Here is a 102,758-nt window from a genome sequence, read left to right on the forward strand (position 1 = left end):
TTATTATTTGCCCCTGGGGGACCCACTCAGATATATAGCAACGGGTATAGGAGCTACGTATACCTGTATTAAACACGTGGGCAAAGGGTCGCATTTTCGCCATCAGACGGCGTTTTGGGAATCAGGTGTTTCGCCCCTGTAAATCGCCTCATTATAATTTGTATAATGCTACGTGTGACTTTGTATATATCGTGCTAGAAAGAGCGGAACCACGCTGCTGAAGAGACTGCAATCATTATTTGACTTAAATATATGATTTTTAAAATTCCCTAATTTGATCAATAGTTCTTGTGGTTTTGTGGTAAAATTCTCGACTCCCACGCGGAAGGCCTGGGTTCGATTCCCGGTGGAGTAATTTCGGTAATTTTCTTCACATCAATTTTAACTCCTAAATTATTTGTTTTTATGTGAACATGTATACATTACATTGGGAAATATATTTTGTGCACTTTTGTTCTGTAACGGGCCAATAACAGCTAGAAACACACCTCGGCCCGGCTCGGGAAATAAATTACGTCCAATATATTATCCCGGGCAGCGCCGTAATAGAGAGCGCTGTAATAATGAAACGCTGAAAACAAAAATAAAGAAATATATAAGGGGCGAAATAAATACAAAACAAGACCTTATCTTCTCAAGCATGATACGAGGAATAAGAAAAAAATATATAAGAAAAAAATGTCCCCCTGTTCAAAATTAATGAATTAATTAAATAAATAAATATTTAAATAAATGAATAATTAATTAATTAATTAATTAATTAATTAAATAAATAAATAAATAAATAAATAAATAAATAAATAAATAAATAAATAAATAAATAAATAAATAAATTAAAAACAAAACAAAACAATTAAAACTACAAGAATGAAAACGCAGTTTTTTAATTTACAAAAATCATAAAATAAATGAAAAATGTTTAATGTACATGATGATATACAAAATTTAAAAAAATATATTTTAGGGTCGAATTAAAACAAAAAGAATGAAATATATTGTCAAGAATGATGGACGTAGTGGTACGGCGACGGGAATACGGCAACGGTGCTGCATGTTTCTGGATGCCGGACCATAATACAATTCACGCACTGATTGGCTTGCTGATTGTGCTAATTATTCACATTTACGCTTAAAATATTCTCGTTTTCACATAGATGCATAAAGGGGACGATATTTGATATTGTATGTAAGTTTGAAGACAATCCATATCCTAAACCAATAGGGTAACCCCCTTTAAATGACCTGCCACCGTTGTCTACCAAACCTAATACCCTTGACCATATGCACCATGGTTACAGAGCGCATAGCTCTGTAGTCATGGCGCACATATACATCCTAATCCGAAACCACCGCTTCTCATCACAATCCCAAAAACCATTGCCCATCTGGGTATTCTCAGTAAACTATAAGAGGGTGTAACGAAATGAGTAGGTTTAGAGATATACGAATTCGTGTTACGATGGTTTTGGTGAATGTTTAATGATCTTTATTTTCACATAGGTGGTGGAGGCAAAGAAGATACTGGAGAGCAAAGCGGCAATAAACATGCGCCGGGTACATCAATAAAAAGATCCACAGAAGGTGAGATATTACTTTTAGTATTTTTAATACTCGACATCATCGCAACACACTGTGACCACGTGTCCGAAAATATTTATTTTGTAAAAAATTTTCCCCTAGGCTTCCCCGCCCGGGGCAATAATATTTATTGGGTTAAAGTTGGGCGAGGTATTCTCAGTGAACTATTAGCACTACTTTCGTGCTCGCGCTACGCGCTTCGGTTGAACGCCTCACGCTACGCGCTCGCTAAGTCCGCGAGGGCCACAAACTGCGGCTATAAACTATAAGAGGGTGTAACGAAATGATTAGTAGGTTTAGAGATATACGAATTCGTGTTACGATGGTTATGGTGAATGTTTTAATAATGAACTTTATTTCCACATAGATGATGGAGGCAAAGAAGATGCTGGAGAGCAAAGCGGCAGTGCTCCAGGTACATCAAGAAATAGATCCGAAGAAGGTGAGATATTCCTTATAGCATGTTTAATACTCGACATCATCGCAACACACTGTGATTACGTGTCCGAATCGTTTTTGATAATTATGACATCAATGGAAATTTTCGATTTAACTGATAATAAACGATGCGAGTTTTCAAATCTTATTTGACGTTTTCTGAGGAAACTTGCTCAGTCGTCCCACAATTTTCATAAATAAGGCTCAAATGGGCCAATGGGGGTTAATTTTCGTCTAACAGAGCATTATTATTTTTATCTCGGTATTTCGAGCGAGGGACAACTTGCCACTGACCCTAGTACGTTATAAATGCTGTCATACCTAGGTACTTTAAACTTTTGGCATGTTTAGGGCTGCTTTACCAGAGCGGGGGACTTCTAGACGAGTCAAATTACGTATGAGCTAGACAAAATGGAACAGTTATTAAGCTACCCAATGTAGCCTATACTTAAAATATCTAATAATTCTGTCCCTAGGTTAGCACGGAATAGATCAAAAAGTGCCAACTTTGATTTTATGAAAAATTTTATTTTGTGAAAATGACCATACATTACTCTCATTCAATTATTGAAGAAAAATACCAGTTGTGTGTATAATAGTCTTGAATGGCCGTCCAGGAACAATCCACACTGTTTGCGAGGCTGTTAAAAATGACACTCCAGTCGTTATAGTAAATAATACCGGGGGAGCGGCTGATTGGATGACTAAATAATGAACTTTATTTCCACATAGGTGATGGAGGCAAAGAAGATGCTGGAGAGCAAAGCGGCAATGCTCCAGGTACATTAAGCAATAGATCCGAAGAAGGTGAGCTATTCCTTATAGCATTTGTAATACTCGACATCATCGCAGCACACTGTGACCACGTGTCCGAATCGCTTTTGATAATTATGACATCAATGGAAAATCTTATTTGACATTTTCTGAGGAAACTTGCTCAGTCGTCCCACAATTTTCATAAATTTGAGGCTCAAATGGGCCAATGGGGGTTAATTTTGGTCTAACAGAGCTTTATTATTTTTGTCTCGGTATTTCGAGCGAGGGACAACTTGCCACTGATCCTAATACGTTATAAATGCTGTCATACTTAGCAATAAAACATTTATCATCTTAGGTACTTTTCAGAGAATGTATAAAGACATTCCCATAACCCAATGGGGTTTCTGACCTTTGTATGTCTGGCTTTTGTACACATGTGGCACAGTTGACCATACCTTGCATTGGGATCGTGTGTAAATATCTGGTGATTTCATCCTTTTATTTAACATTCAAAACATCGAGACTTATGAAAAACATTAATGCAGTGGGACATGAAGAATGTTTTCTATAAGAAAATCCAATTTAATTTGATAAGTCTCAACTATTAGCTCGATGGCTGCAATTTTAAAATTACCATTTTGTGTGTGTGGTAATGGGCACTTTGCCTTTAAGATTAGGTTATATTGATCAAATTTCTCAATCATAGTGCATTATAGGAATGCCTTTAAGACTCCTCTGGGTACTTTTGGCATGTTTAGGGCTGCTTTACTAGAGCGGGGGACTTCTAGACGAGTCAAATTACGTATGAGCTAGACAAAATGGAACAGTTAAGCTACCTAATGTAGCCTATACTTAAAATATCTAAGAATTCCGTCACTAGGTTAGCACGGTATAGATCAAAAAGTGCCAATTTTGATTTTATAACATTGATTGTGAAAATTACCATACATTTACTCTCACGCACTTATTGAAGAAAAAGACGATTGCCGAATACCGGTTGTGTGTATAGTCCTGAATGGCGGTCCAGGAACAATCAACACCGTTTGCGAGGCTGTTAAAAATGACACTCCAGTCGTTATAGTAAATAACACCGGGGGAGCGGCTGATTCGATGACTAAATTCTTCAAAGAGTAAGTGATTAGGGACACACCATTTGATATCAAGGGGGCTGGGTAGTTTTAATAAAATGCCTCGCCATCTGAGCAAAAAAATGCTCCACTTCAGACTAAAAAACAACTTGCTCCACCTCAGACCCAAAAAAAAGCTCCACCTCAGACCAGAAAAAAAAACAGATTTGGTGTCAAGGGTGAAAAAAAAAATTGTCACATTAGTGAAGAAAAATTAACTTCATAATATATGACTATTTTAGCTTTCAAATTGGCAATTTTCTCGCGCTTCGCCCGAATTTGTTTCATTTTTCATAATATTTATTATTTCAGCTTCGAATGGTTAGTATTTTGCTCGTATTTGTTTTATGAAAAGTTATTCTGTAACCCAAAACACTTGATTCAATCTTCTTCACAAATTTTCACCAAAGTCTACCCAATATCAAAAAGAAATTTTTCCCAGTCAGAGCTGGATTTACCATTGCGCTAGATTGGCCCGTGCATGTTCCTTTTTTTATCCATGTTTTGGATCAAAATAAAGGTATAATTTTAAAATGTTGGGCGCTTCGCGTGCACTGGTCCTTTACATTCATTTTGGATAATAATTTTCTGAAATATAAGATTTTCGCGCGCTCCGCGCGTAAATGTCTTTATAAAATCATAACAAAATATGCTCACCTCCGCCAATGTCGATCTTATCGTAGCCCTCATATTTTTAATTTGAGTGCACATGTCTTCCGCACGGTGAGTTTGGGCCTACCCGGTAAATAAGACGTGTGTGGGGATGAATGTGGGCATGTTTTTTTTCGTATGAAATCCTTACACATGAGTCTGTTTTGAAGAAAAGAATCCCAAGACATGGATCTCCTTCGAAAAATTTCAAGTTCCCACGCTACGCGCGAAAAACTTACCATATGAACTCATTTTAACCTAAAAATAATATTCTTTGCAGCACACAAAATTTAGATGCTAAAAAAACGTAAAAATGTGGACTTATATTAAACAAAATTCGTTTCACAAAATCTAAAAACAAATTGTTGAAAATACAATATGATTGAAAAACAAATTGCTTCACCGAGTAGTAAAAAAAAGAATTACCTCGCCGAGGTGTTGGAAAAAACAATTTGCTTCAACAAGGTCCTAAAATTTTTTGATTCATCGAGATGCTAAACAAATTGTCCCGACCCCAGCTACCCAGCCCCCCCTTGTTATCTAATGGTGCGTCCCTTTGGTCCATTTCGGTTGTTTTGTACTTATAATAGTTCCCGACTTCCAAGATGTATTATTTGGTTGAAAACTTAAAACTCAAAGCTTGAAAATAAAATATTTACGTCGTATATCATTCAATGCTTATTTAAAATCACATTATTATACGACCGATTACATAAACATACCAAAAGTGACTTTCAAGTTTACGTTTGTGTGCAAGCGCCGAAAAGAACTATTTACGATTATGTTGTACTGCCCCAAATACAGAGGGTGGTATTGTTATCCATATTTTACATATTTCATTTTATAGAAACGGCATAGACGATCTACCAAAGGAACTCGTGGACAAACGTGATGGGTGTAAAGAAAAAAAAACAGCACTTGATCAATGTGTGGAGTCCGACGATGGGGATTGGAAAAGATATCAGCTCCAAAATGGGAATGTTGAAAAAGGTGTACGGAGTCATCCTCGAAGCTCTAAAAAAAGGCAAGCCAATTATTTTAACGTTCCTTTAATATGATATGTTGACACTACGGTATTGAAGTAAACACAATATGATATAACAGGGAAGTACCTATAACAACGAATTGTATTGCACATGATTACCAATATCAAGTTTACAATAAGAATGCTCAGTAAACACAAACCATTTTACAGAACAAGTTTTATATGTCGGGGTATATAAATGGTATTTAAATGTTATCAAACGCTTTAATACATTTAATAAACATATTTGAAACCCGCGAAGTAAACAACGTAGACGTCGAGGACGCATCGTTGTTAAACGGTGATAAACAGAAAAAGATGGGGATAAGCCCTGTGATTTATAGTGCACTACGCACAGGTACAACGCCTAGACGTTGATCCACAAGCCTCAGCACACTTTACAGCGATAGTGCTGCAAAATGGTGAAACCATTGTTAAAATTTTGTGAAAAGTGTGAAATTTGGCTCAGATGTAGTATTTAGTCTGGTGACCAATTCTAGGGGGAGGGCCAAAATATTTTATCCAATATGGCCGCCATAGAGGTCATCGAACTTTATACAGGGAAAAAATTCAAAGTTTTTCAAATTGAGTTATAAACCATGCCAACGTGTTCCCCTGGTTCACATTATTGCATGACCGATAACATAAACATACCATAAATGACTTTCAAGAACTATTTACGATTATGTTGTACTGCCCCCAAATTAAATTGTATTTTACATGAATTTGATTCACCCTTTAACATTTGTAGAGCAAACAATGACGATCTACAAACGAAACAAGAATCCAAACTAAAAAAGTGTTTGAACAAACACCGCTTGATCAATATGTGGAAACAAGAAGCCGAACTAAAAAAGTGTTTGAACAAACACCGCTTGATCAATATGTGGAGTCCGAAGTTAAGAAGAAGAAGTTCTGAAATGGAGACTGGAAAAGACAGATCCGAAAAGGAGATGGGGGAAGAGATGTACGAAGAAATCCTGAAAGCTCTAAAGAAAGGTGAGCCAATTGTTTTAACGTTCACACTGTAAAAATGCTTTAAATAATAACATTTAATAAACTTATTTGAAACCCGCGAAGTAAACATCGCAGACGATGCGTACGCATCGTTGTAAAACGGTGATGAACAAAACAAGATATTCCTGAAAAAAATTGGTGTCAGTTCCAATTTACAATGTAATTATTATTTGAATATAATGTTAAAGATGGAACTGCATGAGAATTTTGCACTGCAGCACTGACAGGAACATTTAGTGGTAGTTCATTTATCATTAAATAATTATACACTTTAGTGTTTTGGCGCAGCGTCAGCCTTCTATTCTAGCTAAAAACGACAAAAATCACATGGGATCTTAAGACTGCCTCTTACCACCATCCCACCAAGTTACATCTCTATAAACCTCACCAGTTCCAAAAATGGCAAAAAGCCTTTAAAAAAATAAACAGATATGCAAATGAGGTGACTAATTTGAATATTTGCGACAAAAATCACGTGAGACCAGGGATCTTAAGACTGCCTCTTTACCACCACCTATCACGTTTCATCTATTACCGTATACCCCTACCAGTTCCGAAAAATGGCAAAAAGCGTTTTTAAAAAAAAAAAAAAAAGGAAATGAGGTGGCGTATTTGCATATTTTGTGACAAAAACAAAATAGCATCTGATCTTAAGACTGCTCTTAATCATCACCCCACCAAATTACATTTCACCAGTTCCGAAAAATGGCCCAAAACATTTCGACAAAGAAAAAAATAGGCAAATGTGGTGACTAATTTGCATATCTTGCGACAAAAATCGCATCGGATCTTACGACTGCCGCTTACCACAACATCATCAAGTTACATCCCTATACGCCTCACAAGTTCTTCGAAATGGCAAAAAAAAAAAAAAATAAATAAATAATGCAAATTAGCTACCTAATTTGCATATTTTGCGCCAAAAAAAATGGCAGCCACTTACCACCACCCTACCAAGTTACACCCCAATACACCTCAGCTCCAAGAAACTAACCTTAAGCCAAAGGCATTTAAAAACAAAGCCCACACAATACAAATGTATAAGACCCCATAGCATTAGTCAATTTAAATGTGACGTATAAAATTTGTCTATAACACAGGGAGATATAAAATGTAGGGATTTGGGTACTTTTTGTTCAATTTTCACAGAAATTGAAGGATTTTGACCCATGTTTTTGTTTGTCTGTTTACCCCAGGGTCGCTGAAACAAAGAATTATATTAATTAAATCACCTAATTTCTAATTAATAAAGGACAAAGAAAGATAGAAGAAAAGTATGCTTCATTTAGTTAGACAATAGTAACACCACTGTTGTGTACAAAAAATAACTCTATACGACAATGCAAATCAGGATCAATTCATGGACCAAGTACACAGGGAAATGTTGATTTCTCAGCGGATTATACCAAATATCAAGTTGATTTAAATTAAATCTAGTCAACTTGACTTACTATTTATTGACTGGCGACGTTCACATCCTATCCTGGATGCTTCCTCAAGCCGTCTGCATCCAGGATAGGATGTGAAACGTCGCCGGTCAATAAATAGTAAGTCCAGTTGACTAGATTTAATTTAAATCAACTTGATATTTTATATACCTGGATGACTGAGAATATACACAAATATATGATTATACCGTCAAACCTGTACAAGAAGGTGTCAGTTCTCAGGAACTGACACAAAAAATGATTGTATAGTGCCTACGCACAAACACAACGCCTAGACGTTGATCCGTAAGCCTCAGCACACTTTACAGCGGTGAAACATGATTGAAATCTAAATGAAACGGTACACATGTTTCCGGCTGCATTGTTTCACCACTCCCTTCCAAAGGCGCCAAAGATAATACGCCTAAAGATGCAATCTTGGACGTCTAAGAATTTCGCGGAATACTTAAATTGACGAAACACAGAAACACTGAGAAATCACTAACAGCCAATCATCTTAAGCCTATTCAATTAATGGCCAATTAATTCTTAGACGCCTAAGATTTTACACGCCTAAGATTTCTTAATTGGCCATTCACCATAACATATAGTGGCGGACGGTATTGCGATTTGACCAAACGTACGACGGACATTTTATAGACTAGCTGTGTCATTTGGAGGCACATAATGTTGAAAAGGTTTAACTTTGACTACATTTCCTTAAATATATACTATAAAACTTGCCTTTTCTGAAACATATCTAACATTTAAGGGTCATAATTATGAGCCGAGGGTTAAAATTCCAAATGACGTTTCAAAAATATCCCCCCCCATTTTTTTGGCCACATGCCAATTGTTTTGGATCTCAATTTGCAAACCTTAAACAGTTAAATGGTCTGGAATAATAATTGCGAGCGTAGTGATCAAGCAAACATGCTTGTCCCCTCCCCCTTCGGCTGTCCATCCAAAAGGTTCTCGCCTCCACCAATTTTACTCTCCCGGGCTCATAATTATTGCACAAGCAAGCGCATGAAGAGTTTTTTTGCAGCAGCCTGCACAATATCTCTATTGCAACTACCGATTTTGGATTATTTTCGGGGGTGGGGTCAACTTTTTTGACTATATCAGTGGTTATAGCGCTCGTATGCGAGAGGCCTGGGGTTCTAGTTAGCCTCTCAGCCACGCGCAATTGGGAAATGGTGTTCACTTTATGTTTGAAGTCGATTCTAGACCAAAATTTTCCGAGGAACACGATCCCGGTGGGCCTTTTTTTTGAAAAAATGTGCCCAAAGTGCCCTTTTCCGGGGGTGCTCCTATTTTGGGGGTCAACATTTGTTTTTAAGCATTCTCTGGCCAAATATGGTATATTTGGTGTCTATTTATATGTTTTCGGGCATGAAGAATCTATTCTGATGGTTTTTAAAATCAAAATTAGCTCAGAAATCCAAAATGGCGCCCAAAATACCTTTTTCCGGGGGTGCTCCCATTTTGGGGGTCAAAATTTGTTTGTAAGCATTCTCTGGCCAAATATGGTATATTTGGTGTCTATTTATATGTTTTCGAGCATGAAAAAGCTATTCTGATAGTTTTTAAAATCAAAATGAGCTGCCTTATGCTCAGAAATCCAAAATGGCGCCCAAAATACCTTTTTCCGGGGGTGCTCCCATTTTGGGGGTCAAAATTTGTTTGTAAGCATTCTCTGGCCAAATATGGTATATTTGGTGTCTATTTATATGTTTTCGAGCATGAAAAATCTATTCTGATAGTTTTTAAAATAGCTGCCTTATGCTCAAAAATCCAAAATGGCGCCCAAAATGTCTTTTTCCGGGGGTGCTCCCATTTTGGGAGTCAAAATTTGTTTTTAAGCATTCTCTGGCCAAATATGGTATATTTGGTGTCTATTTATATGTTTTCGAGCATGACAAATCTATTCTGATCAATCAAAAATAGCTGCTTTATGCTCAAAAATCCAAAATGGCGCCTAAAATGCAATATTTGTCCAAATTGTGGAAACAATCAGAACCAGAGTCAGTAATACGAGAAATCCCAGAGCTGTTCTCCTATCAAAGAGAAGCTGACCCTCGCCTGGCTTTCCACGCAGTGTATTCTACTGCAATACATAATACTTGTGTGGTAGCTGATGACACAGATGTATTTATTATGTTGCTATTTGTAGAAGAAAATGCTACTAAGAACCTGTATTTCAGACAAGGGACCAGGCTGTCAAGAGCAGGCATAACGTACCATGATATCAAGTCTCTTGCAAATCACCTTGGAAGAGATATTTGCAAGAGCCTACCTGCTTTTCATGTAGTAACAGGCAGCGACTTCACGCAACCTTTCTATGGCCGGTCTAAAATGAGAGCCTTTACCAAGATGCAACACAATCCAGATTTGTCCAAATTGTGGAAACAATCAGAACCAGAGTCAGTAATACGAGAAATCCCAGAGTTGTTCTCCTATCAAAGAGAAGCTGACCCTCGCCTGGCTTTCCACGCAGTGTATTCTACTGCAACACATATTATACTTGTGTGGTAGCTGATGACACAGATGTATTTATTATGTTGCTATTTGTAGAAGAAAATGCTACTAAGAACCTGTATTTCAGACAAGGGACCAGGCTGTCAAGAGCAGGCACCTTGGAAGAGATATTTGCAAGAGCCTACCTGCTTTTCATGTAGTAACAGGCAGCGACTTCACGCAACCTTTCTATGGCCGGTCTAAAATGAGAGCCTTTACCAAGATGCAACACACTGCAGCCAATGTTAATGAAGTTACAGACTTCATACTTCACATAGTTTACAACAGGCCAAGGAAGGAAAAGACGGCAGGGGATAGTCGCCATGCAATTAGAATGTGTGGAAAGGGAAAGAAGCGGAAGGTAACCCCGTCTCAGAGGCTTCCCCCTGACAGTAAATCAATGAAATGCCGCCACATCCAACGTGCAAACTTTGTATATAGTAAACTGTATGGTTAATTGCCTGGTTGGTATGTTCAAACAACAGAATCCTCTGTACTACGGCTGGGAACTTGATGATGATGATGTTCTTAAGCCCGTTTGGTACCGTGGCTCGGCACTTCCAAATGAAGATGAGGTGAGACAGCTGGTGGAAGAGGAGGAAGGGGATGAACCACCAGAAGCAGTCATGCCGACTCCAGAAATCCCAACAGAACTAAGGGGATATGATCTGATCAGCGACTCTGAAGATTCAGAGGACGAAGAAGTCCCGTTGAGTGAAGAGAGTTCAGAAGAGGACTCGTAAAAATGACAATTAATAACTATATGAAAATACGAAATAAACTTTATCGGCAATCTTGAATGTAACGGTAATTGGTGTTCAAAATGGCGACCAAATGACCTGCGAACAGCAAATCACTATTATGTGGTGTTTTAGTTCTTGCAGCTATTTTGGATTTTGAAGGGAGCTGTAATATAAGTTTAAATCAAGAAAATGCAAATTGAACATAAGATCATTATCATATACTAGTACAAACAGTCATTATGAGCCATGTGACGGACATTACTAGTATGATTTAAAGCTAATAGCAACCATTTCTACATAATTATATTTAAACTAACACTTAAGTTTCGACACTAAAGTTGTGGAACATTGTTTCCTTTTGGCCACATTACTACATCGTTGTGGCCGCCATTTTGAGTTTTGGGTATGCAGCAGCCATTTTGGATTTTGAAAATAGATTGATAGTGATCTTTGTACCCCACACAATGCAAATAGGTACTAAAATAATTTTAAAAATGTTCCTACATGGGGAAATATTTCAATTTGGACAAATACTGCATTGTAGGCGCCATTTTGGATTTTTGAGTATAAGGCAGCTATTTTTGATTTTAAAAACTATCAGAATAGATTTTTCATGCTCGAAAACATATAAATAGACACCAAATATACCATATTTGGCCAGAGAATGGTTAAAAACAAATTTTGACCCCCAAAACGGGAGCACCCCGGAAAAAGGCATTTTGGGTGCCATTTTAGATTTTTGAGCATAAGGCAGCTATTTTTGATTTTAAAATCTATCAGAATAGATTTTTCATGCTCGAAATCATATAAAGAGACACCAAATATACCATATTTGACCCCCAAAATGGGAGCACCCCCGGAAAAGGGCACTTTGGGCACATTTTTTCAAAAAAGGCCCGCCGGGATCGTGTTCCTCGGAAAATTTTAGTCTAGAATCGACTTCAAATATAAAGTGAACACCATTTCCCAATTGCGCGTGGCTGAGAGGCTAACTATTCAAGTCCCTGCACCGGCAGCCATATCCGGAGCCGGCAGGGTGAATGACCCCTTTTTGACAAATAATCGCCCCCCCCGGTGTCCAGGGTTTTTACTCTGGCTAATATGCCTATGCATGGTATGTTTCCATTGTAACTTCATGTTTTGTGCTAGTGGGCGATGCCTGATTCTTCTTTCCCCTGTATATTTTGTATGCAAAATTTGGCAATTTTACAATATTAAAACATAATAAGGCTAAAACATGCACAGGGCAATTTTGGTGGCCCTGTACCCGGGCCTATCTGGCCCAATGGTAAATCCGGCGCTGGCGCCAGACAATTTAAGCCTAAAATAAAGGTGAATTTTGCTATATACAGAGCCAGTGCGCGCAAAACGCTTGCAAAATTATGCAATTTTACCATATTTTGGTCCAAAACATGGTGTTTTGGGGGTTAAAACATGCACAGGGCAATTTTGGTGGCCCTGTGCCCGAGACTATCTGGCCCAATGGTAAATCCGGCCCCGGCCCCATGGGCCATGGCTAATCTCCATTTGTGTTGATGAAGATCGCCGTGTGAAGGGGTGATATTTTGTCGATCTTGCAAAATCATTAGTTCTTTGTCCACATCAGCTTAACCCCTCTCCCCCTTCCTCCCTTTCTCCCTCCATCCCTCCCTCCTCTCCCTCTCTCCCTTCCCCACTCTTTCCCTTCTCCCTTCCTTTCTCTCATTTCCTTTTTTTAGGGATCACGGGGGGGTGTCGCACCCCATAGCGACGGACCTATACAGATATATTACGTGTATTTCAATGAGCGGTTTATTTAGTGATGTGCCCCCTGCTAATCCCCGATACAAATTGGATCGGTGATTTTCAAGTGACGGTCCCTATGAGCCCCTGGGGGGGGGGGGGGACCATTTCCGAACGGCCCGCCAAAAATCGCTTGCCCCCCCCTCTTGGCCTGCCAAAAATCGCTTGCCCCTCCACCTTTTGGCCCGCCAAAAGTCTTTGCCAGCCCCACCCTTTACACATGCCAAAATTTTCATATTAAACACTGTAGTAAGTAATGCGGATGGCTTCAAAATGTAAAAGATTATGTAAAATTTTAATAACTTATCCTACCATAGTCTAAGTATAGATTTTCTGAAGGGAAATTTGACGAGGAAGCTAAATATGGATTTACTTTTTCTGTATCGGGGCAAAATGTTTCTTTTAAGAATATGATAAATTGTAAAAAAATCGAACATACTTTGGGACACCCTGTATTCCGAGATTACCAAACAGCCGTGATTTTGGTTTCTTCCAAAGTCAGTGGGCTCCTTCTATCCTCTTACTTCCAGTTTATTACTGCAAGTTGGTAACAAGCAGTGCATTAAGTAGGCCTAACCCATTTTTTATCCGAATCTTTTTTATTTCACTCTGTAAAACTTGAAGGTGACCCTGTATAATGAGTTGAAATGTGTATATTTGAATTGCTTATACCTTTAGCTTTCCATAAATGTATACTTTTGCTAGTTTAGGGTTGATAATTGTGGAGATAATCTAATTAGAAACTCGATCGGTGTAAAAAATAATGTTGTGATGTAACGCTAAGGACACATGGCCATTATTATAATTTTTGGACGTATAAGAAAATCTTAGGCGTCTAAAATTTTAGGCGACTAAGATTTCATTAGTCATGAATACGCTAAAGATTGGCTTTTTGAGTTTTCTGGCCCTGTGATTCGTTGATTTAAGTCTACCGTGAAATTCTTAGACGTCCAAGATTGCAAGGTTAGGCGTATTATTTTAGGCGTCTTTTGAAACTATCCGCCATCCATACACTACAGCACAGCACGTGTATCAGCATTAATTGCTTTTATCTAGCGTCTAAATGATACTAACAGAATGTTTACAATACTATTTCAGCAAAAGAAACAAAGCCCTACGAACAGTTTAGGTTGGCCTTGACCTGGGATCGATTTGAAATGGTTCAAGAAATCGAGGAAGACATGCAGGAAGAGGAAAAGGAAGAGGAATGGAAGGTATGCATCAAATTTCGTGTGATTTGCTCTACAGCAACGCCCTCAATATTTTTCGAATTTCTACTTTTTGCGCCATTGTAATGACCATTGGTGTACACAAATGCCCTGTGAAAGACTAAGCCTGAAAAGCTTTAATTACAGTAAAATTTTACATTTATAATAAAACCATATACTATATGCATATCGCTATTCGTCTTACGTCTTGTTCGTACATCACATTATGAGCTGCGTGTAGCTCTGCCAATAATCATGATAATAATACGATTTGCGAGATTATACACACATTGTAAGCGTTGTACGTCTTGCTTGTTCGTCCTAGTTGTGTAAAACTACGCCAATATTCATGACAATTCAGCGAGCTGATACATGCATTTTCTTCGTTTTATTTCATTTGTTTGGCTCGAAATTAAAAGGGGACAATGTGATCAGTAGCTTTAAGTGAACACTAACATTTAAATAGGAAGCTATTCTTTATGTAAATCACACATTAGGCATATTGCTTTAAAAATAGTTAGACTAAATTATAAATCTTTTCAACTGGACTTACTGTTTTTGTTGACTACTGCATCGTGTCATATCCATGACGCATCATCAGGCCTAGAGATGTTGAATTGGCTCTATGTTATTGACCTGTGACGTCACGATGGTATGAGTGACGTCACACTGAAGTCACCGAAGAATTTTCCTAATGGTTGGAATTTGTCTCCAATTGTCGCTAACTTGTACATGGAACGCTTTGAACAATCTGCAATTAGACTCTTACAGTGGTATTATACCGTCCCATGGGTTCCCCTTGATTGATGACACTCTCGTTAAGATCAAAAAGAGCGAAATAGAGCCGTTTCTTGATCACATTACCTCAGTGAACACAAACATAAAGTTCACCCAACATCAGTATACAGAAAAGCCACACATACGGTCCAATATTTACAGTTTGTTTCCCATCCGCTTATCCACAACTTCGTCCTGAAACTATCCCTTCGGTGGAATAAGCTAAATCGGCTGAACACGAACACCTGAAGTCAGCTCTAGGCACCGGCGGATACAAGGAGTGGACTTTCCAAAAAGCCTTGGAAGGAACCATCGCCACCTACCACCTCTCTACGAGCACTCGGAAGTTTGGCATCACCATCCCTTCTGTCTCAGATGTCTCTTTTTGGGCAACAACGACCCCTGTCTCATGTCACACACTGAAACAGAAGTTAGTCCACCCAAGGACAAGATTCCTCGGCGCAAACAAAGCAATATTATTTATGCCATCAATTGCAAGGATTCGGATTGTGATGAATATTACATTGGAGAGACTAAAAAAACCGCCCCATAAACGAATGTACCAACATCGTCGCCCCAGCTCAACGGGTTTAAACAATGCTTCTGTATAAATGAGTTGACCTCAATGTTTATCAACAAAGGCAAGGGACCGGTATATCTTTATGCTTGAGTGAATCCCATGCAACCACTAGACTGTCTTATTGTTATGTGTCGGGAGTTTTAAAAACACGGGCCCTGAACAAAATATGATGCGCGCGCATACTGCCAGGCAAAAAATAATGGAAATTGTGATGATGCGTGCGCATCCTGCCAGGCATTGACGTCAGAAGTTACTCATCTATATAATATACGCACCTCAAAGCTGCCAAGCATACTTTTCAGGATAAAGACGTTATTGTTCTTGACAAAGAGCATAGGTGGTACGAAAGAGGGGTGAAGGAAGCAATATATGTTCGCAGGGAGGAAACAACTTTAAATCGCGGAGGGGTCTACGTCACAACTTGTCACAGAGTTACGAACCAACCATCAGGAAAATTCGGCGACTCCAGTGTGACGTCACTCTTACAACCGTGACGTCACTGGTCAATAACAATGAGCCTATTCAACATCACTAGGCCTGATGATGCGTCATGAATATGTAGTTAACAAAAACAGGAAGTCAAGTTGAAAAGATTTATAATTTAGTCTAACTCTATATAGCTATAGCAAATATATAGCAAACTTATAACACTACTCTGCGTTGCGTAACATTAATCGAGTCTCATTTTATGAAACTTATGAATTTCGCAGCACAACACACGATTTGATCTAGTTCGCAATGCAGACCTGCAAAAGAATTAGGTATTAGTTATGTTCGGCCCCTGTATATCCTAAACAAAGACACATAAATAAAATTACAACCTTTAGCTCCTTGTTGAAATCGGTTGAAAATGAAAGAAACGGTGATCTAAAAGCCAAGGAAGGAATCAAATCAAAAGTTGTACTTTTATATTTGATTCAATGGAAAGCACGGGGCTAGTTCTCTTGTTCGTGAACGCTTTGTAAACAAATCAATAGGGCATGCAATGGAGCAATTTACACCTTTTGATTTTGTATCTTCCTTGGGATTTTGGATCATCATTACCGTACCTTTATTTCTTGACCGATTTCAACGAATGCAGTCTTAAATCTGAGCTACGTCGTAAATGATGCAGCTATTGGCTGCTAGTTATAACTATGACATATCGTCTTTGTTGAGGAGATACAGGGGTGACAATATTCTGGTACCGTAATGTTTTTGTGGTCTGTATATTGTAGGTGTTATCAAATACTTGTTTTTACTTCACTAATGTTGGTTCAATTACGCGACTTCAGAAGTATTATCACATTCATCTTTGCAAAGAGGCGGCGTCACAGAACAAGGTGTTTCAAACGACCTCCACTTTAAAATTATTTTAAAAAGTAAAGATAACTTTATACCAAACATAAATGTTCCCCTACTGTGTGCAAGATCAATTAATTATTAGATCCCTGTTGCCCAAACTCTTAATGTATGCAGTACACGTATTGAATATAACATTTTTTATTTTGGTTCATCAGAAAGCACTGACGTATGCTCTGACAAACAACCGATACCAATTTATAGCATTCATTCTGGAGAGAGTAACTATCAGCGAGTATCTAACAAATGAAATGCTTGAAGAACTCTACTATAAGGTATAATAATTATATTTAAATCGTCATACAAAGGGGGAAGTTACCACTAATAAGGTTGGCAACCGCTGTACCATACTTACTAAAAACATTAAAAACAAAAATGGTACCAAATATACTGCATTCATTCTTTACACTCATAAATATGATATCGTGATATCGTCGGGTTACAATTTAAAATATTCAATACTATCGGAGAATAAGGTGATATGTCAGTATGAATAAATGGATAACGTGGTTCCCGATACATTTTCCGATTCCGTTGAGTTAAGATCCGTCACACATTCGTCAATACAAAATGATTGGTACCCATTAGTTTCCAGTGATATGGACATGACTACCACATTAAAATGCAATTTAGGATTCACATATTTGTTGATTAATGTCATAAACAGTCATATAACTATATATTGTGATCATTTCAAGAAGACTCTGTGCTGCATGTGATAGAAGCAGACTTTTCAATAACCAAAAACTGATGGGTACCAATCATTTTGATACAGTCTGTACAAGATGCACATCAATCCAATTTTACGTCCCATTTTTTGCAACATCCGTGAACATAGTCAACTTCCGTCACTACAGTGTAAATAAAAACGTTTGGTGTTAAACACTTATATAAAGTAAAACAACTCATTGTGTTTCATACTGCAGTTACTGTCCGTTTTCCTATACACAATACACAGTGCTCTCACCATTGACGCGTGACCTCTACAAATGATGTATGTTGGAAGAATGGACACTTGCCTAGTTAACATCACTGTGTGAAAAATAACCAGCCAATATTTAATTTATTCTCCAAACTTCTAGCAAATATATTTCTCTAACATGACCTAAAATTCCAGCTAGGTTAGAGATGTTCAGAAATGGTCGCACTTTTGTAAAATATGAGTGACGGCAAGGCATAGCTAGCCACCTCCCCGTGTTAATTGAATGGAGATTTGACCGAAAATATTGGTATCGGACCGCTCACCTCTGAAGGATGCCACAAAAAAATGGTACAAGCTAGATTTAAATTATTCTATGAAATTCTAGAAAATATAGTTTTGTAATATGTCCTAAATTTTTAGCTAATTTAGGTGTTTGGAGAGGGTCGCACTTTTGTGTTTTAGGAAGGATATGTAAACGACAAATAACACCAAAAATATGAAGAAATTATTTCCAAACTGTGTTAAGTCAACAATCATTATGTTGCTCATTTTCAAGAATGCTGGTTAACAAAAAGCAGGCCATTGTCTCATTTCGTGAACAAAGGTCCACATACCATTGTGTCCTTCCGTTTCCTTTGTAATCGGTTACCCAACTGAAGCTATAATACCAGCTTTATTGCGATATCGCACATGCAAAAACAGACACATGTGCACAACCAGAGAAGATCCGATTTAATCAGTTGAGCTGTTTCAATGAGTGTTATCTTGGTTTAATAGCTTTTAATGGGGTTTAAGTCCTGCAAAGGTCGAGATGAATTCTACTGTAGACATGACTGCATCATGAAGTTCTTGTAACACTTTATAAACACTGTTTAGTATTAACGCAAACAAGCTCATAAAAACACACCAAAACAAGTTTCTATGGAAAAATTACCTTTAGCAACCGGGCTATAATACAAAACATGAAGTAGCGTCATGTGGCTAACGTTAATTGCATGTACATAAATTAAATGAGTTCCTGAAGTTACATTTTTTACCTCAATATAAGTATTATGCCTAGTTTCAGCATATCCATCTTTGCTACTCCTGTTCGCAAAATTAGATGGATGTGAACTTAAGAGATTACACCAAAACAATTAAAAACTTCAGCGCACCCTCAACCCGCCAACCTTTTTTTGACTATATAAGTAAAAGGGTTCATCTCTGCTCTTGACAAACCAAGAAGAAACGTGCCATGTAAGATTGTAACAACCTCATAAGAACTACCGTATGAGAATATTAAAGCATGATAAGATACCTTGTCTTAACCAAAAAAGAAAGACAAGTTCAGACTTCCCTCTAAATGGCAATGACCTAGTATATTTTTCGAAATCTTCTAAAATCTTAAGGTGAAACTATCCAAAATATCCAAAAGGAAGGTTAACCTGAATTATAACATGAAAGAGACAAATAGATATGTAATACTAAAATCCTAAAAAGCTCCACGAAAACGGTAGAAACCACTACCTCAATAAAGAAGGATACTGCCTACATGGCATCAACTACATGGCTGAGCTTCTACGTATAATATTGAACATGTATAGTATACAAATATTAATTGTCTACTAGCGGGACACCCGCGCATCGCTCGGGTCCCCGCTAGATGAGTAAATGGGAGCGTTCGCTCAAACAGGAAGAATTACTGAACAGGTAGACTCACTGAAAAGGTAAATTTAATTCCCATACCCGTAATCCATCCAAAGTAGGCCTAACTTTTATTTATATAGTATTCGTAGGCCTAATCCAGTTATCCCATCCCGTACCCTAAACCATAACCCCGTACGCAAGTTGGCTATGCGCATCCGCGTACGCCGTGCGCGCAAGTCAAGTGGCGCGAGTCGTAAACGCCGAGGCGCTAACGACGGCGCGGTTTATGCTAGACCCGTGGATGCGTTGGTTGGTATAGCCTGTAAACAAACAACCGCTATATAATTGCCAAAAAAACTCACTTTTTTACTGATTTTAAGGCCAATTCTTGACGGTTTTCAACCAAATAAAGTTTAAACACGTTCCCGTATATTCTTTGGTTTCCCGTATTAAATTGGCGCCTGTTAGATCGAAACTGACGGAGCCTTTGACATATGTCACATACAACATTAGCCTATTTATAGTAAGATGAGTGTGATGGTCGAAATATAATCACGAGGTGAAGATGGATTGTTCCATTCCACGAGCCGGAAATTACACGAATTTAAGACAGTTAATATTTGTTTTATATCACTCATGCATACATTCTATTACTAAAATACTATATAAGGTAGGAAATACATTTTTTCATCAACATAACACCATGTTTTGCCGTGATATAAATTACTTCACATTTTGGGGTCCACCCCATAACTAAATCGGCGAGTCCAAGGGTCAGCGCACGGCTTGGCGCAGGGGCACTACGGCAGAGCACATGATGGTAAAGACTATCACACGGAGAGGGTGATAGTAAAAATGATAAATGGTAATCAACCAATGAACTGTCTAGAATTTATGTATGAGTGATATAATAGCTCCTTTGAATTCAATAATAATATTCTACAAATATCAAGCATACCCACGGGTCAAAATCATCAGGCAGCATAGATCTGTAACTTCACGTGGTGGTCCGAGAACTGAAGAACAATATTCTGCAGTAAACTCTACACTTCTACGCCTTATGCAGATACATGGATGACACCATGAACTTGAAACATTCGTGCAACAGGTGAACACATTCCACGACTCTAAAGTCTACCAATTAATGAAGCTTCAGAGAACTTCATCCAATTCTTAGACCTAGTCAATATAAGGGAAATGCTTCAAAGAGAAAGGTATCGAAGACTTTAAATGTCATACAAAGAAAGCGGATAATGTTCTTCCTTGCCACCAGTAGCCAGTTTTTAATGGTTTCCTATATGCTGAAAAGGCCCCATGTCACATAGGGGAAAATGGGGAATCACATTAAAACAGCAAACTATTTGAACATGTCGGAACATTATGACAAAATTAGAAAAATTTTGTTAAGTATTGGTAAAAAAACGTACAAATATATAAAATTTACTTAAATCACTCAAAATCGCATAAAATATTGGCAAAAAAATAAAATCACAAGAAAAAATATAAAATCACATGAAAAAATATAAAATCACAAGAAAAAAAATATGTAATCGCAAGAAATGATATGAAATAACCTTAAAAAACCATTACATTATGAAATTGTTTTGTAAATAATTGTAAAAATTAGCCAAAATTTCACTGAAAAATATATAAAATCGCATGAAATAATGTAAAATCCCATGAAATAATGTAAAATCGCGTCGAATTATCTAAAAGCGCAGTAAATAACCCCTAGAGACACCTAACATTGATTGGTGGGGGTGGGGTGGGGGTGGGGGGGCTGCAGTAGTAGGAAATGATTCAGACTTACCCCCCAAGAAGCTAAATTTCGGTTGACTTATGTCAAGTATAATGGGCTATTCCAGAAATTTTACCCTCTTAAAGAAGACAAGTGATTTTTTTTGGAATTCCCAAACCAAAATTGTATCTAAAAAAATTGTGAATTCCCATTTTGAAAAAAATAAAGAAATGCTTAAAAAATTGGGAATTCCCAGTGACCCTTAAAAGAAGACAGGCACATTTTTGCCAACATTTTTGGGAATTCCCAAGCTTTAAAAAATGCAGTTTTTCTTGGAAATTCAATGTCTTCTCTAGGGTTTCATCAATGTGCTGACATATTAAGTTGGGGGGGGGGGGGAAATACCGACTGCCGAAAAAAATGCTTAATTGGGAATTCCAAGTGTTCCTAAAGAAGACAGGCAAATTTTCGCTTCAGTTAAGTTATTTTAATAGCAGATCAGCAGGACAAATTGGAAATTTTCCCCCTTGCGATGGCCCTGGTTTATGACCCAGCCCTTTTGCAACAAACCCTTTGTGTTTTTCTATTGAATTTTAAAATACCATGCAGGTCTATAAATAGTTACGTTGTAATTCTAGTAGAAGCATACCCACTTTCGTTTTCACAAGACTTGTCAGTGAAAGTCTATGTATTTTACTCCACACCTATGTTAGCAAAACCCCCGGGGTGGGCACTCAACTTTAAAAGTGACGGGTATGTGCCTACTTCGCGACGCCGCGACGTCGCGAAGTAGGGGCCTATCGGGTACAAAACGTTATTTTTAAAAAGGGGGTCATTGGGTACAAACAAAATGAAAAAGGGGGTCATTGGGTATAAGATTAAAAAAAAAGAAGGGGTCATTGAGTTTAAGATTTAAAATAAGGGTATCGGGTAGAAAATGATGAAAAAATGGAGCAAAATTATATTTTCTTGTTCAAAATTTTCCAAATTTCCAATACAAATTTGTTGAAATAAGAGAAATTTTGGGAGTAAAACCCTTGTCGCATTAAGGTTCCAAATGCCCTGATTATGGTTTTAAAAATATAGAAGCCAACAAGCAAAAAACTCGGGCAAAAACTGAAAACTTGGGAAATTAGAAACATTAAAAATGTGACACAAGCTGGGAGAATAACATAAAAGGTATATGCAGCCTGTTTAGGGGATGTGCAATAATTATGAAAGTAACAACAAATAATGTTTCCTCTCCTTAAACAAGACCAAGGGCAATAACACTTGGGGTTCTCCATTCTATTTCAATGCCAATGAGGTTTAAAACAATGGCAGTTGTTCCAAATCAACCTTAAACAGAGTGGGTTGACATTAAAATTTTAGATGTCTCTTGGACAAACATAAATATTGGGTATCGCTATAAAATGTGTCATAAAAACAAAACGGTCACCCTGTATCAATTATTTTGGCATTATGCATAACTTGCACTTGCATTATGCATAATCAACAAAAGGCTGTGATTTCAAGCTTTTTTATTTACATTCTATCAATTAGGCAACGAAAAAACCACACCCAGTTCTAGGGGCAGACACACCTACTAAGTAGGGTCGGTCAGTCGGGCGGTTTTGTTGTTGTTGTTGTTGTTGTTTGTTTGTTTTTTGTTTTTACCAAATCACCAAATTCTCCTTTTTTTCAAAACAGCTGATATTAGTAATTTCCATTAAACTCACTCCACTTTTGGCCATGTATGCAGCAAATAAAAAAAAATCAAAACGGATAAGGCAGGTTTTTTTTGTCGCCTTATCGAACCTTTTCTTTTTATTTTCAGGCCGACAACAATGTCTTGAAGAACCTAATAGAAGAAACTACAGGAAAGGTAATGTTTGCACGATGTAATAAGGTTATCACCATATCCGATAAAAACAATAAGAACGAATAAAAAAGTACAAAAGCCTTATGATTTGCATTATTGTCACTTTCAGACTATTGAGAAGGAACCAACGACGGAAAAGAAGAAACACAAGCTGCCGGACATTAACAAGGTCATCCTGAGACTCACGGATGACTTAATTGACATAGACCAGCGTAGACCCGACAAAGACAACGAGAGCAAGGATCAGAATAAGAAACTCGACAAAGACAGCGAGGTCATGGATCAGAAAAAGAAACGCGTAAAAGACAACGAGAGCGTGGATCAAAAACGTAATAGTATGTGTTTTCGTCTAAAAAAACATTAAAGAAACAAAGACACATTGAAGGATACATGCTAACACCACGTGTCGTCTTTACTCATATTAACCCTGTAAAATTCACATACAGCCCCACGCAACACATTATTATATTTAACAAACATATACCTACAACTATACGTTTATTGATAACATACTGTAATTGCTTGACTTTTTTCGGTAAAGGTTGCTGGCAGAAACTGTTTCTCTATTCTGTGCTGAACGGCTTTGATGAGATGGCCGATTACTTCTGGGAAAGAGGGCAGGAAGCCATACCCGCAGCTCTGACAGCAAGCAAACTGTACAATTGCTTGGCTTCTCTCAAACAAAACGAAAGTGATCAGTGGAAAGAGCGCATGGAAAAAAATGCCACGTAAGTAAAAATATTTGCAAAATATTTGAAGCCATACAGTCATGTACACTGTAATTACATAAAACAAACATCAAGTATGACACTTATAATTGTATTTCATTTCAGGCAACAGGTACCCCCATATTAACTTTTAACACAAAGTTAACATTAATCTATCGATTATTCAATGTATGTATGTAGAGATGCATCAACTAATGTTCATAATTCAACAATATGAAACACCTTGATTAACGAATTACCATTAGCCTTTGAAATATCAATAGTTTGTCTTTTATAGCATTCTACATGCCAAGCACTTATAAGCTTTATAACAAACTTATTATTCCCAGTACAAGATGTAACCCACTAGATTAACAAATTACAATTGGCTCATTCAAATCGACACTTTTGAAGTTTGCCACACTTTTTTTCAAAAGAGAAATTTGATTGCCTGTCTCTAATTTGCATTTTGAACACTTTTTAAGAAACGTATTCTTCCAACTGAACGATGTATAACACACCAGATTAACAAATTACAATTGGGTCTTTCAAAATCAACACTTTTTGTTTAAAGTTTTCAACACTTTTTCTCTTACTACCATCACAAATTACATTAGTTCTTTCAAAATCGACACTTTTTGACGTTTTTCATACTTTTCTCGAAAGAGAAATTTGGTCGTTTGTCTCTCATATTAAACATTTTGCATTTTCACCACTTTAACAAACTTATTCTTTCAAGTAAAGACTTAAAACCCATTACATTAACAATTTTCTACACTTTTTCTTCAAAGGAAAATTTTGTCGGTTCATTCTTAAGGGATGGGGTATGAACGTTTGGACAGTATTTATTGTGGGACATTAGAGCACATCAGACATATCGAATTGCATTCTGAATACGAACAATGTCCTTCTGATATCAAATAATTTTGATTTTTTGAAATTCGCAATGTAATACACATTTTATGGAAAATGATTAAAAATTGATATTTTTGATATTACACAGTACTCGAAGTAAACTTTATCAATCTGATGATTTATTCCTAATGTGTATGTAAGTGGGATGAAACGCCGACGATCAATTGAAAATGTTGACCTTTCGTATTGAAGATATTGATTTTTTTCCCAAAACACCAACAAAAATAGGTCTTTTGGGGAAAAAATTCCATATCTTCAATATGAAATGTCAAAATTTTCAATTGATCGTCGGCTTTTCCTCCCAGCTACATACACTTTAAGAATATATCATTAATAGATTGATAACATTTACTTCGAGGACTGTTATATATCAAAAATGTGAAAAATATCAAATTTTAATAATTTGTCATAAAATTTGTATTATATCGTAAATTTCAAAAAATGAAAATTATTTGATATCAGAAAGACATTCTTCGTATTCCGAATGCAATTCGATACATCTGATGTGCTCTCATGTCCCACAAAAAATACTGTCGAAACACTCAAAACGCTCATTCCAGATCCCTTAAGGGGGTACTACACCCCTCGAAAAATGTGTGTCTATTTTTGCATTTTTTTCAAAAACTAATAACACAGTGATAACAAAAGTTATGTATATTATAGGGCAAGGAATCCAATTACTACACTGGAATTTCAGTGACCTAAGACAAGCGGTTTGGTATTTATGATAAGAAGAAAGGTACCGCTAGGATGTACCTCATTTCTTATCATATATACTGAACCACTTGTCTTGAGTCACTGAAATTTCAGTGTAATAATTGGATTCCTTGCCCCAATAATGTACATAACTTTTGTTACCAGTGTGTTATTATTTTTTGAGAAAAATGCAAAAATAGTCACAAATTTACTACAGGGGTGTAGTACCCCTTAACGAAATAAATTGTCTTTTTCAACACTTGTAATAAAAACTACATGCCTATGTTATTACTTAATAAAGTAAATGAAACCATCTTGATTAACAAATTATAATCTTTCAACACTCAACACTCTTTGCTGTTTCCACACCTTTTCCCAAAAGGAAATTTTGCCGGTCCGGTCTCACACAATTTCTCATTTTTAACTGTTTAAAGCTTTTAATACAAATAATGCCTACTATTTCAAGTTTATAAAACCAAGTAGATTACAAAATTACAGGAGGTCTTTCAAAATTGATACTTTTGGATATCTTTTACACCTTTTCTTCAATGGGATTTTTTTTCGCCCAATTATTGACAAAATAGTTTTTCAACACTTTTTAATCAAAAATAATAAATTTAAAAAAATAAAAATAAATATATTAATAACTTATAATGGATCTTTCAAAATCAACACTTTTTGAGGTTTTCCACACTTTTGCTACAAAGGAACGTTTTGCCGAGCGTATCGTGCACATTACAGTAGGCTACTGAATCTGCATTGCTCTGTTTTCAGTCAGACATTCTTTGCGCACTTAACAAAGGTAACGATGCTATTCTTGTCCACCTTAATTTTCGACACAATCGACCATCAGTTATTGCTTCAGAGATTAGCAGACAGATGTGGCGTATGTTACTGCACATATGTGGATTAAATCATATCTTGAGAACAGTCTGTCGTCGTGAAAGATTTTTTTCTCAGTTGCGGAGTACCACAGGGATCGGTCGCTGGCCCGTTACTTTTCATAAGATATCAGCACATTGTGTGCATTATGGTGTATACAGACGATACCCAACTATTATGTGTTTCCACCCTGATGATCGAGTTCAGGCTATTGAAGTGATGGACAACTGCATTGCAGATATGAGATCCTGGGCCGTTGCAAATAAATTAGTCCTTAACGATGTCAAGATTGAACTCATCCATGCCACTTCCCGCTTCTAGAACAGACCTACTATAACCGTATCAATTGTGATCGGGGATTCCTTCAAGTGGTGTGAGCAATCTAGGCGCTGCAATGGATTCCCACTTTTGTATGAAAGAGCACAAGTCTGCCCTAGTTGAAAGTCGTAGAATTGGTCCAATCAGATAGTACCTTGACGAAGTCTGCAGCACAGCTGAGATTAGTTGTCACTTCAAGGATTGGCTCCTGCAACTCTTTATTATACGACCTTCCAGATAGTTATATCTCCAAATTGCAGCGAGTTCAAAACACTGCAGCCCGGCTCGCTCGCGCCTCCAAGTATCAACACATTACTCCTATACAGTGCAGTTGTGTGACATATGAATTGAATACATACAGTCTCAACGCAGGACAACCGATTCTTTTGTTCTGCAAGGCTCACTCAGTCATTTAATGAGGCAATACAAACGATCGAATTTGGTATTCAAATGAACAACATTTTGAGTTACACCTTTTCAGTGTAAATTTTTTTTCTCGGCCAAATAAAAAGCAATAATTTTCATTTTTTCAGTAAATGTCAGAAAAAACTGTAGATTTTTGAATTTTATAGGCCTTACATCCGTCCACGAGCTTTTTTCGGAATTCATTTCTTAGCGTTTCAAACTAATATAATTCGCTATGGGTCTATCTATTATTGTTTTGTCAGAATTTCTGTTTTGATTTCACCTTTTTCACGTCATGCTCCTAAAATCTCAAACTTAGTACTTTATCTCGAAAGCAAGCAGCATAAATAGTCGATAATTCCATTGCTCTAATCCAGGTCTCTTCTGCATTGAAAGCAAGGATTACTCGACGGGTGATTTTGTAGCCCAATATTGATTTTACTATTTTTGATTATTGTTGATATTGATGTTAATATTTTTTTTATTTTGATTATTATTGATATTGATATTTTTGAGTGGATGATCAGAACGTTGTGAAGAGTGGGAACGCCAAAGGGGACTATACGACCCGCACACACACAGGCTTTGATGTCGACTGCTGAGTCACGTCATCATCACCGCAATCCACCGTCAGCTGCCGTTCCTTGCCGAAGGCAAATCCGCTGCCAGCCGTCTGACCTCGTTGCTTGTTGTCGGGCTCCGTCGAGACTTCGTCACTAATCGCCCAGACAACGTCCGGATTTGGTCGCTAGTCTCCGTTTCCTGCCGTAGCCTTTCGACCCTTGCCGTCGTGTTGTCGCTAAAGTTCGTTCCCACTCGTCGCCGAATCTTGTTTTTCCTCTTTTTGTCGTCGCTTTGCCGTCAACATTTTGCGATTTTCACGTTCGTCACCTTTCGTTGCTTATCGTCCGTCATAGTGGCCCGGTCACACTATGGTACCAACGAAAAGTAACAATAATAAAAAAATAGCACTACAGAAGATTCGAACCCATGACCCTCAATAAAGCCTATAGTTTACAAGTCAGATCCTCTAACGCTGCACCACGAGGAACTCTATGAACATTTAATCGATTTGTAATGTATATTAAGTTATTCAATGTACGTATGGCCCGTGGCGTAGTACAAAACTGAACTGAAACGTCTCAAATAGACATAATTGTATCGGTTTACTACGAATATATTTGTTGGCAATGTATTTAGGGTTAAGAAAATAAACTTGGAATTTTGATTCTTGCACTTTCCTCACGGTGGACACAGTTTAAATAAAGAAAATTACATTAATTTCTTTTAACACTGTTTGTGTCGACCGTTTGGCCATCAACCTGTTATTCTTATTATAACTAACTCTGCACGACTGACAACGGCCCTACTGCAGTGTTGTGGTTTCGTTAATGCCTTGCGATCACGAGGTCTAGAGTTCGAGTCCAATTGTCGCAGATTTTTTTCCTTTTAAAATGTTGTTCTTTATCCCTTTTTAAAATCTCAGATGACACCTACGACGGCGCAGTTTATCGATTTAAATTTGTTTTAAAAAATTATGATCAATAATGAAATCCGTGAGATTATAAATTAAAATTAGTAAAGTCTCAAGATACTGGTTATGGCTTCCTTAGATTTTACATTCACCTATTTGGACACAATTAACGCAATGTAGGTGTTTTGCATCAAAACAAAGTAATCATAATAATTCCTTATGAGAAAATTGAGGTTCACATTAATTTCAAGGTCAAACGACCATCTGTGACAGGTTGTTGACAGGTGAATTAGTATTTCTCATTCATTTGGATGCAAAATATGGGTTTCAACCGTCATCCTGATGTGCTTTAATTAGCTAGGCTCTGACCTTCTACAAAAATACCCCGATTTTGGGCGCAAAATATGGGTTTCAACCGTCATCCTGATGTGCTTTATTAAACAGGTCGTTGCGCCATGTAATAAACGGTCCCGTTGTTTGCGTTTGCTAACTGTTGTTCCATGATCTTGTTATCTGTAAAATATGAGTGAATACTTTTCTCTCCGTAATTTCTGTTTTGTTTTGTTTACCAGAAAATACGAAGATTGGGCGTATGATATTCTAACTCGATGTCACGACGACCGTCGCTTCGCTAAGAAGATGAGGCCATGCGATCTCCTTACTCGTGTTCTGCCAAACTGGGGCAATATAACGTGCCTCAATCTAGCGGATTCGAATGATAATCTGAAGTTCTATTCCCACCCTGTTATAAAGGACCTTCTAGATGACAAATGGCACTCGGGTATCGTCGGTTTCACAATGATGCCTTCCCGATGGAGACCATGGAACCTTATACTGGAACCAATGATGGTAATTGCATTGCAAGTTTTATATGGTATTACTTGTATATAATAAATTTGCTCTCCAAATTAGAGCATTATATCATGTTGTGTAGGGATGCGAAAGGTGCGTCTTGTGGTAGTGTTTTTATGCTTGGGAGTGTTTTTAAACACTTGTCAAACGTGGTCTTTTCCCCGTTACACTCTGATAAACTGTGGACACACAACCTCGAGTGGACACTCTCTGCCACCTACCTCATAAAATAGCAAAAAGTTAGGGTTAGTCCACAGTTGTAATCGGTGTAAACCGATTAGGTAAGGGTTTGGTTTGGTTTTTTACACAGCCGTGACGTTCAGGTTCTTCTTTCTTTACACAGCCGTGACGGTAGTGGTAATATGTGGTATTTTTTATTTGGGGTCAAAGGTCATTAAGGGGTCATTTCCGGTATAAAAAGAAATATCTTCAAAAAATTTTATTAGCTAAGAAAAACAAAGGAAAGTTATGGTATGTTCACACATGAATTGCGTTTACCCAATGTACAGACTTGACATTTAATATGGAATATTTTTTCGCATAATTCCAGGACTGGTCTGGTAGAGGTCTGCATAAACAGCACGAGCTAAATATTAATTGGGTTGTGTCGGGAGATGGTGTAAAATAATAGTTTGACAGATAATGTGCTTTCCATTAGTTTACATTATGGCGCTCATAATGTAGTGAATTAGCCTAAAATGGCGGATTTAAGGAGACTGAATTTGAATTTTGTGGGGGCAAAATTTTTGAATTTAAGCAACATTATTCTGACATTATCAAATTTACTGAGGTTTGAGGCAATTTTAATCAACCTAAATACCAATAAGTGTTCGTCAGAACTGAAATGCACCTGTGATCTACCAGTTTTGAAAGTGGGAGGAGCTTTAAAAAATATGGCTCTATAAAGTGGTATGCACTCGGAAAATTTGAATGGTCCCCTGGGGCCTAATGTTATAAACTTACTGTACACAAAGAAACCGTGTGAGGTCATTGGACAACCAGGAATCAGCACAGTTGTTTTTGTACCGTAAGTTTATAACATTTGACCCCAGGGGGCCATTCAAACTTTCTGAGTGTGTACAGCTTTAAGAACCCTATTTTTAAGCTCCTCCCCTGTTCAAAAACTTGGTACATCGTAAGTGTATTTCAGTTGTAATGAATGCCAGTTGCTGACGAGGTCTAAGAGATATCACCTCAAACCCCTATAAATTTGATAATAACAGAACCACGTTGCATAATGTCCGAAATTGTGTCCCCCGCAAAGCTCAAATTCAGCCTCCCTAAATCCGCCATTTTAGGCAAATTCGCTACATTATGAGCACCATAATGTAAACATATCGAAAGCCCATTTTCTATCAAACAATTATTTTACACCATCTCCCGACACACCCCAATTAATATGTAGCCCGTGCAGTCTATGCAGACTCCGTCCAGACCAGTCTCGGATCTTTGCGAAAAATATTCCATATTAAATGTCAAGTCTGTATATATGGTATTTTTTATTTGGGGTCAAAGGTCATTAAGGGGTCATTTCCGGTATAAAACGAAATATCTTTAAAATGTATCTTCTCCCACAAATTACGTAGGACAGTGACGCCACTTGTGCACATGCATTGTTATTACCCAATGTCTATATGGTGTACACATATTTGGGGTCAAAGGTCATTAAGGGATCACTTCCGGTATAAATCGAAATATCTTCAAACAAATTTTTTAGCTAAGAAAAACATAGGAGAGTGATGGTATGTTCACACATGAATTGTGTTTACCCAATGTACATGTGGTATTTTTTCATTTCGGGTCAAAGGTCATTAAGGTCAAAATGCGCCTTCTGCCACAAATAACATGGCATAGTGATGCCACATGCACATGTGCATTGACATTAGCCAATGTCTATGGTTGTTTTCATATATTCTAGGGTCAAAGGTCATTAAGGGGTCACAGCACGGCTGTGTTTGTGGTCTTAGACCACAGCTATGTCTAGTGATTCTTATTTTCGCCATTTTTCGCTCCTCGTTTGACAGACAGTATGTGGTTGTGGGTGTGTATTTTAATACACGAGCTTTCGTCTTATGCAAAATTCTCAATTTTAATGGGGTAAACTATGGGGATTAGGATGTAAATCTGGTCTGCAACCTATAACAGTATACTCTCTGAAATCTTGAATACATATTAATTGTTAATTCATATTGTAATATTTCTTTATGCTTTATCATTAGCTGATGCTGTGTTCGGTATTCCCATTTCTCATTCCGTTTTGGGTAACATTCCGGAAAGATGACGACAACTCAAAACCGTGTTTTTTGCGACAGATATGGGCATATTACAAGGCACCTACGACAATCTTCAGGCAAAATGTAGTAAGAAACCATAACGTTTTTATAACACTATATCTATGAATATCTTTGTTTACGAAGTGAGGTCAAGTGACGTGAAACTGCTAACTAACTGACAGGCAACCAGCAACCGTGCTTTCAAATCTCAAATCGGATATAAACAAATAAGCTATTAAATCAGCATGTCGGCAGACCACTTCATAGTCTGTGTTTAATCAGCATGCTATTGTATTTAGCTATATTGCAATATTATCAACTTACGAATTATCTATCACACTTTTTGCATACATGCAAATATTTTTATATGGAACAGACGTGCCGCAAAGGCCAAGGAAGGAGTTTCAAGCTATAAGCCGTTTAAGTACCTGACGTCTGGGCTATATTATTCTTTTTTCAGCAATCCCTGGTCCTGAACACTCCAGTGCCCCAGTTCTTAAACATGTAAAAAAAGTACTTTCAGTAGACCTACTAGTATATAGGGCATTCGAGCCATTGGTAGCCTATTACCATAGAACTCTCACTTCCCTGGTCATGCTGTAATACTGGAAAGCATCAACCAGTGTCACTTAACTAAAACAAACCTAGGGCCAATACCCTTAGTCGTGTGCCATTATAATCTTTGCTAATTGCTAGAATTGCAAGATTAAAAAGGTGTAGTAATGATATTAAACCTAACACCCAGATGTTTTTTTGCTATCGGAAGGGGAAGAAGAAACGAAAAAGGAGAGAAGATGAACAAAGAAATCACTTGGTACCCTCGGGATATGACCCTCAGACCCCTCGCGTGCCAGGCAGGCGATCACAGACCTGCAGCCATGGGGGTTTCGCTGCCCGGCCAGCGATTCCGTGCGTATATATGATTTTGATTGCGTCATGGCATCACGTGGGATCCATGCATGCGCGCCGGTTGCCGTGTTGTATTATGTTGGATTTGGCAGTATTAAAGTTAATTCGTCTTTCCTCCTGGTTGTTTTTAGTGACAGTTTTTGGCCCGAGTTCTTGCTATTGTTGACAATTGATATCTCTGAACATGTAGTCCAGATATAATAGTTGGCAGAGGTGCATTAACTTGAAACTAATCTTGTGGCTATAGTAGTGGTACTAGGAAGAGATAGACTAACTTGAGACTATTAGCTATAAATATAAACATAAACAGGCCTGTATATGGCAAAGATCTTTGAAGAGTTTCTGTGTATTTGGTAAGCTTTAATGTGGTTGTGTCTATTTTTGCATTTTCTCAAAAATTATAGCGCATTGGTGACAAGTAAGATGTGTATGATATAGGGGCAAGGACTACAACTACTGCACTGAAAATTTTATTTCATCACAGACAACAGTTGTGGAGTTACAGTCAAAAATGAGGGAAACCAACATTTGATCAATAAATCAATAACTACTTGTCTTGAGTCACTGAAACTCCAATGGTATCTGGATTCCGTGCCCCTATAATATACATAGCTTTTGTTACCAGTGTTTCATTAGTTTTTGAGAAAAATGTAAAAATAGTCACAAATTTATCAAGGGGTGTAGTGCCACCTTAATGCAAAATCAAATTGAAGATAAACACCACTATCCTATATGCACGTACGGCTTGAGTCAAGGCTACGTAGTGATGTAACAGGATTACCGCGATAGGTGAAAACAAATTTTGAATGTATTGCCCAACACTATAAGTAGGCGATTTGGGGTCAAAGGTCATTAAGGGATGACTATAACCATAACTTACCACAATTGTTCTCGCTGCAAGTGTCATTTTTTTATCTCGCGACTAACTCCAAACTCCAATAAGCAAGTTGACCGAGTGGCATGTTGCACAGGACGTATAGGACAATAAGAATGTATCAGTAACTCGTGGGTTAGGGCCGGCCCCAAGCCAAGACGCTATGTTTTATATTTATTTTTTAAACCCTTTATTCTTGTTTCGTGTGGAATGGGATTTTTTTGCTGGAATTTTTTCTTCTTTGTTCTCTACAAATCACTAATCTAGTGCTTATAGTCGTATACGGTAATGATTATTTTTTAACATTTCGTATACTAAATGAAAGTAAAACATAATTATTTAAAAATTCAAAGCCAATTTGTTTTAACAATGTTTATCCCCGTGTTAATCTCAAAGTACCACATGTTTTTCAGCGTATATAAAGGGTCATTACAATTTGCGCCCGTTTTGTTTTTAATTTGTTTACTTCGCAGCATGCTTAGAAAAAGCTAATTTAATCGTTAAAAGGAATGCGTTGCACACCTTGTTGAACTACACTGGGCACAAAAAGAAACTCGTCAGTTATAATCATCCTTGTTGTTCATCAACCTGATAATTTTGGATTATTCTGAAAATACGTTAATATATACGTTTTGTTAATTAAACTTTGCTTTCTCATTTGACACCGTGTTCGTGAAAATCGAGCAAGAATTGATCAAGATACGTGCCTCCAAACCCTCAAACCCCAAAATCAAAAGTTGCCAATCAATAAAGCATAAAATGCAACAGACACAATTGCACCCGAGCGGGATTTTACATGTTACGATTTGTTTTAATTTTTTGTATTACACGAAATCATAAAAGCATAATAAATAAAGAATAACATTATAAAACCCAAGAGATTTCTTTGTAGTCAAAAAGTATGTCCATATCATGTTTAAGTCACAGTTATTGTTGCCTTCTTAGTTTAAAACAAAATCAGTATTTTAAAAGGGGCATCGTCATAAATCCCGTATTGATCAGTCAACGCCCATTGAAAATCGTTAAAATAGTTTTTTATGTATTAGGCGCTTATCTTGGTCAATTCTTGCTCGATTTTCAAATGACAAAGCAAATTCCAATTTATAACAAAACGTTTATTTTAGAATAATCCAAAATTATCAGGTTGGTGAACAGCCAGTGGCGTAACTAGGGTTGGTAGCGCCCGGGGCAAGAAACAAAATTAGCGCCCCTACCTCCCCCAACCAGAGAAAAGCTTAGACGCGGGAAGTGGCGTAGCTAGGGGTTGTGGCACACAGGGTTAAGGATACATAATGCCCCCCCCCCCCCACACACGCACAATTCTTGAAACAAATGCTCGCGAAGTAGAATATCGGTCTTAAAATGTTCTTTCATCGCCTGGAGGGGCGCAGAATCGATGCTGAATTGGTCAATTTGGCGCCCCTCTAAGGGTTTGTGTTTTATTTTATTAAAAAGGATACTTTGAGACCATTTCCATTGCAATTGGAGCATTTTGAAAATTTTACCCATGTTCAATTTTGTTTTTACCCTTTGACCTATGTTGACATATATCTCATTATTTAGGCATTCTAAAGATATTATGACCATTGATTTTTTTTTACTCCCAAAGAAAAATGTCTGCTATTTTATACTTTGATGTAAGCGTTTTAAAGTTGTTATCCCCTTGTGTGACCTTTTACCTCAATAACTCAATTTGCTCAAGGGGGCCATTTTGGCTCCAAGCCGATTCTGAATCTACACACCCCTGGTAGTTCATTAAAAGAAAAAATGCATTAGTACGCAACTTCACACTTATACAGCAATTTTCCTCGACTATTTTGCGTGACTTCTGCATTAAGTGAGCGATTTTACGGGCTCATTAATTGCTTGGAGTCCAGCTTTATAACAAAAGAAGCTGCTCTGGCGCCATATAGCCTGGTACGTGTATGTGTGCAATCAGAGATTGAATACAATACCGCTCTTTTCAAAGACACTAATCGTACAGGTGTGAGTGAAACGTACTTGGACTCTGCATAATGTGAAATTTAGATAGAATTACGAAGCAGGTCTTAATGCAAATTCTTTGATAATCAATGGTTGAATGGTGCGATGCAGAGTTATAGCGTAAGTCGACACATCAACATTTTTCCCCTATCGCTATGGCAATTAATCATGTTACATCACTATTTTTTACAGCGAATAGTTGACGAACACGAATGAGTTGGCATGAAGCTGAAGTAAGGGTATTATTTGTGACCACTCACCCGACATTGCACTTATGCACTTTCACCCGCCCGCTTCTATACGGCAAATTCAATGGCCAAAATCGCGGTCAAACATGCATACAGATTATGATTGCTAGGTTAAACGTTATTTTTGCTTTTCTAGCAAGTGTGTATTAGCTGAATAATAACTTTTATATTGATTTTGATCTACCATTAATACAGGTGTCGCAAATATTGTTCATCATCCTTTTCTCATACAACCTAATATGGGGCGAGTTTATCCTCACTCCTCGGAGATGGTCATTGTTTGATAGACTGTTATTCGCTTGGGTGTTGTCAATGTTGTTCGAAGAACTTCGACAGGTGAGTGTACATGTCCTTAAAGGGCAGGTCTATAGCAAAAACAACACCATATCATTGGCAAGCTAATATTATGAGGACAATGAAAATGACTCCTTTTTTGAGAAAATAAGACGTTTAAAATTGATATTCCACAAAAAGCAACTTAAGCGGTGAGTTCCTTCGAACGAGACAGATTTGGCCTAGAAAAACGGTGACGTCATGAAATGAGATGTGCCCGCTGTGAGAAAAGTGACTATAAACGCTCTCAATGGACAGAACGTATACTGTAATTGTTGTTCACAGAAAAAAATACCAAATTAAGTATTATAAATTTCATGTGTTTTAAACTTATGGATAAAATCGGCCGCTTCTTTTTTCATATATTAGACAATTGTGATATTACAATTCATATGTATATCAACATCATGAGAAATATTAGGCCTAAAAATAAATACATAATTTGAGCTTAGAATTTCATCCGAGACTAGCATATAAACCGTGTTAAGTCCACAAACTGATGTATCTGATTTACTCTATGATTGGGAAAGAAAGAAAGAAAGAAAGAAAGAAAGAAAGAAAGAAAGAAAGAAAGAAAGAAAGAAAGAAAGAAAGAAAGAAAGAAAGAAAGAAAGAAAGAAAGAAAGAAAGAAAGAAAGAAAGAAAGAAAGAAAGAAAGAAAGAAAGAAAGAAAGAAAGAAAGAAAGAAAGAAAGAAAGATACTCCTGTAAACAGTATAACTGAACACGGTGTACAGGGGATGGCACAAAGAAGGTGCCCATGTGGCGCTCGCCTTCACCATCAAACTGGGGATCTATATCCTGTACCCCAGAATGATATTACAGTCGGTAATCGCCCCTGGGATCAGGCGCTACACCCTATACTAAGGACAAAACTCCACTGTCCTAGACAAAATCTGATGTTAACCATCCTAGCAAGTCAACTAGTTTGACTCACCTATCACCTATATAGAAAGAGTGAAAGGTGAAAGGTAGAGATGAGTAGGTTGGGAGCACCCCCATAGATAAATCCATGAGGGGAAAATCCAGCTTTTGCACCTACTGGTGCAGTTGCTGGCAAAGGGTTATTTTCAGCTCCTCGACACTGGGCCTCCGCTTTATATCGTACTTGAATTATAAGTAAAAAAAGTCAAAATTGGGGAGTGGACAGTTTTTTTGGCCAAACATAGCAAAATAGGTCATGGTAGGCTGCAATGGGGGTTTACCTTTATTGTCGGAAATTGGCAATAACAAAGAATTCTACACAAACAAACTATTCCTTATTTGACTGAATTTTACATGACGAATAATTTGAGACCATTTGTCTTGAAATCGGAACACTTTTAGTTTTTCACTATAAACTGCCCCCCCCCCATTTTGACCTTTTCACTTATAACTCAAGAACGGTGTGCCGCAGATAGATCTTTTTCTGAATCGTTACTTTGGTGTAAGCGTTGACAAAATCTGAGCAATTTTGAATTTTGAACCCGGTTGTATGAAATTTGACCCCTGTTGACCGCTGGGGACATTTTTTGAATTTGTTAAGGGTTCTGGAACGAGTGTTTTGAGCGTTTCGACAGTATTTTTTGTGGGACATGAGAGCACATCAGACATATCGAATTGCATTCTGAATACGAAGAATGTCTTTCTGATATCAAATGATTTTCATTATTTTTTTGATATTCACGATATAATACAAATTTTATGACAAATTATTAAAATTTGATATTTTTCTCATTTTTGATATATAAAAGTCCACGAAGTAAATTTTATAAATCTAATGATACATGTATATTCTTAAAGTGTTTGTAGCTGGGAAAAGACCTATTTTTTTTGTGTGTGTGTTTTGGGAACAAATATCCATATCTTCAATAAGAAAGGTCAAAATTTTCAATTGTTCGTCGGCTTTTCATCCCACCTACATACACTTGAAGTATAAATCATCAGATTTATAAAGTTTACTTCGAGTACTGTTAAATATCAAAAATATAAATTGTTAATCATTTGCCATAAAATGTGTATTACATTGCGAATTTCAAAAAATCAAAATTATTTGATATCAGAAGGTCATTATTCGTATTCAGAATGTAATTCAATATGTCTGATGTGCTATAATGTCCCACAATAAATACTGTCAAAACGTTCATACCCCATCCCTTAACATAGCTTTTCGTTTTCTACCCATTGTTTCTGATCTAGAGACATAGATTACAAATCTATTTCCGAGGGTACTCGATAGCCCTTCTTCCAAAGCAACTATATATGTTTAAAGCAATATTTATATAATACTAGTGAAAATTTGTCCACGAATGGGTTCAATTTGGACCATCATTTAACCTATTTTCAGATTTTTCAAAAAAAACACAAAAAAACCCACACGCAATAATAGTGCCAAAATGATACACCAAATTGCTTCAATTGGGCCTTTAGTTTGAAAAATTTTCTCACTTTTCGCCCTTTTCCCTTCTGCTTTGGACCCTAACACAATTATGCTTAAAGCAATAATTTATACAATAATAGTGAAAACATGCACGAATGGCTTCATTTCACCAACAATTCAACTTTTTTTTTCAAACTAAAATTGTACACAATAATAGACCAATCAAATGGCTTCATCAATTCAGTTGGGCCTTCATTTTGCAAAGGTTTCTCATTTCTCAGGTAAGAACAACTCCCTCAGACACACTACTAAGTCGCGCAAGCGCGACGCAATGGCCCGCTGTGCACACTCCCGTCGCATATAGAAAACATAACAGAAATATGTGACCCGTTGTGCTAACCATTATTGACATTCCATGATTTTAATACAAATTTAAGCACGGGACAATAAGCTTTAAAATGATACCAAAATTATATACATAGCATCAATACTTTTTAAGATATGGATAATTTTGTAAATGATACCTTGATATTTTTGCCAAATTATTAGCCCAAGAAATGGCTAATTAGTTCCCTGCTTTACACAGGATTGAATAGGGATCATCATATATAGTTCAACTGTCAATTATTGATTAAATAAACCTCTTTTTGATAAGTTCTTTCAAGTATTTGAAAGTCCACTTAGTCCTTAGGTCAAATACCATGAAATTAAGAATTCCAAAATTTGATTTATTTTTATGGGAATGTCATCATTAAAGGCCAATAACTCAAAAACATGCCTGGCGACTTGTTCCGGGTTTTGTTGGAGCTGGCCACATATGATGACGATCGTGTGTGGCTTCAAACTGTTGATATAACAGAATATTTACGTTATATTACATGCATACGGAAATAAAGTTTTGTCTGGAATGGCAAGATATTCATAACAGCTTGGATCATTATAAATATTTGTTTGATTGTATTTAGATGATTGAGTGGGAAGCACATACGTTTGTTCTACGTTTGGAGGGATGGTGGTCAGACCATTGGAACAAGATTGATATAGTGACGCAGCTTCTGTTTGTATTAGGAACTTTTCTTCGATACAGTACAGATCCAGTCGTCGTAGAGAATGCCCGAATAATACTTGCATTTGATTTGTTCATCTTCTATGTGCGATTGCTTGAGTACCTTACATTCGTAAAAAGAATTGGCCCGAAGGTCTTCATGATTGGCAGAATGGTATGTATATCGCTAAAATTCAAAACTTTTCTTTACTACAATGCAATTTAAACTGTTAGAAATCCATCCTGCGTAATGTAAAAAAAAATCCATAAACATTGATAAACGAAGTTAAGTGTACTGTTTTACACAACCTGAACAAAAAAGTCGTGAACAAAAAAGTACAGTAGGAAATACCTATCAACATAGTGTAAAAATATAAAGAGAGGCAGTGGCCTATCTGCTGTGTTCTAGCAGGACATCAGTCAATGTGAGACATTAAATAATAAATGCGTGGATCACGGAGGAAACATGCATGAAACAATATAGGCTTATATATAAAAAAAAAAGTGAAGTTCAGGCAAACTGATTGTTTACGTACGATTCTGACTTTTTCTCTCCTTTATTATAGGTGCCAGTTTGCCTGAACTTCACTTCTTCATATAACATAATGTAAAAAAATACACTGTTAACTATGTAAATATTTTGCATAATTTATTGGTATATTGTGCATAGTTCCTGTTCAGGCGACAGAAAAAACCTTGTTGTACGGCGGACTTACCTAAATTTCCAAGTAGGGTCAGTCGGTACGGCTTTTTTTGTATTTTTTTTGGGCAAAATTTCCCCCAAAATCAACAAAATCTGTACATGTATTTTGCAATTTGGGGAAATACAAAAAAAAGTGTTCCTGATCTTTTCAAAATTTGAGTCGGCATTCGTTTGTACAGGAAACATTTGTTTCCCAAATTCCGGAATCCCTGGGTCGGTCGGGCCCGTTAGAACAGGGTTTATTTTGTACAAAATACCTTTTGGTTAAGGAGTTGATATGTACGTAGTGTTGTATTGGAGGAACATATTATTCATGCTATGTGTCGTCATCAAACTAAGCAGGCAATTTGCATATTTGTTTTTATTGGATACTTGCAAAATTGGTATATTTTGATAAAAACTACGATCAATTTATTTTCAATGTAATCAAGGTAGTGAATGGGCCAAATATCTATTAAGCCATATGTCATAGCTTCCAAGAATAGCGATCTTGTTTTTACCAAATATTTCCCCAATAGTCTATTTAGCAAATAACATCTTTTGATATTATACCTCCAGTTCGTTGATTTGGGATTCTTCGTGTGTATCCTCTTCGTGGTTCTTCTTGGTTATGGTATTACCGTACATATCATTCTTTACCCACAAACGACCCACCCGAAGACAGTTTTTGAGAGTGTAATTTACCGACCATATTTCCAAATATTTGGAGAACTGTTCCTTGAGGAAATCACAGGTATGCATTCAAACTTTGAAATTCTGTGACTAATAAAAGCCTACTCTACAAGAGTCATATAACATGTATAATAAGTCGTTGAAAAAAATGAAAAGTAGAAAATATACACAAGAATCCCGGGAAAATAATAATGGAAGATAAGTAACGGGTTTGTTCACTTTTTGTATATTTGAATGGGAATAGCAACTCCGGAAGATGGCTCGTGTTCGTTTAATTCAACTGCATTAGCACTAGGTGCATTGCCGTGTGCCAAACATCCTAGGATTGGTTCCGTGTTACTTGCTTTTTACCTGGCTTTCAGTCATGTTCTACTTCTCAACATGCTAATTGCTATGTTTAGGTAAGTTTATTGGAAAATGAAGAAGAAAAACAGACGAAAACAGACAAATAAAGTGTGTGTGTGTGTGGGGGGGGAGGACAGGGAGAGAGAGAGAGAGAGAGAGAGAGAGAGAGGAATGCTAGCGAAGTGATGAATAAGAGAGAGAGAGGGAGAGAGAGAGAGAGAGAGAGCGAGAGAGAGAGATGAGTAGGAGAGAGAGGAGGAGAGAGAGGAGAGGAGAGAGAGAGGAGAGAGAGGGGGGAGGGAGGGGGGAGAGAGGTGAATGAGTGAAAAGGGAAAGGAGAGAGACCTTGTCCTTGCCTCGCTCTCGTCGCATTTGCTCTGAACAATGTGTGCTTTCCAGCACCAAGCTGAAACTCTTAAACAACAACTCATACATCGTGGTTATCAGGAAGATATCATTTTCAACCAAATTACTAAAGCAGCTTCAACCACGTATGTGGATTCTCTGAAATACAAAACCAAACCCAAATTCAAACGTGTTCCCCTCGTGGTGAAATATCACCCCAAACTTCCTCATTTGTCAGGGATTATCAGAAAACACTGGCATATCATCGAGACCAACCCTCATTTACACAAAGCCCTCCCTTAAGCTTCTCTCATTTCGTACAAGAGACCGCCACCTAACCTCAGAAAACATATTGTCAAGGCCAAAGTACACAATAATGCCAAAATCGATCCTAAAAAAGACTGATAATGTTGGGTGTAAACCTTGTCAGAAACAGGGCTGTAAAAACTGCGCCTATATATGCAAGTCACTACTACATTTACTGACAAAAATCAGAGCAAATGCTTTACCGTACGACAAGAGGTTACTTGGAGTACCAAAAATGCAGTCTATCTGATTGACTGCCCCAAATGTAACAATCAGTATGTGGGTGAAACGGGTAATAATATAAGAGAAAGAATGCGTAACCACCGATGTAGGCCTACCATCAAACATTACACCAAACGCGCAAACAAGCCAGTTGCCGTGCACCTCTCCCTTCCAGATCACAGCATCGATGATGTCAAAGTCACGGTCATTGAATCTCTAGGTCGTCAATCCAAATTTAGACGCCAGCAGCACGAGATACTGAGGATCAACAAGCTTCATTCCCTTCAACCCTAAGGCCTTAATCTTATTGAATAGGGTTTTTGCACACCCTCCTTTTTCCCGCGCGCCTGTTTAAGATGCATCTTCACGCAGCGACGGTTTTTAAGTCGCGACTTTTTCACGCTTATCATTTTTTTTGCGTTACGCATTAATGTTCTTGTTTGTTTTTGGTTTTTAGATTGTATTTCTTGTGTCATTTTGTAATAAAGCCTGAAGAAGGTACGCTTCCCAGCAAACACAAAAACGTTTTTAAAACGTTTTAAATAAGTTATATTTTGGGTTTTGGTTTAGGTATAAACGTTTTAATAACATTAAAATTTCGGGTTATATAAAGGTCATGAAATCGTTTGAAAACACACTACAACAATATTTTTAAAATGTTTTCAAGATGTCTTTGTAAACTATTTTTGCAAACATTTTTGGCCAAATATTTTGTCAACACTTAAATAACATTATGTTAAAATATTTGCAGCCAGCAAACACAGAAATGTTCTTAAAATGTTTTTTTACAAAACGTTTTAATAACATTTAAATGTCGGGTTATATAAAGGTTTTTAAAAACGTTATTGTAAGTATTTTGGGCAAACATTTTTTGCAAAATATTTTTTTTTTTTTTTTATAACATTCTGTTTAGAATGATTTGTACCAAGTTTTCAAAAATGTTTTTGGAATGTTATAAAAACGTTTTTATACCCTTTATATAACCCGACATTTAACTGTTTTCTGTAAAACATTTGTGTTTGCTGTGCAGTAAATTACCAACAAATGTTTTTTAATGTTATGAAAACGTTTTATACCATTAATGTACCCTTTATATAACCCGACATTTAAACGTTTTCTGACAACCTTTTATAACCTTTTGCAAATGATGTCGAAAACGTTTTGTGTTTGCTGGGCCGATCATTTGTTAAAGTTTATAAACTGTTTCCCGTCTCTGTTTGAATTATGATTTTAGATACCTATTCTATTTAGTCCACCTCGTCCCGATAGAAAGGCTTTCAACACCACTGTCCTGGTTCATAGCAGCTCGGAAGGAAACCACGGATTAAAAATATCTGACTTAGTATTATTTGTAAGAAATCTGTCCGGTTATTGCAGTTAAACAACAGAATAAAATATCACCTGTTAGATCTATGTAAGATTAATGCGAAAAAAAACCCTTACTCTATCTAAACCACATTACGCGCTACGTCTACAATTCAAGTATTATTTTGATTCAAAGCTCACACTCTGGGGAAGGTCATGGTCATGGGCATCATGTATTATTTAGCAAAAAAAATCTTAGTTTAGAAGAACAGTTTCAAATTTGAGGCAAAAATAGGAACAATTTTCGAAATCGTTATCCTCTTAGTCTTCAGCTTATCCCACACTACACACATGTGGGTAGTGTTCGGTATGTGGGTAGTGTGGGGTATGTGGGTAGTGTGGGGTATGTGTGTAGTCTGGGGTATTTGTGTAGTGTGGGGTATGTGGGTAGTGTTGGGTATGTGGGTAGTGTGGGGTGTGTGGGGTATGTGTGTTGTGTGGGTTATGTGGGTAGTGTGGGGTATGTGTGTAGTGTGGGGTATATGGGTAGTGTGGGTTATGTGGGTAGTGTGGGGTATGTGTGTAGTGTGGGGTATGTGGATAGTGTTGGGTATGTGTGTAGTGTGGGGTATGTGTGTAGTGTGGGGTATGTGTGTGGTGTGGGGTATGTGGGTGGTGTGGGGTATGTGGGTGGTGTGGGGTGTGTGTGTAGTGTGGGGTATGTGTGTAGTGTGGGTTATGTGGGTAGTGTGGGGTATGTGGGTAGTGTGGGGTGGTGTGGGTGTGGGGGTGTGTGTGGTATGTGTGTAGTGTGGGGTATGTGGGTAGTGTGGGATATGTGGGTAGTGTGGGGTATGTGGGTAGTGTGGGGTATGTGGGTAGTCTGGGGTATGTGGGTAGTATGTGGTATGTGTGTAGTCTGGGGTATTTGTGTAGTGTGGGGTATGTGGGTAGTGTTGGGTATGTGGGTAATGTGGGGTGTGTGGGGTATGTGTGTAGTGTGGGTTATGTGGGTATGGGGTATGTGTGTAGCGTGGGGTATATGGATAGTGTGGGTTATGTGGGTAGTGTGGGGTATGTGTGTAGTGTGGGGTATGTGGTAGTGTGGGGTATGTGGGTAGTGTGGGGTATGTGGGTAGTGTGGGGTATGTGGGTAGTGTGTGGTATGTGTGTGTAGTGTGGGTATGTGGGTGGTGTGGGGTATGTGTGTTGTGTGGGGTATGTGTGTAGTGTGGGGTATGTGGGTAGTGTGTGGTATGTGTGGTAGTGTGTGGGTATGTGGGTAGTGTGGGGTATGTGGGTAGTGTGTGGTATGTGTGTAGTGTGGGGTATGTGGTAGTGTGGGGTATGTGGGTAGTGTGGGGTATGTGGGTAGTGTGGGGTATGTGTGTATGTTGACTGTTGATTTATGTCTAATGACATTTTTTTTGTTTATTATTTGTGTGTCTTTGATGTGTAGTATTAATATCGTGATGCAATTCAGCATGTGGCTGTGATATGTTTTAAATACAATGGAATGAAAAATATCTTAGGACTTAGGAGCTGTGCGTAAATTATGATCCCTGTGAGATGGTAAAATTTGGGGGCAAAGATTTTTGCCAGGTCGAGTGGGGGACCAATTTTTGGCAGGCGGGAGAAACACTTTTTGGCACACATATGGAACAAATAACACGCACTAAAGTTTCTAAAGTCTCATTTAAAGTTTGCAAATTCGGAACCCAAACATTTGGCATGTGCAAAGGGGGGGGGTCAAAGATTTTTTTTGCAGAAGGGGATCAATCTTTGTCAGGCCGAGTGGAGGGAAGTAATTTTTGGCACACCATTTGAAAATGAGGGGCTCATAATTATTGCACAGCTCCTTATGGTTAAACATCATTTAATTGATCTTGTGCGCTAGGTTGTAATGTTTGAATGTTCCAGTGTACTACGAGTAAGACTCTCCTACTAGTAAGCTAACATGACTATTCTCTTTCTACTTTCAGCCATACGTTTCACATAGTACAAGAAGAGAACGATATCCACTGGAAATTTCAACGATATGCTCTTATCAAAGAGTTCATTCACAAACCGTTATTACCACCTCCACTGATCCTGATATCACTCATGGGACATGTTCTTGTGTATATTATGTTCGTTCCTTTGGCCGTCCTGAGTAACTGCTGCCGTGGATGTGGCAGCTGCCGAAAGAAAATAGAGTGGGCGGATTGTTTCAAGCAATTCCATTATATGAGTAGGTTTATTTGGTTTTTTTCTATATCTACCTCAATATGAGCATATTAGAAAATCTTACTAGAAGATAGCGCTTACAGTTACAGGTGGAAACATATATCACCGTTTACATTGGTTTGTGTATAAACAAGGCGTATGGTTAAAGACCACTGATAGGCCTGGGCGATACATTGAAATACGATGAGGAACTATTTGTTTTCATGGCATTCGAAAAGACTGCATTAAAATCGCTGAAATTGATCAAGTTATATAGCCAAAAAAGTACTTTTTAGAGTTTGATGCTTCAAAATGGTACATTTTCTCTCATTATATGACATTTTTGATGTAATAGTACCAAAATTCATACGCACGGCTTCGGTTTTAGTAAATAGTCGCCTTATCATATTGTAACTTTCAGCTTCGAGGGCGCACTGTCATTTTAAGGTGTTTACGGTTCAGTGCGTTAAAACAAGAAAAGTCTCAGGTCAACCTATGTTGAATTTTTGATCATTTGGCATCTAAATCATATAGTTTCACCTGATATTGGTGGCATTGAACTGTGAGAGTTCTGAATATGAGAAAATTCCACCCGAAATTAGGCATTTTCCCATTGAAACACGTGTAATACATAATTAGTGGTATTTAACCGTATGCCATACTCCTCTAAAAGGAGTGACCAAATCTAATTCTCCATAAATTGTAAGCCCACACTCTAATTTCGTACTAGTCAATTTTTTTAAAAATAGAATCCCTACCCATTTATTTCTGATCCTGTAACTATTCGTTTTGATGAGATATACTGTTCTTTTTGATGAGGTATATTATCACTTTGAACGGACAATCTTATCATAATGAATAGTTTTATTTTAACAATTGCCTATTTAAATTTACAAGATGACAAAACTGAAACAAAAGAACTAAAAAAATGTGTAAAAAGTTGTGAAAAGTACAGAGAAGAAAAAGGTGAAAAAAAAACCACCTTCAAATGAAGCTTGACTGGAGAAAATGTGCTGTCTCGTTGCTGCGCTTGTTGGAATATTTTCTCCTTGTATAGGCCAAAGTGTCACATTCAAATCGTCGGTCGCATCACATACTGGTCTATCTTGAAAAACACGCATTTCGAGAAAATCGCAATTGAAAAATGAAGTTAAGAAAGAACTATATACCAATTTTCTCAAAAAAGTCAAAAATTCAAGACCAGTATGTGATGCACCCGACGAAATGCTTCTAACTTTGCTTCTACATTCTAGGTTACATTGAATTCAATACAATGTCATAATGTGCACGATGAGATGTAGCCAAATATGGTTTAGTTTTAAAGTTATGATTTTTTTTCAAGTGTAGGGATACTTTCAGTGCGCAGTATACATTGAATTACACTACGTTTCGGGTCTAAACCTTTTACAAGTGTAAGCAAATGCAATGATACCTTACAGAAGCATAATATATTATTTTGTTTTAGCAACATACTACTCCGAAGAGAGAATAAATGAAAAGAACAAAGTAAAGCGGCTATTGTTATGGGAGGAAAGGATGGCAATACAATGCAAAAAAAGTCGAGAAAAAAGTGTCAAGGAAAATACCAAGGTAGGTTGCAAACATACTCCGCCACTCAATGCCTTATTATTAAGTCGATGTTCTACCTGCACAGTAAAAACGCTGCTATTTTATTTTCATATAATTACAGCCCCATGCAATCCGCATATGCATTCGGCACAGAATCCCTTCGTGGGTAACTGTGAATTTATAATTTGAATCTTCATTTTGTAATGGAGTGACGCCCTTTCATTTTCATATCACAACACTTCGCTTTATAGACTGTAGGGCAAGGGTGGAAAATGTCTCTACTTTTTAAGTTCCGTGGTCCACATTTGGGGAGGAAGTAATACTTTGCCAGCATATAGCAAGTTGCAAGTTGTTGCCCCATGCAAAAAGTTGCTCCATACGAAGATATAGGACGAAAACAAAGAATTGCATAAAAGTAACGTATACTTGGTGCATCCCCCTTGAAATGGCACTATTTGAAATTGAAATGGAATTAAACTGCTGAGATATGTTTGCCATCATATTTTCTTTGCAAATCAATATTTTTACAACCAAAATAACGGTTACTTCATGTAGATGAAAAAGTACCGCGCAGTTGATGTTTTTCATCAAAATGGCTACTTTTCAAGAAATAATAGTATATTTTGCAATACTACATGTTTTTATGTTCTGAGAACATATCTTACAATGGTTTCTTAAATATTTTGCATTCAGGACTGCTGACACTACCATATTACCCTGAACCCGGCATCTTTTGGGAGGGCGAGTTAGCGCAGCGGTAATTCCCTCGCTTTGCACCAGTGAGGTCCCGGGTTCAAGCCCCGGCGCGGCCCAAGGACTCATGTGCACTTGGTTTATCCCGATTCCATGCTCGCTCTCGCAGGTTTTCTCCGGGATCCCCGGTTTCCTCCTGTTTCGCAAAAATCGGTGATTAGTTGTTTGGTTATCAAAACTTCCTTCACCCAATGGAATTTGGGGAGCTGCACAGATAATTGGTTGATGTTACAATCTAAATGCGGATAGGTGTGCGCCGTTCGGCAGCAACCTAGTTGATGCGATCTGATTGTGATGAGTCACCATTGCAGCGAAATTACAGCGCTTTGAGTCCTCTAAGATCTGGAGAAAGGCGCTTTATAAAATCCAAATCTAAATCTAAAATCTTTTAAATCGCATCTCACGTTATAAACTCCTATCCTTCAAATCATGCGCGTTAAAACAGAGTGTAGACAAGAATGATTCAGTCAAAACAGATGCACAAAAAGTCAATCAGATTTATAACATAAATTTTAAAATGAATCAGTTTTAATTTCCTATTTCTTTTCAATACATATATTAAAGGCCCATTCAGTGATTTACTCATCTGGACGAGGGTAAAAATCATAAAAATTCACATTTTCACCGGGCTTTGTCATTGCCATAGATGTGCTAACATAACCTGCCAGTGGTTTAGCCGAAAGCCGTGTATTTTATTTAACTTGGACAACATTAGGCATTTTACATGAATTTGTAATCTGACAGGGTATAAATTAGCTACATGTATTTGAATGGGGCTTCAACTTGGTCAATTCTGCTGTTTTCTTTGTTTTTTGCTCAATTTTGCATTCTAAAAATCTCAAATGACAATTTGAATGACTTATCCTTCACTTTTAAGTAATTTATAAACAATTATAAATATAAATTATAAACAATTTTATTTTTTTTACACTTTCGCTTGGATCACTGAATGGGACTTTAAGTTTAAAGAGCAAGCAAGAACAAGTCCAAAAAATTAAAATTCACAATGTAAAATCTAATGTTAAATATCATACCATAGGAAAGGAATTTGTTATGTATCGTTATAAATTATAACAAATTTACCTGTCTGTGTTTTGTGCAATGGTATAAGGTTAGGATGAAGTTTAGGGTTAGAGTTAGAGGTTATATAACTATTGGGTCTAATCTACAATTTGCGCATTTTGAGATATGGGCAAAAACATACAGATATCCCTTTGTTGCTCTAAACACCAGCAGAGACCCACAAACTCTATGGAAGGTGTTCAGATAGTCCTCCCGAAGTTGTTGCACATACCAAAATAGCACTTTTGCTTTGGAAGTCTGATTTTGAAATTTCAATGCAGATAGCCCTTTGTGTCCAGAATATTCCCAGTGTTCTCAGCATTATTTTGGTACCAAAACCCCGGGGGTGTCACACCCATTGTGGCCTGTACACCATCCGCGATAATCAACTTTTGAAAAGCACCCTAAACAAGGATTTGGCTAAAACAGGTAACATGGACCTGTTTTCACACCCTAAACAGGGATTTTATTCCTTGCATCAAATTTCATACCCTTAATTTAGCAATTGCAATTTTGCTACCCGTTTTCCAATTTTTAACGTTTTTGACACTCTAAACACGATACGCGCGTATCGTGCCTATCCACGAAAAACTACCCTTTTTACGCGTTTTTATTATCGCGGATGGTTAACAGGCCACAATGGGAGTGACCCCCGGGACCAAAACTCACAATATCACCAAAAATGCAGATGGCCAAAATTGCACTGAAGCCCTCGATATACATAAATTTGTGCACAATTATTTTCCACATGTGGTCCATTTCAGTGGCAATACTCCCTCTGTTTTCCCAGTCAATAAACCAGGAGGGGGGGGGTAGACACTCAACTTTAGAAGTGACAGGTATGTACATCACTACCGGTGTCACGAAATAGGGCCTATCGGTACAAAAAATTGTTTTATAAAGGGAGGGGGGGTGGATAATTCATTGGGTACAAACAAAATGAAAAGGGGGTCATTGGGTATAATATTTTGTAAAAAGGGGGTCATTGGGTATAAAATTTCAAAAAAGCGGTAGAGTAAAATTGGAAAAAAATTGAGCTAAATTCTATTTCTTGTTCCAAATTACCCGAATTTCCAATACAAATTTGCAGAAATAAGAGAATTTGAAAGTTTCCGCATTATTTTGTGGCATTTTGATAATACCATTCTAGAAGAAAGGGTCATTAGGTATAGTCGCACCTGAAAAAAGAGTGGGACTATTGGCAGGCACATAGGCCTACCGTCACTTCTAAAGTTGAGTGTTCCCCCCCGGAATAAACCGGTAGATACCAAATCAGATTTCAATATAAAAAGTGAGCTCCCATTATGATTATCTGGTATGACTTTTAAAAAGGGGGGTCATCGGGTATAGTCGACTTCAAAAGAGTGGGACTATTGGCAGGCACATAGGCCTACCGTCACTTCTAAAGTTGAGTGTTTCCCCCCGGAATAAACCGGTAGATACCAAATCAGATTTCAATATAAAAAGTGAGCTCCCATTATGATTATGTATATGCAGAGATATGTGCGCTATATTCTACTATACTTTTATTGCGAGTAATACATGGCACTATAGGCTGCCTTGACCTAAATAGAATTTTAGGCACAATCTAAAAGTGCCCTCCCTTAAAAAATCTCCACCAGCAAATAAATGTACACACCCTTAATTCTTTTTTGGATTTAGGAGGGGCTCTCTATTTGTACATGAAATTTACTTAAGGCAAAGAAACTCATCATGTGCACCATTAGGTAATTTCGATTTCAACTGAATGTGTTCATCATGATTAATAATATTTTTTTTATTTCTCAAACCCATACCCATACTCATACTCGTATCCATAAGTTTCTGCTTTTTGTTAAAATTAGTTTCATAACTTGGTTATTACTATATCATTTGTTGTCACTGATATCTCAAATTAAAGAAAACGTCATTGATATCTAAATGGTTACCTTCCTTTTTGAAATTACTTTGGATATAAGGTCATGATTCATAAACTGTTACTATTCTGACTGTATTTATATGTATGTGAATGGTGTTAACACATTAAGGGTAGCAGGGTGATGACAGCAATCCTGATAATGTAAACAAATTTCAGAAACCAGAGAGAGATGTTTATAGAAGCATAGAGAACATGTAGAATTGCAAATAGTCCATTTGTTTCTTGAAAAGTGGCCATGTTGATGAAAAACATCAACTGCGCGGTACTTTTTCATCTACATCTACATAAGTAACCGTTATTTTGGTTGTTAAAATATTGATTTGCAAAGAAAATATGATGACAAACATATCTCTGCAGTTTCATTCCATTTCAATTATAAATAGTGGCAATTCAAGGGGGATGCACCAAGTATACGTTACTTTTATGCAATTCTTTGTTTTCGGGGCAACAACTTGCAATGTTGAGTACACACCTCAAGCTATATGCTGGCAAAGTATAACTTCCTCCCTAAATGTGGACCACGGAACTTAAGAATTAGAGGCAATGCCCTATAGCCTATTAGGCCTATTAGCACATCAAAAAACATAAAAGAAAATAACTTAAAGACCCTATCAGACGTCCGTAGACAAGAAAGGCGCAGGGTCATTACAAAAGTCACTGTCACTCATTCCCGTGACTCTTCATTTTGGCCCTGTGATAACACCCTTAACAAATAGAGTTGTACCAGGTTATCATAAAAAGCGACCAAATACCAACGGAAGCATCCGATATTTCACATAGGTCCTTATTTTGGAATCTTGAGATTTATAATTCATTAACTCATACTGTAAAAATCGTTCAGTTACTCCAAATATTGGAACCCTTCTGTTTCTTCCTAATAGTTTTAACGTTTTAAGCCATTGTAAATTAAAGAAATCAACCGGAGTCAGCCTTTAGATCAATCTTCTTGTTTCTAATTTAAATGTTTCAACAAATCATTCCCGTCCTTCTTCACCATACATTTTTTTTTTTTCAGATGGATACTGATGAACGACACCAATTGGTTTTAAAAGTTCTACGAGCTATGGAAGATTAAAAGTTTGTAACATATTGAGAAATTGAAAACATCAATACGAAAAGATCGAAATAATTTTCAAGTATATAATTTTCGCATTTTCGGCACATTTTCTGTAAATACACGTATTAATAGGTCTGTTACACTACGACGGACTGGGTTAACGAACATCACCGTATACAAAATTATTTTATCCGTTGGAAAAATCACCAGTCCGGCATGAGATTCGGTGGGATTTGTGGTCCGAGTCCCGTTCGTCTCTCTATGCGTTGTGGCCGCTAATAATCCTGCAGGCGTCTTATATACGATCGTTCTACGTCCGACAAATGACCGGATTTGGGGGTCCGATTCTCGTTCGTCTCTCTATGCGTTGTGGCCGCTAATAATCCTGCAGGCGTCTTATATTCGATCGTTCAACGTCCGACAAATGACCCAATTTGGGGGTCCGATTCTCGTTCGTCTCTCTATGCGTTGTAACCGCTAATAATCCTGCAGGCGTCTTATATCCGATCGTTCAACGTCCATGACCGGCGAATCCGTAGGGACGTCGACCCTATCAGAAAAGTGGGGAAAGAGAGGGTGTTTGAGAGGGTTTGAGGCCCCTCAGAGGCAGTGGCGTAGCAAGCACGTTTTCAGAGGGTGGACAAAGTAGGGAAAGACAACTTTTAAGGGGAAAAACTTTGACGAAAATGGTCAAGAATGGGCTAAAAAGTACAAAACGGGCTACAAATCTTACATATCAGGGCAGCGTCCGGGGGGCAATAGAGGTAAGAAACCTTTGGACAATGAAGGCCCAATTGAAGCCATTTGTGGATCAATTTTAGCATTATTATTGGATACTATTTTAGTTTGAAAAAGCCACAAATTGGTGAAACGAAAGCCTAATTGAAGAAATTGAAAAGTTGTCACCACTATTAATGTAAACAATTGTTTTAAACAAACACGTGGATGTCCAAAGCAGAAGCAAAAAGACAGACTTGTCCATTTTTCAAAATGAAGGTCCAATTGAAGCCATTTGTATGGGAACTGTATTTACATTATTAGGCCTATTGTGTAAAAATTTAGTTTTAAAAATGGAAAATTTTGAAAATTGTTTTTTTGTGCATCATGTTTACACTATTATTGCCTTAAACAATAAACAAAGAACGCCCGAATCTTAAATACTGACTTTGGTGACAAAATGTCACGGGCCCTGCATATGGACTGGCCGGCAGTAATTTTCACAGGCTTTTGGGCCAAGGAACCACATTTAAGCACTGCCTATAATAATCACAGGCCTATACTTAGGCTTACCACTATCCTGGGTCTACTCAATAACGTACAATTTAACCTTTTCCATGTTTTCTCTTCTTTTTTCTTTCTTGTCATCACTAAAACTGGTAGGAATTTGATATCGCGTCCTCTACCTTTCAGAAAGTGCCCCTCCCTCAATACTACTTAATTACGTGCAATTTAACTTTTTCTCTTCTCTTCTCTCTTCAATTTATCTCACTTTCTTTTCTTTTTTCTCTCCTTTCCCCTTTTTTTCTACTTGTCAGTCTCTAAAGTACTGGGGGGAATTTGATATTGAGTCCCACACCCTTCAGAAAGTGCCCCCCCCCCATGATCGATGCACATGTTCGCCATAGGCCTACATCCGGCACAAGCGCCTGCGAAACCTCCCAAACATCTGCGGTATATAAACGAAAGAATAACGAACAAACCCAGGGTATATATACAGGACAGTACGAACACACATCGGACAACTTCCGAACATGTGTATGCGGCCCACTCCGCATCAAGCTTTGTGCATGCACAAAACTTGAAACGGACTTAACAAACATCACCTCACACGAAACGCATTTGGCGGATAATAGCAGGACATATGAAGTACATAAAACGAACATTGACGAACACTAATGGATCATGCTAAAATACCATACGTTTCTTGTACGGAAGACCGATCCGGTGTAGTGTGTCACTAAGACGATCTGGGTCAACGTACATCACCGAATACAAAAATATCCGGTGGCGAAATCTCCAGTTCGGAGGGTGAAGGCCTCACAGGAACGTATTTGCAACAAACATGGGCCGAGTGCAACGAACAAAGAACGAACATGAACGAAAGGACAGCGAACAAACTCCGGCAATATGCAGCACCATACGAACATACATCGGATAAATACCGAACATGTGTATTCGGTACACTCCGTTTCAAGTTTTGTGCATGCACAAAACTTGCCGACGGACTTAACGAACATCACCTAACACGAAACGCATTTGGCGGATGATAATAGGACATAAAAAGAACATAAAACGATCATTGACGTCGAACAACAACGGATTTACTAAAATACCACCCGTTTCTTGTACGGAAGACCTATTCGGTGTAGTGTGACAGGCGCATAAGAAAAGACATATAGATCTCTATGTGATGCGTGTATTGGTTACGAGCGTAAATAAGCTCTGAATAGATCTGTATGTGATGCGTCGTTCATCGTATAGATCTGTACGTGATATACGTACTAATGAATGAGTAAAAGTAGTTTACGTCGTTGAATAGCGCTGTAGATGAAACACAAATTAAAGCAAATAGACCCTCAGATTTTTTATATATATCTCATTAATTTGAAAGAATTAAGGTTTGCAAGTTGGTGGATTTGAGGAGCTCTAAAACCTGAGACGAATATACCAAGGGTGTCTAAAACATATTGCTAGACACAATTTTCTCAAGAAAGCCAAAAATCTCGAATAGAACCGTATGTGATGCGACCGACGCATATCAAATATAATGATATATATCTATATGGTGTATGCCCAAAAAAACATTAAAACTGATTTGTTTCTTAAATATTAAGACTGTTTTCATACCAAATTTAAATCAGTGATGCAGAGTAATGTCATAGCTTTCCCTTCAATAGTAAAGAATGTGATAAAAATGCTTTTGTTCAGGAAACAGTAGAGAGTACAGTCCCAAGAAATGTTCGTGTCGTTAGACATATGTTTTAAATAGACAAATCATATATTGAATTGTGCAGAAGAGTCTGGAGAATTTTTTCTGCTATGATGCCACATTTGTAACCCACGCGTTCGATTATTTAAGGATTTTTCTAATTTTTTGCCAAAAATGTCACATTTTAACGAGCTATTTCTTTCTAATTGAATGATGTAGAACCTTCATATTTCGTGAGAAGAATACATGACAGATATATTTAATTCATTAAAGAAACGGTGATCCAAAACCTAATAAAGATACGAAATAAAAAGTTGCACTTTTGTGTTATCAATGAAAGCACGACGCTAGTTTTTCGTCCTAATCAATGAAAGCACGGCGCTAGTTCTCTAGCTCTTGCTCGCGAACGCTTTGTGTACAAATCAATAGGGCGTGCAATGTGGCAAACTGCAACTTTTACATTTGCATCTTCCTTGGGTTTTTTGATCGCCATGTCTTTATTTCGAAGAATGAGGTTTTAAATTCGAGCTAAAAGATGTAGATATTGGTTGTTTAGGATATACAGGGGGTGAACGTAACTGGTACCTTAATTATTTGGCTTACTGTATATTATATATAAAACAGTACAAAACAACCATTGATTTTTTTTATGTTATAGGCCCAGTGGATTTAATGAATTTAACTGTCATGCCAATAGTTTTCACGGTTCTGTCTGTGTGAGTTTGGTTTTTCAAAACAATATTCAATTCTGGTAACTTTAAGTGATTAGTGTGTCTAGGTTGTTTGAAATGAGGTGTTTTTCGTCTGTGCGTTACATTATTGATATCACCACGGTGACTTCTCGTGCGGTCCTGCACTTTTTTGATGGTTTCACCAATATGTTGGATGTTAAAGAGGGAACATTCGATGAGGTAAACGTCGTTGCTGGTCGAACAAGTAATGGCTGTTTTATTGGTTATTTGGTAACATGGCTGGTGATAACATTCGTGTGATTACAGGTTTTACACCTTTCGAAATTGCACGCAAATGAGACAAAAGGTTCCGACTCGGTATCATCCGGTATGTTAGATCAAGAGCTGTAGGCATTCTTGTATTGTTTGTAAAATGTTTTGTCAAATAAAATACATCTTTAAAATATTATGTGTTCATTTATCTTATTTTTGTCTCTTTCTGTTTGTTACAAGTAATCAGAAAATATCATAAAAAAATATTCAATAAATATCGAATCATCGTATCGTGTCCCTGCTGGTTTGATTAATTATTAATATAGCGCCACCACTTTTCCCGATCGAACCTTTCATAAATCACTATATACTTGACATGATCAAGATGAAAGACGGCCGAATCTACTTAATATTCATGTTGACATTTCGAAATCAATATTCATATTCACATTGCGGACCAATCAGAATACTTCGGTGTAACGCTTGATCTCTTAGATAGATGGGGTGAGCAACGAAGGCGGTTTTTATCTGACCAAAATGTCACACCGTCGCCAGGGCAGATTGGTCGCTAGGGCAGAATGACGTCGGAGCCTGGGCAGATAAAAATCTGTAAAAAGTTTTAAGAAATTGTGGGCGGGGCGAAGGGTCGGCGGCGAAACACAAAGAGATTTGGCAGGCACACACATCGACGGATTTCAATTTCAGCGGAGTTCGTCAACAAAGATGAACCAAATGGCCGGCCAAATGATATATTTTATTGCTGCAGAGTCGGGCACACGGCAGAAACAAGGTATTTAAAACATTATACTTGTTTTTGGAATCGAATGTTGATAAAAGCGAAATTAGAAACTGATTTTTGCGGGTAAATTTTGAGGACATCGGATAGTTGTTACAAAGTTTTTTTTTTTTTTTTTTTTTTAACCAGTCAAAAACTTCCGGGTCATGCCATGGTAAATTAATACGGATGTGCATTCCTGTCGCCTGATGTATGATCGAAATCATCATGCTCATTCCTTTGAGTACACAAACCTTTCCACTAGCCTTGTTGTTTGCAGTTGCCTGTCGTGAGCTGAAGACGGGGCTGAATTCTGAGAGAAATGTGACTGTCTGATCGGCCTGATCGACTGAGTCGCGCCCGGTCCCGGGCCAATGTTTAATTTTGTAAGCTTACATGTTTGCATGTTCATGTGTTTGTAAATGTAATTGTGAGATGCACTGGCATGTGCTTATGTTCATGTCGTGATGTTACATGTTAACATGGACGTTATTCATGTATTCATTTAATATGTTCATGAGCTTACACATATTCCTGACATTGTCCTTGACCTTGCTGCTATTATTTTTAGTATTAATTAGGTGTCTGCCGGAAATTAGAACGAAATGGTCTGAGCAATCGGCAACAGCAATAGCCTTTTCCGCGGGATCCGCCATCCAGTGAGTCCTGCCGTACTGCATGCCATGCGATAGACATTACGTCCTCGATTACGCGGTAGTTGCAACGCGTTGCGCACCTCTTCAGTCAAGCGTCAACGCGGTGATCTTAGACTTAGCAACAAGGTACTCATACCCACAAGATGGCGGCGTTGACGTCACAATGACAATGTCAATAAACAATGACTACCTCTATTGAAAAGTTATAATTTGGTTCACCTCAAGTTTGGTAGTGATGTCAAGGGGCGCAACACTAAATAAGCGTCCCATAGGATAACGTGTGATTTTGGCCTACTTCGAGCGCCATTCCTGGCGTCCCTGCAATACTTGGCAAAATAAATTTGGTATCAAATTAAAGCTCTGTTTCTGTAGATTCCAAAACTTTTGTCGGCATATATCGATGACCGTTGACTTTTTTCGCTATTTCGCGGTGCAAAAATATGGCCTAAAAATACTAAATTCACCACTCACATTTCAAAATCGGAAGTTGTCTTCATCCGCCACAGAGAATTGCTTTTGAGATAAAATGTCCGGTTTTTCTGCATGTTATCATTGAAGACACTTGTCGAATTCATATGAGCTGATATTGAGTGATTTAAAGTGAACATGTCGGTAGATATGGTCGCTACAATCTCATACTCACTATGGACTATATTAGCCGAATTTCGTTCTTACATAAAATGCGTAGTGATTTAGTGTTGCCGCCCCTTATGGATTTAAAAGTTTTCAAAATCCACATTTGTCACCTATTAATTAAATTAGAGAAAATTTGTAGCTCAACACCGAAAATTTCATGTCTCTGCGACATTTCGTTCAAGAGATATGTTGTTTTAAAGATCAGTGCCGAAACGCGGAAAATCGAATATTTCGACTTTTCCTCCAATATGCGAGAGTTTGCACAAAACTCACTAAAACTAGTGACAGACAACAATTTAAGCACGTCTTTGAACCAAGTTTAATTTCTTTTCTAGATTATCTGTCTTGCCATTTTGTTTTGGAAAGCACTTGTTAATGAGTGTGAAGTACAAACACCCCCCCTGTTTCAGTAGTAACAATTATGATCTTTTTGCATAGGCCTACTGAATATGCAGCAAAACGGCTTCATGCATATTAACAATGCCTATTAACTTTAAAACCCATTTTTGAGCCTTTTGAAGATTTTTGGATACAATTTCTAGACTTTGCAGGCCCCTGCTCGGCCAATAAAGCATTTTTCCCAATTATAATTCATCAGGGTGACTTTTCGTACTTCTCGTTCATCATCATGATTGAAATAGAACACATTTCATGACGCGCATTTCTTATTTTACGCGAAGAATGTAAAAAGAACGCGTTCATAATGACAGCCGTTACAAGGATTTAAAAGTTTTCAAAATCCACATTTGTCACTTATTAATTAAATTAGAGAAAATTTGTAGCTCAACACCGAAAATTTCATGTCTCTGCGACATTTCGTTCAAGAGATATGTTGTTTTAAAGATCAGTGCCGAAACGCGGAAAATCGAATATTTCGACTTTTCCTCCAATATGCGAGAGTTTGCACAAAACTCACTAAAACTAGTGACAGACAACAATTTAAGCACGTCTTTGAACCAAGTTTAATTTCTTTTCTAGATTATCTGTCTTGCCATTTTGTTTTGGAAAGCACTTGTTAATGAGTGTGAAGTACAAACACCCCCCTGTTTCAGTAGTAACAATTATGATCTTTTTGCATAGGCCTACTGAATATGCAGCAAAACGGCTTCATGCATATTAACAATGCCTATTAACTTTAAAACCCATTTTGAGCCTTTTGAAGATTTTTGGATACAATTTCTAGACTTTGCAGGCGCCTGCTCGGCCAATAAAGCATTTTTCCCAATTATAATTCATCAGGGTGACTTTTCGTAATTCTTGTTCATCATCATGATTGAAATAGAACACATTTCATGACGCGCATTTCTTATTTTACGCGAAGAATGTAAAAGAACGCGTTCATAATGACGGCCGTTACAAGGATTTAAAAGTTTTCAAAATCCACATTTGTCACTTATTAATTAAATTAGAGAAAATTTGTAGCTCAACACCGAAAATTTCATGTCTCTGCGACATTTCGTTCAAGAGATATGTTGTTTTAAAGATCAGTGCCGAAACGCGGAAAATCGAATATTTCGACTTTTCCTCCAATATGCGAGAGTTTGCACAAAACTCACTAAAACTAGTGACAGACAACAATTTAAGCACGTCTTTGAACCAAGTTTAATTTCTTTTCTAGATTATCTGTCTTGCCATTTTGTTTTGGAAAGCACTTGTTAATGAGTGTGAAGTACAAACACCCCCCCTGTTTCAGTAGTAACAATTATGATCTTTTTGCATAGGCCTACTGAATATGCAGCAAAACGGCTTCATGCATATTAACAATGCCTATTAACTTGAAAACCCATTTTTGAGCCTTTTTTTAGATTTTTGGATACAATTTCTAGACTTTGCAGGCGCCTGCTCGGCCAATAAAGCATTTTTCCCAATTATAATTCATCAGGGTGACTTTTCGTAATTCTTGTTCATCATCATGATTGAAATAGAACACATTTCATGACGCGCATTTCTTATTTTACGCGAAGAATGTAAAAAGAACGCGTTCATAATGACGGCCGTTACAAGGATTTAAAAGTTTTCAAAATCCACATTTGTCACTTATTAATTAAATTAGAGAAAATTTGTAGCTCAACACCGAAAATTTCATGTCTCTGCGACATTTCGTTCAAGAGATATGTTGTTTTAAAGATCAGTGCCGAAACGCGGAAAATCGAATATTTCGACTTTTCCTCCAATATGCGAGAGTTTGCACAAAACTCACTAAAACTAGTGACAGACAACAATTTAAGCACGTCTTTGAACCAAGTTTAATTTCTTTTCTAGATTATCTGTCTTGCCATTTTGTTTTGGAAAGCACTTGTTAATGAGTGTGAAGTACAAACACCCCCCCCCCCTGTTTCAGTAGTAACAATTATGATCTTTTTGCATAGGCCTACTGAATATGCAGCAAAACAGCTTCATGCAGATTAACAATGCCTATTAACTTTAAAACCCATTTTTGAGCCTTTTGAAGATTTTTGGATACAATTTCTAGACTTTGCAGGCGCCTGCTCGGCCAATAAAGCATTTTTCCCAATTATAATTCATCAGGGTGACTTTTCGTAATTCTTGTTCATCATCATGATTGAAATAGAACACATTTCATGACGCGCATTTCTTATTTTACGCGAAGAATGTAAAAAGAACGCGTTCATAATGACGGCCGTTACAAGGGGCGCAACACTAAATAAGCGTCCCATAGGATAACGTGTGATTTTGGCCTACTTCGAGCGCCATTCCTGGCGTCCCTGCAATACTTGGCAAAATAAATTTGGTATCAAATTAAAGCTCTGTTTCTGTAGATTCCAAAACTTTTGTCGGCATATATCGATGACCGTTGACTTTTTCGCTATTTCGCGGTGCAAAAATATGGCCTAAAATATACTAAATTCACCACTCACATTTCAAAATCGGAAGTTGTCTTCATCCGCCACAGAGAATTGCTTTTGAGATAAAATGTCCGGTTTTTTCTGCATGTTATCATTGAAGACACTTGTCGAATTCATATGAGCTGATATTGAGTGATTTAAAGTGAACATGTCGGTAGATATGGTCGCTACAATCTCATACTCACTATGGACTATATTAGCCGAATTTCGTTCTTACATAAAATGCGTAGTGATTTAGTGTTGCGCCCCTTATAAGGATTTAAAAGTTTTCAAAATCCACATTTGTCACCTATTAATTAAATTAGAGAAAATTTGTAGCTCAACACCGAAAATTTCATGTCTCTGCGACATTTCGTTCAAGAGATATGTTGTTTTAAAGATCAGTGCCGAAACGCGGAAAATCGAATATTTCGACTTTTCCTCCAATATGCGAGAGTTTGCACGAAAACTCACTAAAACTAGTGACAGACAAGAATTTAAGCACGTCTTTGAACCAAGTTTAATTTCTTTTCTAGATTATCTGTCTTGCCATTTTGTTTTGGAAAGCACTTGTTAATGAGTGTGAAGTACAAACACCCCCCCTGTTTCAGTAGTAACAATTATGATCTTTTTGCATAGGCCTACTGAATATGCAGCAAAACGGCTTCATGCATATTAACAATGCCTATTAACTTTAAAACCCATTTTTGAGCCTTTTTGAAGATTTTTGGATACAATTTCTAGACTTTGCAGGCGCCTGCTCGGCCAATAAAGCATTTTTCCCAATTATAATTCATCAGGGTGACTTTTCGTAATTCTTGTTCATCATCATGATTGAAATAGAACACATTTCATGACGCGCATTTCTTATTTTACGCGAAGAATGTAAAAGAACGCGTTCATAATGACGGCCGTTACAAGGGGCGCAACACTAAATAAGCGTCCCATAGGATAACGTGTGATTTTGGCCTACTTCGAGCGCCATTCCTGGCGTCCCTGCAATACTTGGCAAAATAAATTTGGTATCAAATTAAAGCTCTGTTTCTGTAGATTCCAAAACTTTTGTCGGCATATATCGATGACCGTTGACTTTTTTCGCTATTTCGCGGTGCAAAAAATATGGCCTAAAAAATACTAAATTCACCACTCACATTTCAAAATCGGAAGTTGTCTTCATCCGCCACAGAGAATTGCTTTTGAGATAAAATGTCCGGTTTTTTCTGCATGTTATCATTGAAGACACTTGTCGAATTCATATGAGCTGATATTGAGTGATTTAAAGTGAACATGTCGGTAGATATGGTCGCTACAATCTCATACTCACTATGGACTATATTAGCCGAATTTCGTTCTTACATAAAATGCGTAGTGATTTAGTGTTGCGCCCCTTATAAGGATTTAAAAGTTTTCAAAATCCACATTTGTCACCTATTAATTAAATTAGAGAAAATTTGTAGCTCAACACCGAAAATTTCATGTCTCTGCGACATTTCGTTCAAGAGATATGTTGTTTTAAAGATCAGTGCCGAAACGCGGAAAATCGAATATTTCGACTTTTCCTCCAATATGCGAGAGTTTGCACAAAACTCACTAAAACTAGTGACAGACAACAATTTAAGCACGTCTTTGAACCAAGTTTAATTTCTTTTCTAGATTATCTGTCTTGCCATTTTGTTTTGGAAAGCACTTGTTAATGAGTGTGAAGTACAAACACCCCCCCTGTTTCAGTAGTAACAATTATGATCTTTTTGCATAGGCCTACTGAATATGCAGCAAAACGGCTTCATGCATATTAACAATGCCTATTAACTTTAAAACCCATTTTGAGCCTTTTGAAGATTTTTGGATACAATTTCTAGACTTTGCAGGCGCCTGCTCGGCCAATAAAGCATTTTTCCCAATTATAATTCATCAGGGTGACTTTTCGTAATTCTTGTTCATCATCATGATTGAAATAGAACACATTTCATGACGCGCATTTCTTATTTTACGCGAAGAATGTAAAAAGAACGCGTTCATAATGACGGCCGTTACAAGGATTTAAAAGTTTTCAAAATCCACATTTGTCACTTATTAATTAAATTAGAGAAAATTTGTAGCTCAACACCGAAAATTTCATGTCTCTGCGACATTTCGTTCAAGAGATATGTTGTTTTAAAGATCAGTGCCGAAACGCGGAAAATCGAATATTTCGACTTTTCCTCCAATATGCGAGAGTTTGCACAAAACTCACTAAAACTAGTGACAGACAACAATTTAAGCACGTCTTTGAACCAAGTTTAATTTCTTTTCTAGATTATCTGTCTTGCCATTTTGTTTTGGAAAGCACTTGTTAATGAGTGTGAAGTACAAACACCCCCCCCTGTTTCAGTAGTAACAATTATGATCTTTTTGCATAGGCCTACTGAATATGCAGCAAAACGGCTTCATGCATATTAACAATGCCTATTAACTTTAAAACCCATTTTTGAGCCTTTTTGAAGATTTTTGGATACAATTTCTAGACTTTGCAGGCGCCTGCTCGGCCAATAAAGCATTTTTCCCAATTATAATTCATCAGGGTGACTTTTCGTAATTCTTGTTCATCATCATGATTGAAATAGAACACATTTCATGACGCGCATTTCTTATTTTACGCGAAGAATGTAAAAAGAACGCGTTCATAATGACGGCCGTTACAAGGATTTAAAAGTTTTCAAAATCCACATTTGTCACTTATTAATTAAATTAGAGAAAATTTGTAGCTCAACACCGAAAATTTCATGTCTCTGCGACATTTCGTTCAAGAGATATGTTGTTTTAAAGATCAGTGCCGAAACGCGGAAAATCGAATATTTCGACTTTTCCTCCAATATGCGAGAGTTTGCACAAAACTCACTAAAACTAGTGACAGACAACAATTTAAGCACGTCTTTGAACCAAGTTTAATTTCTTTTCTAGATTATCTGTCTTGCCATTTTGTTTTGGAAAGCACTTGTTAATGAGTGTGAAGTACAAACACCCCCCCCCCCTGTTTCAGTAGTAACAATTATGATCTTTTTGCATAGGCCTACTGAATATGCAGCAAAACGGCTTCATGCATATTAACAATGCCTATTAACTTTAAAACCCATTTTTGAGCCTTTTTGAAGATTTTTGGATACAATTTCTAGACTTTGCAGGCGCCTGCTCGGCCAATAAAGCATTTTTCCCAATCATAATTCATCAGGGTGACTTTTCGTAATCCTTGTTTATCATCATGATTGAAATAGAACACATTTCATGACGCGCATTTCTTATTTTACGCGAAGAATGTAAAAAGAACGCGTTCATAATGACGGCCGTTACAAGGGGCGCAACACTAAATAAGCGTCCCATAGGATAACGTGTGATTTTGGCCTACTTCGAGCGCCATTCCTGGCGTCCCTGCAATACTTGGCAAAATAAATTTGGTATCAAATTAAAGCTCTGTTTCTGTAGATTCCAAAACTTTTGTCGGCATATATCGATGACCGTTGACTTTTTTCGCTATTTCGCGGTGCAAAAATATGGCCTAAAATATACTAAATTCACCACTCACATTTCAAAATCGGAAGTTGTCTTCATCCGCCACAGAGAATTGCTTTTGAGATAAAATGTCCGGTTTTTTCTGCATGTTATCATTGAAGACACTTGTCGAATTCATATGAGCTGATATTGAGTGATTTAAAGTGAACATGTCGGTAGATATGGTCGCTACAATCTCATACTCACTATGGACTATATTAGCCGAATTTCGTTCTTACATAAAATGCGTAGTGATTTAGTGTTGCGCCCCTTATAAGGATTTAAAAGTTTTCAAAATCCACATTTGTCACCTATTAATTAAATTAGAGAAAATTTGTAGCTCAACACCGAAAATTTCATGTCTCTGCGACATTTCGTTCAAGAGATATGTTGTTTTAAAGATCAGTGCCGAAACGCGGAAAATCGAATATTTCGACTTTTCCTCCAATATGCGAGAGTTTGCACAAAACTCACTAAAACTAGTGACAGACAACAATTTAAGCACGTCTTTGAACCAAGTTTAATTTCTTTTCTAGATTATCTGTCTTGCCATTTTGTTTTGGAAAGCACTTGTTAATGAGTGTGAAGTACAAACACCCCCCCTGTTTCAGTAGTAACAATTATGATCTTTTTGCATAGGCCTACTGAATATGCAGCAAAACGGCTTCATGCATATTAACAATGCCTATTAACTTTAAAACCCATTTTTGAGCCTTTTTGAAGATTTTTGGATACAATTTCTAGACTTTGCAGGCGCCTGCTCGGCCAATAAAGCATTTTTCCCAATTATAATTCATCAGGGTGACTTTTCGTAATTCTTGTTCATCATCATGATTGAAATAGAACACATTTCATGACGCGCATTTCTTATTTTACGCGAAGAATGTAAAAAGAACGCGTTCATAATGACGGCCGTTACAAGGGGGCGCAACACTAAATAAGCGTCCCATAGGATAACGTGTGATTTTGGCCTACTTCGAGCGCCATTCCTGGCGTCCCTGCAATACTTGGCAAAATAAATTTGGTATCAAATTAAAGCTCTGTTTCTGTAGATTCCAAAACTTTTGTCGGCATATATCGATGACCGTTGACTTTTTTCGCTATTTCGCGGTGCAAAAAATATGGCCTAAAAAATACTAAATTCACCACTCACATTTCAAAATCGGAAGTTGTCTTCATCCGCCACAGAGAATTGCTTTTGAGATAAAATGTCCGGTTTTTTCTGCATGTTATCATTGAAGACACTTGTCGAATTCATATGAGCTGATATTGAGTGATTTAAAGTGAACATGTCGGTAGATATGGTCGCTACAATCTCATACTCACTATGGACTATATTAGCCGAATTTCGTTCTTACATAAAATGCGTAGTGATTTAGTGTTGCGCCCCTCAATGCTCTTTCGCGGTTGTGCCGCAAGCGTGCTGACAAATCGCGGCTGTGCACGCATGCGTGTACATGGCGTTTAACTTTACGCGCGCGATTCGATACTGCGGCAAGCATAGACATACCACCTAGACCTATGAGTGCCCATACTTAACCATGGCAGTAGCCCGGGGCAGTAGGTGAAGCCACGTATCCAAGCTGATTTTGGTCGGGTGGTCGGACGCGGAGAAATAAGCGTTTATGTCTGGAGAGAAAGACGCGCTCGTTTGCGTGATTGTTGCGCCATATTGCTCGCGTCAAATGCAACATGTTCTGTAGATGCGAACATAATCTGCTTGCTTGCGTCCTTGTCAAAGTCACTGGTCTAGGTACTTGTTTGTCTGGGGCGGCGAGCAAAATAAGCACCTAGTCACTACCGAACTTGATGAACCAAATTATAGGCCTAACACTACCATGACTACACGCATGCAATCAAAGGATCATGATTGCATGGAACTGTAAAAGGTACCGGTCATCTTCAAACCAGCATAAGACAGCGCGCATGCGCCGACAACAGCAGCACACTTGTAGATCCTTGATGATCGTATGATAATGGGTTTGCGTACTACAAGTGCGCAAGCTAAAAACACGATTCTACTGCTTAGATGTTTGTGCCGGTTAAGAAACAACAGGGATGTCCTTACAAAAATACTTCATTTTTTGGGGGGGAAAAAACAATTTTACTTACCAACAATTAATCTGGATTTTGTCTTTTGGCTAGATTCAAAATCAAAATATTTGCCAGCCAATCCCCCAGGCCCATCCATTTTGACACAATATTGGATAGGCAATGTTAGTCTATAAATGTTAGGGAGCGATCGTTATTTACGACAGGGGAGGGATGGGCATTTTGAGGGGGAACCCGAAATTTTTTTTGTTTCTTGAGGGGGGGAATGCAAAATTTTTTGTTGAACCAGGAGGGGGGATTTTTAAGTTTTAAATGGAGAAATGCGGGAAAACAGGTACAGGCCATTAGTCCGACACGCCGCTAGTCCGACACTCCGCTAGTCCGGCACGCCGCTAGTCCGACACGCCGCTAGTCCGAATCTGAAATGCAATGCACCAGTCCGACATGCCGCTAGTGCGAATCTAAAATACACTTTGCCAGTCCGACACTGCGCTAGTCCGAAAATGAAAAACACTGCGCTAGTCCGAAATTGAAAACCACTGCGCTAGTCCGAATCTGGAAAACACTCTTTCAGTCCGAGACTGCGCCGAATCTAAAATCTAAAGAAACTGAAAACGATTTTGAAAAGCACTGCGCTAGTCCGAACTTGAATTGGGGAAACACTGCGCTAGTCTGATATTCGGACTAGCGCAGTGTTTCTCAGATTCGGACTAGCGCAGTGTTTTTCAGCGCTGTAGTTTTCAGTTTCGGACTTGCGCCATGGTTTTCAGTTTCGGACTAGCGCAGTGTCGGACTGAAGAAGTGTTTTCCAAATTCGGACTAGCGCAGTGTGATTCGGACTAGCAGCGTGTCGGAATGAAAACTGTGTTTTCAGATTCGGACTAGCGGCGTGTCGGACTATTGCAGTGGTTTTCATTTTCAGACTAGCACATGCTTTTTTTCGGACTAGCGCTGTGCTTTTCATTTTTGGACTGACGCACCTCTAAGTATAGGGAATTTGTGTTGTCGGACTAGCGGCGTGTCAGACTGAGCGGTGCACCCAGGAAAACAAAACGCCCATTCCCCTGCTGTAAATAACGATAGGTCCCTTAGTCATATTTTATATTAAATGCTTTTATTTTTGTGTGTGTTTGGTTTGCAGTTGACCTAGCTTATCAATGTGGAAATGGATTAATTATCTCTATAAAGAGTCTGTGAAGATACAATGGATCTGTTGCTGTAAATTGGTAAGTAGATTACAGTCAACATCAAAACTAAATACAGAAAACAAATTGTTGAAAATTGGGATAAATTGAATCCCACCCAGAGCAAACAACTTCTCTCTTTGTTTTCTCTCTTTATTCCTTCCTTCTTTCCCTTCCCGTTGTCAAAAAACCCTGAGGCAGTTTCATAGCCAAGTCAAGTATTGGGGAAAATGTTCAGAGGATACGAATTGTACAATGTTCAATTCTTTCATTCAGTAAAAGGGTGGAACAACTTGCTTACATCCACCATTAATAAATGCTGCCATTTATACAGCGCCTTTCACATGTATCAAAGCGCTTTAAATTTATTCCGCTGTTGTTAGAATGTGTCAGCTGCCATACAATGCCTAAAGCATGCTCATACCTTTGGACCTGCGCTAAATGGACAATATTCCTAACAGCTCCCCATTTCACCCCTGGGTAGAGAAAGGCAAGTGAAGTAAAGCGCCTTGTTCAATACAATGGCACAACACGATGGCACTGCTGGGGCTCAAACTTGCAAAACTCTGATTATTGAGGTAGAACCTGTACTGCTGCGCCACCTTGCCCCCGTTACTCATCAGACAACTTCAGCTTTCAAATCTGTTCTAGCTGAATGTTCTGACACAGTACCCTGACTCCAAAAATAGACCTCCCAATCATACCCCCAGTTTAAACTTCTACAGGTAGATATAGAATACAAGATCCAAGAAATTCATTGGTTGAAATTCATGTTGGTAGATTTCATCTATGCATTGCATGTATTGCTCATACATCAAATGGTTTTATAATTCAAGCTTTTTAAATAATCATGTTCTTCTTCTTATTTTTTTGTTTCACAGGGGCATGATGATTTGAAAAAGGGACCTCAGGACGTCAATCTACAATGTATCTCATGAATGATAGCTGCCATGAACAAATATGCTTTTTGTACAGAGCGTACATTTTCTTGTTGGTCATTCAATCTACACATTTGGCAAACAATGTTAAAGTATAATGTAAAGAACCAGTATTCAGCAAAAATCAAGCGGTGAAATGAATTATCTTTGGTAATATATTAAAGTGACATTTTATCAGACTATATTTAAGAACTGGAGTGCTAAATTTGTGACTTCACATGAATGACACTGTATTGTGTGTTTTTTAAACTGTTGTGGAAGAGGTAGCCCAGTCAAAGGTAAGTAAGGGCTTAACCTGAATAACCCACCACTAATTGCAACATAATTCATATAACCACCTAGTACAGACAGGCTGTGAGCTCGACTCCTATACCGGTTTGATTTGATTTGTGAAATCTTTAAACTACTTCAGTGGCAAGCACTGCTTTCCAAGCAGGCCCTCATACAATGATCTAAGATGCTTGCTATTAGAGGGGTATCACGGTTTGCGAATAGAACTCGCTCGCTATTTGAGGGGCATTGCGGTTTTGCAAATTGGGCGAGTTCTATTTATCATCCATTCTTTTCAGAAAAACATATTAAAGAATATATCAATAAAATTCACCAGAAGTCAAAGTAGTGGAACAATGCTTAATTTTTGCATGAATCCAAAATGGCCACTTATGCATGTGTGAGATTTCAAAGTTATTCTACTCTGGATAATATCCATACTCCTCACATAAGGATGCAGAAAAAGTATATAGTTTGACCTGTCTCCAACATACAGTTCTTGAGTTATAGGCAAAAAGGTGATAGGTTAAATGTTGGGGTCCACAGGCAGCTACAGTTGAAAAATATTCTTATTTTAAGGGGTACTACACCCCTCGATAAATTTGTGTCTATTTTGCATTTTCTCAAAACTAATAACACAGTGGTAACAAAAGTTATGTATATTATAGGGGCAAGAAATCCAATTACTACACTGGAATTTCAGTGACCCAAGTCAAGTGGTTCAGTATATATGATAGAAAAAGGTACCGAGGTACCTCTTTTCCTATCATATATACTGAACCACTTGTCTTGAGTCACTGAAATTTCAGTGTAGTAATTGGATTCCTTGCCCCAATAATATACATAACTTTTGTTACCAATGTGTTATTATTTTTTGAGAAAAATGCAAAAATAGTCACAAATTTGCCACATCGGTGTAGTACCCCTTAATGAAACTGGTTTCAAATTATTCCTTCAGCCCAGTGGCGGAGCCTGGGGGAAATTCCCCATTCAGAACTCTTTCCCCTTGTTCCCCATTAAAACCCAAAATTAGGGAATTGTCTACTTTTAGGGGCAAATTTCAGCAAAATTTGATGATTTTACCCCCACTGCATGTTACCAAAATAACAACCACCTGAGATATGACAAACTTTTCTTTGTTTAAAATGTTTTTGCAAGCATAGCAATCCGAGTTTGTTTTTCTCACAATCATAGAATTTTTACATCTTTATTCCCTGTGGTACCCAAATTTTGACATTTGACCTTTTTCCCTATTACTCAAAAGCTGTATACTCAATCCCTATGACGAGGGGAATAAATTGGTATCGTCGGCTTTTTAACAAGATTTGACAAACTTTGAAATGTCACCCTGTATAAGTGGCCATTTTTGATTTTATGCCAATTTGGCAATGTTCCACTTGAATTTTCTGTAATTTTTGATATTTTTGTGTGAGGTTTTAGGAGATGGGTGCATATGTAATAGATTCTGGTGCATTTAGTGGTGGGTCATTTTTTAATAAGCCCAATCGCCATTGTGACTTCCGGTTTTTGAGAGCACATTTAGGACACTTTGACCTCTGACATTTCGGGAAAATTACTCTAATTATTTTTTTTTATTATTCTAATAATGTTACAATTAAAAATATTTAGATAATTAATTTATATAATAAATATATTTTTTGGATTTGTTTTTATTCAAGTAAAACTTTTTTGATTATATTTTGTATGTACAAAAAACAATTTTCATAAAAGGTCAAAGGACAAAGTGTCCTAAAAATGCAAAAACTGTCCCACAATGCATTGCAAACTTCTAATGCCGATTTGGCTTATTAGACTGGGCTGGTAGGTGATAATTCTGAAACATGCATGGAATGGAACTAAAAGTGACCAACTGACTGCTATTTTAGAGTCTGAGTTAGGGCTTAGGTTACAGGTAAGGGTGACATTTAGGGTAAGGTTTATGGATTAAAACTAAGTTGCTGTATTTATTTACTAATAACCCTTCAGTGGCTAGCACTTTACACTGCATGATCAGCAGTGTGTCTAATATCTTCAGTAGATCAGCACTCTCCGTCATCCTAGGCTATTTAAGGCACTTAATTTAATGCCCATGTGACCCATCCTGTCTACAAGCTGTAATGTCAGCACCCATCTGGCCACAGGGGCATTAAATTAAGTGCCTGCATTTAAATAGCCTAAGATGACTGTAATATCCAATATCTTCAGTAGATAGTACTTTACACTGCATGATCAACAGTGTGTCTGCTATCTTCAGTAGATAGCACTATACACTGTAATCGGTGGTATATCTGTTATCTTCAGTTGATAGCACTTCATACTGCATGATCAGCAGTGTGTCTGTTATCTTCAGTAGATAGCACCATACGGCATACGGTACACTGTTATCTTCAGTCGATAGCACTTTACACTGTACGATCAGCAGTGTGTCTGTTATCTTCAGTAGATAGCACTATACGGTATGTAATCAGTGGTATATCTGTTATCTTCAGTTGATAGTAGTTTACACTGCATGATCAGCAGTGTGCCTGTTATCTTCAGTAGATAACACCATACACTGTAATCAGTGGTATATACGTTATCTTTACACCGCAGTGTGTCTGTTATCTTCAGTAGATAGCACTATACACTGTGTAATCATAGGTCAGTCTAAATATGAAATTACCAACTACTAAATGCAACAGAATCCATTTCACATGCGTCCATCTCCCAAAAGCTTGCAAAAACATCAAATGTCACAGAATATCCAAGTAGTTGTGCTTCTGTGAGATTTTGGTCCTTAATTATGCTCCAGGAAGAGCTGCTCATATCAAAACCTTTCTATGTGAAAAGTAACATGTTTTTTACCCAAATAATATTCACTGCGCAATGAAAAGCGAGAGTGGCCTTGATCAACGCAAGCTGTGTGGAGTCATGCTAAAAATAGATCGTATAGTCTACGCAAAGTCTACGCTTGGTCGCATTTCACTGTAATGCGAATTATGCTGTGCCATATAGACTGTGACTAAGACTAGCAGACCCAGCGAGTTATCGAAGGACTAGAATTGACTTCTGATTAGGGGGTACCCATAGTTTTTTGTATGCGGCGAGACTAAATTCAGGTCTATCATAACCATTTTTAGATGACCATTAGGGAAAATGTCTGTACAGTCGATTAACCCGAGGACATTTTTAATAGCGTAGCGCTATTTCGTAGAGTGACTGTTGGAACAGGGCAGGTTTGACAGGAAAACCCAGAAAAACTTGATTCCACGCAGGGAAAGGATCACAATTTAGTGAAAACATGGAATAAATAAAAATTCAGACGGGTTCATGGAAGCACCTACAGCTTCAAAAAAATAATTTTAGGGTTAAGGAATATCTCGAGGTAATATAAACGTGGGAATAGAATTCTGAGTTCACTAGTTCGAAATTGACGGCGATTTAAAGAAAAATTTGGCCATTTTTAGCCAGTTTTCTGTTGCGTTTTGAATGGCCAAGTCTGTCGTGGATTCACTGATTCTGAAATGTTACTAAATGTTTTGATATGCCGAGCATGAATAATCTGGAGTAATATTCTAAGTCCAACATGCTCCAGGAGCATGTTTTGAATGCACAATGTTCAAGGAGCATGTCCAACATATATATGCTCCTGGAGCAGTGTGCATTCAAAACATGCTCTTGGAGCATGTTGGCATTTAGAATATTACTCCAGATTAATAGTTCGTTAGAAACCATGTCAATGTATTCTTCTCGTCATAAGGATAATTTTAGGTTGACCTATCTCAGATGTACAGTTATAGTGGAAAAGGTCAAATGTCAAAATTTGGATTCCACAGGGGGAACACACATTTAAAAATTCTCTGATTTTAATAAAAATGGTGTCAGATTGCTCTGCTTGCAAAAACAGTTAGAAAAAAAAGAAGTTTACCATATCTTGGGTGCTTTGTTACCTTAGTAACATGGGCAAAAAAGATCAAAATCAATTGAGCCCTGCATGTTGATATTGACCTATTTTGACCATTGACCTATTGATACCTATAGAACAAAACATCCAAAACAATGTATTGGTTAAAAAAAGGAGCATTTTTCAATTGTGGACACCAGTGGACCTCAAAATTTGACCTTTTTGCCTATAACTCGGGAACTATATATCGGAGACAGATCAAACTATACTTTTTCTGAAACCTTTTGATGAGAACAATACATTGATATCGGGTTTAACAAGATTTAACTAACTTCTAAATTCCAATTGTGTATCCAGAAGTCAAAATGTTGTGTATGTAATCAATAAAATAACTCCCAAAATTTACTTATGCTTGTTTGTATTTGGTAGTTTTTTTGATAACTATGTATAGCCATGTAGGCCTATACCTATGTATAAGGCTGTATCAAAATGATTATTACCCAAGTTTCAAGTACAAGTATGTACAAGACTGCAACACAAAATAACCCAATTGTGGATCAATATATAAACTTTTGTCATTTCAAGAGAATTCTATTTTGCAAATATCACAAATATTTGTGTATCAATCATTTTGATACAGCCTGTAGTATAGCCTCCCACATATAGTAGTTTTTTCCTGCCAGAAATTGTTTCTTGCTCATCCCAATTTAGCCCTCCCCATGGCACATAAATACTGTAAAAGTGGACATTTTTACAGAACATTAATCACAGACCAGAAGTTTGTGGAATTCGGTAAATACAATAATAAATATCTGTTGTGCAACAAACTTAGATAAACAATTTTCTGGCCATGGGTAGCAGAATGGTCGACTGTAGATCCATTGGATAACGCTTTTTCAATAGAACTTTGCTGTTTGGATGATGTCACAATGAGGTTAGCATTTATTCCATATTGAAAAGCGTGTTCCGACGGATCTGCAGTCGACCAGCCTCAGCCTCATAGTGATGGCTGGCAAAAGGAAATGGTGCTTTATTGATACCCTTACATTTGTATGTACATGTATGATGAGGCAAAATAAATTCACACCAAAAACCAGGTTATTGTTCAGGAAATTAATTCTTTATTTAATAAATATAAAGTTTGTTGTACAAAAAATTATTGATCAGGATAGACTTTCCCAATAAATCAATCAATTTTAATCAAACAGCAATACTGTTTCAAAAAGGTTTTACCACTAAAACTTTTGATTAATCAATATCTGATCATGGAAGTTAGTAAGTACTTCCATGATCTGATCAAATGAACAAGATACACCTTTGCTATATATCATTCAATCTGAAAATCCTATAGTATTTAGTTGATCCACTCAAACCTATTTTTGCAATTTTATTGACACCAACTTTTTGTAAATTTGGGACCCCCCTTATAAATTATAACCCCCTAGGTTAACAGACTCCATCACTAGTCACTTTTCTAGAAAAATGTAGCCCTTTTTGCCAAATGAAACATACCTAAATCCTAATCCTTTACTTAGTTCTAATGAAAGTCAAATTTTAATATTTTGGTCAATTTTTGGCAATAAGGGCCAAAGTAATGCATGTTTATGGCATTTTTCATAGACTGTGACAATCAAGCCAAAAGACTTATCCAAAGACTAATTGCATTCTATTTTTCAGAAAACAGATTTTCTGTTCTTTACCATAACCAAATAATCAACATTAACTTAAAATACTTTAATTATGAGCTCACTCTTAGTCTGTATTAAAGACTTTGAATACTTAGACTCCACCATGTCTTTAGAATTTGTGACTAAAATTGACAGAAAATATGGACAATTGCATGTTTTGGGCTAATTTCCCTCAAATCATACAAAAAAAAATTGACGTTATTGTTAGAATTAACTAAAGGATTAAAACAGGGGAATAGCCAAACTATAGCAAAAATTGACAAATGGGGACAAAAATGTGGGGTTTGGTTTTGGGGACCATAAATATTCCTGGCTACACCTCTGGATTAGGATTTAGCTATGTTTCAATTGGCAAAGATATTGTCTTTAATTCAAAAAAAATTAGTGTTGTATTTTTCTGGAATCTGGAGTAATTGCAACAGAATCCAATCCATTTCACATGCATCCATCCCCTAAAAGCTAGCTCACATAAAAAAATTAAAAAGTCTATGAAATTCCCGAGTAGTGCCTACTTTGCATAAATCCAGTATGGTCACTTGTGCAGTGGTGAAATAAACTGAAATTTAAAGTTTTTTTGAGAGTTCTAGGTAAAAAGGTGGAAAGTCATATTGCACACATGCGTGATAGACACGCATACATCCACCCCTACACAGACATAAAATGTGTCTGAAGTTTGTAAAAATTAAATAAATAGATACATCAAAGTAAAGATAGTTTTCATAGTTTTGTAACATAGATACTGGGCATGTAGATAACATCACACAATAGGTCATGGTCCAACAGGCTAACCCCCCCTGCTTTCACCTATTTGCCAGGTCACCCATGTAATTTTTAGAGCCCTGAGCCAAAATTTGTCCTTTTCCTATTTTTCTGCTATAACTAAATAGGAAATACTAGGTCATGATGAGAGGAATACATTGGTATTTTTTCTAAACTATTGTATGACCAACATTGAAATGAAATTACATCCTCCTAATTTTTGTGTGAGCTTTTGCAAGATGTATACATGGGAAATTATACATATCAAGGGTTCAGAACCAGAAAACAGTGAATGTGTCCCGCAACAGTGGCGTAGATTTCTTTTTTGACATGGGGTGGAAAATTTGTCTTGAAGTATAGTGAATCCAGCAGTCCAGCACCTTTTGGCGACAAAAGAAGTTTATGGTACAAATGCGCGTGAAAATTTTTGGCATATTGGAGCTAAACTGGTGACATGTGGTATAAAAGTGGAATAAATGCACGCGAAACGCGCAAAAATTAGGGTTTAGGTTAAAATGACCAAATGTGAGGTTAATTAACTCTCAGAAGTAGGCCTACTTTACCTTTCTCATGGGGGCAAGGGTTCAAATCCCCCACCCCCTAGTTATGCCACTGATCTTCTAGTGTTCTGGTGACTTGTGCTCATTTTGTGGTAGCAGGTGACTGTGGGTTTAAGGCTTTCTGGCTCTTTAAATATGTCCTTTACCCAAGGCAGTCGGTGACCCAGCCCTGCCTCTACATTATAAAATTATCTATCTATGTTTGTGTGTTTTCTTCACTTTTGAGAAATTGCCTTGGTGCCCTTCTCAAATTTTCAACAGTTGCCATAATGCCCTCTTGGAATATTACAAAGTGCTGTGCTGCCTTGCCTTTTCAGTGAACATCTAAGGCAATTATCAACTTGCCCTAAAAAGTTGCTGTGCCCCTTCAGATCCTTAATTCGAGGGCTTAGGGCTGATAACAATGTCTCAGTTCCTGGGGCGGGGTAGTTCAATTGGTTATTACTATGGAGGGTCAGTCACATCAGCGAACTGGACCAGGTCGCGGTACCAGTCTACTTCATCAGCATCAGAAGCTTCCACGTCATTGATGGCCGACATAATCATAAGGTCCTGCATTTTAAGTCATCCTGGCTGATGTTGAAAAGACTGCAGCAAACAACAATGTATCACATGCACTCTCTAATACCACAAGCAGGGAAATTTTCTCTTGAGCTGATCAATCAGAACTCAGGTGGATATCCATGGTGGATCTATGACTCTGAAAAACAGTGAGAGAGAGAAAGAGAGAGGGGGAATTATAACCTATTTACAAAAGGTGTTGAAATTTTCAGTATAACATTGGCACACACCATAAACAAGTTGACCAAGTACTGCATTTTTTGATTCACATCAAGCTTCTCAAAATAGGTCAAGTACCATTGAGGCCTATTGACCTGCACCTATTGCAACACATGGAAAGTGAAACATCCTAGATTTATTCATTAAATTGTTAAATCCTATTTTAAATTGTATGAAAACAAACATTTTGATACACCTTTTGTCCAAATCAGAGCACTCTGATATTTTTGACCCCTTAGACCAAAAATGTGACCTTTGACTTTCTCTGCTATAACATAAGAAAGGTACATCCTGTCAAACAAATAACTACTAGTATACATTATCAGATCGAGCACAAAAGAGCTTGGAAGTTGGAAGTAGTACTACTGTCGCCGTAAAAAGCGGTCGTATATTTTTTAATTTGCTTGCAATGCAAGGATAAGAATAAACAAAAAGTCATTAAATAAAAACATATATCATAGGCGATTAGGCGTAGATCCCAGGGGGATAAATCCCCCAATATTTTGCCTGGGGAATGGTCCATACAATCATCCCCCCAATGTTGATGCCTGTATGTGGGTTTCTGATCAAATTAACCTCATATTTGACCATTTTAGCCCCCAAAGTGCACATTTCTTTGCACTACTCAAATTTATTCCATTTTTGCACCATATTTCAACAGTTAAGCTTCAAAATGGCATGAAATTTTTCCCTACCCGGATATAAATTCCATTTACGGATTACCCAAATTAAAAAAAAAAATTAAGTTATTTATTTTTTTCGGGTTTGTAGTGGCCCTGGACCTAGAGCTAAATGCTAGGATAATTCATTGTTGACTTATTCATTCATTGAATTTGTATCAATTTTGAAATCATTAATAGAGTATGACATATGAGTACAAATTTATTCAAATGACATAGGCCTACATTTTTTTTTTAATAAGTCAGCCATGAAAATTGAATGATCCTAGCATTTAATTAGCTCTAGGTCCAGGGACACTACAAAGCCGAAAAAATAAATAACCCCAAAAAAAACCCACATAAATAAATAAATTACCTGTTGCATGTATTCTTTCTCTGCTTCTGTTTTGAACAGAAGTCATCATCCATGATTTAAAGTATAGCAAGCAGTCCCTGCATATGCATTCATTCTCAACAGCTCAACTGAGATACAATGTACTGTCATCATGCTGGTTCTGGTCGACCATGATTATGCCTGTCGTTGATGATACTGTTACCTGTATTCATGAAATTTACAGGAAATTGAATATTAAATACATGATGGAAGTACACTCTACACTGAGTCCCTTTCAACAAAGAAAACAAGCTAAGGCACCGTTCACAAACACTTGTGGGGCCTGATGCAAAAAGGGGGGCTGAAATTTTTTGACCCTCCTAAGGGGGGCCCTGAAAAAAATTACAAATTTTCCTGGCTTTTCTATGGGGTTGACCCATAATTTTCATGTCAAAATTAAGGGGGGCCTGAAATTTTGAGGTCTGTAAAGGGGGGCCAAAAAATTTTCATGATGACATGTTTTTTCATTTGTCCCCCCTTACAAGTGTTTGTGAACTGTCCCTAAAGATCGTCCAATTCACAAGATTTTTATCCCACAAAAAATACTGTGCAAATGTTGCTATTCAAGCCCGTAAGTGCATGAACTTACTTATTATTTTACACCCTGTATCACCACTTTAGTTACTCATTGCATAGCTAACTAACTATACAATTTATTAAAGCTCATAGTGTAACCTGTAACAAAATTAGATTTCTTTTGAGTTGTTTCATTCATACAAGTACTAAATAGCAAATTATGCAATAAATTATCAAGTAAAACCAGGGTTTTTTCATGATATCACACTTTATTTTTTCTTACACACCCTGAATACCAACTTCCATTTTTGGAATTGCTTGGCGTGAGACAGAGGCGTACCGGGATTTGCCGACTCCAATGTTCATTTTGTACCATGATTATTTGAGCCACGGCGCTCAAGAATGTGAAAAGCGGGAGGGGGGGGGTAGGAGCAACAAATTATTCATGACGATGCGATTTTGCGTGAGATTTACTACCTAGGCGTGAGATTATACTACCTTGGCGTGAGACCGTGAGAAAGTGACCCAATGCGTGAGACTCACGGCCAATGCGTGAGAGTTGACAGCCCTGCTCAAAATTAAGCAAGTCAAAGCAAGTAGTTATTGATTTATTGATCAAATATTGATTTTCCCTCATTTTTGACTGTAACTCCACAACTGTTGTCTGTGCTGAAATAAAATTTCCATTGCAGTAGTTGTAGTCCTTGCCCCTATAATATACATATCTTACTTGTCCCCAATGTGCTTTAATTTTTGAGAAAAATGCACAAATAGGCACAAAATTGGGCAGGGGTGTAGTACAAAGAACACCAATCCTGAATCCTAGATCTTGTAAAATGTAGTCATTCATAATCACAACTTTTATTATTTCCTTCCTGAAAATGATTAATCATCATCATTGCATTGCGGCAGTCATATATATGTCATGATGTAGGCATACAGTCGGGCATGACAGACTATAGGTATGCTAGGTGAATTCAAATTTGCCATCAAACTGCATCATTTTACATATCAAATTAAAGCCCTTGAGTAAAGAAAGCCAAAACTGAAAAAAATGTTGTCATAGCACTTTCCGTAACAAAGTTACATCTTGTCAAAGATTGACTTTCATCAAAAAGATTCTGCTAGCAAAATCCCCCAAAACGGCATTTAGGGGTGTTTCTAGATCTTAGTCTCATGGCGATAGCAGCTTTTTTTTAGTTCACCACGTAAACTTGTATCAGTTGTATGGCTCAAAATTCGGACCGCTCGCGAAGTTTACTGCTTTCTGTGTTTTGAAATTTGTTGACGTTTTAACGATCCCTGATTCCTGGTCGATTATTTTAGCTGTGTCACGTCACATGCATGACGCTGGTGGGTACCAACCAAACTTCAGAAGAAAAAAAACCTTGATCGCCGATAACGATGTGATATGGGACTTACATAGGATTACACAGAGATATTTCTTGCCAAAATTTGACCATTTCTAGGCAAGTTGGCCCCCGGGAGTTGGCCCTACTTTGTCTGCGTTATGTGAAAAAGGACAGTCGTAAGTAAAAAGTGCAACGCTTTTGATGTTTCGGGAGACTGGGAGAGATCATAATAAAAAAATGATGCAGCCTATTCTTGACTGTGTAATATTCCTTCACCACATTGCCGTGCGGTAACAGTCTTATACGATGGACAGATAGTATCAGTTTGTGAATGAGGACATCGTATAAGTTCCTTGTACTAGCTTTTTTAATGGAACTGCTATCAAAATCCTCTAAAATTCCATGTGCGACTTGATTATCACCATAAAAAATGATATTCATGGGTCAAGTGAAGTATAGAAATTAGAAAACATATTTATGTAGGTTTCCTTCACCGACCTGTTCTCGAAAAATATTCAAATTTCTATGTAAATATGCATTGTGTTTGGGCCCCCGTCTCGGCGAATTTCGCTGACTAGCAAATGTGTTAACTAAGGTTTGCCTGGGATACCTAGCTACAGTCTATTCATTCTGTGCTGTGGCTGTACGTACTACTATGGGGTATGCCTACCATGCATTATGCATTCAGCATGGTATGCCACTGTGCCAGGCGGCTTGGGCCCATGCATGACCATGATGACAGGATCTGTAGAATTGTGAATGCCGTCGATTTCGCCGCGCATGGCCGGTGGCATTTCCATAATAATCATGTTATATTTATCACTTATTTGTAAGTAAGCTTACATCGGAGTGTCATGTATTGTACTGAAATTTGTCAGTGTCCCTGAATAATTTCATGATTTTATTCACTATTCAGTTCGGTGAAATTTACTCATTTGGTTATTTGTATTTTCATGTATCAGTCCCCCAGTGAATTCATTTGGAATATACAGTATTACTCACAAAATTAAGAAAATTAAACATCATCCGAATCTCCGGTTGTTCACGATCGCAATCTGCATCGCATTTCACTTGTAAACAAAGTGAAACTCCCACCTGCTAGCTGCTCCAGTCCAATTTCCGGCAAGAAATTGTAAAAATCGCGGGTGAAAGTGCGTTCGAATTTCCAGGTCACGCAAATCACACAAATTATTGAGAGGTCATCGGTGTGACATTGTCGTCAGAATTGAAAGGTGATAATGCGGGTCTCTGATTGGTCAATCGGCGAGTGTTGCACACCCCTTCTCTATTTAATATGCGGAAATAAACACTACTTATGAATAATATATCATTTATCGATCATGAATATGCATGTTATCATGATCCGATTGAATCGTATCGTGTTTTGGGCGTTTACTACGTGTATATAGTGTCGCGAAAATCAGAAAAGTGGTGGCGTTTCGGAAGGATATTTTTCTCAGGGGGAGAGGGGCAAGTAAATTAATACCATTAAACGATCATTTACGGTGGAATTAACAATATTTTGTTGTGTCTTTTAATTATAAATTTATTAAAACATCAGAAAGAGTAAAAAAATCAGACAGATTCACAGATAATATATGTTAAAAACGTATTTTATTTCACACATTTTACAAATATCACAAACAATACAGGAATGCCTACAGCTCTTGGTTAGATAAGAGTTTGGCTCTGACGATGAAATCACGCTGTTTGTTGGACGGCGGTAAGAGATGAGTGGTGGTTCTATAAAAACCTGTTTGAGTTTATCGTTTGATTGAAGAATATTGAGGTGCTGTTTGATTAACTGGGCCATAGGTATTTCGTCGGGATGGTAGATAACGACTGGAGGAGTGCGTGTTTTGGAACTGTATTTTTGAGAGTGTTATTCAGTTTCTAGTGCTTTTATTGCAAACTAGTGCAAACTATGGAATTGTTTTTGGATTTTTTTTGGATATTATACTATATCTATATGTACAGGGTGAGTCCAAAAAGTGCAATAATGCAAAGAATCGATATTTGTGTAAGAATTACGTTGAACTTTCCAATTATTGAAAGTTTCTATAAATGCCACACTCAATAGTCACATGTTGTGCAAAAATGAAGTCAATCACATCTACCGTTTGATTTTTATGAGTCCTTTTGCTACGATACCCAATTTCATTATTTGTCCACGAGGTATCATGTATTTTGAATGGGAGCACACAATGCACGTCAGGCACCAGCTCTGAAACTGACTTTACCTTAATAAGGTTGATTTTTGCGTTATTTCAATTTCTTTTTTCTGTTCAAACAAACTTTCTAACATTACTTATAAGTCCTTCATACCGCACTCGACTCCAACTCCAGCTTTTTAAATCCCAATATGTCCAACTACTGGATGTTTTATAATTCACTCCACTTCAATTTCCGCGCATTTCATTTCGACATTTGAAAAAATCCGCCTACAAAATGTGTTTGTTTTTGATAGAGAATAAACATCTTTAAAGTAAAGGTAAAATGAAAATAACAACAAATAATGTTTCTTTTTCTTCAACAAGACCAAGGACAATAACAATTTGGGTGCTCCATTTTATTTCAATGCCAATGAGGTTAAGAAAATAGCAGTTGTTCCAAATCTACCTTACACAGGGTGGGCTGACATTCAAATTTTAGACGTTTCTTGGATAAACATTAAAATTGGGTATCGCTATAAAATGGGTCATAAAAACAAAACGGTAAATTCTAATTCCTTGTTTTTTTCACAAAAGGTAACTAATGGATATATCATTTATAAAATGTTTTAAAACCTAAAAGGTTCAAATCGGTTCTTAAATAAAAATGGATTCTTTTCTCTATTGCACTTTTTTTTACTCACCCTGTATATATACAGCGCAGTGATTTATAGTTTATTTGAAATACATATTTTGATATACATTTGCTTTGGTAAGAAATAGAGAAATAAGTTAAAATGACAGGCATGGTCATATATACAAGTTTATCGATAAATTTTGAATTTTGAAACCGACACTTTGGTGTTTCGTCGGGATGGTAGGTAACGATTGGAGGAGTACGTGTATTGGAACTGTATTTTTGAGAGTGTTATTCAGTTTCTAGTGCTTTTATTGCAAACTGGTACAAACTGGGGAATTTTTTTGTTGATTTTTTGGGGATATTATTCTATATTTATATGTATACATAAAGCGCAATGATTTATAGTTTATTTGATACACATATTTTGATGTACATTTGCTTTGGTAACAAATAGAAATCAGATAAAATGGCAGGCATGGTCATATATACATGTTTATCGATACATTCATGTTGAAACCGATACTTATTAAGTATCATTTAAGGTTGGTCTTCTTAACCCTGTAAATATGAAAATTATGGGCCGCATTACTGCTAATTTGTAATAAAAGAATACATATTTAGAATGGCAAACATTTGACAAATGTATCTGTGACAACAAACTTTGGTAAAAATGTTCAATTTTGGAGAAAATGCCAAAACATATTTTTTTTTGCAACATGACAAATTAATTCTTCAGTATTTTTTAGTATTTATATACAAAAGCTAGCTATAAATATCTAGGAAACGTTTTTCATATGTTGTGATTTTTACAAAATTGAGCATTTTCAACCATTTTTGGTGAATAATTCTCAAAGTATTTTACATGATAATTAACCATTTTTATATTATATTCTATTTCTACAGAACACTCTTCATTTCCTGGAAGTGTAATAGTCTAAAATTCTAACCTGAAATTATTTTTTTTTTTCTGTAGTGACATGTGTAGGTACAAAGACAGGATTATAAGCATTATTATTACAATATTTAGTAAGGTTATTACGCAGCATCGGAAGTAACATGTGAAAAAAATATCTCGGGTCCCAACTTAGTAAGTCGGAGCCCCGAGATTGTAATTAGGGACCCATACTTATTAACTCGGGGATCCAAGATAGTAAGTTTGGGCACCGACTTACTAACTCGGATTAATAATGATATTTGTACACATTATTTTTTAAATGTTTTAGCAGAGTTTAAATTTGTGGCTTCTGCAGGTGTTCAATGGCCTTTCAAAGTTTGCAACGTGACGGGCCGATAGCTGTCAATGTACTGTCCAACGTGTGGGTTTTTCCATTGTGATAAGCGTTACCTTTTGCATTCATCACTGCGATGTTTGGTTTTCCGCTGCGATTTCTCTTTTCAAGTCATCATCATTGTGCGGAGTTTTGTTTAAATGACTTGACATATTTAAGCATTGGTCAAATGTCACCCCAAGGTTTTTAACAGTGACGTCTGGATTGATAGTAATATCACTTAATGTCTAATTGAATGTGTGGCAAAGTAGAGAGAGCTCGAGAAGACGCAATGACAAAGAATTCAGTCTTATCCTGATTAAGTTGCAACCTATTTTGAGACATCCATGCACTGATTTCAGAGATACATGAGGCAAGATTATTAAGTACGCGATCACAGTCACCAGGAATCTTGTGGTCAAATTCAGAATAAAGTTGTATATCATCAGCATAAGAATGAAAACTCATTTGAGTTGGGGTGGGTGGGTATATGTACGGTGGAAGGGTATATTATTGTGTGTATTAACCTTTATATTATAAAAGCATTTATAAATTTTACTCTTGCCTGCTTGAGCAATACTTTTGATTAAGATTTAGCGTTTACGTTGACATCAATGTTTAGCTCAAAATTTAAATACTACCAGATTCCTTTTGCTGCCGTCCCCAGAGCTACACTTCTGCCCAGCTACATTGCAGCTAATCTAAAGTACCAGTGCAGTACCAATCTGGTACCAGTGTGTGTACTCTATAGTACACACAGCAGTGTACCTCTGAGTCGGCAGGAATAGGAATCTTGTAGTGTATTATGTGAAGCTATTTGATAAAGGCCGTATCTAACTGGTAATTGTAAGGGATTGTATAATATTTAAAACACTGTTAAGAATATCGATATGCAAATTATTATTGGCACAATCGTGCGCAATTCTTGTACTGAATTGTATAATAAAACATACGGTTGATGGTATATAATAAAATCAATGTTAATATTGTTCCTTTACTTTGATGGTATAATTCCCTTTAAACACATCACGTGTAATATAAGCAGATTATATCACATTCATATCAACACGAATACGACCCTAAACGAAAGCAAACACATTAACAGTAGCTGACAGCCACCGGAAAACGAGATTATTAGAGGGTATAAACAAAAACATTGCTACAAATGCAGGTAACATACCCATATACCATCGAACACGGAGAAGAAGCTGTCCTGGTTTTGCCAGACTTGTCCAGACCATGTCCAGAACATTGATTAGCGTATTTGACATGTCAAACTGTTTGCGATCCAATGTATTGCATGTGCATGATGTGTGGACAATGCAAGAAATGATTTCGAAAAATAAGGAAAAAATTGGAATAATCACAATTAAGGACCACTGATTCAAAACCTTTTTTGACAGCATAGTACCAGTCCATGCAAGCATGAAATGTTAATCCTACCACAATATTAATATCCAGTCCATTCATTCCTTTATCCCCTGCTTTGAATGCTTGTTTGAAATGGCATTTCAAAGTAACAATCCTTAATCCATGTTCTGGACATTTTTTTATCTGGCCAACAATTTTCCAATTTTAGCCATTTATCTAAAAAAAAAAAAAAAAAAAAAAAAAACTGCAGTAAACTTCATAATACTAAATACATTGACTGTCCTGATCGAGCCAAAAACGAGCCAAGGAACAACAATAGAATTTATACTTCCATAGGTCTGGCGGTTTTCAAGTTAAAGCCAATAATATATTAAAACGGAAGCTTTGGACGTTTCCCCATTCCGATAAAATCATGCACATGTGGTGGAAATGAATGACACATCCATTATAACCCATACCATTCCCCTTCTATGTTCACTTGATTTGTCTTTCTTGCTTAAAGCGTTTAGTGATAATAACAATGGACAACTTACGCATAAGGTCAACAATGTGTAAATAATCCGCCAAAGAGTTACTGTAGTCTCCAATCAATCGGTCTACAACAACACCATGTACATTTAGAGGAAACACGAAGAAATGTCCCAGGTGCGATTATAATTATCGGGGTGCAAATATCGGTTTGCATCGTCAGTGTAAAACATTCTGTTCTTGGACCTGGTTTAATTTCTTGATCCAAGACATCTTTAAAGCATTGAAAATCATCTCAACCTCAAATAATTATGTTTATACCACCTCTTTCATAATCTGCAATAATAGTGTTCCGCTTCAACGCTTCCACTCTATTCCAAATAAATTAAATTAAAACAAAACATAGTGTTGAGTTTCTTTACAACTCTATCAGGAAGGTCTACAACTGGAGCAATGTATGAAAGCTGCGAAGCCAACAATGTTTTCACGATCAAGTTTCTACCAACCATTGATAGGCCTCGCATCTTTCATGCACGGATTGAACACTCGATCTTATGAATTTTATCCTCCCAATTACAAGACAAATGATTTATTGAGATACTTGGAGAGAAATACACAAAAAGGATTTTAACAGTGTTATTTGGTCCGATGCCGAAATTATTATTTTTCAAGGACCCAATCTATACGGCATCACTTTTGGAATGATTTACTGAAAGACCAGATAATCTTGAAAAGTTATCAAATACATCCATAACCGTTTTAACACATTCAGGGTATTTTACAGAAATTGTGGTATCATCTGCAAAAGTAGAGATTCGAATTTCTTTAAGCTCATTGCTCTCAAATGGAAAAGTATAGATTTGCTTGGATTAATGAATTTTACAAGCGAGTAACTTGAGATGTGACCATTATTAATAATACAATTAGTGGTATTGGAAAATAAATTACTGAAAACCATTTTCTGAACATTGAACCAACATTCTGTGAGCGCATAAAGTCACGTTCTATACTGTCGAACGCTTTTTTTAAATCAATACACATCATAACACTAGGTGAATTATTATGATCAACATATCTTAAAACATCTTCAATAAGGCGGATATTTTCGTGTATACTTCTACCCTTAACAAAAATATATTGATCAGAATTCACGACAAACTGAAGAATATCTTTAATACGCGCAGCCAATGCTTTAGTGGCGATCTTATAATCAATATTCAACAGAGCAATTTGACGCCAATTTAAGGGAATCCCGGGGAAGCCCCTTTCCTTTAATATGAATGAGGGAGATTATGCCACGATTCTGACTGGTGGAAAGTGACCCGGAAAGATACGCATCATTTAGCGCCATAACAACAATGGGACCAATCTTTGACCAAAAGTGCTGATAGTTTTATACCAAGTATTCTACCTTTATTATCAGCATGGATTTTTTTCAACATCAGTTGGTAAATCAAATTTGTTAGAAATACCAATTAAAATACCCTTACTGTGATTTGTACCTGTACTACAATAGACGAATCAAACGAGCCAAATGATGGTCGGATTTCAGTCGGCCATTACTGGGTTCCGAACTGGTGTTGTTATTGCCCAATTGGGTGGAATAAATCCGCTTAAGAATTGATGTTGAATTGTACTGTGTTGCAAACTTTCATCATTCTTTTGTCTACGGGTAACACGGGTGAAGGAATGCAGTTTAATATCCCTGCCAAGTCCACATCATTTCACACTTTAGGTGGGATAGACCTAAGGGGGGACCCAGCTAGGTGTAGGAATGCGTGAAATTGGATTCGTCTATAAAAGGTACCAATGTATTCTATTTCCCAGGTATCAATATCTTTTTGACAGCAATAGACTTCCTGTAGAAACCAAACATGACATTGTTTGGTGTTCAACCAGTGAAAAATGGTCTGTTTTTGGAGTTTGCGGATCTTGATCAACAGCAACGCTACATTCAAAACACTTGTGTCCATCCATTTTTTACTTGGTGTGTTACCCTATTTTGATCGTATTGAGCCAGATCAATGAAGCATTACAAATACAAATCATGAACTTGATATGGAGTTCATGAAATTGTTTAGCCTTGAAAATATAAGATAGTGACACACGTATAAAACATGAATATTGCCACCTTGTGACAAATGATTTTTTCAATAATTACATTCAGGGCCGCTGAAATAATAGAGAAATATGATTGGCTGGTCCGTGCTTACACACACCCTCTATCTGTGGGATTGGATAAATTCTGGTAGTTTTGCAAATAACTGAAAAGCGTGACAATATGAAAACCATTGTAATTAATGGGCTTTGCCATAATTATGAGCATGGGAATGGTAATATTTTCTAAAAAAATTGCATACCCCCTCTCGGTCTGCCAAAAAATCGTTGCCCCGCCCCCGCTTTGTACATGATAATTCTTTTGGAACCCGATTTACAAACCTTAACTGGTTTAGCTATGATTCGAGCATAGCGAGCAGGAATGTTAGCATATTTGAACATTTCTGTAGTGTCTTTAAGCCGTTTTAGAGCATTTTATTCAAAAGAAAGGTGTCCTGTCAACATCGTCAATGTATCCCAAATATCGCTTGTCCCCTCAACCTGCCAAAAATTGATAATTGGTCCAGATACTTCACAATATCTTTCAAGTTATTATCTGTTCAAACTCCAGTGACACATCATGCATATTTTTCTGGGTAGGATTAGGCCTATGTTCACTGGAGGGATATGAAAACTAACGATGTATTGAATACCTAATTCAATGCATTAAAAGGTATAGGGAAATTAATGCTGTGTCACTGGAGCTGGAATACAAAATAGTGGTTACTGTTTCACAGAATACAAAAGTGAAACAAAAGTTTTGAAAAATCAAATGTATAGAGGCTTTCATAAATAAAAAGCTATTCGCCTTCTTCATCTTCTTCTTCTTCTTCTTCTTCTTCTTCTTCTTCTTCTTCTTCTTCTTCTTCTTCTTCTTCTTCTTCTTCTTCGTCGTCTTCTTCTTCGTCTTCTTCTTCTTCTTCTTCTTCTTCTTCTTCTTCTTCTTCTTCTTCTTCTTCTTCTTCTTCTTCTTCTTCTTCTTCTTCTTCTTCTTCTTCTTCTTCTTCTTCTTCTTCTTCTTCTTCTTCTTCTTCTTCTTCTTCTTCTTCTTCTTCTTCTTCTTCTTCTTCTTCTTCTTCTTCTTCTTCTTCTTCTTCTTCTTCTTCTTCTCCTTGTTCTTGTTCTTCTTCTCCTTGTTCTTGTTCTTTTAGTTCTAGTTCTTATTCTTGTTCTTCTGCTTCTTCTCCCTCTTCTGCTGCAAAAGAAAAACAATCGTTGATCAATGCTAATGATGCACAGAAATAATATTACTTGCGATAACCATTAAACTATAATATCGAAATACAAGAGCTAAATAAACTACCCGAAATGCATGATTAAGCGTTAAATCAAATTTATGATATTTATACAGAAATTTAATCAAAATCAAAGTCTGTAGACAACGATATTAGGGTCATTACCTTTCTTGGTTTACTTAGTTCCAATAGCTGATAACTAATAGCACCAGCATGATAACAGGAGCTATCATTTTCCAGTTTTAGCCATTTAACTAAAAGTCTGCAATGTATTTCTGGAGCCAAGGAAGCCGATATTAGCATTTATATTTCCATATGTCTTTATTTAAGGTCAATAATCAAAACGGCAATGTCACCCCTTATATCAAGTCTTGTGATCTCCTTTATAGAATCCATATCATTCTCCTTGTGTGTCAGTAACGATAATGTGTAAGAAATGAAAGTCGCGCTCATATGAAGGAGTTACAGCTTAAAACCATAATATACATTAACACATGTTTTTATTAAGCTACTATAAAGAATGAATGAGGCCAATCAACATCACCAGGGTTAAAATCCCTGAACTTTAACCACTCCGCCAGAGTTTTCTGAAGTATGATAACGCTTCTGCGTCAAACTTCACGAGGAAGCCAGCAGCTGATAAGGGATATAGTGGAGAAAGACAACATGCTGTTACATGCACAGTGTTTTTTGCTGTAAACCGCACTATTCTAGTCGGCACCTAAAAATGTGAAATTTATCACACAGGTTTATTTCATTGGTGAAGTCGCAGATTTAGCATCCAAGTTCAATATTGATGTTTATATGCATTCAAGTCAAGAACATCGTCTTATCCATGACTTGAAGTACGATAGCAATAGCTATCAATAAAATCTGGGATGACTACACTCTTATTACGTCATCAGCTAATGCAGCTGTAGCCTCCGTAGGTGGAGTGGGCTTTTTGATACACAAGGATAAATCAACATATCTGTCAAAGGATCATTGTGGGGGATCTTGTGGAAATTTGGGCGGATTCAAGATTGCTACCTGGCTTATAATACTCATGTATCTCGGTCAGATACATTTGGGCTGGGCTATTAAGAGCTTTGTATACATACACGAAAATCATGAATATGATACGATCAGACACAGGCAGCCAATGGGGAGATTTTAGTAGGGGTTCAAAATCTTCTCCCCTACTAACAACAAAAATCACAATGGTTGGCTAATTTAGAAGCCTTTGTAATCCGACCGAAGTCCTTTGACAGTGGCGTAGCGGCATAGGGGCACTAAAAATTTAGAAAATCCCATAGGAAAATGGCCGAAAATGGCTTGTGTGACCCGGTGCCCCCCAATCATGGTCGGTGCCCCCCCCCCCATATGATAACTCACGCTACGGCACTGGATGTAAACAATGCATTACCATTTTCTATAGTGCAGATATCTGACTAATGCACGAGCAACATGATGTCAGATATTCTTGTTTATGAACCTTTTATCCACATGTCTACTCTACATGGTTGAAAAGATTCATTTTAGGATTGAACATAACTCCAAGGTTAACGTTGCGTAAAGAGTGGTAGGGTTTGATGATGGATGATCCGATTTTTAATGTTTACTCTTTTGTAAAATGATGATTACTATCTGGCAAAGGTCAGTGGCTTTCATGACAATAAGCAAAATACTGACCTGTTTCAATGAAATGAAGTTTCATAAAATAACCGCTAAAACTATAGGAACCGAAATTAGGAAAATGGTTTTTTTAAACATTGTAAGAGAACCTTTGGTCCAACACGTCGTGTTTTTCTAATCAAAAGATCATGTGCTTTTTAAAAACCATATTGCATTGGGGTGTGTGTGTAAATAAACAGAAAATCAAATATATTATATCCTCGAAATCTCACTACACTAGGATTAAAGTGTTCTATAACTACAATAGCTGCCACATGTCATTTTTTTTATTTACTTATTGTGCTTATATATTTATTTTGTCTCTTGAACATTAAAAATGCTACAATTCTTGTTTTACTTTAAGTGTTTCTCTTATGCATTCAGCTTTGTTCTGCATAGTATTTCCTCTGACTTACCATACATGTTAATTTGGCAATGGTATATAAATGTTGAATGACAAATATCGAATATATTTGTATAATTCTAAATCTTGCCTTTGTATACTCGCATGTTTTGTCTTCTTTTCGCTAAAAATACATCATGTTTACTGGAATTATCAGTAGCCTACCACCTTTTTGCCACAATCCTTAGATTATATGAATAAAAAAAAGAAATATATATATAGTCATATTTATTTTATATTATTTATTAATCAGCATTTGCATTAGAATATTAAAGTACATGGGTATTGTGTTTTGATATGGTTGTATTAGTGAGGTGGGCTCATTAACTTGAACCCATTAGTTTACACGGGTCACAAGTTCCTTTAAAAGTTTCCCATAAAATTCAGTTCATAAGTTCATAATTTCAGTTTCATTTTAATATGTCATCTCGACGCTTACCAATGGATTAAAGGACTATCAAATGGACTTCGGTTTTTTTCCTTAATCATCACCTTTCCGTTTCTGACACTAATCAGATGCACAAAGAAAAAAAGGAAAGATGTGAAAGCAAATAATTCAACAAAATTATGGCAGGAATACATCCCTCTCAGAAGAGAAAAGAGAAACTTGCATAATGATAAAATAAGTCTCCCTGTGCGATCGTAGAAATTTTACAGTTACGTAAATATTATTAATATTGAATTATTATACGTACAATGGTTAAAATATGTTCACGAGGTGAGACATGGACTGTTCCATTCAACGAGGCTTTGCCCAGTTGATGGAGAATGAAATTAGATTGCTCCTTCCATTGGACGAATAAAAACATAAATAACTCCGATATAAATTTCCTTTCTTCCATTTAATTTTATAAATAACAGGAAAACAAAATACATTCAAAATATGTAAACTGTATTTATTTTAGAAGCAACACCCACACATATACCCATATTTAGCGAGTCGAGGTGGTCACCGCCCGTTATACGCTCGCGTTTGTTAGGCGTGTGAAGGAAATCCATTCCATCTTTGCATGGGAATACCCCCATCCTAATCCCATGCAAAAGATGAGGTATGTGTCAGTAGCCGATGTTTCACTCCATCTTTTAAGGGGTATTACACCCCTCGATAATGTGTGTCTATTTTTGCATTTTTCTCAAAACTAATAACACAGTGGTAACAAAAGTTATGTATATAGGGGCAAGGAATCCAATTACTACACTGGAATTTCAGTGACCCAAGACAAGCGGTTTATTATTTATGATAAGAAATAAGGTACCGCTAGGATGTACCTCGTTTCCTATCATATATACTGAACCGCTTGTCTTGAATCACTGAAATTTCAGTGTAGTTATTGGATTCCTTGCCCCAATAATATGTATAACTTTTGTTACCAGTGTGTTATTATTTTTTGAGAAAAATTCAAAAATAGTCACAAATTTACCATAGGGGTAACTATTAGAATTATATGCTATATGTATCCCATGTCTGGAAAGGTTGTGGTTTTACTCTCAATTGAACTATGTTATTGTGTCAAAATCTAATAAATCTCATAAATGGCCAGAGTTTTGGGATTATCTTCAGGAAGCGCAAATAATGAGTGTTTATGCAAGGATTAATGCATATTGTTGCATAGTGTTATAATACCAAGAAAATTGCATGGGAGCTGGCTAGCTTTCCAGTGCATACATGGCGATAAGTTTCTGGTTTACTATATTTTTAACAAGCAAGCTAATAGATAAGCATGAGGTAGGCAAAGGTGGGATAACATGGGATCATCCCATGCAAAGATGAGACGGATTTCTTTCACACACCTTTGCGTTGCCATGGTAACTCCACGTGAGCGCAATGGAAAATATAAGTTTGTACTCGCGCGGAGTGCAATATTCTTTCTGTAGCTGATGCCAGAGCAAATGAAATAATAATCAATAGTAATCGGTAAATCGAATGACAAAAAAATCTTTGTACGCGTTATACAATAAAATTTGATACATGGGAAAGGTTTACATTACACGATAAAGTACAGCACATAAAAGTAAAAGTACAGTAACATACCCGTATGAACATGTACATGGGAAGTTAAACAACAAAAAAGTTAACCCACTCGCTCGCTCGTCATGCTTTACTTTCAAATATTGCATTGCCTAAATGATAGGATATTGGCACAATATAAGCTGAATTTCGTTTTTGCAGTCATAGTAAACAGTTCAAATTGTTATTGAAACATTATTAGTATAAAAAACTTAACTTTTACAAATTATTTACTAAAAAGAATATGTTTGGAAAATATTAATTTTCATCAGAGAATGCAATATTTTATGCATGACTTTAATGTGTTAAAAAGGTATAACACAGCATAACAAGTGACAACATTGTCTTTTACTATACTGCTGTAATTTTGTAACTTCTATCAAAATAAGCACTTGGAATTTGAATTTACACGTTAATTTATTTGCAGAGGCCGGTTTTCAATAGAAATAATGGTTTTAGTACATGACCCATGAGCTATAAAAAAAACCTTTTTTAAACGTTATACAACAAAAATTATATATTTTTGTCCAGGAGTACGCATTCATATTCATTTATCACAGTTGAGTGATCGTCCATATTTTGCGGTGCATGGCAGCTTCACGGTAAGGGAATGAATGATTTGATCAGGGTATGTAGTCGTAGATTTTTATGCGGAAAATGGTAAAGAAGCATTTTTTGTTTACTCGAAAAAGATATCATGGCAGAATAACTCATCTAAAATCCACTCAAATCCACCTTTGGGCCAGGGAACTCTTTTATAATTGTTTGAAAGTGGGTAAAGTTTATTCAGGGTTAAAATTCCAAATATTCCAATTGTGCTAAAAGTATATCAATGGTTTTGTTATATAAGGGATGAAGATTTTATTATCCACAGATAATAGTTAAGGGTATACGAGGTATTGTTGGTCGAAGCAGCCAAAAAAAAAATCGATTTTCATTATCTGAATCAATATATTATTGAAAAATAACACTTTGGTGTTTTGCAAAAGTTCATTCTACAAATCATATACTTTGAAAACTTGTTTAATTTATCGTTGTTAATGAGATATGTGCGTTCTACAAAAGTGTTCTTGTTTCAGCCCTCTTTACAACATAACTCAAGAACCACAGGACCTACAAAAGTATATCTGTGATATTTGAATTCCTCTACACGCTCGCTATGAATTGAGCAATGCAATTTTTGCTCAAGCTCACTGCCATTCGCAAGATGATGTGAACTGCTTTTTTTCTACTGCTTCGACCAACAATACATCGTACACTCTTAAATAGCTATATTACATCAAAGATCCGAGGTCTGTGGGTAAAGGTGTTCCTATTCTTTTCAAAATAATGTCAAATTCTTCATGAATGAGGAGGTCTGTTAGATATATTTAAAACAAAAACATTAATTTTACAATTTTGTACCGATATACCTGTTGTTTTTATTAAATTGGCTTGTCTATAGACGAATCCAATATCACGCATTCCTACATCTCAATGGCAGACATTAGCTGGGTCCCCGTCGGCTTCATTTCACCTAAAATGTGAAATGATGCGGCCTTGGAGGGTATTTTAAACTGCATTCTATCACCTGTGTTACACGTCAGACAAAAGAAAGACGAACGCTTACAACACAAAAGAATCTAATATCGATTTTTAAGCGGCTTTAATCCACCCAATTGGGCAGTCACAACACCAGTTAGGTGCTGCGGGGACTCAAAATGGCCGACCAAATCCTGACCATGACTTGGCTCGTTGGATTCGTCTATATAATGTTGTAGTGAATATACTTGGGTAAAATAAACGTTTTGTACATACTCAAAGATGTCAACATGGTCTAAAATAGTTAAAACAAAAGTAGACTTGCGCAACAAATTGTTTGTAATAAATAAGAGTTAAATTGAATGATTATTTAACCTTTCCATGAACCAATTTCCACGAACAGGTTCACTTTAACATATGACGATGATCAAAATATCAGGGAGACACTTTAAGGTATATGAAGGTTGAGCGAGTCTTTTTTAAAAAGCATTTTTTAACCACCACTTTTTATTGGTTTTACACTGAATGTTTGTCTTAAGCAATAAAACATAAAACGTATCACACTTAGGCGCATTGAAGATATCATTACAAAGGGACCGTCAAAACATGATGTATTACATGTATTTCACACAGGTAGAAAGTTATGTTTAAAAAAAAAGGAGTGCTGCATACTTTTAAGTATGAAGCATTTCTTTTTATGACATAATTTTAATACTTGTAATACAACTAGCGCGGTTACCGCACCATAGCTGAACCAAGTGGCTTTGGCATTTGGCATTATATTGTGGTATACCACTGTCGGGGGTCACACCTTCTTGGCATTTTGAGATATGAAAAGGACCCACAATATGAATATTGACCTAGGTCTAACGAGGAGTGTCACCCCGGTAGTAATATTACGTTGATTCTATTCTTTACTCTTTCTCTTTCCTTTGACACCACTCAGGGTGTCATATCTTCTTGGGTTTTTGAGATATGGAAAAGGGCCCAAAATATAAGTATCGACCCAGATCGTATGAGGAGTGTGATCCCTGGTGGGGAATTTTTTATTCTATTCTTTACTTTGTTCTCTTTCATTTGCCACCACTCAGGTGTACATACCTTCTTGTCATTTTGAGATATGAAAAGGACCCACATGAATATTGACCAAGGGCTTATTATGAATGCCAACCCGGGTGAGAAAATATTTTTATTATATTCTTTACTTCTTCCTCTTTCATTTGACACCACTTCGTGGCATTTAAAGATATGTCTATTTCAGACCAAGAGGTTGGCAAGTAAGTTACTTAAGTATAAAGTAAGTTAGTATGTAAGTATGTAAGTAACAATCACTAGTATAGGCTGATCGTGGTTCAGCAAAAAGTATTACAAGCTGTTTATTACCAGATAAGCATTAACAGTGCGTATAGTATTATCCTTTATTGACAAAATACATGGAATAATTTAAGCTATTGCGTGCCAGTGTTGCTTTGGTAAGGTACCATTACTTAATGTATGATACATATCCCAATCCCAGTTCAAAGTATTTCCTCCGAGAAGTAACGCCCCAAACTTCCTTTCTTCATTTCATACTTTTAATCGTCATTTCTGTAACTTGTATTATGATATTACTACTAATGATAATAATAATTTTATATAATTGTAATAGATATATAATAATAAGAAGAAGAAAAAGAAGGAGAAGAAGAAGAAGAAAACTAATGGAAAAAATAAGATTAATATAAAGAAGTATAACAATTTTTTATTATTATCGTGTACGAACAAAATGAAAGCAGAAATTTACATATTCATTTCCAAGGACATGATTTGAGCAACTTTCATTGTATTCATTCTATTGTTAATTCCGTTGGTATGTAGACAATTTAATGCGAATACTGGTGTAGATTCCTTTCATTTTCATTAGTTTCTGCTACTCATTCTGTGTATAACATGAGTAATCCTGTGTCTGATACCAATGGTGGAAATACTACATGCCATTGAGAGGTAAGTTGAATGTTTATTGGTTTACTAAAACTTTACCAAGAGACACAATATAGTTTTGCATTATTTTAATTATCGCATATCAAAATTTCTTAAGCGAGTGTACTTGTTTATTGGCGAAACATTGCAAAAAAACAACGCAGCTGTTTTTGCAGAACAGTATGTAGTCTGTCTTGTCACATATACTGTGTGGGGATGATATCCTAGATCCTAGATATATCAATAACGTAGGCCTGTGAATAAGTTTGTGACTTTAAACAGTATGCTTCGACTATATTTATAAATTCGTTTTTATAAATACGCACGTTACCACCTCCGCGCTGCCATAACAGCTTATAGACAGTAAGTCTCAAAGTCTACATAGCGGGTGGTCTTATTATACATTTGAATGAAAGTGCGGGACAACATGAGACTACTGTGCAGCAAATGTGTCTATTTTGTTCAACTTTGTGATTATATTGTAAACGTTTCTGTCGTTGAATATTCATTTTTTTTCGTCATCTAATACTTTCAAAATGTTTTTTTTTTTTTTAACGTATTACAAATTCGGAATCTCCCCATGTGTAATAATTTTGCTATTCAATAAATACTTAAATTTAATAATGTTTATCTTCAGTGTTCCTATCATATTCTGTATAGTGGTCAATGCATGAGGATTTGGTGACGCATGCTGGTCTTGTTATGTCGTGCCCATGGGTCACATGCGTATTTATAAACACGTATTTATAAATATAGTAGAAACATACTGTTAAAGAATAACATGACGTTCTGGCCATATCTTACTGATTTTATGCTTATTGTGTTGTGGAATCTAGTAGAATAAATATATCAATGGGACCTTTATTATTAGTATTATTGTTATTATTATTATTATTATTATTATTATTATTATTATTATTATTATTATTATTATTATTATTAGTGTTATTATTATTATTATTATTATTATTATTATTACTACTATTATGAAAACATTTTTATGGCGCTCCACCAAGCGCAGAGAGCCTTACAAGAAAACATACAAAGCTCGATTTCCAAATTACCTTACATGATGCAGTCATGTCTACAGTAGAATTCACCACGACCTTTGCAGGACTTAAATCCCATTAAAAGCTATTAAACCAAGATAATACACATTGAAAACAGCTCAACCGATTAAATCAGATCTTCTCTGGTTAAATCTACACGACACATGTTTCTGTTTTACCTGTGCAATGAGCAATGAGCTGGTATTATAGTTTCAGTTGGGTGAACGATTATAAAGCGAACGCAAGATAACAATATTGTGTGCGCTTTTGTTTACGAAATGAGACAATAGTGTGCTTATTGTTAACCAGCGTTCAGCATAATGGTTTGCAGACTTACCACGGTTCGGAAATAATTTCTTCATATTTTTTTGGTGTTATCTGTCGTTTACATATCCTTCCTAAAACACAAAAGTGCGAATATTTCCAAACACCTAAATTAGCTAAAAATTTAGGACATGTTACAAAACTATATTTTCTAGAATTTCAGAGAATACATTAAATATTGGCCGGTTATTTTTCACACAGTGACGTTAACTAGGCAGTGTCCTATTACCTATAACATACACTAAAACACCAAAGTGCGAATATTACCAAACACCTAAATTAGCTAAAAACTTAGGACATGTTACAAAACTATATTTTCTAGAATTTCAGAGAATACTTTAAATATTGGCCGGTTATTTTTCACACAGTAGCGTTAACTAGGTATTTGCCTATACTTCTAACATACACTACATGTAGAGGTCACGCGTGAATTGTGAGAGCTCTGTGTATTGTGTGTAGGAAAACGGACAGTAACTGCAGTATGACACAATGACACATAAGACGTCCGTCGAGAAATCGGAAATTTATGGATTCGAATCCCATGCCGGCACACACAGTCCTTGCTTTTTTCAGTCGTGTTATGCGCCGGCCGGAATTTAGTTTATCTGTTGCCTAGTTTAATTGTAACATTATAACAATCACATTTAAACGTTTCAGGTATCAATTTGAGCTACGATCCACTCATTGTTATGATTCCTTTAAAGGGTCGGTCATCCACCTTTGCACAGTGTTTTGGTGTGGCCTGAGAGCACATCAGACACACCACACCAAATTCTGAATACAAGGAATGTCCTGATGATATCAAATAATTTTGATATAATACAAATTGTATGGCAAATGATTAAAAATTGATATTTTTCTTGTAATTTTGATATTCAGCAGTTCTCGAAGTAAACTTTATAAATCTAATAATATGTACTTCAAGTGTATGTAGCTGGGAGGAAAGTCGTCCATCATGTGAAAATTTTGACCTTTCGAAGATATACATAAAGTTTCCGAAAAGACCTAAAATGTTAAGGTCTGTTACCTAAAATGTTTAAGTCTTTCATCTTCAATACGAAGGGTCAACATTTCTATATGATGGACGGCTTCCCCCTAGCTACATACACTTGAAGTACATATTATTAGATTTATAAAAAATTTAAATAATTTGGCATTATATTTGTATTACATTTATATCGCAAATTTCAAAAAATTCAAAATTATTTGACATTCTACGTATTCACGAAAACTGGTTTCTGATGTGCTCTCAGATCCCACACATATATTGTGCAAACGTCGCTATCCGAGTACTTAATGAAATCAAAATTCATCCATAGAAACAAAACACTTGGCAATGCCAGAGCATGTTATATCTACACACATTCTTCAAGGTTACAGTGCAGTAAAGGTACTTTTAGTGTGGCATTCCGTGGCTACCTATAAAGATGGGTAAAAGAAACTCCCACATAGTACCCAAGTGGACTCTTTTTGTACCTCTTCGTGGACTACACACGTATTTGGAATTGAAAACTATAAAACATGTAAACGTGTTACTTATCTTTTATCCTTTCTGTTTGTTGAAAATGTATTATTGGTAATCATAGTTTTCTGTTGCTGTTGTGGCTGCTTGTTAATTCTGCTGCTGTTTTTGCTATTGATGTTGCTGTTGTTCTTACCATGCTTACGTTGGTGATGTTGTTAATGATTCCTTTTGTGCATTTTATTTGTAGTTTTGTTTTAGTTTAGGGAATTTTGTTACATTTTCACATTTGTTTAATTGCATTGCGTTTTACATATTAGTGTTGGAGCAGAAGACTGAAAATGGATGAAAGTGACATTGAAATGTCGTACTTCAATACTTCATCGAATGATCTTGTAACAGATACACCGAAAAAGAAGTGCAAAGGAAAAAAGGTAAGGAAACGGCCTCCATTAGTGCAGGCAAAGTTTAGTACACACAGTAACAATCCTAGTTTTCATTATCCTGTCTGCGTTTCCTTGTCTTTTTCCTTGTCTTTTCTTTTCTTTTCCTAAGGGGCTGTGCAATAATAATGAGCAATTTCCAAACGGCTTGCCAAAAATCGCTTGCCCCCCTCTCGGCCCGCTAAAATTCGCTTGCCCCCTCCCCCCTCGCTCAGCTAAAAATTCTTTGCCGACCCTTGCGCATTTTTTGGATCCCAATTTACAAACCTTTTAAGGGTTCATACAACTAAATCCGCCTGTAAAGGGGTTTCCGGTAAAAGTTTATCACGACTATAGTTCCAACTTTGCATAAAAATTGAGCAAAATCGGTACAATATTAACAATTTTAGTGTTGAAAATCGTGTTTTGCTAGAACTTGTGAATGAGATCTCTACTAATTTGAACAGAAATTTGAGTGATGTTTACGATGATGAGCGCATGAACACACGAGGTCAAAACGCGGTTAGCAGTCGGACGTAAACACGGGAAAATCGGGCCTTTTTATATAGCGTTATTTTTCTCAAAAAGTAGACCTAAAATGTTGTGTCATTTTCAGATATGTTATGCAGAATTTTGTTCTCATTAAGATGATATCAAATATTTATTTCAAAACTAGAGGTAACTCGACTTATGGCCTAAAACGTGACCCATATTTTGCACGTAAAGTCTATTGAAAGCTATTTAGTGTTATATACCCTTAAGGTTTGTAAATTGGGATCCATCATGCGAGCGCAGCAAGCAGGAAAATTGGCATATTTAAGCATTTCCATACTGTTTCCAGACTGCCTTTTTAACCTAGCGTTTAATTTAAAAGGCGCTCCATGAATGTGTGCCAAAAATCGCTTGTCCCCCCCTTGGCTTGCCAAAAATTGCTTGCCCACTCCTTTCGGCTCGCCAAACATATTTGCCCCCCCTTTTTACCCTCCCCCAGGGCTCATAATTATTGAACCGCCCCTAAGTTTTCCTTAGTTCAAAAGTCACTGAGAAAATATGTTGAAAGTTGCTTGAGCACGATTTTGATCCAATCAGATTAAATAATGCCATTGTGCTGGCAAATTCTTAAACATATGAGAAACATCCGATACGATTACCGTGTTAATATATGAGCGAGCCGATATTATATAACACGACTGCATTGCTAAAACCATGAGATTTTGTATTTTTATATTTTATTTGATTTTAAAATTTTGGATTTGCCGACTTTAACAAGTCACGATGTTTGAGAACTACTTGTTATTTGTTTTCAATCAGAAATCCTCAAATTATTAATATAAAACATGTAGACCCTGCAAATATAGCTTGACGCAGCCAATGACCTTTCTCTTGCCCACTCCGGCTCCCCTGACGATGACGAGTGACAAATAGGCACTGAAGCAACAAAAGCAACATTTTCAATAGTTTTAGATGCAACTTTTAAATCTGCATCTTTTTTATTGAACGTGGCAACACATTCTTGGCTTTCATTGAGACAAATGAGGTATCAAAATCTGGGTTATAATCATTGTGATACATGTTAGGCTAATTCCCTTTATTCTTATTATTTAACACCCTTGTTTTTATGCATTACTTCCTTGATCCAGCTGACCGAAACAAACATATATGACTTTAAAGACGAGGAGAATGACAAAAAGTAAGTAGTTCGAATTCAACGCTTTTACAGGTCTTCAGTGATTTAGTTGTTCAAATTGTTCTGCCTGTGTGAACTGCCATGCCCGTTTCCCGCCAAAAGAATTTTACAATCATGAATTTTGATTTATCCCTCCCCATCCAACTCTGTCGTAAGAAACCGCCGTTTTTCGCATGTTTGGGACACAGGTTTTAGGAACTAGCTTGATCAACTTAATTAGTTGCTTTTATAACACAACTTCATAATAATTGCTCTATTTTTTGCAGCTCCAAATACACCAGAGCGTATGGCAAAATCAATTTCGAAACCGGGAAAGAAGAGACTTCAAGCGAGGTATATATGCGAAATTTCTTTAGCTTTTAAGGGTTGTGCAATAATTATAAGCCCCAAACGGTGTGTCAAAAATTGCTTGCCTCTCCCTCTCAGCCTGCCAAAAATTGCCAGCCCATTTTTGAACTCGGTCTGCCAAAAATCTTTGCCCCTTCCTCTGTATATCCTAATATTTTGTCTATAATTATTGCACAGCCTCTTAGTCTTTCATCTACCCAAAATGACCCAACGGTCATGTTGCCATTAATTAGCAAGCTTCTGTTATAGGGTAGTCATGGTTTTATATTGTTCTCGTATCATGGTTTCTTCTCCTTATTTCCTTCTGGAATAACCTCCTTTACCATGACCTCCTTTATTATTTTTTTACCCAATTCCGTTTTAATTTAATTTTTCTTCCGCACTTTTTGTCCCGTATGCACCATGTCCGATTTGTCAAACTTTATGTCAGCTACACGTAGTTGCAAGATATCCTCGGTCACGAAAGTTATGATTAAAAAAGTAGTTTATGAAAAGTACGAACCGACTTATTATTAGGATGGACATGCACTCATAAGAAACTCATACAGTATTGTACATAACTATATAGCTAGGCAGAGTGGTGGTAAACCATGCACACAATTTTGCGATCTGCAGTGTATCCCCGGGAGCTAATTTGTACAACTTGCGCGGCGTGGCCTGCGGAATTCGACCTTCAGCAAACCAAATCGGATCTACTTTATATACTAGTAGGCCATACATACTGTAGTTACTGTCCGTTTTCCTATACACAATACTCAGTGCTCTCACCATTGACGCGTGACCTCTACAAATAGTGTATGTTAGAAGTATAGGCCATTGCCCAGTTGACGTCATTGTGTAAAAAATAACCGGCCAATATTAAAAGTATTCTCTGAAATTCTAGAAAATATAGTTTTGTAACATTTTTTACCTAATTTAGGTGTTTGGAAATATTGGTACTTTTGTGTTTTAGGAACTATATGTAAACGACAGATAACACCACAAAATATGAAGACATTATTTCTAAATCGTGTTAAGTCTGCAAACCATTATGCTTCTCATTTTCAAGAACGCTGGTTAACAATAAGCAGACTATTGTCTCATTTCGTAAACAAAAGCCCACACAGTATTGTTTCCTTGCGTTCACTTTATAATAATTCACCCAACTGAAACTATAATACCAGCTCATTGCTCGTTGCACAGGTAAAACAGACACAAGTGCAGTGTGTATTTAACCAGAGAAGATCTGATGTAACATAGTTGAGCTGTTTTCATTGAGTGTTATCTTGGTTTAATAGCTTTTAATGGGGTTTAAGTCCTTCAAAGGTCGTGGTGAATTCTACTGTAGACATGACTGCATCATGATTATTTTAAAGTCAACAACATTCAACAGTATGATCACCGTGATAGTATGACAGTATCAGTACCGTAGGTGTCAGTGATCCTGGCCAGACACAGTAGACAAACAAACAAACAAACACGCACACACATGACACATGCATGCAAGGTAACATT

General features: G+C 36.9%; 1 protein-coding gene and 2 long non-coding RNA genes across 3 annotated transcripts; 2 read left to right on the forward strand and 1 right to left on the reverse strand.

Annotated features, from left to right (window-relative positions):
- Positions 1–23,125: 23,125 nt before the first annotated feature.
- LOC140142255 (transient receptor potential cation channel subfamily M member 5-like) lies at positions 23,126–43,312 on the forward strand. The gene is made up of 10 exons (XM_072164223.1): positions 23,126–23,146; positions 23,229–23,454; positions 23,661–23,847; positions 29,089–29,365; positions 31,588–31,728; positions 35,851–35,991; positions 39,312–39,566; positions 40,653–40,827; positions 41,011–41,167; positions 43,219–43,312. Exons 1-10 carry the CDS (start codon positions 23,126–23,128, stop codon positions 43,310–43,312), a joined length of 1,674 nt encoding a protein of 557 aa, XP_072020324.1.
- Positions 43,313–56,183: 12,871 nt separating this feature from the next.
- On the forward strand, positions 56,184–68,953 carry LOC140141802 (uncharacterized). Its single transcript, XR_011857459.1, has 3 exons — positions 56,184–56,516; positions 67,358–67,442; positions 68,282–68,953. It is a non-coding gene; the product is annotated as an uncharacterized lncRNA (long non-coding RNA).
- Positions 68,954–75,275: 6,322 nt separating this feature from the next.
- On the reverse strand, positions 75,276–80,651 carry LOC140141777 (uncharacterized). Its single transcript, XR_011857447.1, has 3 exons — positions 80,202–80,651; positions 77,314–77,494; positions 75,276–76,198 (listed from the first exon to the last, which is right to left on the reverse strand). It is a non-coding gene; the product is annotated as an uncharacterized lncRNA (long non-coding RNA).
- Positions 80,652–102,758: the final 22,107 nt, after the last annotated feature.

The sequence above is a fragment of the Amphiura filiformis genome, chromosome 20 (assembly GCF_039555335.1).
Source record: "Amphiura filiformis chromosome 20, Afil_fr2py, whole genome shotgun sequence".
Lineage (NCBI taxonomy): Eukaryota > Metazoa > Echinodermata > Ophiuroidea > Amphilepidida > Amphiuridae > Amphiura > Amphiura filiformis.

Excerpts from the sequence above, each read along its gene's own strand:
- LOC140142255 (XM_072164223.1), top strand. The coding sequence starts at position 23,126 with ATGTTTGCACGATGTAATAAG. Across the intron at positions 23,147-23,228 it reads TGTTTGCACGATGTAATAAG|ACTATTGAGAAGGAACCAAC; the intron begins GTTATCACCATA and ends TGTCACTTTCAG. Across the intron at positions 31,729-35,850 it reads CAATCTTCAGGCAAAATGTA|GTGTCGCAAATATTGTTCAT; the intron begins GTAAGAAACCAT and ends CCATTAATACAG.